At 42.4% G+C, this 119,006-nt stretch overlaps 4 protein-coding genes and 2 long non-coding RNA genes across 14 annotated transcripts; 4 read left to right on the plus strand and 2 right to left on the minus strand.

Annotated features, from left to right (window-relative positions):
* The first annotated feature begins 2,428 nt into the window (after nt 1-2,428).
* OLAH (oleoyl-ACP hydrolase) lies at nt 2,429-29,258 on the plus strand. Of its 4 annotated transcripts, none has more exons than XM_081553616.1 (7): nt 2,429-2,596; nt 7,596-7,726; nt 17,362-17,500; nt 19,635-19,734; nt 20,678-20,778; nt 27,459-27,541; nt 28,122-29,258. In XM_081553616.1, the coding sequence occupies exons 1-7, from the start codon at nt 2,565-2,567 to the stop codon at nt 28,259-28,261; spliced, it is 726 nt and encodes a 241-aa protein (XP_081409742.1). In that variant the 5' UTR covers nt 2,429-2,564; the 3' UTR covers nt 28,262-29,258. The 4 variants fall into 4 exon arrangements, with proteins under 4 accessions (XP_081409742.1, XP_081409739.1, XP_081409743.1 ...); XM_081553613.1 differs by having other exon boundaries at nt 2,430-2,596; nt 20,618-20,778; XM_081553615.1 differs by lacking the exon at nt 2,429-2,596 and adding an exon at nt 6,835-7,037 and having other exon boundaries at nt 20,618-20,778; nt 28,122-28,643.
* Nucleotides 29,259-30,057: 799 nt separating this feature from the next.
* Nucleotides 30,058-41,491, minus strand: ACBD7 (acyl-CoA binding domain containing 7). Of its 3 annotated transcripts, none has more exons than XM_081553618.1 (4): nt 41,227-41,491; nt 31,743-31,860; nt 31,576-31,638; nt 30,058-31,492 (listed from the first exon to the last, which is right to left on the minus strand). In XM_081553618.1, the coding sequence occupies exons 1-4, from the start codon at nt 41,389-41,391 to the stop codon at nt 31,419-31,421; spliced, it is 420 nt and encodes a 139-aa protein (XP_081409744.1). In that variant the 5' UTR covers nt 41,392-41,491; the 3' UTR covers nt 30,058-31,418. The 3 variants fall into 3 exon arrangements, with proteins under 3 accessions (XP_081409744.1, XP_081409746.1, XP_081409745.1); XM_081553620.1 differs by lacking the exon at nt 41,227-41,491 and adding an exon at nt 36,166-36,222; XM_081553619.1 differs by lacking the exon at nt 41,227-41,491 and adding an exon at nt 35,629-35,856.
* Nucleotides 41,492-41,573: 82 nt separating this feature from the next.
* On the plus strand, nt 41,574-55,227 carry RPP38 (ribonuclease P/MRP subunit p38). Of its 2 annotated transcripts, none has more exons than XM_081553612.1 (3): nt 41,574-42,223; nt 50,957-50,997; nt 54,283-55,227. In XM_081553612.1, the coding sequence occupies exon 3, from the start codon at nt 54,294-54,296 to the stop codon at nt 55,140-55,142; it is 849 nt and encodes a 282-aa protein (XP_081409738.1). In that variant the 5' UTR covers nt 41,574-42,223; nt 50,957-50,997; nt 54,283-54,293; the 3' UTR covers nt 55,143-55,227. The 2 variants fall into 2 exon arrangements, with proteins under 2 accessions (XP_081409738.1, XP_081409737.1); XM_081553611.1 differs by lacking the exon at nt 41,574-42,223 and adding an exon at nt 49,258-49,500.
* A 1,876-nt stretch (nt 55,228-57,103) lies between these two features.
* On the minus strand, nt 57,104-111,885 carry NMT2 (N-myristoyltransferase 2). 3 transcript variants are annotated; one of them, XM_081553603.1, is made up of 14 exons: nt 111,642-111,787; nt 98,618-98,741; nt 98,131-98,172; nt 85,492-85,627; nt 80,548-80,692; nt 76,995-77,113; nt 76,807-76,898; nt 76,569-76,685; nt 74,804-74,974; nt 73,137-73,245; nt 65,797-65,967; nt 61,122-61,289; nt 58,927-59,064; nt 57,104-58,564 (listed from the first exon to the last, which is right to left on the minus strand). In XM_081553603.1, exons 5-14 carry the CDS (start codon nt 80,675-80,677, stop codon nt 58,544-58,546), a joined length of 1,236 nt encoding a protein of 411 aa, XP_081409729.1. In that variant the 5' UTR covers nt 80,678-80,692; nt 85,492-85,627; nt 98,131-98,172; nt 98,618-98,741; nt 111,642-111,787; the 3' UTR covers nt 57,104-58,543. The 3 variants fall into 3 exon arrangements, 2 of the variants coding, with proteins under 2 accessions (XP_081409729.1, XP_081409728.1); XR_014072382.1 differs by lacking the exons at nt 98,131-98,172; nt 98,618-98,741 and having other exon boundaries at nt 61,122-61,234; nt 111,642-111,885; XM_081553602.1 differs by lacking the exons at nt 98,131-98,172; nt 98,618-98,741 and having other exon boundaries at nt 111,642-111,885.
* LOC145531385 (uncharacterized) lies at nt 89,520-94,971 on the plus strand. The gene is made up of 2 exons (XR_014072393.1): nt 89,520-92,594; nt 94,820-94,971. It is a non-coding gene; the product is annotated as an uncharacterized LOC145531385 (long non-coding RNA).
* A 163-nt stretch (nt 111,886-112,048) lies between the features above and the next one.
* On the plus strand, nt 112,049-116,767 carry LOC145531384 (uncharacterized). Its single transcript, XR_014072392.1, has 2 exons — nt 112,049-112,246; nt 116,468-116,767. It is a non-coding gene; the product is annotated as an uncharacterized LOC145531384 (long non-coding RNA).
* Nucleotides 116,768-119,006: the final 2,239 nt, after the last annotated feature.

The following is a 119,006-nucleotide window of genomic DNA, read 5'->3' on the forward strand; positions in this document are numbered from 1 at the left end:
TTCTGTTTTGTTTATTGTTTGCATTGCTGTGCAAAAGCTTTTGAGTAGATCCTATTTGTTTATTTTTGTTTTTATTTCCACTATTCTGGAAGACGGGTCAAAAAAGAGGTTGCTACGCTTTATGTCAGAGTGTTTTCCTATGTTTTCCTCTAGGAGTTTTATAGTGTTCAGTCTCACATTTAGGCATTGATCCATTCTGAGCATATTTTTGTGTATGGAGTTAAAGAATGATCTAGTTTCACTTTTTTACATGTAGCTGTCCAGTTTTGCCAGCACTATTTGTTGCAGAGACCATCTTTTCAACATTGTGTAGACTTGGGGGGAGGTGAGTTTTACATCCTTCTGCTCCACATTTTGATCTCTCTCAAGCCTGATTCTTCTGATTTTCCCTGCTTGAGAGTTGTTCTGAAAATCCCAATTTAACAATTTTTCTTTTAGCACTTGAAGAGATTAGACTCTCTTCTAGCTTTCCACTCTGCTGTTCCTTCCAGATTATAGTCCATCCCCTCATCCTCTGGGCTTTTAATATTTGCCCTTTGTCTTTGATTTCCAGTTTCATCATTACATACATTTCTTTCTTTTTAGTCTATTCTGCTCAGAATGTGCTGGGCACCTTTACTCTTTGGACTGGTATTATGTACCAGTTCTGGGAAAATCTAAGCCACTGTCTCTTGAATATTGTCCCTACTTAATCCCTCTCTTCTCTCCTTCAGGATTTCAATCAAATAGATGCTTCTATTGTTTTTTTCTTGAGGACAGAGTCACTATGACTTTTATCTGAGGATAACTCCAAATGTTGAGAAATGACCCAGGACTTCAGTGATATCTATTGAAGTAAAATGTCAACTGGGTAAATTGACATTTACTCAATTGACATGTCAAAAAAATGTCTATTGAGTAAATTTTTAATTTTTATTTATTTTTGATTACAATCAGTCTTTGTTGCTGTGTGCAGGCTACTCTCTAGTTGTGCTGCATGGACTTCTCATTGTGGTGGTTTCTCTTGTGGAGCACAGACTCTAGAGTGTGCAGGCTTCAGCACTTGTGACACACAGGCTTAGCTGCTCTGTGGCATGTGGGATCTTCCTGGACCAGAGATTGAACCCATGTCTCCTGTATTAGTAGGCAGATTCTCAACCACTGGACCACCAGGGAAGACCTATTAAGTAAAAGTAAACACTCCTCCTGCCTATAACTGATGACAAGATGTGCCAAGTCAAAAATAAGATATGAGAAAGAAGAATAGGTTTTACTTATTTCTAGTAGAAACAGCTGGTAGAATTTAGCCTCATTTTACTGAAGTTTTGTGGCCCTCAGTAACAGCCTTCAGTCATAAACACTAAAAATAAGCATCCAACCTCTGATTGCCAGTTTTTCTTGGTAGGCAAAGCCGTCTCTTCTGGCATTTTGTCTTTTCTTAAGGAGTCAGTGAAATCCTAATGAATCATACATGTGGTTCTTCTGAGAATTTGTGATTTCACCAGGCCATTCTTACTAAGAAAACAGCCTTGAGATAAGGTGATTCCCTGCCTCCGGGAACTTTCTTCCTCTACTTAAGCAGGTCTTTCAGTTCCCACAAGTGCCCTGCACTGCACTATAAGAAGTCAGCACACTGAGACATCAGCCTGGTCTCCAGGCAACACTCCTGAGGCTCACAGCTGAGTGATCCAGGGCCTTGACATGATTTAAGGAGCTTCTAGGAAGTAAAAGGATAAAGTCCACTTGGGGGTAATTATTCTTCCTTTCTTTTCTGAATATTTGCAGCTTGCAGAGTTGGAAGTTTGGTGTTTTATTTTTTATTTATTTGTTTATTTTTGGTTGCACTGGTCTTCATTGCTGTGTGCATGATTTTTTTAGTTGCAGCGAGTGGGGGCTACTTTTTATTGCAGTGCATGGGCTTCTTGTTGCAGTGGCTTCTCTTGTGGAGGAGCACAGGATCTAGGCACACAGGCTCAGTAGTTGTGGGGCATGGGCTTAGATGCTCCATGGCAGATAGAATCTTCCCAGACCAGGGGTTGAACCCATGTCCCCTGCATTGGCAGTGGTTTCTGATCCACTGAGCCAGCAGGGAAGTCCCAGAAGTTTGGTATTAGCAGTAAAGTTTTTCTAAGACTTCCTAATTCTTCCTTAAGTTTTAAAACTTTATAAATATCTAGAAAATGAAGACACCAATATTTTAAAAGCAAACCTCTCCTCAGACTCCAATTTTCTAGTAAATATTGAATATTCTTGGCTTGATTTGGCTGCAGGGTGTTTAGTAGCTAGAGTTTTAGAAATGTTGCATCTTTGTCTTTCTCTGTATTAGCCGGAGGTTCAGCTAATGGAAGCACTTACTGATGATTGAATGTGAGCTGAGGCAGGTGACTCCAACATAACATCTGTCATGTTGCTTCTAATCCATTTCTTCTCCTCTCTTTTAAATAGGGCTTGGAACAATAAATATAATCAACAGATTTAAAAGTGTGCTCGAGGCTGATCAGAGGTTTTATATTCAAAGAGGCATTGAATTTGGCACTGGCCAGAAAGTTCCTGAGAGCAGCAGTTTTGCACCATTTCCTCAAAAAATGAAGAGCAGAGATGAAGCTGAGACAATCAGGTATGTCACTGTGCAGTCTAGGTCTTTCCAATCCCAGGTGCTCTAATACTCTGCCTTTGGAGGTTGCCCTTTTACATGGAAAGGGGCTTCTCAGAGAAACCTCATTTGATGGTCACTGTCCCTAGTGCAAGGTATTTGTGTTTTTGCCACACCATGTGGCATGTGGGATCCTAGTTTCCCCAACTAGGGACGGAACCCATGTACCCTGAATTGGAAGTGCAGAGTCTTAACCACTGGACTGCTAGGGAAGTCCTGTAAGGTACTGTAAATGGCACCAACTACTCACTATGTAAAATGGTACTGACTTGGTGGTGAGCTTAATGTGAAATTGTAAATCCATGACTTGGCCAAAAATGTGAAAGCAGGATTCCATTTACACCCAGAAGTAGAGTAGAGGTCTGTGTCCCTGGCTCTCTCATCTGAAGCCTCCCAGGTATGCTATCCACTCCCTGCCACTTCTGGGTCCACCTATTTGTTGATGCTGAGAAAGTAAGAAAAGGGATAAAGTAGCGAAGTAGCTCTTAGGATGAACAGGACTTGTGTTTTAATTCCTGACTTGTCACTGGCAGGGTGACCCTGGGCAAGTAACCTAATGTCTCTTGGCCTCAGTTTCTCCAACTGTCAAACCAGGATTAACAGAAAACATTCATTTTTGTTTTGTGGGTTCCTAAAACCATGCTGAGTATTTTTGAGACATTTAATCAAAATGTAAGGAAGATGCTATGATTGTCCTTATTTTACAGATGAGGACACTGAGACTTTCAGTCACTCAGGTCATTTATTCCTAATGTCATATCAATGGATTTGAATTCAGATCTCTTTGTTTCCACAGCCTTGTCACTAGGCTGTTGAAAGTGAAAGTGAAAGTTGCTCAGTCGTGTCTGACTCTTTGTGATCCCATGGACTATACAGTGGGTAGCCAGAATACTGGAGTGGGTAGCCTTTCCCTTCTCTAGGGGATCTTCCCAACCCAGAGATCGAACCCAGGTCTCTCACATTGTGGGAGGATTCTTTACCAGCTGAGCCACAGGGGAAGCCCAAGAATACTGAAGTGGGTAGCCTATCCCTTCTCTAGCAGATCTTCCCCACCCAGGAATCAAACCTGGGTCTCCTGCATTGTAGGCAGATTCTTTACCAACTGAGCTATCAGGCTGTTAATAGTGGGTTAAATGATCGCTCTAATCCCTCTCAACTCTAAAGTCTTATAATTTTATGATTTAACCAAAAATGAAGAAGGGGAAGACAAAGAGAAAGCAAGTGCAGGTAGAAGGCTTCCAGCCAGAGGATTGGCTCAGGAAAGTTAGCTTTTCTTGGTCTTCGTCTGTTTTTCTCGGGAGACATGGGAGATTGGATGGATGCAGAGGACAGGCAAGAGCCCAAGAATGAGAACGTTCTGCTAACTGTCCAGGCTTCACAGCAATGAGCACTACCCTCCCAGGCTCTACCTTCTTGTGAGATCGTGGCTGTGGGTTTGCTGTGGAGGACAGGCACCCCATCAATGTGCGTTCTGAGGACCCACTGCGACACTGCCCCAGCTCTAAATAAGTGAAGGGCAGCTCCTATCCCCACTCCCAAGGCAAAGAAAGGTGGTTTTATCTTGAAACTAATGATCAAACGGTTTCGCTGGTGGCTCAGTGGTAAAGAACCTGATTGCCAACACAGGAGACACAGGTTTGATCCCTGGGTGGGGAAGATCTCCAGGAGAAGAAAATGGTAACCCATTATTCTTGCCTTAGAAATCCCATGGACAGAGGAACCTGGAGGACTATAGTCCACGGGGTTCCAAAGAGTTGGAAATGACTTAGCAACTAAAAAAAGCAGCAATGATCAAAGTGTCTACACCTCATTTTATGTTTATGGCTTTGTATTGTTTTCCTTATAGAAGTCCCCTACTTCTGCTGATTACATAGTCTTCAGGTATGGCAAGGCTAATCTTATTCTGACATTTTTGTTCATGAGAATGCAAGTCATTGAAATAGACTGAAGTAGGGCTCCTTGGCTTTAAAAAACATGGACTTGTTTTAAAGTAATGTTGAATTCAAGTCATTTTTCTAGACTCTTCAATAGCTTCCAGAAATAAGGTTCAGAAAACTCACCCATTAGCTGTGCGATTTTTACCAAACTGTGGAAGGCACTATGGAAGGTTTTTGTATTCCTCTAAAAAATGACTCTAGTGTTTTTCCAGTAAATGGTTGATACCTATGAAGCTCTTATTTAGGGCTGATCCATGGTCAGTGAGTTTGTTGATAATAGGATTAGTTAGAAGGAATGTAGCCTCAAGTACAAAATGTCCCTCTTCAAAAGAAAACACTAAAATTACCCCTTTGGGGGGACTTCCCTGACCATCCAGTAGTTAAGACGTTGCCTTCCATTGCAGGGGTTGTGGGCCTGATCCCTGGTTGGGGAGCTAAGACCCCACATGCTCCATGGCCACCAAAAAAACATAAAAAACATACTGTAACAAGTTCAATCAAGACTTTAAAAATGGCCCACATTAAAAAAATCTAAAAAAAAAATTGCCCTTTTGTTTTTTCTCTTTAAATAGCAATTATCAACATAAATGCCCTGATACAAGCCAAGGAGTTTTTCTCCAAAAGTTATTCTTCCCCCCAAGAAAGGTTTTAACTTATGCTTAAGTCTGTGTAAAGTTTCTCATAATTAGTAGTGTTCTATTATTTTATCATGGAAACCAAAATCCTCTTCAGAGAACACATGTAAAACTGACAAAATCTCAATCATTGTTAGTTTTGGATGCTTGTAGAAAGTGAAAGAGGAGAGTGAAAAAGTTGGCTTAAAGCTTAACATTCAGAAAACTAAGATCATAGCATCTGGTCCCATCACTTCATGGGAAATAGATGGGGAAACAGTGGAAACAGTGTCAGACTTGATTTTTTGGGGCTCCAAAATCACTGCTGATGGTGATTGCAGCCATGAAATTAAAAGATGCTTACTCCTTGAAAAGAAGGTTATGGCCAACCTAGATAGCATATTTAAAAGCAGAGATATTACTTTGCCAACAAAAGTCCGTCTAGTCAAGGCTATGCTTTTTCCAGTGGCCATGTATGGATGTGAGAGTTGGATGGTGAAGAAAGCTGAGCACCGCAGAATTGATGCTTTTGAACTGTGGTGTTGGAGAAGACTCTTGAGAGTCCCTTGGGCTGCAAGGAGATCCAATCAATCCATCCTAAAGGAGATCAATCCTGGGTGTTCATTGGAAGGACTGATGTTGAAGCTGAAACTCCAATACTTTGGCCACCTCATGCGAAGAGTTGACTCATTGGAAAAGACCCTAATGCTGGGAAGGATTGAGGGCAGGAGGAGAAGGGGATGACAGAGGATGAGATGGTTGGATGGCATCACTGACTCGATGGACATGGGTTTGGGTAGACTTCGGGAGTTGGTGATGGACAGAGAGGCCTGGCGTGCTGCAATTCATGGGGTCGCAAAGAGTCGGACATGACTGAGCGACTGAGCTGAACTGAACTGAGAGATCAACTGGGGGTGCATCCCTGGTAGTTCAGCTGGTAAAGAATCCACCTGCAATGCAGGAGACCCTGGTTCAATTCTTGGGTTGGGAAGATCCCCTGGAGAAGGGATAGGCTACCCACTCCAGTATTCTTGGGCTTCCCTGGTGGCTCAGTTGGTAAAGAATCCACCAGCAATGTGGGAGACCTGGGTTTGATCCCTGGGTTGGGAAGATCCTCTGGAGGAGGGCATGGTAACCCACTCCAGTATTCTTGCCTGGAGAATCCCCACGGACAGAGGAGCTTGGAGGGTTACAGTCCATGTGGTCGCAAAGAGTCGGACACGACTGAATGACTAAGCACAGCACAGAGATCAATTGACTAAATGGGAACTTAAAAAAGAGAGAGGCAAGACAGATTTAATCATGATATAGGGTTGATTATCTCACATTTGACAAGACTATATAACTTTGTAAATAATTTAATGATCAATTTGAAAACTTTACAGGAAGTGTTTAAATTATGGATGATGCAAATGTATATATATTGAATTTTTAAAAAAGCAGTTATCTGGAATACTAGGTGAAAGGATACTTGGACATTGTGGTAAAATTTCCAATGATTATATGCAGATGCAAAAAGGTGGCACCCCACTCCAGTACTCTTGCCTGGAAAATCCCATGGACAGAAGAGCCTGGTAGGCTGCAGTCCGTGGGGTCTCGAAGAGTCGGACACGACTGAGTGACTTCACTTTCACTTTTCACTTTCATGCATTGGAGAAGGAAAGGCAACCCACTCCAGTGTTCTTGCCTGGAGAATCCCAGGGACAGCAGAGCCTGGTGGGCTTCCGTCTATGGGGTCGCACAGAGTTGGACATGACTGAAGCAACGCAGCAGCAGCAGTTAACACTCAGAAGGGAGTGAAAATAACGTGTTCTGGAAAGCTTATAGATGACCTGAAATCATGAAGACACTGAGGTAAAACTGTGTAGATACAACTATTCCCTGAACTGGGAAAAAGATGATTTCTAAATTAGCATGTCTATCCCTTTTTGGCTCAGACTATAAAGCATCTGCCTACAGTGTGGGAGACCCAGGTTCGATCCCTGGGTCGGGAAGATCCTCTGGAGAAGGAAATGGCAACCCACTCCAGTACTCTTGCCTCAAAATCCCATATGCGGAGGAGCCTGGTAGGCTACAGTCCGTGGGATTGCAAAGAGTCAGACACGACTGAGAGACTTCACTTTTTTTTTTTTCATCGCTTTTAAACGTGCATATGAAACGTATTTCCTAAATATTACATATAGATACTTGACTATTTCACTTACATCTATCAAAGTTTATGTATAGTAACTGTTAAAAATGAATCCACGAAAATTTTTTTTGGACATTCTTGTTGGAAAAAAAAGGCAATCCCTTTATATATGAATACAGTCTCCTTTTAATGAATAAAAATGTCTGTTAAAACACATCTAATTCAGTTAGGACAGATGAACCGACTTTACATCATGTTAAATATTTGAATTTTCTTCCTAGGAATGAAAAAGTTGTGAACTGCTTATACCAGAATAGTAATGCAGATTTTAAGCTGGTTTCCTTTCCTTGGGGAAGAGGTAGCTCCATGTACTTTGCCAAATGGGGCCAAGATATTCCTAATTCTGTGGAAGGTATGTGAACTTTTATCAGTAAGTAATTTGCAAGGTCAGATAACATGCACATACAAACGATACAGATTTTCCTTACTGGAGGATAGTTAATATTAATAGACACTCAAGGTTGCTCTTCAATAACGTGATTTTTCTATTTCCAGAGTAAGAAATTCTGTTACCTTCTGTTACCGAATTAAACATGTTATACTGTTTGTTAAGGCCAATAGGTCACTGAGATTCTGTTCAGACTCTGTTCAACTTTTTTATGCCCCTTGTCTCTCTACTACCCTTAGGAATAGACAGAGAGGAATTTTCTTAGGAATTCTCTTTTTTTATTGTTGTTGCTGTTTAGTCCCTAAGTCATGTCTGACTCTTGCGATTCCATGGACTGCAGCCCATCAGCCTCTGTCCATGGGATTTCCTAGGCAAGAACACTGGAGTAGATTGCTATCTCCTTCTCCAAAAGATCGTCCTGACCCAGAGATCAAACTCATGTCTTGTGCATTGGCAAGTGGATTCTTTACCACTGAGCCACCTGGAAAGCCCCTGTCCTAGGCACTTTCTTAATGGTGGACTGTGAACTTGAATTTTTTTCTCACAGCAGCATGAAAGTGAATTAAATACCACTCTTCTTTTAAGTCATTTTCTGCTTATATTTCTTATTCCCCTGACATGGGTAGCTTAAGAAAGTCAAAAGCCTTGAGGGACAAAACACCGTACATCTTACCTCTCTGAAACTGTAAGTCATTCAGTTGTGTCCAAATGTTTGGGACCCTCATGGACTGTAGTCTGCCAGGCTCCTCTGTTTATGGGATTCTTTAGGCAAGAATACTGGAGTGGGTTGCCATTTCCTTCTCCAGGGGATCTTCCCCACCCAGGGATTGGACCCAGGTCTCCTACCTTGCAGGCAGATTGTTTACAGTCTGACCCACCAGGGAAGTCCCTTATATCTGAGGTCATGTCATCTAATTCTTGGCTGACATTGCAGCACTGTTTTCCAACTTGTGGCTCAGCTGGTAAAGAATCCGCCTGCAATGCAGGAGACCTGGGTTTGATCCCTGGGTTGGGAAGATCCCCTGGAGAAGGGAAAGGCTACCCACTCCATTGTTCTGGCCCAGAGAATTCCATGGACCGTATAGTCCATGGGGTCGCAAAGAGTCAGACACGACTGAGACTGGGACTTGCACTTTCCCACTTTTCCCTCTCTAGCCCTGTGGGGATACATACAGTGCTGCTGACTTCTTGGCCTCTTAAAAGTAAAGCTACTATATTCCAATAGAAATTTAAAAAGAAAAAGTAGGCCTCCACCTGCAGTCTAGAACTTGCAACCTGTACCAGGTAATCGACACATCTCTATAGCAGGAAAGAGGCTGGAGGAATCGCACTTCACTTCTCCAGAGTTTTCCTCTCTTCAGGGAGGTCCAGGTTGCCCCAGCAGTTCAAAGATGCCTTCAAACAGGTACTCTGTGTGTGCGTTATTCAGCTTACCTACCTGTTCAATGAGAGGATTTTTCTGCTGTAAGACATCAAAACAAATTTTTTTTATTGGATTATAGTTGATTTACAATGCTGTGTTAGTTTCAGGTGTGTAGCAAAGGGACTCAGTTATACCTATATCCACTCTTCTCTTTTTTTCTTTTTTTTATAGACTCTTTGCCCATATAGACTATTACAGAATACTGAGTATAGGTCCCTGTGCTATACAGCAGGTTCTCATTAGTTATTTATTTGATATATAGTAGTGTGTGTATATCAATCCCAGTCTCCCAATTTATACCCCTCTCATCCCTTGGTAACCATAAGTCTATTTTCTACATCTGTGACTCCATGTCTGTTTTGTAAATAAGTTCATTTATAGATTTTAGATTTCACATATAAGCAATATTATATATTTGTCTTTCTGTGTCTGACTTACTTCACTCAGAGATTGTCATCTTCACTAAGGATGACAATCTCTAGGTCCTAGGTCCATTTATGTTGCTGCAAATGGCATTGCTTCATTCTTTTTTTATGGCTGAATAATATTCTCTTTAAATTTTTATTGGAATACAGTCGATTTATAATGCTGTGTAAGGTATTTCTCAGAACTGGAAAGTTGGTTCAATAGCGTAATCTAACAAACCATCAAGTATCAATTACTACTGCCTTTTCAATACTACTATTTTGAAATATTTGCTTTAGATTTTATTTTTACTTTTGATTAAGATCTCTATTAATCTTTTAAAAATACAACTATTTTTTAAAAATGGTTTTAGATTTACGGAAAAGTTGCAAAGTTGTTCTCAACTACCCGTCACTCAGTTTCCTCAATTATCTTCAACACACAGTTTCATGTCATTATATTTCAGGGACGTTTACATGGATTATAATTTCAAATATTAGTTCTTTACCAGTGTTTTAGTTTGTTTGCCTTTCCTGAGAGTCGCCATTTATTCCTGTGTTGGAACACTTTCGGCCTTTTATGATCATCATCTTCTTTTGGGATCTTTTCCTTCTTTCTTTGTTTTCTTATTCCCAGCTTTTTTATTCCTGTCCTCCAAATCCATTTAAATACACTACATCTATTACCTCGCAGACAACATTCAGTCATTTTAAAAATAATTTTTGTCCCTTTAATCAATTTCTTTCCAGTATTCTGTCAGCTCTTTGTTCAACTATGTGATTTCTGTTCAAGATTTTCAATTTCTGAGTTATAGTGTTTTTTCATACCTGCAATTTCTCATTTGAATTTATATTAGAGTTTTGTATTGTTTGCTTTGCTCTGTGAGCTTTTTGAAAATCATGTTCAATCATTAGCTCAAAAAGTTTTACTCTTACTTTCTTTGTTTTGTGTGTTACACTTACTTCTACTCATGATGAAGTATGTTGGATTTTCCTGACCCACAAAAAACAGGTCATTTTGGAACTTTGAGATGTTTTGAGGAATAAACTCAAGTTCTAAAACAGTGGGACTCATGTGCTACATTTTTGTAAGAAGGGGATGAGGAAGGAAATGAACTTACATTTACATATGCATAAAATACCTTTCAAGGCTTATATTAATAATTGATACCTTTGATTGCCTCTAGCTGGATAACTAGGTGGCTAAGAGCAAGATTTGGAGAGAGTCTTGCATTGCAAGCCTTTTTCTACCTCTTGAACATTGAACCATGTATGAGTTTAAACTGCCCTGGAAATAAAAAAATAATAATAAAAAAATCCTGTATGAAAAAAAACCCCCAAAACACCCAGGTCATTCAGCAGGGGGTAGCCCAAGGCAATTAGTTGCTTACTCTGTTTATTAGTTCAAGGGTGCCCTCTTTTGTCACTATAAGTGAAGTGCAGTTTATGAATAAAGGACACTGTAGAGTTAGGGGGTTCATTCTTCTGATTCTTTGATGCTACCTGGCATCTGTAAGGCTCTTATCTTCAGCCATTTCCTTCTTTATTTTTGCCATCAGGCTTCCAAGGGATGTCCCTCCTTTTCCAAGGTGCCTCTCTCAGCCAGTACAACTCCGCTCCCTCATGTTTTCCAAGCCCCTTTCTCTCCATTTCCAGGCACCAACACTCTGCCATGGAGGTCTCCCCAAAACCAATGCACTGGAACGAGAGAGTCCTGTTACTAATATATAAATATATTTTACAAATTATTGAAGGTAATTTCATATGAGGTTTTCAATCAACAGTTGACAGTTTAAGAGATATTTCGAATATTTTTCTGACTATATAAATGTACCATACTCTAAATGTTCTTCTGAAGCTTGCTTTTTTTCTCCTCTGTTTTTTTGAGATTCATCCCTTGGATATATGGCTCTCTACTTCACTGACTTTTAACTAGTGTATATTATTCCATTGTGTGACTATATGTGTCTAGTCTTCTCTTTATAGGTATTAATGTCTTTTTCTGCTATGAGTAATAACTTCTGTGAGCAGTCTCATATACAGTCGACCTTTAATCAGTGCAGGGGTTAGGGCTGCTGAACCTCTGCACAGTTGAAAATCCACATATAACGAGTAGTTGGCCCTCTGTTTTCAGGGTTCAGCATCTGTGGAATCAACCAGCTGTGTTTCTAGTACTGTAGTACTTACTATTGAAAAGAATCTGCATATAAATGGACTCTCCCAGTTCAAACTCTTGTTGTTCAAAGGGCAATTGTATGTGTTCATGCATGCATGGGTAAAAGTCTATACCTAAGGGTGGAATTTCTGGGTATCGGAATAGGAATGTCTCTACTTCAAACCATCAAACCATTTTCCAAAAGAACTGCAAAGATTTATACTGCCAAAGCAGAACATGAAAATTTGTATCCCTTTATATCCTTGACAACACTGTTATTGCCTTGGCTTTTAATTTTTTGCCAATCTGTGCGTGAAATTATTCTGATTTTGTTCTATTATTTCCAGTGTTATTGAGATGTAAATGACTGAATAAGCTTGGGGCTTCCCAGGTGGCGCAGTGGTAAAGAATCCACCTGCTAAGGCAGGAAACGCGAGAGATGCATGTTCAATCCCTGGATTGGGAAGACCCCCTGGAGGAGGAAATGGCAATTCACTCCAATACTCTTGCCTAAAAAAATTCCATGGACAGTGGAGCCTGGCAGGCTACAGTCCATGGGGTTGCAAAGAGTCATACATGACTGAGTGACTGAGTGCGCGCACGCACACACACACACACACACACACACACACATACACATACATGCACATGGTAAATAAGTTTAAGCTGAACCACATAACTTGACATGTATATATTGTGAAATGATCAACATGTAAGTTTAGTTAACATCTATCCTTTCAAATAGTTTCAGCTATCTTTCCTGTGATAATTTTTAGGATCTATTCTCTTAGCAATTTTCAAATATACAGTATAATATTGTTAACTATAGTCACCATGTTGTACATTATATCCCTAGAATGTATTCATAGTAATCAAAATTGTATCCTATTGGCATAAAAACAGACACACGGGCAAATGCAATATCATTGAAAGTCCAGAGATAACCTCCCAAATACACAGTCAACAAACATTTGACGAGAGCGATATGAAAAGTCGCTCAGTTTTGTTGGATGCTTTGCAACCCCATGGACTATACAGTCCATAGAATTCTCCTGACCAGAATACTGGAGTGGGCTGCCATGCCCTCCTCCAGGGGATCTTCCCAACGCAGGGATCAAATGCAGGTCTCCTGCGTTGCAGGTGGATTCTTTACCAGCTGAGCCACCAGGGAAGCCCACAGGAAAAAGACAGTCTCTTCAATAAATGGTGCAGGGAAAGCTGGATATTCACAGAAGAATGAAACTAGACCACTCTCACCACTCACTCAAAAAATTAACTCAAAGAATTAAAGACTCAAACATAAGACCTGAAATCATAAAACTCCTAGAAGGAAACAAAGAAAAAGCTCTTTGACATTAATCTTGGTTATGATTTTTCAGAGATGACACCTACAGCCCAAACACAAAAGTAAGATAAATAAGTGAGATGACTCCAAACTAAAAAGCTTCTGCACCACAAAAGAATCAGCAAAATGAAAAAGCAACCTACCAAATGGGAGAAAATATTTGCAAATAAAACCTCTAAGAAGGAGTTAATAGCTAAAATATATAAGGAACTCATACAACTCAATACCAAAAAACAATGATTTTAAAATTGAATAAATAGAGGAACTGAATAGATATTTTCCAAAAGACAACTTACAAATGGCCAACAGGTACACAAAAAGATGCTCAACATCACTCATCATCAGGGAAATGCAAATCAAAACCACAAGGTATCACCTCACACCTGTAAAAATGACAGTTCCCAAAATGACAAAAGATAACAAGTGTTGATGAGGATGTGGGGAAAAGGGAACCCTGGTGTACTGTTGGTAGGAATATGAATTAGTGAAGTTACTCTGGCAAACAGTATGGAAGTTCCTCAAAAAATTAAAAATAGAACTACCATATGATCCAACAATTCAACTTCTGGGTATATATCGAAAGAAACAAAACTGGTTATTTCAAAGAGATAGCTACACATCCCATGTTGATTAGAGCATTACTTACAATAGCTAAGACATGGAAGCAACCTAAGTGTCCATTCATGGATGAATGATATAGAAAATGTGATATCTAGACAGACAGATAATGAAATAATAGTTAATACTGAGCCAAAAAAAAAAAGGAAATCCTGCCATTTGCAACATCATGGATGCACCTTAAGGGCATTATACTAAGTGAAATAAGTCAGACAGAGAAAGACAAATACTATATGGTATCACTTATATGTGGAATCTAAAAGAACAAATTCAGAGAACAGAAGTGATCGGAGGAAATGGGTGAAGGTGGTCAAAAAGTACAACTTCCAATTACAAGATAAATTACTCTGATTTTAAACAGAGCAATCCTTGTTACATGTGAGACTGGGCGTTTTTCATATATCTATACATATTGTTGTTGTTCAGTCGCTCAGTTGTGTCTGACTCCTTGTGACCCTATGGACTGGTGCAGCATGCCACGCTTCCCTGTCCTTCACAATCTCCTGGAGTTTGCTCAAACCCATATTTCTATTTATGCTTCCTTTCCTGTGAGTTTTTCATCAGACTCTTATGCTTACTTTTCCATTTGATTCTCTTTTTATTGATGTGTAGAAATTCTTTACATATTTATGACCCTTATTTTTCAGGTATTGTAGGTTAAAATATCTTTCCCAGTCTATGCCACCTCTTTCTCTACATGTTGTCTTTTGATTCATGGAATCAATTTTAAATAAATTTTAATATAGTCAAGTTTATCTCTCTTAAAGTTTGCACTTCTTACAGCTTACTTTAACAAGTATACCCTAACTGTCAGTCACAAAGTTATTTGCCAATATTTTCTTCTATCAATTTTTAAGTATTTTGTCATATTCAAGCTAGAATTGACTTTTCTATATCGTGTAAGAGCTAGGTATTTATTGATTTCATATGCATAATCAGCTGACTTGGTTATTCAGAGACCTACACTTTCCTTCCCACTGATTTTAAATGTCAACACAGTTATAAAGCGAGTTCCCACATGTATGTCGTCTATCTCTAAGCTCTCTATTCTGTGCCATTGGTCTATTTGCCTTTCTCATAAATTTAAGGCACTTCAATGCCTTGTCCTTTTCAGCCACCCTTGAAACCTGGTGTCTTATATTCCTGATACAAGCCACGATGGTGTGATTGCTCACCTAGAGTCAGACATCCTGGAGTGCAAAGTCAAGCGGGCCTTAGGAAGCATCACTACAAACAAAGCTAGTCTAGGTGATGGGATTCCTGCTGAGCTGTTTCAAATCCTAAAAGATGATGATGTTAAAGTGTTGCACTCAGTATGCCAGCAAATTTGGAAAACTCAGCAGTGGCTTCAAGACTGGAAAAGGTCAGTTTTCATTCCAATCCCAAAGAAAGGGAATGCCAAGGAATATTCAAACTACGCACAATTGCACTCATTTCACATGCTAGCAAAGTAATGCTCGAAATTCTCCAAACTAGGATTCAACAGCACGTGAACCAAGAACTTCCAGATGTTCAAGCTGGATTTAGAAAAGGCAAAGACCAAATTGCCAACATCCGTTGGATCAAAGGAAAAGCAAGAGAATTCCAGAAAAACATGTACTTCTGCTTCATTGACTACACTAAAGCTTTTGACTGTGTGGATCACAACAAACTATGGAAAACTCTTAAAGACGTGGGAATACCAGACCACCTTACCTGCCTTCTGAGAAACCTGTATGCAGGTCAAGACACAACAGTTAGAACCAGACATGGAACAATGGACTGGTTCCAAATAGGGAAAGGAGTAGTACATCAAGGCTGTATACTGCCACCCTGCTTATTTAACTTATATGAAGAGTTCAGTTCAGTTCAGTCGCTCAGTCGTGTCCGACTCTCTGCGACCCCATGAATTGCAGCACGCCAGGCCTCTCTGTCCATCACCAACTCCCGGAGTCTACCCAAACCCATGTTCATCGAGTCGGTGATGCCATCCAACCATCTCATCCTCTGTCGTCCCCTTCTCCTCCCGCCCCCAATCCTACCCAGCATTAGGGTCTTTTCCAATGAGTCAACCCTTCGCATGAGGTGGCCAAAGGATTGGAGCTTCAGCTTCAACATCAGACCTTCCAATGAACACCCAGGATTGATCTCTTTTAGGATGGATTGATTGGATCTCCTTGCAGTCCAAGAAACTCTCAAGAGTCTTCTCCAACACCACAGTTCAAAAGCATCAATTCTGCGGCGCTCAGCTTTCTTCACCGTCCAACTCTCACATCCATATATGACCACTGGAAAAACCATAGTCTTGACGAGATGGACTTTTGTTGGCAAAGTAATGTCTCTGCTTTTAAACATGCTATCTAGGTTGGCCATAACCTTCCTTCCAAGTAGTAAGCGTCTTTTAATTTCATGGCTGCAGTCACCATCAGCAGTGATTCTGGAGCCCAAAAAAGTAAATATGAAGAGTACATCATGTGAAATGCTGGGCTGGACAAAGCACAATCTGGAATCAAGATTGCTGTGAGAAATATCAATAACCTCAGATACGCCATGACACTACCATTATGGCAGGAAGTGAAGAGGAACCTCATCAAGAACCTCTTGATGAAAGTGAAAGAGAAGAGTGAAAGAGCTAGCTTAAAACTGAACATTCAAAAAACAAAGATCATGGCATCCGGTCCCATCACGTCATGGCAAATAGATGGGAAAACAATGGAAACAGTGACAGACTTTATTTTCCTGGGCTCCAAAATCACTGCAGATGGTGACTGCAGCTATGAAATTAATAGACACTTGCTCCTTGGAAGAAAAGCTATGACTAACCTAGACAGCATTTTAAAAAGCAGAAACATTACTTCGCTGACAAAGGTCGGTCTCTTCAAAGCTATGGTTTTTCCAGTAGTCATGTATGGATGTGAGAGTTGGACCCCATAAAGAAAGCTGAGCACTGAAGAATTGATGCTTTTGAACTGTGGTGTTGGAGAAGACTCTTGAGAGTCCCTTGTTCTGCAAGGAGATCCAACCAATCAATCCTAAAGGAAATCAGTCCTGAATATTCTTTGGAAGGACTGATGTTGAAGCTGGAAACTCCAACACTTTGGCCACGTGATGGAAAGAACTGATTGATTGGAAAAGACCCTGATGCTGGGAAAGATTGAAGGCAGGAGGAGAAGGGGATGACAGAGGATGAGATGGTTGGATGGCATCACCGACTCGATGGACATGAGTTTTAGCAAGCTCAGGGAGATGGTGAAGGACAGGGAAGCCTGGTGTGCAGCAGTCCACAGGGTCGCAAAGAGTCAGACACAACTAAGGGACTGAACAACAAGAAGCCATAGACAGTCATTCTGTTAGCATAGGCTCATGATTGGAATTTTTAATTCCCTCTTAGTTTTTTTCTCTTCTAGTTATACCATTTACCTTATTGTGAGCCAAACTCTGCACACATGTGATTCATCCAGTGTTTCTAAATGTTTTTTAAAAATTCTAAATGTTGGAGAGTATTTTTCAGATATGTAGTCTGCTGTAGCTTGTGTTCATTTAATCAGCAAATTCTAAAATTTTTCTCCCCTTACATTTGACTACTATTATTCACATCTTAACATAAGCCCTTTCACAGTATCACAGCAACCCTCCCACCATCTGCACACATTAACCGTCTTCCTTTACTTCCAGTGCATGCCATACGGCTTGCTGGGAGAGAAAGTCGGTTTGAAGAACCTTTTGCAAGTGACATGCATCAGGTGGTTGATGAAATTGTCTGTGCCCTGCTGCCGATCATCCAGGGTGAAAATTTTGCATTTTTTGGCCACAGGTATTTAACCTCTATTTTTAATTTTTTTTAACTGTTGTTGTTGTTTTTAAACCTCTGTTTTGAAAGACATTTGGGGGACATTTTTGCACCACAGATCCACGGTTAATGTTGTCCTCTGTGTCTTATGGGATGTGTGCCTTTGTTTTAGTTTGGCTTTGATGTTTCATCACTGCTTAAAACAATGATTGATTCAGTATGGTTAAAGTTCTTCTCAAACGAGAAAGTCAGACAGAAAGAAGTCCTAGTAGGGACCAAAAAGATGGAAAGGCCTAGTGCTGAAATGAACTGAAACCTCTCCTTCAGGAGTGTGTAAATCCTAGGCTTCTCTTGGTATCTCCTCTTTTGAAAATAGCCCCAGCATGTTGGGTAACTCTGACCAGCCATGGCTCTTACAATTGGCCAGTCTGTACAATCATCTTACTTTTTTTCCCTTTTAGGCAGAAAGCATTAAGATTTCTAAAATCAAGACTCTAGCAGCAATGTATATCCCATTTATTTTTAAAATTAAAAAGGATATAAATAGTATGTATTTCTTAAGCTAAGCTGTAGAATTTTAAGGTTAAGTCATAAATATCAGAGTTCTGTCTGCCTCTTACTTAGTTCGACCTTCAGCAACTTCCTTGGGTTTCTGAGTTAAGTTTCTTCCTCTGTGAAGCCGGAATGATAATGGCTCCATTTCTGAGGATTAAATGAATAATAACCATAAATTACTTGGTATTATGGTAAGGACTCAGTACATTTTGGCTCCTGTATTATTTATATTTACAGATACGATTGAGCAAAAAAAAAAAAAAGAAAGAAAAATCTAAGTACCCATTATCCCAGATAATCCTTCAGAATTTTGATGTGGCTCCATAGTATTTTTGCATGTTGGGATCCTATTTTATATTTCTTCCTAATTTTTCCCCCCACTTAATTGCTGTGGAGATCTGTAACCACTGCAAGATGACTTTGTCAATTCCTTTTAAGAGAAGAATTATTTCTATCTTTTTTCTGTTATAAAAGCACTTTGATAACATTTTTGTAGAAAATTTAGTATATATTTCTTATAAATTTCTTAAGGACCACATGTCCAGAATTTAGATTAATGATACACACATTGATAGAGCACTTGATAGAAATTTCCAAATCACCTTCAGTTTACACTCCAGCAGCAATGACCATGGAACCGAGTTTCCTTTGTTCATTGCCTGAAGATATTTGCAAAAAAATGCTCTTGATCAATACTGTCTACAAAATATAAACTACATAATGTCTATAGCATTTCACAAACTTTTTATTCCTGGCATTGCTTTAATACTGGGTTTACCAAAAGGTTCGTTCAGGTGTTTCTCTAACATGGTATGGAAAAACCCGAACAAAACCTTTTGGCCATCCCAATATTTCTAGAAGCATTCAGGGCATCAACGAGATTTTATGTGTGGTTTATCTATCAATATTTACCATATTAGAAAATAAAACTATGAAACTTTCTAGATACTTAACATTAATAAACCCCTTATATGCTGATATAAAGAATACATATTTTATGCAAGACTATATTTTTCTAAAAAAGCACTGTGAGAAGAGTGGCACTATTTTACACTTTGGCACACATTTAATGTCTGGCTTGTTAGAAGGCAGCTAAGATTCTCTCTTTTGCATTCCAACTGTGTTCATAACCCATGACACACATGGTGTATGGAAAACTCAACTATGCTCTCATAAAAAAAATGAGAGTTTAAAAGGGAAACATTTTAGCAATATTCTAAAAATGGCTTTAACCTCACAGACCACCTGAAAAGGTGACAGGAACTCCTGGAAGTCCCCAGACTATACCTTGAAAACTGCTGATAATTATTAAATACATAATGACATCTATCTTAATTTAAATTAATTTCAAGACATGGTGGAAATCAGTACTCAATCTTAGTTTGAATTATCTAGGATGTCTTGAAACACTGCTGATGTTGCTGCAAATCATTGAAAATCTACCATTTACAAATAAGTTAGCTATTATTCAATAATGCAAGCTCTCCTTTGGTCTGTTTCATGACCATTGCTGTGTTTATGATGCTTGTTCTTGTGGACTTCTGCTGTATTACCATGAGTTTTGTAGAATAGTTATTATCATGTTTTTCTTCCCCAAATGTAGTATGGGATCTTGTACTTCTTTTCTTACCACGCTACATCTCAAAGAAAAATATAATCTAGAACCAGTACATTTATTTGTGTCAAGTTTAAGCCCTCCTCATGTAAGTAATTTCATTTTCCTTAGGGAGGGTGGTGGAAAGGAGGGAAGTGCAATGGGGAAATCAAGTCATTGTTTTCCTTTCTGATGAGTTTTGATCCAGTAGACATGGTGATGAATAAAAGATACTGTTGGTTAATGAAACACTCACAAATCTCTTTCACTGTCATCTTCTCATCTTTGCTCTGAAATGCACTTTAACTGTTTCCTGGTCAGTGACTCCACTGGCCCAGGCATCTCCAATGGAAACTATTGATTCTAAGTGTATTTTCCTCCATTCTGAGTCAGCAGAGAACTTAACTTGCAGCAAACTAACCGGATCATTCTTTTTTTTTTTTTTAATAAAAAATGTTTATTTTTGGCTGTGCTGGGTCCTCAATGCTGTGTGCAGCTTCCTCTAAGCTGCAGAGAGCCAGGGCTATTCTCTAGTTGTGGTGCAGGCTTCTCATTGCGGTGGCTTCTTTTGTTGTGGAACGAGGCTCCAGGGCACACAGGCTTCAGTAGTTGTGTCACATGGGCTTAGTTTCTCTGCAGCATGTGGAATCTTCCTGGAGCAGGGATTAAACCAGTGTGCCCTGCGCTACCAAGGCAGATTCTTTTCCCTTGGTCAGGTACTCCTGTCTGTTATCAGGTGATATTCTGTAAGCACTTCTGTGTCTGAAGGTATATTCCTGATGTATCTGTGGGGAGAGATGTACTCCACGTCCACCTACGTCTCCGCCATCTTGTTCTCCCCACAAGGCAGATTCTTAACCCCTGGACCACCAGGAAAGCCCTGATCAGAGAATTCTCAAAATCACCAAAAGGGAGAGTAGAGAGCGTTCAGTGTCTGAACAGGAGCTTTAAATGAAATGTCAGACTAATGTTTTTACTGTTTCATGTCAAAGGTCCCACATTGTTTCCTCAAAGATAATTTGTGTGAAGAAAAAATTGCCTTTGAACTAAAGAAAATGGGAGGCATCCCTGAGGATTTTTTTGATGATGGGAAACTGAGTCAAGAAGCTATTACCAGAGTGTTAAAAGATCTTCACATTTTGAGTGATGTCATGTAAGTCATTGAGGCACGTTTTTTCTTTTTTTTTTAATAATTATCTATGGAAGACGCAGGCTGGCCATTCTCTGAGGATGCTTATTCAGGAAGGCAGAGTTTGACTTGTTTTCTTTTGAGGCCCACCTGTGATATTTTTGCCGTGTTAAAATGGAGCCTGGGCATGGAAATTACATCAATCAAGGATGAACAGGGCATCTTTATTTTTAAAAAAAAATGTGGTTCAATGTGTGTTGGGTTGGTCAAAAGTTTGTTTGAGTTTTTCCATAAGATCTTACAAAATCCCCAGGTGAACTTTTTGGCCAATATAGTATGCTTTATCACATAAAAAACATATGCTGAATAAATTACTAATGTCGAAGGATGCTCATCTTCTTAGGGGAACAGCAGAAGGGGATCCCTACTTATTAAATATGTGGAGGTGATCCAGGACAAGGGAGTGGTTTGCTTCTTGGGGGAATTTTGTTCCAGAACTCATTTGGCTCCATGACACCTGACTATTTCTGTCTCCTGAGAGGTCTCACTGACATTTGATTCTTCTAATGGGGCTGAAGTCCTAATGTTCCAGATACTGGCCCTAATAAACTGAAACCTCAAGGTTCTCCCTTTTCTAACCTCCCCACAGCAGGTCCTGTGGGGCCAGCATTTCGCCCTCAGTCACTATTATATACCATCATGCATTTCTTCAGTTATGTCTGGCTCTTGTCTCCTTTGGGGAGGAGCCGGACACATGGGTCTGTGTTCCTTTTCTTTCTGCCACAAAGCCTGGAACTGAACCTAGGGCCTCCATAGGCAGTGCCTGTGAGTAGAAGTTTATACAAAGAGCTTTAAAAAAGAAAAAAAGTGGAGCAGACTTGAAGCCCCTTGAGAATAGAGACAATCCTGTTCATTTTTATCACATCTCTGCGTTCATGCCAATGCCCACCTCTACTCCACCACTAGGGGCACCGGCTGCCCTGGTCTGTCATCTCTCTCCATTTCTATCCCAACCGTCTGAGCAAATGTGGTCCCCACAGGGCTGTGCTGTCTGTGTTCCTGGCTTAGCATAGAGTCAGAATCCAAGAAACACCAGTCCAAGTCCGACATCCCCTACCCCCACCAGAGGAAACGTAATCCAAAGCACTGTGGCCATTCAGTGAAATAGTGTAGGCAAAAGCTGCTTTTTAATTAAGCCTCGCACAAACATGCCTTCTGTAGAGGCTGCTCACCAGGATCCAGACCCCTGGCCTAGTGGCCGTGAGATTCAGACCCAGGGTTCCGTCTCTCAGAGGAAGGGATGCTGAGAGTAAATACCCTCAAGGTGTGGTGGGTGAGGATGAAAGGAGGTTGTGTTTAGGAGACGGCATAGATATGGCACATAACAAACCACCCTCGATTTTTAAAAATCCAACCCAACAATTCACTACCAGAGGCTTGGTGACTTTCGGGAATTAACTTTTGTTAAGAAGACCCCTGAGTGTTGGAAAGGGAGCCAAGGTTCAACAACAGATCCCAAGAGAAATTGAAATAGAGAAGTTCATGACTCACAGGTCATGGAGGAAGTCCACGGCGCACCTAGGGGGGCCGCACGGGGAGGTCAAGGCCGACTGAGAGGCAGAGAGGTAGCCGGACCTGATGGACATGCCCTTAGGCGTGGTGGAGGGCTTTGGGGTTCCCGGGCTAAGTCCGGATTGGTCAATTTGAACCCCAAAGAGTGGGTTTTGGTAAATTTCATGGGAGGTTTATCTAAAAGGTACACAAGGGAAGGCTCTAGGGGACCCGGAGCAGCTAGGCCATTGGGAGGGTCACAACAGGAACTCACCCATGTCTGTGACTCTGCACGTGCTCCAGGAATGCCAAGTGTCAGGTCTAGGCTCTCGCAAGCTGCCTGGCCACACTGCATGGATGCTGAGGCGCCAATATTATAAAGCAGCTTAGCTAAACTGTCAAAAGCTCTCAAAAGAAACCTCCTCCAGACTGAAAATAAAAGTCACTCACGAGGATATTCCACTTGCAGAATATAAAATAAAAAGTTTCTTAACAGTCTCACCTTCTCCCCAGCGAATCAAATCTCAGGAGCTACTTACAAGGATTCACTTCGTCTCTCCAAATCTCAAATGTCCTAAGCTTGCTCTAGATTCTCCTCTTTCTGCTTCTGCTCCTTCCCCTTCCTCGGTCTGCTCTCCTCTCTCCACCTCTCTGCAGCACTCAGCTTTTCCCAATATACATGAAATCAGGCCTGGAATGTCTCTCCGCCCTTTCCTTGCCCATCACCCACCCCCAAGGCTCAAAGCCTGGAGATCAAAAGGAAAATCCCAGGCGGGAGGGAAGGCTTTGCAGCTCCACTTCACTCAAGCTGTCCTCCTGTCCTACTCGGACAAACACACAGTCCTCTTCTCTCTCTGGCACCCTGACGACACACACATCAGGCTGTCCGTCATCGTTCCAGGGGTCTCAGATGTTGTCCTTTTTTTAAAACATTTTTTTTTTTCCTTTTCGTTTCAGTTTGGATAATTTCCATTAACCATCTTCACGGTGACTGATTCTTTGCTCAGCCGTTATCAAATCTACTGATGAGCTTGTCGAAGGAATGCCCTATTGCTGCTGCTGCTTATTTCTAGAATTTCTTTTGGACTCTTTCTTGCAGTCTTCACCTCTCTAATGAACTTCCCCATTTGTTCACATATGTCGATCCTTCCCATGAAATCCTTTGGCATCTCCATCATAGCAACTGTCAAGCCCTTGTCTGACATTTCCAACATCTGGGTCTTATTTGAGTCTTGTGCGTGTGTGCTAAGTCACTTCAGTCGTGTCCGACTCTTTGCAACCCTATGGACTGTAGTCTGCCAGGCTCCTCTGTCCGTGGTGTTCTCCAGGCAAGAATACTGGAGTGGGTTGCCATGCCCTCCTCCAGGGGATCTTCGCCACCTAGGGATTGAAATGGAGTCTTTTATGTCTCCTGCTTTGGCAGGCGGGTAATTTACCACTGAGCCACCTGGGAAGCCCATTTAAGTCTTATTCTTTTCATTACTTTGCCTCTTGACAATGGAGTTATTTTCTTTCTTTTTGTGTTCTGTGTGCAGAACAGAAGCAGATTTATGGACATAGGGCCCCTGAGTTGATTCTGCTGATTCTCTTTCGTCACTACAGCAGGAAACCATTCACTGAGCTGGTGCTGGGTGCTGCGTTAGTCCCTAGGGACACTTGGGTAAGCACAGTCCCTTTCTTCCTTCTGCTTAGAGACTGGCTGGGGAGACAGACATTAATGAAGTCACTGGACGACTGAACAGACGAGTCACCAAGTTCAGGGTGATCTGTGAACACTTAACAAGTAGGGGTGGAGTGACATCAAGCAGGGACTCCCTGGAACATGGAGTTAGACTTGAGATCTGAATAGATAGGAAAAACTTGGCAACGGGCAGAGAGATGGCAGGGGAAGAGGGGCCAGGTGAGCACAAACCAAATGGCTTTTGTTCCATGAGTGAATGGATTTTTTTTATTGAAAGCTAGGTATCATGCATAAAACAGATATTCTATTGAAAGATATCATGCATGAAACTGACATAAATATATTTTATGATTTGAGCACATCTCTTCTGTCAGGCCATGAATGTGAGGAGTTGGGTCGATCCAGACTGGAGATGAGCTGAGTTTTGGTTTTGTTGCTACTATGGTTATACTTCAGGGCAATGGTTCTCCCAAGTTACTGTGTGCTTACTGTGGAGACTGGACTGGAGAATTTTTCTCAATTTTTGTGTCCCTCTCCAAGCTCTCCCCACTGACAGCTGTTTTTGGTCCCCTGTGTGTGATGCTAGCCTCTGGGGTAACAAGGGGAGCTCTTGGACATCCGAGCCAATCTTAAGCTTCAGTCTTAGTCAGGTCCTTTGTGTCTAGGCCTTGTGGGTGGGTCTGGTGGGTATTGGGTGGAAGTTTCCAGTCCCTCCCCAGAAGTAGAAGACTTCCCCTTGGCTTTTGTATAGAATTGGGGGCCTGGTAGCTCAGCTGGTAAAGGATCCACCTGCAATGCAGGAGACCCTGGTTTGATTCTTGGGTCATGAAGATCCCTTGGAGAAGAGATAGGCTACCCACTCCAGTATTCTTGGGCTTCCCTGGTGGCTCAGATGGTAAAGAATCTGCCTGCCTGTGGGAGAACTGGGTTCGATCCCTGGATTGGGAAGATCCCCTGGAGGAGGGCATGGCAACACTCGAGTATTCTTGCTTGGAGAATCCCCATGGACAGAGGAGCCTGGCAGGCTACAGTCCATGGGATTGCAAGGAGTCCAACATGACTGAGTGACTAAGCACAGCACAGGGGGCCCAAGACCCTTCCCATTCCTTCCCCCAGGGTAGAGGGCTAATGCTTCCACCCCTTACATCCACGGGTCTTCCCAAGTGCCCTGGGTGGGGGGCATAGAGGGGGAGTGTTTGATGCCCCTCCTCCAGCAACTGAGATTTCTGCTTAGTAGGAGGGGAGGACTTGACTGAGGGTAGAGTTAGTGTCCATCTCATGGTCACATCCAATTTCCTGCTGTCCACCTGCCCTGCAGAGATGGCTATTTCTGACCTCCTGCCTTGTTCCTAGTCTTTCTCCTGAACCCCTAGTGGGGGGCCATGGACAGGAGCCTGTGAGTCAGTATGAACTGCATCTGACACATCACCCCACGCTTGGTCCCCAGCACTTGAACATTTGTAGCTGGTTCTTTCTCACCCACATGGAGGGCAGACACCCCTTTGTCCCGTGCTCTGCCAACATGAGCCAGTCCATGTGACCCACCTCTCCTTAGAGGGGCCCAACCTTCCTTGGAGTTCAGTTTCTGGTTTGCCTTGCAAACTCAGCTTCCTGATGAGTTCAAGAATTTATGGTTTTGAAGTCTGTCAGGCTTTTTTCCTTGTTAGGCTGCAAATGGTGCTCCTGGTTTTCTACATTTCAGGCAGAAGTGGGAATTCTTGTCCAGACTATTGAAACAGACAACCCTTTCTCCCCTTCAGTCTGCTCCATACATTGTACCAAGAGGGATGACTGTCAAGTCTGGTCATCATGTGCCTTGCCCTAAATCCTCCTGCTGGCTTCCTGACTCTCTTAGGATGACCAAATCCCTTCAGGAGACCTACACGTGGTCCTTGCTTGCTTATTATTATTTTTTTTGGTCACACCACGTTGCATGTGGGATCCTAGTTCCCTGACCCAGGATTGAACCTGCACCCCTTGCATTGGAAGCTTGGAGTCCTAACCACTGGACCACAGGGAAGTCCTCTCGCTTGCTTCTTCTACCTCAATTTATCCCAATTCTCCATTCACTCATGCAACAAAAGCCATTTGGTTTATGCTCACCTGGCCCCTCTTCCCCTGCCATCTCTCTGCCCATTGCCAAGTTTTTCCTATCTATTCAGATCTCAAGTCTAACTCCATGTTCCAGGGAGTCCCTGCTTGATGTCACTCCACCCCCACTTGTCAAGTGTTCACAGATCACCCTGAACTTGGTGACTCGTCTATTCAGTCGTCCAGCGATTTCATTAATGTCTGTCTCCCCAGCCAGTCTCTAAGCAGCAGGAGGAAAGGGACTGTGCTTACCCAAGTGTCCCTAGGGACTAATGCAGCACCCAGCACCAGTTCAGTGAATGGTTTCCTGCTGTAGTGACGAAACTGAGAATCAGCAGAATCAACTCAGGGGCCCTATGTCCATAAATCTGCTTCTGTTCTGCACACAGCAACCCTCTGCCAGACAATGTGGGGGATAGCTGTTACTGCTGCTGCTAAATCGCTTCAGTCGTGTCTGACTCTGTGTGACCCCATAGACGGCAGCCCACTAGGCTCCCCCGTCCCTGGGATTCTCCAGGCAAGAACACTGGAGTGGGTTGCCATTTCCTTCTCCAATGTATGAAAGTGAAAAGGGAAAGTAAAGTCGCTCAGTCGTGCCTGACTCTTAACGACCCCACGGTCTGCAGCCTACCAGGCTCCTCCGTCCATGGGATTTTCCAGGCAAGAGTACTGTGGGGGATAGAGAGGTGGCCATTTCAGGGGAATTACAGTTAAAGATACTATATGCTGCTGCTGCTGCTAATTCGCTTCAGTCATGTCCGACTCTGTGTGACCCCATAGACGGCAGCCCACCAGGCTCCCCCGTCCCTGGGATTCTCCAGGCAAGAATACTGGAGTGGGTTGCCATTTCCTTCTCCAATGCATGAAAGTGAAAAGTGAAAGTGAAGTTGCTCAATTGTGTCCGACTCTTAGGGACCCCATGGACTGCAGCCTATAAGGCTCCTCCATCCATGGGATTTTCCAGGCAAGAGTACTGGAGTTGGGTGCCATTGCCTTCTCCGCTTCCTTTGCATAGGTACCTGTATTTCTGATGTGTTCGAGCTGTTTATTGTTGCATGGTACAGCCCCTCTGAGCAGACGCCCTATATAGCCAGCCCCATTTTGAGTTGGACTGGGTGCCCAGGTGCCACCTGACTGCATTGTTCTAGAAGTCAGAAGACCTCGGAAAATAACCTGGACCACAGTGATTCTCAGACAGGTGCTGCCACGCAAAAGTGCCATGGATTAAATAAAATAAAATAAAATAAAATGTTTGTATTGCTGTAAACAGCAAAAGGGAAGAAAGTGAGGACTGTTTGATTTAAATGAGATTATTAACAGGAAAAGATTCTAGGGGGTGTCTATTATGAAATGTTACCAACCGGCTCCTTTATATTTGCAGGTGTGACATACCCTCTAAGACTCGTCTTTCTTGTGACATGACATGCTTTTCTGGATCTGAAGATATACCAATGAATGTGGAAGGTGAAATGATTTTGATGGCTTGGGGTGTTTTATTGAGATAGCTGATGATTTCCATGCCAGAGGTGCTGGCATGCCTTACAGCACAGATATGATTTTTTAAAATGTCCTGTACTAGTACATAAATCCAGTCATGCACTTTTTTCCATACGCTACAAGGGGGTGTGTAATACCCATGCTTCTTTTTTTATCCTTAAACTATTGCCATACTTCAAGTGTCTTTTTAAAAAAAATTCATTTGTATAAAAATGGTCTGGTCAGTATAGGACACAAACGCCAAACAAAAGTATTAGTGTTAACAACAACAAAAAAACTGTCAACTGGCAGTTACATGGAGTAGAAAACAGGTCCCGGTTTTATCTAGTGTAAATGGAGAGATGTCAGTTGTGGGTAAAATGAGAGAAGGCAGGTAATACCACTGTATACTGATAGGTCTCTGAGAAATTAAAAATTCAGGATGTACAGAACATGAGACCATGGAAGTAACCCTACCACTACTGTCAGCTCTTAGAAAAGTAATACCTGGAAGTAAATCTGTGGGTGGTGGTGTCATTTGTTATTAAACACAATTGTGTTTTTTCAGCCTGGAAAGATGTAACCAGTGGAAGTTTTGACCATTTTGTGCTTCCAGGACACCACTTCTATCTTCTGGAACCTTCCAACACAAGCTTCATCAAGAATTATATAACCAAGACTCTAGAAATAACACTGCTTGCCTCTTGACAGGTATCTCCCCTTCTTGGCCTTAAAACAGTCCAGTTGATGATCTGATCCTCTTCTTCGGTTTCTCTGGGTAGCTTAGGAGTTTGTTTCAGAGATTGGACAAGGATACATTCGCGGCCATCAGAGTGATGTGTTATCTACAGATGTATTTCCCCAGAGAGCACTTACGTATCTGGGGGATGAAAGACGAATGCGTCAAGAATACTTTGGGGGGGGGGTCTTTCTTCTTTGTATTAGAATCTCATTTGAGTCTCATCCGTGAAATGTTTGTCAATGAAGTTCCTACTTGGTCGATGATTCATTTCTTCCTTTCGGTTATTCTGACAGTGAAAAGCATAGACAGGGGAAGTGCCTGAAATAAAATGACTGTTTCATTAACACACTGTGGCCCAAAGCCTGATCTCATCTTTTGAAATATAGAGTTGCCCCATTCAATGAGGAAATGTAGCCTACTGTTAAAATAAGACAGCCCCGAATAATCATTGCTGCCTGTCCTGGCAAGTTCCTGGAATGCCCGTGGCCTTCTTAGGCTCTCTTCTAAGGGGTTCCTCCAGCCTGGATTGCCTGTTGTCTGAGTGTGCCTGCTGCTCTTTAGGCAATGACCAACTGGGACTCAGGGCGACTGTCTGGAGTCTAGTCCTCGGCGTACAGAGGGTCAGGCACAAATGCCAGACCCAACAGGCTGCCTCAGCTTCATGTGTGATCATCTGAACCAGACAGAGAAAGAAAGCACACCAGTTGGAAATAGACAAGAAAGAAAAGGGAAAAAATTAAATAGGAGAATGACCTGAGTGAGAGCAATGGCAGAACAACACCGGTAGGATTCACAGATGCCTACTGCCCCGGATGGAGAGGCACCATATCCCCAGGGCTACGTGGGTCCTGCCATCTCTGCCAAGTCCCAAACCGTGTTTGTCTCTTGGAATCCTGGCTGTTCAACTGGCACCTTGATTTGTTATCTCCCTTGGTTCTTCACAATAAAGCCCCTACTTCATGCCACCAGTGTCTCTTCCTTACGGCTTCAAGTGCTTGACACAGCTTGACACACTAAAATGTCACCTTCTAAAGCACGGATGTGTTTGGGATCACATAATATGGGGTCGTATTTTTGTTGATTTAAAAATAGTATATAGAGAGTCTTAGTGAGTAAGATTAAGGGAAATACACACAAGAGGGATTTTTTAGAATGTATGTATCATTCTTTTAAATATTTATTTACTTGGCTGCAGTGGGTCTTAGTTGCAGCATGTGAATTTAAGTTGCAGCATGTGGGATCTAGTTCCCTGACCAGGGATCAAACCTGGGCCCCTGCATTGGGACCTCCGAGTCTTGACTACTGGACCACCAGGGAAGTCCCCATTGTTTCTTTTTAACAAAGTGAAAATAATATAAAATTCATTGGGGGGGGGGGTTGAGTTAGAATTCATGTAATACATTTAAGCTAAAGATAACCTCAAGAAACTATGTTCACTGTTTAGTACACACTGAACTGTGCTTTACTCTTTGGGAGGATACAGGGCTCCCTTCTGGAAGGATTGGTGCTAAAGGAATCTAGATTTGTGATTATTCATTTGAACAACAAACAGTCCACAAACAGGAATCTCATGATGCAGCGGACGCCAGGCTTTTGGGGTGGAGGTGAGGTCCACGCAGGAACAGCTCCAAGAGTTTCTGAGCCCTCCGTTGCAAGAGGGTGTTGACTTCACCATGGAAGACTCTTGTCTTTAGGCAACACTTAGTAGAGAGGAGAATCACCTTTACTTTCCAAAGTTTTCCAGATTAGAAATCAAGCTAGATTTGTTTTTCATTAAACTTTTTATTTTGAGAAAACTGTAGATTCACATGGGGTTCGAAGAAACGACACAGAGCTCCCCAGCTTCCCCAGATGGCAACACCGTGCAAAATTCCAGTGTCACCGTCCAACCAGGGGACGACATTGATACAGAACATCCCATCACCACTGGATCCCTCCTGCTGGCCTTTTAACATCCTCCCCCATTCCCCTCCTCCTTGACAATCACTATTCAGTCCTCAAGGTTTGTAATTTTGCCATTTCAAGAATGTTACACAAACAGGATCATACAATATATAACCTTTTGGGACTGGCTTTTTTTTTCGCCCAACATAATTCCCTGAAAATTCATCTAGTCGATCCAAAAATTTTTTTAAGTCACATGAAATCAATCTCTCCCGATGCTCACACAACACCAAACCTACACCCTTCAGCAGGGCACCCTGTCTGGGAAGATTTCTAGCCTGTGGAATCTCAAACGGATGTTAGGACTCTGAAAATGAGACCACCTTCTTTCAGAGAGCCTGTGGACAGCCAAGTGAGACTGCAAACTGCTCTAACAGACATTCTAGTTTCTGCATTTTCACTCTGATAAAATTGGACTTCAGAGGCATACTGTACAGTCTGTCATCACCAGCTACGACATTTCAGTCTCACATTTTTATTTGTCTTAAGCATAGAAACTTGAATAGCTGATAGCCCATGATAGCTTTTCTTCTTTCTTTGAAGAGCTTGAGATAGACTCATAAGTTTATTTTTTAAAAATTTTGTTGCTTGCTATCAGCTTTTATACAGTATACACTTTAAAATGAAGGTAGGATAATTACAGGTACCTCATTCAATTCTTACCCTCTGAGATCAACATTTTCCCCTTACCCTACAGACGAGCTTTAGCAAAGCTTCAGTAACTTGCCTCAGGTTACCTATAAATCAGTCATTGAAGGGAGCCAGGAGCCAGGTGTGTCTGTATTGCCGAGGCTCCGCGTTGGTGCGAACCCCAAAGCTACACAGTGAAATGAAGACCCTTGTGATTAGTTCTTAATAAACTGTGCTGATTATACCAGTTAAGACCACTTCACTGCAGAAAAAACAGAGGAGCCAAAAGAACAAGCCGTCATTAATGTTTTTGTGTACACACTACCAGAGCAACACTTTAAAAAGAACTCTTAAAAATTTCCTGGTTTTAGCAAGTAAAATTTCATTAAACATGTAGTTTCAGCATACCTCTAATTCAGAATGACAAGTCATGTTACTAGAAAAAATACTGATGATCCATCAAGAGTTACAGTGGATTTCTCCCCTAAGTATTAGGTCACGATACCATTATGAAGGCTTCAAAAGGAAAATCCTCTCACGGGCTGAATTCTAGATTCCGTATTTTTCTATTAGCTCTTTTGCTTTAGAAATATAGGCACTCATGGCATCTTCCTTTGATAATCCTAGAAAGATACAAACAGGTTGACTCACCAACCAATGTATGTGGAAATTAAGAAGGTTCGTGTAACATTTAAAAACTAACTACCTTTTTGAAGGTTCCAGGCTTCCCACTTAGCTTTTCCTTTTAGATCTAACAGTGCTGGACACTCTGCCAAAAGAAGGACAGATATATTCACAGAGTTACTTGTTATTCTATGCTTCTATACTGTTCAATGAAGTGCACTGTTATTTTTTAATATGACAGCACAATACCAATATCTATGTCTCCAATTACAGACTGTTTGTAGAGTCCATAGAGCTCTTTTAGTTCCTCATCATCTGGCCTGGTTTTCAGCTTCCTCACGTCTTTGGCCGCCTTGTCAAAATCAGCCTAAAACAAAAAGACACAATGCATTTGCTAACTTTTGGCAGGGTTATCTGCTTCAGGGGAACTTAAAGAGAACAGGAAGCTTTCGATCAGAAATGAACTATTACTGCTCTGGTTCCACCAGGATTATCCTTATTTTAATTTGTGGATACTTCCTCTGATCCTTACCTGTTACAATGCACCTACGTATTTGATACAGAGAACAAAATAAAATTCTTAATATTTAAAATGTTTATCTAAATGTTTAAAAACCGAAGAATACATAAATAAATGGAAAGATATTCTCTGTTCATGGATAGAAAAAATTAATAGTAAAATGTTCATCTTACCCAAAGTCATCAATAAATTCAATGCAATTCATTATCAAAATTCCAGTGGCATTTTTCACAGAAAGAGAAAAAGCAATCCTAAAACGTGTATGGAACCAAAAAAGCTAAAGCAATCTTGAGAAAGAAGAACAAAGCTGGAGGCATCACAATTCCTGATTTCAAATGATATTACAAGCTGTAGTAAGCAAAACAGTATGGTACTGACATAAAAACAGACACAAAGATCCATGGAACAGTCAAGAACCCAGAAATAAACCCATGCATATATGGTCAATTCATTTATGACAAAGGAGCCAAGAATATACACTGTGGAAAGGACAGTGGCTTCAGTCAACAACTCTGGGAAAACTGAATACAGATGTACATGAATGTAATGTACATGTACATTCCTGTACACGAACACATGTAAAAAAAATGAGACTGGACCCCATGTAAAAAAATGAGACTGGACCCTATCTTACACCACATACAAAAATCAACTCAAAATGAATTAAAGATTTGAACATAAGATTTTAAACTGTAAACAACTAGAAAAATAGATAGAAAGTAGGTTCCTTGACATCATTCTTAGCAATGATTTTTGGATGTGACACCAAAAGTAAAACTAGTTAAAACAAAAATAAACACCAGAGACTACAGCAAAAAAAAAAAAGGCTTCTGCACAGCAAAGGAAACCATCAACAAAATGAAAAGGCAACCTACTGAACGGGTCAAAATATTTGCAAACTGTTTATCTGATAAGGGGCTAAATTCCAAAATATATACAGAACTCATATGACTGAACAGCAAAAGAAAAAAGCAAAACAAAACAATCTGATTTAAAGAGTCAGGAGATTTTTCCACAGAAGATATATAGTGATCTGAAACAATGCTCCACATCATCAAGCATCAGGAAAAGGCAAATCAAAACAACAATGACATATCACCTCATATCTGTAAGAATGGCTACGATCAAAAAGGCAAGAAATAACCAGTATTGATGAGGATGTGGCGAAAAGGGCACCCTATACACTGATGGTGGGAATGTAAAGTGGTGCAGCCACTGTGGAAGCTTCCTCAAAAAAATTTAAAAAAGAACTATCATATGATCTCACAACCCCACTTCGGAGTATTTATCCAAAGGAAATGAAATCAGTATCTTGAAGAGACATTTAAATATACTAAAATGTGTCAATACTAATGGCCTCTATTGGTTAAGTTTCCTGTTTTTTAAAAAATACCACCTATACTCTCCAAATTTCCCATAATGTGCATGCACATATTGTGTCTATAATAAGGACAAAGTTAAAATGCTACATTACTGCCCTCAGCTTCCTAAGGGCAGGACAGGGCAAGACTGTCCAGGAGGTATAGGGATCCTTCCCTTCAGGGTTGGCAGGCATCTCAGGTGTTCTATTTGCTGTGAAGTCTCGTGCCATCTTCCAATGACAGCAACTCAAGTCCTTTTGGCAAGCTAAGCCTTGATATGAATTCTAAGGCTTCTCAGAAAGCATGCTAAGTCCCTGCCTTCCAGGAAGGAGTTTTTGGAAGACTGTGCTTCATGTTTCGAGGGGTATGGAATCATCTAACACGCTCATGAAAGTCTTGGACCCTCTTTATCCAAAAGTGGAGCCTTTGACCATTTCCCAGGCAATTTCAGGGGTCCCCTCTCTACCCTCTCCCCTGGCAAAGAAAAACCCATTCCAGGGCAGGGCCCAGGGCCAGTCTTTCTCTCTAGCATGCCCTTCCCTGGCACCCCAACGTGATCAACTCGTGTTTTATGTGGCAGTTTCGATGTGCCTTCTCCCAGCCCAACCACGATGAGCCGTGGCAGGAAAAACCTCGGGCTCACATCGGGATCCTGGATTTTAATTCTAGCTTGGAGACACACTGCCCTGGGACTCTGTAAGCAATGGAGCTCCCATAAGATTTAGCTTCGGCTCAAAAAAAGGAATCAACCTCAGCGGGGAAGTGTGAGGATGAAACAAGAATAAGACCGTAAATATTCTTGACTTCATTCTGTTGCCTCTGCCAGCCCAGAGCTCACCACTTGTATCACACTATTGATTCAATATGTATTGAACACCTCTGAGGGGCCAGGCCTTGGGAGAGCAGACAGGGATGAACAGGGCAGTCAGCTTTCACAAAGCTCAGCGTCCTGTGGGAGATGAGTGGGTCACAGTGATCATGTGATACTTGCTCAAGAAGAGGAGCAGTGGGTGCCCTGGGACCACAGAAAAGGGAGCAGTTGCGAGGGTGGAAGGCACCTTCTCAGAGGAGATGATGCTTAGCTGAGCCTGGGGAGGGGTCAGTGCCTAGGGGATGGACACAGACAGGTAAGGGGGTTCCAGGCAGCCCTAACAGTATTTATTAGGGCTCAGCACAAGGGCTGGTGCGAATGTATTTGTTCCCCCCTAGTATCCAGAACAGAGGGTAGGCACAAATGTTCATCTCAGTAGCAAGAGCCTTGCCTTACAAAGTGATGGCAGGTGGTAGGAGCCCATCTGAGTCCTGTACCTCCTTGTTGAATACATGAATGAAAAGTGAGTAGATATTAGGAGGGTCTGAAATTACCATAGGTGAGAAACAGATTTTCTTTTTCTTCTAATCTTTGGCCACACCTCACCACATGCAGGATGTTAGTTCCCTGATCAAGGATGGAACCTACACCCCCTGCAGTGGAAGCACAGAGTCTTAACCACTGGACCACCAGGGAAATCCCAGAAACAGGGATTTAAAGGTACAGTCATTTACACTTAATTCCAAGCACGCTGGGCCAAAGGGAAAGTTGGATAATGTTCCCGCACCCGGGCTGAAAGCTGACCCGCCAGATTTCCCCCCACACCTGTGCCTGAAGGGTCTTCAAAACAACTCCCTTAAAACCTCTCCTCACACGCTCTCCTGTTCACGTTTTCACAAGGCCCACCGACCTCACCCCTGGTGCAGCAGTGACCTGGTGTCACTACTGTCACATGGGGTGCGTCCTGCCATGTACCCAATGCAGACATTTAAAATTTTTAAAGAATATTTAGTGGTGACAAAAAGCTCATAGTACCAAAAAAAAAAAAACGAGACTGAGAGCAAAATTATATAAAAAGCAGTGTGTATAAACATATACATTCACATATCACATAGATGTTTCTCGAACACTTGAGAAAGTAACCTAGTGCTAATGTGGTTATCACTTGGGTGAAGGAATGTCTGATGTTTTACTTTATATTATGGGCTTCCCTGGTGAAGAATCCGCCTGGTTTCATATCTGGGTTGGGAAGATCCCCTTGAGAAAAGAATGACTACCCACTCCAGTATTCTTGCCTGGAGAATTCCATGGACAGAAGAGCCTGGCGCGCTACAGTCCATGGGGTCACCAAGAGTCGGACAGGACGGAGAAAGTTAACACTTTCCCTTTTTTCTTTTTTACTTTATATTTGTTCTTTCCCCCAAATTTCCACCCTGAACATACTTTTTTTTTTTCCTCCAAAGATCTTAAGAACAGTATTTTAAGATCGTGGTTTTCCAGATCTCTGCACTTGCCTGGGAGAGCCCCTGGACGTGCCAAGGAGCAAGGGGAGGCCGCAGCCGCCCACATCTCCTTCTCCAGGATGGGAAGAGAGCGCTGAGCAGGGCCCGCCTGGTCTGCCGGGAGCAACCCCGCGCCCGCCCTCCCTCGGCCGGTGCCTGGTTTGCATCTAACCAGTCCCTGGGGTTCACAAGAGTTGCCATAGGGAGCCCGGCACGCCGTCAACAGACTGCACCGGTGCGGACTACGCGCAATAAGGGGGCGCTTGCGATGGGGTGGGTATGTCTCTGGGGTCCCCACGGACAGCTACCGGGGACAAAGGCGACTGGCAGCAGCGGCCCGAAGCGCCGGGTCAGCGACGCGACGCGCCCCCGGCGGGGCGTCACTCCGGCCCCACGCCTACTCGAGCACTTTCCTCCGGGGCGTACGCTCCTCCCCCTCCGCCCCAAACCCCCAGCAGCGGGCGCACACCCAGCTCACCTGCAGGGACATGGCGGATAAACCTGGACGATGCCTATCTCCAAGCGCCGGGTTCCCGGGACCCCGTGCCCAGCGGCTCCTTAAAGGGCGGCGCGCCTCCGCCCGCCGGCTCCCATTGGTCGCGCTCCCGACCCCGGCCTATGCCCATTGGTCGCTGGCCTGCGGGGGCGAGGCTGGGAGGTGAGTGACACCCTCCGGGCCCGCGGGGCCGCGCTCTTCTCCCAGCCCTCTGCAGGGCTCCCAACCCCAAGCCCTACAGAGTTGTGCGCTGCCAGAGGTTGCAACTGGCAAGGCGCAGGGAAGAGAATTTAAATGAGCTCCTCTCTGCCCCTGACTCGCTCTATTCATTCTCTAGAGGTTGTTTGCAGGAAATCTTGAGAGGTCTCTCCAGGGCACTGACCTCACTTGGGATTCCTTTTGATATATACCTCTGTCCTCCGCATGAGTCTAAGAGCTTGGATGGCAGACAGTTTATCTGATGTCTCTGTCTCCCGACCCGTCTTTAGGCACAGCCCATCAGGAATGAAAAGAGGTAGTTTGCCTCTTTTCTCCTCATTATAAAAGGAGAGCCGCTTACATTCTGAACACGCTCTGCAACCATACCAACTGCATTTCAATCAAGGTTAAAAAAAAGCACAGGATTCTTCAACATGACCCCATTTTCCAGGGCAACAAACCCAGTCACTCCAAGTCTGCAGACACAGAACGGGGTTGTAATTCACATCTGATTAAATTTTCAAAGAACTGGAACTGCATTTTCTGGCCATCTGAGGAGTTCATTACATAGAAGTCTTCGTGGAGCAAAGTGATTGGAAGAAAGAGCAAACTCAGTTTTAAGAAAGCTATTGATTTGAAATGTCTAACAATGTAACAAGATACAGGAATTCAAAGCCCTAAAACGTTTTAGCTTGTTTTTGCATAAGATTACATTTAAAAATTATTTGCTACATCTTCATGTAAATCCCTTGGTTTTTTTATTTTCTCCTCAAAACTATTTTCATGGTGAAATCAATGAGTTTCCAAATAAAGGACAAAAAGCCAATTTTAGAACAATATACTGAAAGGGGAATTCCCTGGTGGTCCGGTGGTTAGGGCTCTGCACTTCACTGCTGAGGGCCGGGTTGGATCCCTGGTGGGGGAACTAAGATTCCACAAGCCATGTCGTGTGGCCACAAAAAATAAAAAGAAATTCTTTTTTCTGTACTGGGCAGAATTTTTTTGAAAATTTCCCAACGATGAGCAGCACACTAAAAGGCACAATGGAAATAGCAGCTGAAGAAGAGCAAGTGCTCTTTCTGCTGGGAAAGCCCTGTTTATCAGTGTGTGTCAGCTGGGAAACACTGCAGTGAGCTCCAGTATCGGTGTGCATCTGCAGCGGAGACATCTTGATATTATAGTCATTATCAAAAAGCAGGAGGAAAAGAGAGGGAAGATACACTGTGCTCCATTTTATTCTCTAAGTCTAGAATGTTATTTTAAGCACTCTTTTCAAAACATGTTCTTCTCTTGAGTTGCCATCCTCCTACTGGATGCCAGAGCCATGACTGGCCTATCTCAAGGAGCAAAAAGAAACAACAGAAACATCAATGTCCTCTGTTCAGCGATAATAATATACTAGGTACAACAAAAACTCAGTTTTGTGGAACCTTAGGGAGTCAGTCAAGCTGGACAATAAAGATTTTTATTTTTACTATTATTAAATATTGATTATAAACCAGTATGCATACATACATATGTATTTTTAAAAATAAAGGGTGCATTTATGAACATACCACCAATTTAAGAAATAGAACATTCCCTTTACCTCTGTGACTTTCCTGGTTCCATTCCATCCAATCCTCCTTATTCACTCACGCTTTCTTTCATCCAATCAAACAGTTATTGAGTGCCAACATGAGCCAGGCACCCTTCTAGGTTTTTGAGAAACATCAGTCAGCAAAACAAACAAGAATCCCTATCCTTGTGTTACATTCTGGTAGGGGATGACAGATAATAAACATATAAAAAAAGCAAATTATACAATCTATTGAAAGATATTAGGTGATAGGTGCTATTTTCTTTTGTAAAGATTTTTTTTTTATTTGGACCATTTTTAAAGTCTTTATTGGGCTTCCTTAGTGGTCCAGTGGTTAAGAATCCACCTGCCAATGCAGGGGACACAGGTATGCCCTAGTCCAGGAACTAGATCCCACGTGCTGCGGAGTAATTAAGCCCATGCACCACCACTACTGAGCCTGCACTTTAGAACCTGTGAGCTGCAACTACTGAAACCCAAGTGCTGAGGGCCGGTGCACTGAAACAAGAGAAGCCACTGCAATGAGAAGCCTGGGCACTGCAACCAGGAGTAGCCCCTGCTCACCACAGCTAAAGCTCTCACGCAGCAGTGAAGACCCAGCACAGCCAAAAATAAAAATAAATATTAAAAAATAAAATCTTTATTGAATTTGTTACAATATTGCTTCCATCTTATGTTTGGTTTTTTGGAGGGCGGGTTTTGGCCATGAGTCATGTGGGCTCTTAACTCTCTGACCAAGGATCGAAACTGTGCCGCCTGCATTGGGATGTGAAGTCCCAACCATTGGACCACTAGGGAAGCCCCTGATAGGTGCAGTTTTCAAAAAGAGCAGAGCAAAGAGAAGGAGAATCTTGTGCATGTGGAGTAAGGAGGTGACTTGCAATTATAAACATGGTCATTAGGATGGGTCTCTTGGGAAGACATTTAAGTAAAAGTTGAAGGAGGTGAGGGAGCTGGCCTGGAAGATCCCTGGGGAAGAGCTTCCCTTGCAAAAACAGCATCCAGTACAAAGGCACTCAGAAATGAGCTTCCTGGCAGGTGTGATGTGCCAATGGGGCTGGAGCAGAGTAGTAAGAGAAGAGATCAGAGGATAGGAGATGGAGACCTAATCACATGACACCTTGCCTGAAGGGATTTGGCTTCAAGGGGGAGTCAAACAGAACCACTGAAGGGTTCTGAGTGAGGACTGACATGATCTGACTTACTTTATCTTTTTTTTTCTTAAAGAATCTCTTCTGTTACTATGACTACAAAGAACAACATTGGAAGCAAGAGTCTTACTGTAATAATAATCCAGGGGAGAATTTATGGGTGTCTCCAACTCAGGTGGCAGCAGTGGAGGCAGTGAGATGTTCAGATTCTGCATTTATTTTGAAGGTTAAGTCAACAGGAATCTCTGATAGATTCTGTATCAGTATGAAAGAAAGAGAGGAGTCAGGACAGCTCTGAGATGTTTGCCTTGAGTAACTGGAAGGACTATAGGTGGAGTTGGCCTGATGGGGTAGCAAAGATCAGACATCAAGATCAAACCAGTCAAATCCTAAAGGAAATCAACCCTGAATATTCATTGAAAGGACTGTTGCTAAAGCTGAAGCTCCAATACTTTCCCCATCTGATGCAAAGAGCTGATTCATTGGAAAAGATCCTGATGCTGGGAAAGATTGAAGGCAAAAGGAAAAGAGGGTGGCATAGGATGAGACAGTTGGATAGCATCACCGGTTCAGCAGTGTAAGATAGCATTTAACTGGAGGCTACCTGTATGCTGCTTTGGGTCTTGCATAAATCCTTTGTTCTTCATAGCACCTGAATGCAGGCGCTAAAAGGAACCGCATGCGGTTCCGGAATAATAGGAATTTATGCATCTCGTTTGTATGGATAGTAGCTTCTCCATATGGTGAATAGCAGCCATTTACAATTCTCTTCCCTTCTGATATGGAAAGTAACTTTTACAATCCCCTCTCTTGAAAATGATTCTAGCCTCCAGCTTCCTGAATATTATCCCTGTCTCTGCTAAAAAAGGCTATCTTGTAAGAGAGTATATATATGCCCACAATATGTTGAATAAACTCCTTTGTTCCACCAGAGCACCGGTCCCTGTGTCTTTCTTCATCTCTCTCTCTCTTTCTCTCTGTCCTCCTCAGGCTGCTCAGCCTCTTTTCTTCCTTCTTTTACTTTCTTATTGGTCGACTCTGTACCCTCAAGTTCCGGTCCATTAAAGGACCACAACAAGCAGACATGAACTCCGGGAGATAGTGAGGGACAGGGAGGCCTGGCATGCTGCAGTCCATGGGGTTGCAAACAGTCAGACATGACTTAGCAGCTGAGCAACAGCAACAAACATCAGAAGTTCCACTGTGGACATGCTGCTTTTGAGATATCAGACATCCAAGTGGAAATGTGAAATATGCAGTTAGATATTCAAGTCTCGACTGGGTTGGGTGTATAGATCTGGGACTCAAGGGTTCAACTTCTGAAACCTGAGACAGGATGGCCCTAGAAACTGAATGTGTATGGAAGAGAGATGGAAACAGAACTGAAGAGTGAGCCATGGGAAATTTCAACAGTAAATGTTTGGGGCGAAGAGCACAAAGGAGACAGAGAAGTGATCACTGAAGTGAGAGAAAAACCAAGAGAAAGCAGTGTTGAGAAAGCATCATGAGTGAGAAAGTATGTTTTGTTGTTGTTGTTCAGTCGCCAAGTCCAATTCTTTTCAACCCCATGGACTGCAGCATGCAAGGCTTCCCAGTCCCTCACCATCTCCTGGTGTTTGCCCAAGTTCATGTCCAAAGTATGTTAGGTTAGATGAAGACTGAGAATTAGAAATTAGATTTAGGTCATTGGCCAGATCACTGATGACCTGAAGGGAACTTTTAATGCAGTTGGGGGGATTGGGGTGGGGGGACAAGCCTGATTAGGGTAGGTTTAAGAGAAATCATGAGAATTAACATATTAATACTTTCTTGGGCTCTGCATTTGTTTATCCCCCCATCTACATCATATTGTCTTAATTATTAAAGCCTCTCAATTTTGTTCTTCTTCAGGAAGGCCTGCCCTTGTGGCACCTTGCTCTTCTAAATAAATTTTAACATCCATGAGTCGAGTTCCATAGAAGATTCTTGAATTTCTCTTGTCATTGCACGGGAATTCTAGCACATACAACAAGCTGGGGAAGCATCCTGTCGTTTTTGTATTCTGGAAGAAATTAAGTAGCATGGGAAAAAAGTTACAAACGAGAGCTTGCCCAGCCATCAGTGATTTGAGCTGACCTTGTTCTTGCTGTCTCCCTCACTGTCCTTGCGGTAAGAGGCCACTTTCAAAGCACAAAGAGAACTTGGCCGCTTATCCATCCAGTCTCTAACCTGCAGCCAGAATGAGCGTCCTATAGCCCAAACAGCATCTGAGCGCCTGCTGCGCGCACATTTCAGTTTCATCCCAGCTCTCTTATGATCAACCCCAAACTCTTTTCGGCACAGTGGTCGCTGTGATACTAGTCAGGCCTGGTCAGTAAAACTCGCCCAAGAGATTTTCCCCGGAAGCACGCGTTAGGGGTTCTGATACGTTACCAAACGGCCCTCTCGCAACTCTGGCTCCCCTCCCCCACAAGCACGAAAGCAGAGCCGGCGCGGAGATGAGCGGCCAGGCGGCCCGGATGCAAACAGTCAGGTGCGGGGGCAAGGATTGCCCCACCTCTTGTCTCCCTGGAGGCTCCTGGCCACTTTTTGAAGGTAGAAGATGCAATTATTTTTTTTAGCGGAGGGGAGTGGAGACGATGCTTTCCAAATCCGCAGAAGCGCAGCTCTCCACGGAAAAGGAACTACGTTGAGAGGAGGCCATGACCGTTTGGACCCGTCCTCTTGGCCCCGGCGCCGGGCGTTCACAGCAGCGCAGGCCTCCTGCTCAGTTCGCACTGACCGCCCTTTGCTTCCAGCACCTGGTTTCTGAAGCCCTGTACCTTCTTGCTGGTCTCCATGAAGTTCACGGTCTTCAAGTGTCCTGAGCACAACTTGGCCTTCCCACGGTTTTTCTTTCTCACTGCCTGTGCTCCCACTCCATGAGGGGAAGTGTCTCCCATCTGCCTCATACTTTCAGGTTTCTTTTGACAAAGCCGGAACACAGAAGTTTCAGTATGAACTTGAACTTGAACGTGGTGAAGAAGCCATTGCTGGCTTATCCTTCAGAGGTTGCCCGGATGGATGGAGCTTCCTTTGGACGCACCCTGAAGGGCGCTGGTTCCTTCTGTGGCTCTGCCACTACTTCTGATGTGTGAGTGGAAAAAAAGGACACCCTTGGGAGTCTGGGCTGGGGACACATCCCAGCTTCCCTATGGGGCATGGCCCTGAGGCCTTGGTGAGATGTAATGCGTGGATCTCTATGCAGGCATGGCTTTGTCAGGGAGACTAGGGTGTTGCAAGGGTGCAGAGACCTTAGAGCCCTTGACCTTGGCAAGGTTAGGCTGTCTTTGCGCTTTTGCATGGAGGCCTGGCCGGGGCTTGCTCACTCCCAAAGCAGACAATTCCTGCGTTGATTTGTGCTGGAGGCTAGGTGGTCTCTTCCCCTCCTTGGCTTTGTGGCTACCCTTCCGCCCTACACTTGGTCCTCCTCAGGTGGCTTATGCTCTGTGTTGCCCCTCTGAGTATTCTTAGAATGGGAATTAGTGGAAGGGGCTGCCAGCTCGCTGACACCTCACTGTTGTGTGTTAGCAGAAACTTTGGGTGGTTCCTTGGTGGGCTGCTGTTGACTAGATTCACCAAAGTCTGGGGTTTCGGGGTAATGACGTGGCCCTCTTGCTCGGCTCTCTTGTACTTCAGAAGCAGGTAGATGGCCATCACTTGGTTGTGCTTCCAGCCATCAGTGAGCCTTGGACTTCTTCCATTTTGTCACACTGGACACCACCATCAGGGTTCCTGGTAGTCAAGACAGTGGCTCCACATAAGGTTTGGTTCATCTTCACGACCTGTGTTTATCCATGGATCTTTCCTGATGAGCTCTAAAGTGCCTTTCTTGCTGGAATTGAGAATGAAAAATTTCTTAGCAGTTTTTCACATTTCCTGGACATGTGAAAGGGCATATGGTCTGTTCCATTAAGTACCAATTCCTGCAGCTCCTTGACGGCAGGGGTCCATCAAAGGTAAGGGGTTTGCAGACCAGTGTATATAGGATGATCCTCAGATTCCACACGTCTACTGTGGGTCTATCTTATTTGGACTTGGAAGACTTCCAGGGCAGCCTAAAGGGGGACGGCCAATGACGGTATCTAGCTTGTTGCCAAAGGTAAATGTAACGCCAAAGCCATAGTCTTCAAAGTTTTTTTCATATCAGCATCCAAAAGCAGGTGCTCTGCCTTTAACTCTATGAGCAATGCACTTCTGGTGACAGTGTGTCACTGATGGAATTTGCCAGAACTTCTTTTTCTTGCGAATTTCCATGAGCCACTAGGTCCTCAAATATGTCTCTTCCATTGAGTAATTCCTCAAGGAAGGCAGAATGGATCACTACAAATAACTGTTTGGGGAGGACTCAAGTCTTTCATGGTTCTTACTCAAGGGACCGTCTCTGAGTCTGGAGGAGTTTGGTTAAGTCTTGTCAATGGTCTTCATGACTGCCTCTTTCCTAAGTCAGGATGTACTGAGCCAGCTTTAGCTTGGTCATGTTGCCCGTGGCAATGGTCTTGACTGTTGGTGACTGTCAATATGGAGGTCATCCTCAACAGAGATGTCTGAGGCCAGGAGCATCTTGGACTTACTGCTGACCTGGGAGTCAAGGTGTCTCAAGGTCAACTTAAAATTGAGGAAACCTGGTCAGAAACTTGACCCAAATCACCTCAAAAGAAAATCACTTCCCAACGCCCTCTGATGAACTGATCTTTATAATGGAACCAAAACATAATGCCAGACATGCCAATAAATAAAACCAAATACTGACAAATCGAAATAAGAGAAAACAAAGTTTTAAAAAGGAAAAAAATGAGAAAAAGAAAAAAGTAAAGATGAAAATGAAGAAAAGAGTTTTTAAAAAATGAAGGAAAAAAGAACCAAGAAAATATGGGGAAGTAAAAGTAAAAATTAGTAACAACCAAAAACCCTATGTCTACAAGAAACATTGGTCAGAGTTCTGGTCACTGAAAACCAGCTTCTTGAGCTAGAAGAACTGAAAAGCAGCCCAGCCAGGGAGTTGGAGGATTGAAATTTTATAATGATGGTCTCTTGTGAGACTGTATCAAGAAATGGGCTCATTTTCTCATTTTGGGGACTCTAGAACACTTTATTCTTTTAAATAAATTATTGAGGATCCCCCAAGAGTTTTTTGATTAGTGGGTTATAGTTATAAACATTTACCTTATTAGAAACTAAATCCTATAGGCTTTTCATTGTCAGTGGCTTTTTCATCTCTAGCTTAAAAAGTTGTAATGTTTGGCTTAGAAGAGCTCATATTGGCTACACACACAAAAAAGTTATATATGAAATAAACTGCATTTTTCAAAGATTTTCTTTTACACATAGATTAAAATTTTCTACCCATTTTATTTTTTTCCTGCTTTGTTACATTTTCTATGATGAGAGTCACCTTATTATTTTACTAGTCACTAATCAGAAATATTAGCTTTTTCCATAAATCTAAGTGGTTTTAAATGTTACATTAACAATTATGATATGGTTTTCCATTTCTGATATCTGGTTTTGTGTGATTGGCTGAGTTTGCTCAAGGTCTGCTTGGCCTAAACAGCTGTTGATTATGAATATTCACAAGGAAGGAAGTGAAAAGACTCATACTTGTGTTATTTATTTGAAATAAGCCTATGAGTGCTACCAAATTATTATAAACAGGTCCATGGGAAGAAAATCAAAACAGGATTCTTAGTACCTTCTGACTAAGCAATGAGGTCAAGTTATTTCTAAACTAGTAAAGTTATAAAGTCAGTGATGTCATAACACTGAATTGGTGATTAGGTCAGGTGAAACTTCTGCTTCCTGCCACGTGGTTGTGTGGATTGTGATGATCAGAGCTGTGACCTCTAAACTGTGAGCTTGAGAGGACAAGCTTGAGGGCCAATGCCAAGAGTCAGAGGATGGCAAAGGGGAAGGACAGAAACTCCTTGGGATTTTGAGGAGATGTTGTATAAGCCAAATGAGCCAGTCTTGGAAAAGATCCAGACTTTGAAGACAGATAATAACCACTGACTAACCACTTTCAGTAGGAGGCTTTGTTAACTGCATACTGAAAAGGTCATTGATTTTGTAGCTCATCACGAAAGTTATTCTAGTCACTGATTTTAAAATAACTGATTACTGTTTATGTAACAATTATTATGTATGATACAGTAACCATCACACTATGATGGTTAATTTTATGTGTCAACTTGACTGGCCTGATTAAACATTATTTCATTATTTCTGGGTGTTATCTGTGGGGGTTCTTCGAATCAGGTAGCCAAAGTATTACAGTTGACTCATTGGAAAGACCCTGATGCTGGGAAAGATTGAAGGCAAAAGGAGAAGAGAGGGGCAGAGGATGAGGTTGTTAGATAGCATCACTGACTTAATGGACATGAATTTGAGCAAACTCCAGGAGATAGTGAAGGACAGGGAAACCTGCAGTCCATAGAGTCACAAAGAGCTGGACACAACTTAGCAACTGAACAAGAACTGCGGAGGTGCTTCTGGAAAAGATCAGCAGTTGAATCGGTGGACTCAGTAAAATATTGGGTGGGCCAAAACGTTTGTTTGGGTTTTTCCGAAACAATTTATGGGGAAAAAATTGAATGAACTTTTTGGTCAACCCAATAGATCCCCCCTCCCCAATGTAGGGGGGCACCATCCAATCCACGAACTGCACTTGCATGCTCAGTTGTGTCCGGCTCTTTTGTGACCCCATGGACTGCAGCCTGCCAAGCTTCTCTGTTCATGAAGGGCCTGAATAAAATAAAAGTTAGAGGAAGGAGGAATTGCCCCCTTGTTTGTTGCTTCCCTGATTGAGCTGGGACATCCCATCTCACCTTCTCCTGTACTTGGAATGAGATTTTTAAACTGTCAGCTCCTATGATTATCAGGCCATTGGGTTTAGACTGAAACGACATCACTAGTTTTCCGGGTTTCCAGCTTGCAGACAGCAGACGGTGGAACTTGTCAGGCTCCATAATTCACATCTGTATCTCCACTGGTTCTAATTCTCTGGAGAACTCTAATGCACACACACACAGAGCAAAGATGAGGATGCCACAGTTGGAAAGAAGAGTCTGCTGCTCAATTCTCCTACATTCTTCTATTGACAAACTTTCCAGCTGGTAACTTTCTTTCAACAAAAAATTGTGGTTAATGACATAACTTATCGCCAGGTCTCTTAAATGACTCTTACATCATGGCAAGCATATAAACCTAACTGTAGTCCAATTCTAGAATGACTATAAAAAGAAAACTTTGTTATTCAAAGACCAAATTGAGTTCACAGGGTAAAATAACAGAGTAACAGCTATTATTAAAAAGTAAACTAATTGGTATAAGATGCTAAATATATAAGTTAAAGTGATAACTTGAAAACTATGTTTGGGAAATATAGGGAAAAATGTTATATGAAAAGAAAATCAGAACACAAAATTTATATTATTTTAACAATGCAAGTGCACACTTAACTGTGAAACAAATTAGAAGGAAACACTGAAAGGAAATGAGTTTTGAGGTAATTGGGTCATGGGAAAATTTTTTTTTAAACTTTTTTGTTGCAGTGTTTGTATGATACAAATGGGAGAGAAATTACCTTTGAAATGCAGTCATTCATTTTAGCAAAATTCTTGTGGAAATTTTATTGCTTAGTCTTGGAACAGAACGAGGCACTAAAATCATAGAGGCTTCATTTTTATTAACCTATTACTTCTGAATTCAGGTTGCTACTGGATCCATCCGTTCTATTTATGTAGCACTCTGTATGTACCAGGCACTGTGCTAAGCATTTTAAGTAGATTATTTCTTCTAATCCTCACAACAGGTACTATTTTTATCACTTCATAGACAGGGTTAATTAGTTTCCTTTAGAGTCATGTGATGATGAGGTTTAGATCTTGACCTTAGGTGGTCATGATCCAGAGTCATGTATATAGTGGCTGCAAATCTTCATAGAGTAAATATAAACTGAAATGATACTCTAGCTATAAACCTGAAACCTTAGGGGGACAAAAACTTACACATATTTCCTTCCCATTACTTTAGCATTTCAATCTGACGTGTTTCTGTCACACAGTTTAAAAGCTAGATCTGAGACTTTATTATTTTTTTAGATTTTAAAATATTTATTGGAATACTTTTTAAAAAGATTCATAATACTTCATTCTTTTAAAATTATAATTACCTTCCACTTTGATTGAATAATTTCTCATCCTTTTATCCAAAAATTTCCACTGAGAGTTTTAAAACTTCTATTTGGTGGCACTACTTAACATGTGATTTACCCTCTCATTATTTAATCTTTTAAATGATACTTTATAATTTTTAAATCAGTGTGAGTTCATTGAAGGTTTGAGAGCCACTCTGTAGGACTAAGTCATTAACCTGAAATTTTACACTAGGTAAAGTACTGTTTTCATTACTTTGAAAAAAAACAATAACGTTGTGACTGGCTCTTACATTTAACATTTTAATCTCAGCTTGCCACCATTAAATATAACTGATTGCACTGACCACATAAAAAGCCAGAAAAAAATCACTGTGTCACAAGCTAAGCTAACTCAATTTAAATCTAACAAAGATAGCCATAATCAGCAATTTACCAAATCAAAAGCCAGAGTTAAGTTACATTCAAAACTAGCAATTTGGGGGACTTCCCTGGTGGTCCAGTGGTTAAGACTCCAGCTTCTAATGCAGGGGATGCAGCAATTTGGGGGACTTCCCTGGTGGCCCAGTGGTTAAGACTGCAGCTTCTAATGCAGGGAATGCAGGTTCAATCCCTCTTGAGGGAACCAAGATCCTTCATACTGTGCGGCTCAGCCAAAGAAGAAAAAAAAAGTTTTTCAAGGGTTGAATGATTTATGAAGGTTATAACCTAACACAGTACTGTCTGAGTCTACAAACAGGTCTTGTTTTATGTGACCTGCCTTAGGTCTAGTGTCACAACTTTTACCAATGGTAGTAGAAAGTCTAGCTGCCACCGAAGATTTTAAGTATTATATTAAAAAAAATCATGAGACATGAATTTCTTGCCTTCCAGTGGCCAAAACGCCCATCTTGTTTCTAGTGAATAAGGCGACAGACATGATAGAAACAGGTTAGAGCTGAATCAGGACCTTCAGTGACATTTCAAGAATAGAGGGATTCTGTTGGGCAACGAGAGATTGCTGCTCAAAATTGTGATCTGAAGTTGCTTTACACCTGCATGTTTACAGTTCACTGTGATGATCTGTTACTATTCATTTTACGAAACAAAAGCCTGTTTTTACACTCAAACTCCTAACTTCATTTTTTTAAATTTAATTGATTAAAAAAAAAAGTCACACTGTACTTTACCCGGCGTAACCTGCAGTACTCTGACCACACGCACAGCTCCTTGTTTTGTTTACGGCCAGTCCGGTACTATGTAGGTGGTGAAAATTGAAGCTATATAGACCAAAGATGCGAAACAAAACGAGCGGTGAAGCGATTGATAAAAAGAGGAAGATATTTAGAAGAGGAATAAAAGTGCTAAGTTAGACTGGAAAAGGAAAAGAAAGCGGGTGAGGAGGGAGGAGGCTTATTAGGTCAGAAGCAAACTATGGTCTCGGTCTTGACAAGAGTAAATCAACAGATTCAGATCCCTGATCTTGAAAATGTTCTTCAGCTGTCTTACAATTGTCTATGACTTCCCGGCGACTCCATTCGTAACCATTCAAGCCTCCATTGGCTGGAGTAGTCACAGTATTTGGCAGTCTCTGAACTGCTCTCACAGAACTCAAGATAGCCTTTATTCGGCTCTTTCCGGAGGCTCAAGATCGCCTACCTCGTTGCCTCTACGTGCGTGGTTTCCTCACCACCTCCCCGTCCCCCATTTATCTTTATTTCTTTATTTCCACATTGCCGGGGATTCGGCAGAGAATCAGTGAAGGGGCACTGGGTCAGAGTTTAGCGTCACTTTGGCGAGCCGAAAACAGAAAACGAGAGCGTCTCAGACTACCAGGCGCTAAACGGCAGAAATTGGGTTAGAAAAGAGCGGCGACCGGAGGGAGTACTAGCCTTTGGAGTCTAACCGCGGTACACTGGTCCCCAGGACATACAGCAGATTGCTGGCTGCCCGTTACCAGGCAACTGGAGATCTCGCGAGAGACAGCTTGCGCCTGCGCACTGCCGCTGGAGGGCCTTGCCCAGCGCCTGCGCCCTGCTCCTAAACTCCTAAACTCTTAAACTCAGTGGCGACGGCCTGGGCCGACTTTCCGGTTTGGAAGTGGTCGGATGCAGAAGAATGAAAAGTGTTCCCTGAGCGGTTTCACCCCTCGCCCCACCGTATCGGAAGGCAGTGACCGGGCAAGGAGCAGGCTCTGCGCACGCGCAGCGCGGCCACGTGGAGCCGGCGCCGAGGCAAACGTGAGTGGAGGGCTCTGCGCTGAGATCTGAGATCCGGAGGGGTCGCTCTGGTGGGGATCGAACCGGCGATTCGGCCAGGCGCGCGCGAAGTTTTCTGGGCTCCCCCTACCTAGGGCTTCCCCATACCGGCGTTTTTTCCTGCGTCCCGGCCCGGGCTCAGGCTCTGCTCTGTTTGGAGTTGAGCGTCTTTTGGATACGAGAAGCAATCAGACAAAGCCCCACTAGGCCCTTCTGTTCTCCGCAGCCTAGAAGTGGAGGCCGACAAGAAAATAACTCCAGTCGTGTGTACTGAATAGTAGGTCGGCACTAGATAGACGGCAGACCAGAGAGAGATGACCTCGGGGATCGGTTACCAGATCCAGAAACCGAGAGTCCTCCCTGAGTCCTCTCTCTGCTTTACTCCCAGTTGATCACTAACTCAGGCGGATTGTACCTCCTGTTTCAACCAACACGTGTTTCTGTCCATCGGCAACTCTAGTGAAGGTCACTATCAGGTCTTCCCAGGACTATTCCGAGTCCTCTTTGCTGCTTCCAGTCTTGGTAAAGATTCCTCCTGGCTTGAGTCCACCAAGATCTTTGTATGACGTCTTTCTAGCTGTGCCATTCCTCTGCTTTGAACGTGACAGCCGCTCCCATTGTAAGGGTTGCAGGAGTCTTCACCATCTGGTCCTTCCCTTTCTCAGTATTTCTCTACTCTAACATCCATGCCCCAGCGACATTGACATTATTTCCTTTAATGCAGTTCCCTGGGATGCTCTTCCCGAATAGGTACTCCTTTTGGTGGGGATTCTTTAGATGTGGGCTAAAAGGTCACTTCCAAGGTGGTTCAGTGGCTGACACTCCTTTTCTCCCAACGCATGAGACCCCTGTTGGAATCCTGCTAAGGGAACTAGATCCTATATGCTTCAACTAAGACCCAGTGCAGCCAAATAAATAAATATATGGTCACCTGCTCGAGGCCCTTCCTGACCCCCTCAACTTTGTCAGGCCTCAGGGCCCTGACCTTGAAGTGCATCACATGCTTTGCTGATGAGTCTCTCTCAGAGACATTAAACCCAGTGAGTTAAGTGGCTGTTTTTAATTCATAATCTTTCTGTCTTGGTGCATTGTGTATAATCCACAAATACTTGTTCAAGTAAGACAGGTGGTGGGGGTGCTGAGGGTGGGACTCATTTTCCAGGCAGAGGGAATGGGTATAAGGCCATGGAAGGCAGGACTGGTGGCCTCAGTAAATAGTAAGTGGTTCAGTGGTGGGGCATAAGGAGAAAGGCTGATGGGGAGATGGGAACACTTGGATGTCACCTTAATAAGTTTCCACTTGATCTTTGGGGCAGTAGAAGCCTCCAGCAGGCCCTTCCTAATTTTCTCCTTCTCCAACGCTGTTACTTGTTCCCACTTTAGTTCTGGATTATATCCCAGGAGATTCTACTTATCTGGCTCTGGTCTCTCCCTCTAGATTCTGAAGACAGGAGGAGCTAATGCCCAGAGCTTCTAACTGTAAGTACCAACTTCCTGTTGTTTGGGGGGATTTTGGTCATGCAGCTTGTGGGATCTTAGTTCCCCAGCCAGGGATCAAACCTTTGCCCCCTGCAGTGAAAGCACAAAGGCTTAATCACTGGACTGCTGGGGATGTTCCTCCCTGTTGTTTGAATGCAGAGGCACGTGAACTGTAGCTTGTGTGCAGCAAAAGCTCTATTAGATCACCCTATTTGCTCCATGGTCGCCTAATTCCCTCTTCCTGACCACCTTCAACCTGGTGCCAGCCTCTGCCAGTCATGTCATGGGATTTGGATGAGCAGTCTCCAGCTTGCAGAACTGGAGGGGAGGAGCTGACTCTGATGACTGGCATGCACAGGGCTGCTCTGGAAGGAAATTTAGGAGACAGACACCGAGTCTCCAGCAGTGGGTGCCACTGACAGGAACAGTTCAGTTCAGTTCAGTTCAGTCGCTCAGTCATGTCTCTTTGCGACTCCATGGATTGCAGCACGCCAGGCCTCCCTGTCCATCACCAACTCCCGGAGTTTACTCAAACTCGTGTCCATTGAGTCAGTGATGCCATCCAACCATCTCATCCTATGTCATCCCCTTCTCCTCCTGCCCTCAATCTTCCCCAGCATCAGGGTCTTTTCAAATGAGTCAGCTCTTCACATCAGGTGGCCAAAGTATTGGAGTTTCAGCTTTAGCATCAGTCCTTCCAATGAATATTCAGGACTGATCCCCTTTAGGATGGACTGGTTAGATCTCCTTGCAGTTCAAGGGACTCTCAAGAGTCTTCTCCAACACCACAGTTCAAAAACATCAATTCTTCGGTGCTCAGCTTTCTTTATAGTCCAGCTCTCACATCCGTACATGACTACTGGAAAAACCATAGCTTTGACTAGACAGACCTTTGTTGGCAAAGTAATGTCTCTACTTTTTAATATGCTGTCTAGGCTGGTCATAGCTTTTCTTCCAAGGAGCAAGTGTCTTTTAATTTCATGGCTGCAGTCACCATCTGCAGTGATTTTGGAGCCCAAAAACATAAAGTCTTGTCACTGTTTCCACTGTTTCCCCATCTATTTCCCATGAAGTGATGGGACCAGATGCCATAATCTTAGTTTTCTGAATGTTGAGTTTTAAGCCAACTTTATCACTCTCCTCTTTCATTTTCATCAAGAGGCTCTTTAGTTCTTTGCTTTCTAGCAAAGGGGTGGTGTCATCTGTATATCTGAGGTTATTGATATTTCTCCCGGCAATCTTGATTCCAGCTTGTGCTTCGTCCAGCCCAGTGTTTCTCATGAGGTACTCTGCATATAAGTTAAATAAGCAGGATGAAAATATACAGCCTTGATGTTCTCCTTTGCCTATTTGAAACCAATCTGTTGTTCCATGTCCAGTTCTAACTGTTGCTTCCTGACCTGTATACAGGTTTCCAAGAGGCAAGTCAGGTGGTCTGGTATTCCAATCGCTTGAAGAATTTTCCACAGTTTGTTGTGATCCACACAATCAAAGGCTTTGGCATAGTCAATAAAGCAGAAGTAGGTGTTTTTTTGGAACTCTCTTGCTTTTTCGATGATCCAACGGATGTTGGCAATTTGATCTCTGGTTCCTCTGCCTTTTCTAAATCTAGCTTGAACATCTGGAAGTTCATGGTTCATGTACTGACAGGAACAGGTAGGAGCTTTCACTCCAGGGAGCTGAATTTTGGTTTTCTGTGAGGTGACTTAGGAGGAACTTCAGAGGCCAGTAGAGGTCAGGAGCCCTGTCTCAGGGATGTCAAGTGAGGAAAGGCACCCGTCCTGCAGCAATGGTTCCCGATCCCAGTTCTGTATCAGAGTCACCTGGGCAACCTTTTGACAAGTAAAGGAGCCCTGCCGTATTCTCAGGGATTTCAATTCAGTAGACCTAGGGTAAGGACCAACCATCTATATACTTTAAAAAGTCACAGCTTATTTTTGAGATGCAGCTAGGATTGAAAGAGATAGAATTTGGATTTGGGAAACCAGCTGTGATTCTGGCAGGGTATTTAACCTGAGTCTGTTGCCTCCTCCACTCATGGAATTTTGTGAGAATCAAATATTTCTTGGAGAAAGTGCCTTACTTGTTCTGACATCCTCCTCAGCATTGGCAGCCAGGCTCTTAAGGTGTTTATTGGAGAATTCATCATTAATCCTGCCTGGGCCACTTGGGGGTGGGGGGCACCTGTGGGATGAATGACCTGGCATGAGGAGAAATCTGGAATGAAAAAATCTGGTTACCTGAAAACAGGGACAGTCCCAAACTCCAGACTTCTCCACAGCTGGCTCATTTACCTTCCTTCAGTTTTGCAACATGGGTCCCTGTGGTTCTCAGGTGAGCCCAGGAAGTGAGGAAGAATACAGAAGGGAGGAACATGCAGTTGCCTCCGGATGGGATTATCAGGACATACTCCTGAGAACAGTGATCTATAACATTTCGCCAGCAATCATCCCTCTGTTTTGCCTTAACAGATTAGCATCTTTAAATTTCATTACAAAATTCCCATTGTTTTCATCACACTGTCAGCCAGAGGAACAGCCTGCTTGGACTTAGCAGAGGAAGGGGGAATTGGTGTATCCGTGTTTTAGGAAGGACAGACAAGGAACTTAGGGTCCAGGGAGGGGAGGAAGGCTTACAAAAGAGCACAATGAATCATGCAGATTTTCAGCCATGTGCATACATTATCATCCCAGTTCTTTAAAAATCACACCTGGTTAACGACAGAGGCTTCCAGGGCCCTCAGAGATTCTGTGCTGAGGGCAGATGGATTTGAGGACTCACAGAGGTGGTCATGGGAACTTGTTCAAGGCTGAACCCCAGTGCCCATGACTCCAAGTAGAGGTGCTCAGTGAGTATTTGCTGAATGGATAAATAGAAGCCTAAGTGGAAAGCAATTGAGAAAATGGTCAGAAATCTATCAGACTAATACCAGAGGTCCTGAAGAAGATAAATAATTATGAACAAGTAGCGACATTGGAACATTTTTAATAAAGGAAACAGAATTTCACTGTGATTGCAGTAAGGCAAAACATTGATAAATTGCCTGTATGTGAATGAAGACTAAGTCATAGAAAAAAATGGGGAAAATAAATGACTTAAAAGAGGGATTAGGTGTATGGTCACATATATATATATTTACATAAATATATATATAAGTATATACATGTCCTATGTAAGTAGGCTTGCTCTAGCCTTTCAAAAAGAAAGAGCACAACCAAGATAGCCTTAAGACGTGCATGTCTAGTTAACATGAACTTTCCTTTGCCGTTTTGCTCCCCTGTGAAGGATTTTTCAGTATGGCTGCAGCTCCGCAAGCACCAGGGAGGGGCTCTGTGCGGAAGATGAGACCTCTACCTGTGAAGACGTCACTGAACAACCCATACAGCATCTGCTGGGGTGCCCTGGACAGGGAGGACATGCACTTCATACTGCAGACCCTGGAGGACAGAATTCAGTCTCTCGGGCTTCAGAAGATTGAGGATAGGAAGAGAAAGAAAAAGCAGCCCCCTTTGAAAAAACAAAGCAGAGACACGAGCAGCATAGACGTGGACACTAGTGAGGATCTGAAGAAGGAAAAGCCCGAAGGTGATGCCCAGGTGTCAGGGTGGACCCCGGCTGACATCAGGAAGCAGCTTGCTATCGGCATCAACGAGGTCACCAGAGCGCTAGAGAGGAACGAGCTGCTCTTGGCCTTGGCGTGTAAGTCGGCCAAGCCAGCCATCATGACCTCACACCTGGTGCAGCTGAGTGTCAGCAGAGGTGTCCCCGCGTGCCAGGTGCCCCGGCTCAGTGAGAGGCTCGCACCTGTCCTGGGCTTAAAATGCGTCCTGGCCTTGGGGATCAAGAGGAACACTACTGCCTTTGGGGAGGAACTGAGGGCCATCCTCCCCAGAGTCCCCCGTCTGAATGTGCCATGGCTCCAGGATGCAACCGAAGACCCTGGGGAGAACCTGCAGACAGAATCTTTGGAAAGCCAAGATGAAGAGATTCTGGACACTTCCTTTGAAGACCTTTCTAAATCCAAGAGAAAGCTTGCTGAGGGTCAGCAGGCTGTAGTGTTACAACCCCTGAAAATAAAGAAACTGATTCCAAACCCCAATAAGATAAGGAAACCACCCAAAAGTAAAAGAACGGCTTCAAAGTAATCTTGTATAAATCTGTCACTTGATACAGGTGTAAACGACACCTCACTAAGAAGCCTTGAAATGAATAAAATGACTTTTACATATATTCTTGGGACTGTTTACTGTCATTCCTTTCACACGTGTTAAGATTTTCTGTGACTGCAGAATACAGATATGCTGAAGCTTAGAAACACGAAGTGCAGAAACTATTCAGAGGTGTGACTATCAGAACAAAGCTTTATTGAAACAAAGGTCCAGATTGGTATAAATTCACTTTTTAAAAGGCTGGTGCATAGCGGGGGGAGGTGGGAGGGGTGTTTGGGATGGGGAACACATGTAAATCCATGGCTGATTCATGTCAATGTATGGCAAAAACCACTACAATATTGTAAAGTAATTAGCCCCCAACTAAAATAAATAAATTTATTAAAAAAAAAAAAAAGGCTGGTACAGCACTTCTGAGCAAGAACATCTGAATCCTGCAACACTGAACATCTTTCCATCCAAACTTGGAAAACCTGCCATGCGAACATGGTTCCAGTTGGGCAGGGGGCAGATGAGACGAGACTGCAGACGCACCATCCGTGTAGGGGAAAGATACTAAATGCCAAGCAATACACTGTTCTCAGAAGTAATACATTATTAATTTCTACTGTCAGTTTGCCTTTCTTTGTAGGTAGGTATGGGCTTGGGAGAAAGGCTAAACATAGAAAATGCCAGGTAAGCTATTTTGACTAGAATTCACCACTTTGTATGGTTAACTTACTTCCTTGGAATTTTATTATTTTCTCCCTTTAACATGTATAAAAAGCATGATGGAAATAGGTGAAATGAGGAAGGAAGAGAATAAAAAAGTAAACGGAGGAGCCTGGATGCTCTGATGTGGGTCTGTCGTGACAGGGTCATTTGTGTTAGTATACGGAGCATAATTGATGCTCTGAGTGAAAGCATCGCTATTTATAGTTTTGTTTGGAAAAGATATTTTCTGTAATTTACAGGGAAGGAATTGGGTTAAAGTTTATTTTCAGCCTAAATTCTGGTTGATCTGTGGATTATGCCACCTGTTCCTTAAATCGAATGAATGTCATCTTGACCAAAAAGGCTGGGGGGCAAGGATGTCATAGACTAGAGCATTTCCATTGCTGACCAAGGACACGGGAATAGTGTGGTTTTTTTGAATCTATGACTCGATACATTACATTGAAATTTGGTTCTATAATAACAGCTATTTTATAAACATGAGCTGTTTTACTGATTTTCTATTTTAAAATGCTCATTGGTAACATGTTTACATTATACAGATGGATGTGCCAGTCATTTATTAACTGCTGAATTTAAAATGAGTAAAGAATATGAACCCTATGACAACAACTACTATGTAAGTGAATAGAGTAACTGCCACAGTTCCATCATGAGGTGAGCCTGTACAAAATTTCTGAGTGGCAATCAAGTGATTTTTTGAAAACCTACTTTGTATAAGACTGCCATAAAAATGAGTGGGACGTTCTTCTTAACTGGAACCTCTTCTGCAGATTAAGTTAAAGATCTCATTTACTTAATTCTGGTGTTTCAGTGAATTGGTTCACTTTTGCTTCTGAAGCCATCCTGCTCCTGTTAGGAAAAAAAATGGTAGTGCAATTGGCTTTGAATCATTGTATGAGAAATCTAACCCTGTGTCTTCAAGAAGGAAAACAGCACTTGTCCTCAATTAGGGAGGACTTGGGGGGGGGGGGGGCACGCCCACCCCCTAGTGGCGGTTCCAGGGCATCACAGCTAGGAGCCAGCCTTCCGGATGACCAGAAGCTTCAGAAATTTGCTCTCAGCTCCTTTGGGGAAATCAGGGGCGACAGAATGTGTTTCTGTAAAGGGCCAGGCTGTAAATATGTTGGGCCTTTGGGTTCATAGTCTCTGTCAGAACAGTTCTTAACTCTATTTTGTAGAGTAAGGCAGCCACAGAGGCAACACAAATGAATGACCATGGCCATGTTCCCACAACACTTTATTTATGGAAGCTGACATCTGAATTTCCTGTAATTTTTTTGTCACAAAATGTTATTCTTTTGTTTTTTTTTTCTCCTCAACCATTCAAAAAAATATAAACACCATTCTTAGCTCCTGGGCTGTACAGAAGAAGGTGATGGGCTGAGTTTAGTTCATGGGCCACAGGTTGCCAGCTCCTGCCTGGTATAAGGTATGATTGTTTCCTTTGACCACGTATAACATGAAGGAAGGCCATCCTGTTGTCTAAGGGAACTAGATGTTTATGGACCGAACGGCTGAGGCACTGGACGTAAAGGCAGGAAGAAGTATCTACTTTGTGGAATTTAAGTCGAGGCCAGTGAGGTGGCCTCATCCAGCATCTTTTCCCCTTGGACTACTGGCAATATATATACGTATTTATGCACACCGAGAAGTTTTTCAAATCCTAGATAAAAACACCATCAGTAACAAAACTATGAGACTTATTTACAAATAAGACATCTTCCTAGGGCAGGACAGCTTTCATGGTAAGTTAGAGTCAGCGTAAAGGAGTATGTGCAATTCTGCATAAGTAATAAAAAACATTCAAACTCTCAGTGTCCTGATGGCACTAATGAACTCCTCTGGGCATGTCTTCTGACTTGCGGGCTTTGATTTCCTTTTGATATTCTGGCTGTTGCTGAGAAGAAACTAGAATCTGTGCAGGAGCAGAAGTCTAGTTTGGCAGGGGTGTACCCTCTTCAGAGAGCACACTTCATGTCTGCCCCAAACCTTGCTTTGGAACCAATCCATCATCCTTCTGGAGGTCAAAGTATAATTAGTTTGTTTACTGATTTGGCAACTTCGCTTCTTGAGAAATAAGAGTCCCAGGGCATTTTTATCTTGCTCTTCACTTGAACACCCGCCGCGTGTCACTGAGTTACAGAGGTGCTGGTTCCGATGAGATCATGTAGAGTGATGTAAGTAAACACTTTCTGAGTGTCTCCCTCATTCTGCTGTGTGGATCCACAGACCATCACTTCATAAACAGAAAAGCAGCAGTTTATCTCCACACAGTGGCAAAGATTTTCTGACACAATTCTGTGACTTCTGTTCAGTTCATAGAAAAGGGGTCCTTTTTCTAGAGAGAGGAAGAAACACCTTCCTCTTCATCAGGAGACAGCCAGAATGTTGAAAAGCAGAGGAATGTGCTCTGTACCCTCTTTGCATCTCTTCTACAAACGGGTCAACAGTGGGAAAAAAAGATGGATGTTAATGTCAGCTAGAAATGTGTTCTACATGTGTGGTCACAAATGGATGCTTTTCCATCTCTTCTGTTACTGACACTTCGATGTCACTTAAGTTGTGCTTTTATTCTTCTTTGGAATGGCAGTTCCAGGAATCTTTAGGTTATTAATGAATGATGATGTCAGAGTTCTAGAAATATCAATAGAAATATCCATCTACTGTAATACGAGTCCAACCTAAAGGGAGGGAAGAGATGTAATAGCAAACATAAGTGAGAAAGAAAAATTAAATCATAATGTAGTACAACAGATGTATATTTTTATTTTATTCTTTTATTTTTTATTACTAAATTTTTTTTTTTTGCCATGTGGCATGTGGGATCTTAGTTCCCTGACCAAGGATTGAACCTCTGCCTTTTGCCGTGGAAGTGTGGAGCCTTAACCACTGGACTGCTAGGGAAGTCCCATAGATAATAGATTTTTAAAAAGCTACTAAAACCAAAAAACCTAAAAACCTCTTAACACTCTGACAAGAAACAAGTATGGGGTTTTGTAGGTTAAGCTTATCAAGTTTGCAAAGACTCATCAACTTCACTCACCTTTTCAGACTCTGTCCCTGGACACCTCCAGTTGTACAAGTAATACTGTAAATTGCCATCGCCTATGCCAAACTTGAGTTTTTCCAAGAATGTCTTATTTTCCATCAAATCGAGTGCATTGAATACATCAAATCCTTTCTGTCAACATAAAATTTTTTTTTAAATGTTAAAGCATTAAAGGTTTAGAGTATTTTGTATATGATGTATTTCAGTATAACATTTCATTCTCCTACTAGTAGCTTGAATTGAATATGCATTTATAATTAGGTTTAATGTCTGCAATATTATACTATGCATTAATAATTCAGTTCACAACTATCCTATTAAACTAGCAAGTAGTGAATATGATGGAATCAACAAGATTATCCAGAAATGCTCAATCAAAAAATACAGTCTGATGGCTAACAGTGACAAAAAATATTAAGGTTTCAGGAAATATTTTGCCCCAGTTTTTGAAGGAAACAGTTGTCTAGATGGCCCCATCACCAGAACTGTTAGTTACTGGCCTTTCTAAGTTCTGACTTACCTGAACCTACAGCCAAGAAACCAAATCTGTAAAGACTTGAATTTGTATATTTGTCTTGGGCTAATACTGGGAAATAAATTTAGTAACATTTTAATAGTAAAAACAGAATTAAAAAATACTAGTTAATACTATGCAAAATGTGACACAGATGAAGTACCTACATTTCTATTTCTCAGGGGTTTTACTTTAAATAATTTATTACTGGCCTTTTTTGGGGAGGTAGTTGAAAATGAGCTACAAGATCAAAGAATCAAAGGCAAATGCTGATTTAGGAGTCCACTTCTAATAGATTAAAAAAAAATGTTTCCAATGATCAAATGCTAGAAGACTACAAGGAAAACATTTTTGATGTGTAGCTCCCGATTTCTCATAGGCAATATTTTCTCATTCAGTACTAATATCAAAACATTTACATCAGCTGATTTCTGTTACCTTTTAAAAGAAAATGTTTTATTTGTTGCAAGAATTTAACAATCATCCTAACTACTATACTTAGGAAGTAAAAAATAATGCAAATCCATTAAGGCACATTTTGAATTTAATTCTTTTCGTTTTAAATCCTGTTAATAATTTTATTAATTAAACTTAATTTCAAAATTCATAGACTATTCAGTTGAATAAAAAAAACTTGCTGTTGCCAGTTATTCACTGTAACACAACATTCACATTTTCCCCATACAGGCAGATCTCATTTTATTGCGTTTCACAGATTCTGTGTTTTTTACAAATTGATGGTCTGTGGCCACCCTGCATTGAGCAAGTCTATCAGGGTCATTTTTCTAACTGCATCTGCTCACTTCATGTCTCTGTTCCATTCTGGTAATTCTTATAACACTTCAAACTCTTTCATTATTATTATAGTTTTTACGGTGATCTGTGATCTCTGATGTTAAGAATATAACTCACTGAAGGCTCAGATGGTGGATAGCAATTTTTTTTCAGGAACAAAATATTTAAAATTAAGATCTCTAAGTTATTTAGTTACTACCGCACACTTAACAGACCACACTCGCGTGAAGATAACTTTTGAATTTTTTTTTTTATATGCACCAGGACACCAAAAATTCATGTGGCTCACTTTATCACAATACTTGCTTTACTGCAGTGATCTGGAACCGTCTGGAACTGAACCCACAATATCTCCAAGGTATATGCCTGTATAACGGAATCATGTAATTTTCTTATAGTCCTTATATTATGAATTTTATGTTTTTTATTTTTTTTAAAGATTTATATGGACCACCTTTTAAAAGTCTTTATTGAATTTGTTAAAATTTTGCTTCTGTTTTATGTTTTGGTTTTTTGGCCGCAAGGCATGGGAGATCTTAGCTCCCCAACCAGGGATCAAACCTGCATCCTCTGCTCTAGAAGGTAAAGTCTTAACCACAGGACCACCAGGGAAGTCCCATGTACTTTTTATATAAGGGTTAAAAGTTTCTGATTTGTACAAAATGTCTTTTTGGTTAAGTTACAATAGAGTTGATGATGAAAACAGTCACAAAAGTTTTTAAAAAAAAACCTCTTATCAAAATTCTTCTTTTGACTGATGGTCAACAGTAAAATATCTCAAATGAATTCTCCCGTGTGGAGGAAAATACAAGATACTTATATAATTAGACATACACATCTGGAGACGCACACACAGGACAGCCAGGAGTGAGTCACCTACCAGCTTGGCGATGATGAGCGCGTCACTCATGAGGTCCAGCAGGGGCGTCTCCGTGTGGATGTTGTAGAAGGAGTAGGCAGCTTTGAGGCTTTTGTGAGCCGGGTGGTGCATGACTGTGGAGGGGAGTGTGTAGAAGCTCAGGAAGTCAGTTAGTTTACCACTGGAGTTCTAAAGAACAAAGGTAACATCAGATAAACATCTCCTCGAACAAGTGTCATCCAGGCACTTAAGCTCACTTCATAATCTCTGACTTGCACCATAGCTTTCCATCAGAATGGAGAGCAACTGCTCCTGCTCCATCCTCCGGGTCTGACGTGGAGCCCTTACCACGTGCTGGGCAGTGGCCAGGGAAGAGTGTGGAGCTGTGCCTCAGCCTAAGTGCTCACTGGTGCCTGGCAGCAAGTTCTTAAGAAGGAATGCTTCTCTCTGGTTGACTAGTGACTACAGACTTATAGGGACAGTGATAAAAGTCAATTCACTGTTTTTGCAGGAATAATATCATTAAGCATCAAGATGCTACCTTTTCCAACTAAAGGATACTGTGTAACATCTAACATCTTGGCACAAGGCAGGAATTTTATCAGCTTAAAGTGAAGTGGGATAGAGTTTGGGAGTTGTTTTTTTTAGAAGCTTGTAAAAGGCATTGGTTCTGCACCAAATTTTACGCATGTGAATGACTGAGAAAATCTGAAGCTATCAAATATCAAAAGGGATGCAAAAAAGATGGTGTTTGTTTCACCATCACTGGTACAAGAAATACAAGAAATTAGTCAATATTGTTTGGGTTGTTTCAGTTAGCTGTGGTAACTATGCAAATCTGCGAAGAATTCAAGCTATATTTGAATAATACAGCTGCAAAGGCTAGACCACATATGTCATTGCTAGTTTTTGTTTTAGCAGAAATTTCCAGAGGGATGGATTTATTCACTTTTTGAGTGCTTCTGATTCATTAATCCTTTTTTTCAGACATTAAAAATTAAAGATGTTAAGCTAAACTGATTCTTTACTGTGCTGTATTAGCAGCTCAAGTATTAGAGATGACTTAAAGGCCTAGATTTTCTGCTTTGTTAAGGATTTTAAAATACCATAGCAGAAATTAGAGGAAAAAAAAAATCACTGAATGGGCTCAGTAGCAGAGTGGAGATGACATGATAGAATCACTGAACTTGAAGAATCCAGTAGAATTTACCCAATCTGAAACAAGAGAAAAAAGAGACTGAAAAAAAAAAAAATTAAGCCTCAGGGATCTGTGAGGCAGCAATAAAAGATTCACCATTCATATCACTGGAGACCCAGAGGGAAAGAAGAAAGTGGGCTGAAAGAGACAATGACTGAAAACTTCCCAGAGTTGTCAGAAATTTAAGAGATTCAAGAAGCCAAGTGAACTCTAAGAGGATAACAAAAATCCACATCATAATAAAATTTCCCAAAGTTAAAGACAGAGATCTTAAAAGCAGCCACAGAAAAACAACTCATTATCTACAAGGAAATACTAATTCAAATGACAATGGGCTGCTCACCTGAAACCACAGAGGCCAGAAGCAAGTGGCTCAAGAGCTGAATGAAAAGAACCATCAATTGTGAGTTCTGTATCTGGTAAAGCTTCTTTCAGGAAAGAAGGGCAAATAAGGACATTCTCAGACAAATGAAAACTAGAAGAATTCGTTGCCAGCAGACATACCTTTAACACTGGCCAAAGAACATCCTTCGAAAGGAAATCTCAAGATACTCAAGATGGTGATATTTAAACTTTGAGACAGTAAAGAGACCTAAATGGAAGTAAAATCACTTGAAGGGGTGCAACGTGGATACCAGAGGACTGATAATTTATATCTATATACTATAATACTCAAATGCTTGCTTGCTTGTGTTCAAGCATAAGCACTCTTTGTGACCCCATGGATGTAGCCCACCAGGCTCCTCTGTGGAGTTTTCCAGGCAGGAATACTAGAGTGAAGTCGCTCAGTCATTTCCAACTCTTTGGGACCCCACTGACTGTAGCCTACCAGGCTCCTCCATCCATGGAATTTTCCAGGCAAGAGTACTGGAGTGGGTTGCCATTTCCTTCTCTAGGGGATCTCCCCAATACAGGGATCTAACCCGCATCTCTTGTGTCTCCTGCACTGGCAGGCGGATTTTTTACCACTGCGCCACCTGGGAAGCCCCATACTCAGATAAGACCTAAACAAATATACTCAAATGCACTATAAATAAATCAAGACAGACCCCAAAATGGTCAAGGATAGGAAGGCAAGGAAAAAGAGAGGGACAAGAGCCAGAAGAAACAAACAGAAAATATATTTTATAATATGGAAGACATAAGCTCTAATATATCAGTTATCATCATATGTAAACAGTCAAAATACACCAATCAGAAGAAATTCTGCAGAGTACATAAGGAAACGTGGCCCAAATATCACTTCAAATTCAATGACATAGATGGGTTGAAAGTAAAAGGACTGAAACAGATATATCATGCAAACATGAATTTGAAAAAAGTAGGAGTGGCTATACAGGCACACTTTGGAAATTGCGTGTTTGGTTCCAGACCCCCTCAATAAAGCAAATATTGCAATAAAGTGAGTCACATGAGTTTTTTTGTTTTCCCAGTTTATATGCAAGTTTTGTTTGCACTATACTATAGTCTATTAGTGTGCAACAGCATTAAGTCTAGAAAACAATATACATACCTTAATTTTAAAATAACTTATTACTATAAAATGCTAATCATCATTTGAACTTTGAAGCAGTAACATCAAAGATCACCATAACACATATTATCATAATGAAAAAGTTTGAAATATTGCAAGAATTACCAAAATGTGACACTGAGAGACAAAGTGAGCAAATGCTGTTGGAAAAAATGGCACAAACAGGGTTACCATAAACTGTTAATTTGTTAAAAATGCACTATCAAACTAGTGTAATAAAACAAAGTGTGATAAGATGAGGTCTGCCTGTATTAATAGACAATGAGAAAGAATTTTCTAAGCTTAGATGGGTTCAACTGGAGAATTCTAGCAAACATTTAAGGAATTAACACCAATTCTATACAATTTCTTCTAGAAAATAGAAGAAGAGGTCACACTTCCCAACTCCTCTTATGAGGTCAGTGGTTTCCTGATACAGAAACCAAACAAAGACAGTAAAAAAAAGAAACTGCAGATCATTATCTCTCATGAACTCAGGAAATACTCAATGAAATACTAGCACTCCAAATCTAATAATGTACAAAAAGAATTATACACCATAACCAAGAGGGTAATTTTCCTAGGTATGTGAGGTGGTCAAACATTTGAAAATAAGTAAATGAATAAACCATATCAACAGACTAAAGAAGAAAAACGATATGATTATATCAACTGAAGCAGAAAAAGCCCTGGACAAAATCCAACATCCATTTATGATGAGAACTCTCAGCAAGTTGGAAATTTTCTCAAATTGATAAGGAGCATCCATGAAAAACCGACCACTAACATCATGGTGTAAGAGTCATGGGGTAAGACTGAGTGCTCTTCCCCTAATATCAGGAACAAGGCAAGGATGTCAACCTTCACCACTCTTATGCAATGAAGTACCAGAAGATCTAGCCCCTGCAATAAGGCAAGAGAAAGAAAGAAAAGGCATACAGATGGGAAAGAAGCAAAACTGATTCTATTTGTAGATGACACAATTATCCATGTAAAAATCCCAAGAAATCTCCAAATAAGCTCCTGGAACTAATATGTGATTTCAGCAAGGTTTCAGGATACAGGAGCACCACAGAAAAACCAATTACATTTCTACATACTAACAAGGAATATGTGGAAAACGAAACTTTAAAAAATGTATAGGATCTGGATGCTGAAAATTAAAGACTGCTGATAAAATAAAATTTAAAAGACCTAAATAAATGGAGATATACCATGTTCATGGATTGGAAGGCATGTTAATTCTCCCTAAATTAATGCAATCCTGCTGAATATCATGTAATTATTATCACAATCCCAGCAAGGTCTTCTGTAAATTAAGACAAGCTTATTCTAAAATTTATATGCAAAGGCAAAGGAGCTACGTTAGCTAAAACAATCTTGACAAAGAAAAATGAAATGGGAGGAATCACTCTACCTGATATCAAGGCTTACTACAGAGCTACAGATTAATTAAGACAGTGTAATATTGGTAGGGGAATAGACACAGAGATCAATGGAACAGAATGGAGGATGCAGAAATGGACCACAGTACAAAGTACTAGTACTCAGCCTATAGAAACACTTTTACAAATCAAGAAGACAAGGTTGAATGAAGTGATTGAATTATGCCATCCTGAACAAAGGCAGTTCAATTCCAACCAGTTTTGAAAAAGCAAAAGAGTATTAAACTTTGAGACACATTCATCTCTGATGAGGTCATCCAAACTGGCCTTTTCAAAACCAAGAGAAGCAATTAACCACACAGGCAACACCACAGCAGTATCCTGATTTCCCATTATTAAGTAGTAAAAGTGTGCTCTTGTGCCAGGAGTGGAAACTGTAAGAACAGCTTGTTCTAACAGAGTGAGCAGAAACCTGGTACAGAAGCAGTGAGTCATGGACACAGAGGAAGGAAATGAGTACTCTAGGATCTTTCTGGAAAATGGACTCAATCGCGTAGTATTTTCATACTTTTCTGTACTATCTTATCACCTTATCTTTACCTCTACTACAAAAGTGTCAATGATGTGCTCTTGAGGGAGGAACCAGTGGGCCACTTCCTCTTCATCCATCACCGGGGCTAGATGAAACTGCTTCAGGTATGTGTTGGTTAGTTCTTGAACAGCTTTGATATCTCTTGGTTCCATTGGCCTCAAGCCTGAAGTTTTTGTAACCTGTTGGAGTGAACACGAAACCAATGGGGAGGTTTAAATAAGAGGACTAAACAAACTTGGAGCCAGTGTGGTCCCCAGACCAACATTATCAGCATCCCATAGAAGCCTGTTAGAAATGCAGAATCTTGGGCCTGCCCTAGATCTACCAAGTCAGAATGATCTGAGGTGGAGCTAATGTAATAATAATAGAAATAAACTGCACAATAAATATAATATACTTGAATCATCCTGAAACCACCCGCCTCCTACCCTTGTCTATGGAAAAATTATCTTCCATGAAACTAGTCCCTAGGAACAAAAGGTTGGGGCCTGCTGGCCTACATAAGAGGGCAAAACAATCCCAGCATGTGTTCTAGAGTATCATGCTGTAAGACTGCCATGTTTGACATTTTGAAAACACAGTTGACAATGGCTGAGAAACTCATTTTGTCCAATAGCCCATGAATAAGATGTAGCTATTTTGTTCTCATGAGCAACAAAATGAAAGAAAAGTCAATCATATCAGTCAATATGGGAAGGCAGGCATTTTAGTTACTAAGAATGAATGGCTGGTTACCAAGTACTGGCCCTGGTCTCTCATGCCACCTTTTGATTAAAAGGTGATCATAATAGGCATCTGAATCCTTCATCTCATAAGTCACAGTTTTTACATAAGGCCATAGGGCTGGATGGCATCAATGACTCAACGGACATGAGTTTGAACAAACTCTGGGAGATCGTGAAGGACAGGGATGCCTGGTGATGTGCTGAAGTCCATGGGGTTGCAAAGAGTCAGACACGACTGAGTGACTGAACTGAACTACAAAAACAACTTCATTTCTTCTAGTTAACTTGATACTTTTTTTTCCTTGAAGAAATACGGCATAAATTTTTAAGTGACAAATAACTTGTATATAAATACTTCTATTCTACCTAATCTGTCCTAAATTATTTCTGAGTACTTTTAAATTAAAAACTGCCTCTAAGATTAGATCATCACAATTCCTGCATGTCCCCAGAGTGGTGGTTAGAGAAGACCAAGGTGGAAACTGGGTTTTCATCTTGAATGCCGGCTCTGATGATGTCAGTAGTCATGTTGAGGTTACTGAAGTTCTGTGACAAGGAACACTGGTCAATTACTGATTCGTGTTGGCAAGAGATGGGAGAGGTGTTCTTTGTATTTACAGACCCAACAGTCCTTAGCTGAGTATTTACTATGTGCTACTCAGTTATGATTTACAGAATCTATTAAGACACCATAATGAAACGAAAACAGTTTAATACTCTAAATTAAGAGAATTTAAGCCCTTGACATTTAATAGAAAACTCAGACTTCCAGCATTTCTTGTGTATCTCGAAGCCAAAGGGGGGCTTCCCAGGTGGCTCAGTGGTAAAGAATCCGCCTGTCAATGCAGGAGACATGGATTTGATCCCTGAGTTGGGAAGATCCCCTGGAGAAGGAAATGGCAACCCATTCCAGTATTCTTGCCTGGGAAATCCCATGGACAGAGGAGCCTGGCAGGTTACAGTCATGGGGTCACAAAAGATTTGGACACAACTTAGCGATTAAACAACAACAAAGCCAAGGGACCTGAAATCTCCAGGTCCCAGCTTCCATCCAAGGCTTAACCCTTGGTTAATAATGGCCTGAACAGGTGTTGAATGAATGAATGAATGCACGAATTCTTAGGTTTTTAGCACAATTATTTACCCAATAGGGTGAGGTGAAGGCTGCAGACATGGAAAAAAGTCACTGTCAGCTCTGAAGAGATGGCATTTCTATGGCCTGGCATTCAAGTGCAAGCCAGGCATGAAACCAATATTTTCCTTTTGTTTCTGTAAGCCAATTTTAGTTATTTATAACATTTCTATGCTGCAATTTGTGGGAAGAGGGAAACCTATATGATTGCTAAATGGTGTTAAATGAGATAAATATACATTTTGAAATGCTGGTAGAAAGACCAAAACCATACCGCATGTATACTGCAGTCATTTGAAAAGGTTATTTTCTGCTATGAGGACGATCTTGATAAATTTTAAATAGCCTTTCTCAACATTAGACTGTTTTTGCATTTGTTACTGATTCAATAACAATCAATGAGATCAAGACTTCCCTCGTGGTCCAGTGGTTAAGACTCTGTGCTTCCACTGCAGGGGGCACAGGTTTGATCCCCGGTTGGGGAACTAAGATCCTGCATGCCACAGCTCAAAATAAATGAAATGAAGTAAAAACAGTGAGATTATCTCATGACAGTAACAGGATACATCCTCTCTGTTCATAGAAAACATTCAGAAATGAGGAATAAAGCTTGCCAACTCCTTTTTGGAGCAAAATATGCTCTTGCAGCACAATTCTTATTCATTGAACATTCATATCGTGAAATCACTAAAATCAAAATCTTTTTTTGCCTGGTAGACATCCTTAAAGCTGCAGTTGTCAAAGATTTTGGTCTGGAACTTTGTTATGGTCTTAAAAATTATTTAATACTCCCAAAGAGCTTTGTTTACATGGGTTATATTTATCTATATTTATTGTATTAGAAGTTAAATTAGAAATTTTAAAGCAAAAGTATAAGCTCACATTTCATTTAACCTCTGGAAGACTGCACAGTGCACTTGTAAGATAATGAAAGAGGCAAATTATTTTTGTGTTATTCTAAAAAACTGACTTCACAGCCCCCCCCAAAGTGTTCTGGGAACTTCCCGGGGTCCCTGGACCACACTTTGAGAACTGCTACCTCAGGTCTCTGAAGGTCAGGAAAATGGGTAATAGAATTTAGATAAGGAAGACTCAGTGAAACAGTATATTTTGGCAAATGGGCAGTGAGAAAGTATATAAACTTAGCAATTTTCAAGCACTTCAAACAAGTTTTTACAAGAGCTAAATTAAAGCAGAAGGAAACAGCAGACTACGTCCAATTATGAAAAATAAAAGGTCCTAGAAACAGGGGAAGAATATATGCTTTTGCTGACCAACAATGGCTTATGTATCTCAGAACCTAAGCTTGTTTCTTTCTAACATCATAAAGTCACAGCCTCTCCAGGAAATCTACTGAAGCATGACACAAATTTTAATATATAAAATTATTTTCTGGGGGTTCCCTGGTGGCCTAGTGGTTAGGATTCTGGGCTTTCACTGCAGTGGCCTGTGTTTAATCCCTGATCAGGGAACTGAGATACTGCAAACTGCATAGTGTAGCCAAAAAAATAATTCTGTTTTATATAATAGCTGTTGTTTTCAGGAAGAGGTGGAAGGAAATGTCATGCCTAGGTAGAAGTTTAACCTTTGGCATAATCTGAGTCAGATGGCAATGTTTTCTGAGATATCAATAAAAAGCAAAAAAATTTCCAGTGATTTAACTGAGAAAATCTTAAATTTCATAAGCAAACTCTATTTCTGAATCAGAGCTACTTTACCATGGTCGAACTAATATGCATAACTCATCGGACTCTCCATACACTGAAATCTGTATAAAATTTGCTTATAAGTATATAAGGAAATCAAGCTCAGAACCCTATTAAAAAGCAGAAGCAGTGCTGTTCTTCATCAAGCTATGTGGTGTGAACTGATTTGGAGCCAAGGTTCCAGAGTAGAGATGTAAGCCTTGATTATGGATATTTTTTTGATTTAAGAAGAAGTAGTAGGACATTACACACTAAAAAAAACAAAAAACCTACAGTTACTAAACCAAGAATATCTGTGTTTTAGCATGGCTTCACAGGCGTCCACTTCTTGCAACACAATGTAAAGATGTTGGAAGAGTAACCTGACTCCTGCTTTTTATCTACTTCAAATCTCTTCACCTTGGACTTCCCTAGTGGCCGGTGGTTAAGCCGCTGAGCTTCCAGTGCCCCTAGGGGTACAGGTTTCATCCCTGGTCTGGGAGCGAAAGTCCCACATGCCTTGTGGCCAAAAATAAAAACAGTAAGAACAAAAACAATATTGTAACAAATTTAAAAGAGACCAAAAAAAATGGTCCACATTAAAAAATCTTTCACCTTGAAAAGCACTCACCAAAAAAAAAAAAAAGTCCAACATTGGAAATTCTCAACACCAAATTAAAACCAAACTGACATTCACTGTAAAGCAACTATACTCCAATTAAAAAAAAAAAACAAAAAGCCAACACTGAAAGGGCAGGAAACTGTTCCTCTTGGGAAAATCTTACTCTCTTTGGTAATGATAGCTAATGGCATGAGCTGGTGGGGATGGTTCTGTCCTGATTGGAAGACTCTGAGCAAATCAATCTGTGTCTCAACATTCTCTTCTGTGACTGGGGACAATGACCTGCCCCCTCTGATCAGTGTGAATAATAAATAAGGTTACAGATGTTAACTGTTTGGCATAACGTCGGCCACAATGTTAACTTGTACAGTCTATGATTGACACAAAAAGCTGGCATGGTGAGCTGAAATGGTTACAACAAATCAGAAAATGAGGCTGAACAAAAAAGCTGTGTTCAGTAAGGCTCTTCTCTACACTTCATAATACAAAACTATTCTCAAACGATGTGACTGTCTGGCCCTGGGAGAGAAGGAGGTTGTCTGGCTTTTGCTGCCTCATCTAGCTTCTAAGCCAGGAGCCCAACACCAAGGTCGCCACAGGTGGCACCTTCCAATTTTTCAGTGTCTCTACTTGCATCTCTTCTACCTTCTTTTTTTTTTAAATTAATTTACTCTTTAGTTTTCTTTCCTTCCCTATGACTTAAAAAGAGTAAAGGAGGCTGGAACAAGCCAACAAGAGCTGTTCGGAGAACCTTCACAAGCCTCAGTCTTTGCATCTGTACAACGGGGTAAGAATACCCAATTCAGAAGGTGGTTGGGAGAATATGCTAATATACGTGACAGCACTTTATCAGCTGTGACTGATCGTGGAAGAAAAAAGGCCGTCACCACAGCACCATGGCTGGAAGAGGCATGCTCTTCTGTAACCAAGTTAACTGTAACCAAGATGCCAGAGTCTGCTTTCACCACCAATGTCCGACCAGCAATTTATCACCAACTTTTCAAAACTTGCTTACCTGTGAGTTGATGGATGCTTGTACAAGAATACAGAGGCCGATGGACTAAGTCAAGTCAAAAATAACTTTGAGCACCTCTAGCTCTGATCATCCCGGATAAACCAATGACAGCTACTAAATTTCCTTGTGCTTCATTCCACTTCAGGTGACTATACAGACAAGGAGGTGCTTTTCTTACACACAAGCTAAACAGAGTTAGGTCTGAGAAACTGAAATCAGGGGAGACCAAGGTAGAACACCATTCGCCCCTACTGGGAAAAGGAGGCTTGCTTCAAGTTCTTATTTTAACTCGCAGATAGCAAAGCATTTGACACTTGGCCAGGAGGACGCTGAGCATCAGTTGCGTCTTGTCTCCGCCGTGCGCTATGCCCCTCCAGTGCCCTTTTTTCTCACAGCCGTTTGTGCCCCTATGTGACCTCACCCTTCTCAGTGTCTCTGGGACTTGGCCATTAGCAGAAATTACTTCTAGTTGATCAGTAGATTGTGATGGTCATAACGATGGTGTGACCCCTCAGGGCATTTTCCAGAGTCTCCATATACTTAGCTTCGTGTCTGTCACCCCAGCTTGAGGGGCCCTGGTCCTCCTTTCCCCGGACACGTGGACCCCCCCTTGTTATGTCACCTACACTTTTTATTTCCCTGTTCTGATCTATGCTCCCCCTCCGTCCTTGGCCTCACAGACAGGCAGTGAGTTCACGAGTTCAAGCCCCACTGTCTGCAACTGCAGCTTAGACAGAAGGGAGACCGTGCCTTCTTGTCCCTCTGCCAGGTGTGAAGCCCTGGAACACCTGGTGTCCTTCATCTCCACGTCTCTCCTTATGAAATTCTGCCCAAGTCAGAAATGCGTTGATTCTGTCGATGGAAGAAAGACTTCAATCTGTGCAGCTACTGATCACATGTATCTGGTAAACACACAACTGGTCCAAGACAAGAGGAGCTGGAGTCGGCCACACCCTCCATAGATGAAGTCCTTCCTCACCTTGTTTAGAGGAACGTGGCTACACTCTATGTGAATCCCTCAGTTGAGTTAGAATACCTACTACAACCCAAAAGAAAGAACAGCTCTGATGAAATCAAAACTTCACGCTATAGATCCCATCTGTGGCGGACAGATTCTAAGATGGCCCCAGTGGTGCCCGCCCACCCTCACTGGAGTTCACGCCCACACCATCCACTTATCTTGAGTATGGGTGGACCAATGACATATGGCAGCAGTGATTTCACTTTGTTAATTGATTACACAGGGTTCTAACTTCCATCTCGCTAGCAGATGCTCTCTGTAGATTCTCCTCATTGGCTTTGATGAAATACGCTGCTGTGTGCCATGATCTGCCCTTCAGAGAACCCCCACCGACAAGGAGCTGAGGCAGCCTCAGGCCGACAGCCAGCAAGGAACGGAGGACCCCAGTCCAGCTGCCCACCAGGAACTCAAGGCTGCCAACAGCCACGTGAGCTTGAAAGCAGATCCATCCCTAGTCAAGTTTTCAGACAAGACCCTGACCCTGGTTGATGCCTTGGTGACAGCTTCACAAGAAACCCTGAAGCAAAGACCTCAGCTAAGCTGTGCCTTGATTCCTGACCCACAGAACCCAAGAGATAGCACATGTGTTGGTGTCAGCTTCTACCTTTGTGCTAGTTTGTTATGGAGCAACAGAGATCTCATTTACCATCTGAGCCCCAAATAAAAGCCAAGACTGGTAAGCACACTTAAATTTTCCCTTATTAAGGGACAACTTTTCACACTGGGAAGTTTCTAGTTTAAAACGATGCTAATTCAATAAGACATTATTTCTTCTCCTCGGGTTTTCTCTTTTAAACCTTATTCCTTAATTCCATGTGCTAAGAAACCATCAGAAGCTGGAACTTTCCTTCCCTCTTCCTAAATAGAATATAAGTGCTCAAAATTTAAAAACCTACAAGTTTGGAGTTCAACCCCATCCAACCCCAAACTGAAGACCTTTTAAAAGCCTTAAAAAAAAACAACCACCTGGTATTTCCAAATGAACTCTCCTCCTCTTCCTGGCCCTAAAGTTCTCTGAAGTTTTTTAGCTACATATTCACATCCTCAGACACGTGAACCAGTTTTTAGCTTCCTGCAAATAATTCTTTTCTATGTTAAAAGTTTCAGTTGTTAACAGCTTCAAAAAACAGCAAGTCATTCTTACTTACATCTGGAAGTCTGTAAAGCTTCATCGTTCTCTGCAAAGTCATATTTCTACTCAAGTGAGAAAATTTCACTTCTACCAATTTTCTGGGGTTTAGTGATCGATGCCAGTATCTGAAATACAATACAGGCTTTAAGGTCTGATTGATTTCTAACTCTCCAAGTTTTTACTCTTTGTCTCAGCTCAGCTATTACAGAAGTATTGAACAAACATCATGTAGCACCTGGTGCAGTGCTAGGTCCTGGCTCTCTGCCTGTGTAATTATTTCATCTGTCATTTTTTACCTCGAAATGATGTTCCAGTTATGCTCCTTTAACATTGGTAACCTTCCATCTCTTTTAATATAGAGAAATCTTAAAATTGCAGAAAAAATATTGACAATGTCCAGTTTGTAAGTATTGAATGACCATCACAGATTCTAAAGAAGGCAAACCAAAAACTCTAAAAACATGAAAATACTCCCTTAATTTAGTAGCCTTCACATTTATATAATGCACATGGAAGAAAACAACTCTTTGAGAAATGAGTTTGAATTTCTCAAATGATTCTGACTTAGGTACTGGAATGAATGATTACAGATTATATTAAGATATACCTGTGAAGTCTTATTTATTGTTTTTTTATGAATAATTTAATAGGAGAGAGGCACTTAACAGGTTTGTCTTTTATACTCTGAAGTTTTTTTCCTGAAGTTCATCTTATTTGAGTCAATAAAAATAGTAGTGGCTTCCCAGGTGGCTCAGTGGTAAAGAATCCGCCGGCCAATGCAGAAGATGCAGGAGACTTGGGTTCAGTCCCTGAGTTGGGAAGATCCCCTGGAGGAGGAAATGGCAACTCACTCCAGTCTGGATAATCCCATGGACTGAGGAGCCTGGTGGGCTGCAGTCCATAAAGTAGCAATGGGTTGGACATGACTGAGCAGGCATGCAAACACGCATGCAAAAACAGAGAGGGAAGGACTTCCTTGTCAATCCAGTGGTTAAGATTCTGCACTGCAAATGTAGGGGGTCAGGTTTCAATCCCTGGTTGGGGAACTAAGATCCCATATGCTGCACAGCGCAGACAAAAGATACAAAAAATTTTTAAAAAATAGTAGAGGGACACAGACTCTTTCTGATTCTCTAAAAACAGGTTAGTCAAGTGAAAATCTGATATACGATTTTCTTACTGGATTAACTTTTGAAAGCTTGAAAAGAGAAGATGAAATAATAAAGTAATAAGAACAGAACTTTAGCCTTCTTTTCACTCATAGCAGACAAGTATGTTCAGGCTTTCTGGCTAGATGCTTATCAAACTTTTGGAGTGGTTCCTGACAGCACTGGTACAACACTGAGTGTTCGAGAAGGAAAGAAAATGGTACTATAGGGACGTCTCCCGATAACTGATGCCCTGGGTTTCCCAAGGCAGCAACTAGCCTTTCAAATGAAGAGACACAGAAATGGACACGCAGCATCATTCATATACATGTGGCTGTGGGGTTTACTGCAAGAATACTGGGCTAGTGGTTCTTGGTTGTATCTCCATCTCTGCTACCAACCAACATCATCATCATGGGTCAGCCAAAATCCTTCCAGGTTACAAGCATGGAGAATAATACTTGAAGCAACATGGCAAGGAGGCTTGAAGCATTAGGCAAAGGTGATGTGCAAGATAAAGGTGTGATGCTAATACCTGCACGTGGCCACTGGCTTTGGAAGAACCACTCCAGCGGTATAAACGGCCTGGAAAATCCCTTCCAGGTTCACTCTTCTGGTTATTTCTCGAATCAACACTGGGGCTACCCGTTTTGATCTCAATTTCTTATGAACACAAAGAAAGTTGATTTCAACCATCTTCTTCACACTAAGAAAGAAAGGTGTTGAAAATTAGAGCCTATGTAAGAGGAGAATATTTTTAAAAAATAAGATAACACCTATAACATTTCAAAGAATAAGAAACTGAAAGGCCTCCCTTAACACAATATTTAAGTAAAATATTCTACCATTTAGATATTTCACAAATTCAGACTGACACACTATTCTCCACATGCCCCCACCAAAATGATCATAAAGTCTAGGTTGTGGAGATGCAAACCCTCTTGTTCTAAATAAATCTGAGAACTTGGGTCTGTTCTAAAGTTTTCAGTTTAGAAACCAGATCAGCTGTGCCTCAAAGCTTCTATATCTGTTTTTCCTGTAACCTATACAATTATGGCAGAAACTGGGTCACCCAGATGCGGAATCTAATAAGACACTGCTTTGGAGTATAATGCAACCTCCGGGATCCCTGGGAAGCACCTCGACAAGGCCAGAGCTGGTGCTTTTCTGAGCGACAATAAATCTTCTAGAGCTTCAAAGTCCATCCGCTGCTCTGGTTCCATCTGGTTCCACAGGCATTTCATTTGGCACAAAATATTCCTTGAGATCAAATGCTTTTCAGCAGTAAATAAGCTCACCCAGTATACTGAAATGTGAAGAGACCTATGCACTAAATCTTTGCATTTCATAGCTCTATCTTTGACTCTTGAGGCTGCAGACCCAGGGCAAAAATGGAACATATATAGCTTATGGATAAAAAGTCTTTAAAAAAAATCCTTCAAGTAATTTCCTCCTCAGAAACAAATCTGAAGTACCTATTTATATCTTTGTTTTTTCTACTATGTACATATATACATAACCTGTGTGTGCATGTATGAGACTGAGAAGCGGAGAAAGATGGAGAAAAATACAGCTGTCTTTTTTTGGTTATTGTTCACAACCTTTTAAAATGAATTCACAACCTTTATTTTTTGGAGTAGTTTTAGGTTCACAGCAAAACTGAGCAGCAAGTACAGAGTTCCCATGTACCTCTGTCCTCCCCACATGCACAACCTCCGCTACCATCAACAACATGTACTCAGTCATTTTAAAAAGCCATTTGTAGAGACGTAGATTAAACTAGAGCCTGTCATACAGAGTGAAGTGAGTTAGAAAGAGAAAAACAAATACTGTATATTAATGCTGTATGTGGAATCTAGAAAAATGGTACAGATGAACGTATTTGCAGGGCAGGAATAGAGGCACAGATGTAGAGAATGGATGTGCGGACACAGTGGGGGAAAGAGGGGGTGGGATGAATTGGGAGTTTAGGACTGACATATATATACCACCATGTGTAAAACAGATAGCTAGCGGGAACCTGCTGTATAGCACAGGGAGCTCAGCTCGGTGCTCTGTGATGACCTACAGAGGTGGGATGGGGGAGGGGAAGGGAGGCTCAAGAGGGAAGGGATATATGTATACATATGGCTCATTCATGTTGTTGTATAGCAGAAACTAACACAACATTGTAAAGCAATTGTATTCCAATAAAATACATAAATAGGTTAGACATTGGGGAAAAAAAAACACCTATTCTAACCACAATTCTTGGAGAAGCAATACATCAAAACCAACAAGGGGCAAGCTTCACCATGTACCTGTCATAGATCCGAATGTTTGCGGGGATGGCACTGATGAACCCCACCAGTTTTTTGTTCGAAGACACCCTGACGCCACAGTGCCACTGAAGGAGCCAGCCTGGGGGACGCAGAGCCCTGAAGTCAACACAGGCGAGGAAAACGAGTGCGCTGAGTGTCCAAGAAAACAGGGACAGAGAGACGGCCCAAGCCCACCGCAGTCGCATCCCCACCAGGCACCCGCAACCACGAGACTCACCACAGCAGGAACTCGGGCGAGTAGTCAAACCGGAACATGTTGTCATCATCCTCGACGTAATTCTCATTCAGCAAGGTGTACAGCTCCCGGAGCTATGAGACCAAACATGCGTCCCGCCTGAGACGCTAGGGACCGACGCAGCAGCAACCCACGCCAAAGCGGGGACCGAGGTCTAAGGTTTTACTCACCACTTCGGCGTTACCCAAGTCTAAAGTGTCCCACATAAAACCCTGTGGCAGGGAGTATGGTTCCTGACGCACGTTTTCTTTATCAGCTTCAATTGCGCCATGAGACGTTATTACTTCATCTAGACACAGGGAGAAGGAGAAAAAAAACCAACAGACGATTCAATTACAAAGTGTTCCAACAACCCCAAACGGTCAGTTACGGGAAACAAAAGCATGCTTTAGGGCTACTGAGTTTCACATAATCTTTAAAAATACTGTACTGTTTCAGCTACCTCTAGAGGGAAGTAGGGTAGTTATGTGAGGGTGGAGAGTAACTGCTATTTGAACAATTACAGGAGAAATTACTCGTCATCCGATGGCAAACTGGACACAAGAAAACAATAGTGATTCCTCAATCTGAAGCCTCAGACTAGAGACTAATCATACAGAACAACTGCCGGCAACATAGGTTTACTACGAGAGTCTTAGAGATGTTTTCTTTTTAACTCTGTTTTTTTTTCTTTTTTTTTTTAAATAAATTTGTTTATTTTAGTTGGGGGCTAATTACTTTACAATATTGTAGTAGTTTTTGCCACACATTGACGTGAATCAGCCATGGGTTTACATGTGTTCCCCTTCCTGGACCCCCCTCCCACCTCCCTCCCCATCCCATCCCTCTGGGTCATCCCATTGCCCCAGCCCTGAGCGTTTGTCTCATGCATAGAACATGGAATGGTGTTCTGTTTCACATATGATAATATACATGTTTCAATGCTATTCTCCCAGAACGTCCCACCCTCACCTTCTCCCTCAGAGTCCATAAGACTGTTCTATGCATCTGTGTCTCTTATTCTGTCTCGTATATAGGGTTATCGTTACCATCTTTCAAATTCCATATATATGCATTAGTGTACTGTATTGGTGTTTTTCTTTCTGGCTTACTTCACTCTGTATAATGGGCTCCAGTTTCATCCATCTCAATAGAACCGATTCAAATGTATTTTTTTTAATGGCTGAGTAATATTCCATTGTGTATATATGTACCACAGCTTCCTTATCCATTCGTCTGCTGATGGACATCTAGGTTGCTTCCATGTCCTGGCTATTGTAAACAGTGCTGCGATGAACATTGGGGTACACGCGTCTCTTTCAATTCTGGTTTCCTCGGTGTGTATGCCCAGCAGTGGGATTGCTGGGTCATATGGCAGTTCTATTCCCATTTAACTCTGTTTTTCAACAAACAGGGGGCAAGGGCTGCAGTGACCTCTGACTCCTCCCAGCACAATCCAAAATTCAGTTCAGGACTGTTTACTTCTGTCCGGGCTGCTGGCAGCACAGTTCAAGCCATCAGTGTCTCCAGCGATTTCCACAAAGGTGCCCTTTTCCAGTCCCTCCTCTGGAAACTCCCAGTGTGGCTGGGGTAAAATACAGACCCTTGGCCGTGGCCTGCTGCCTGTCTGGCCAACCTCAGCACATCTGCCCCACCAACCTCTGCTCAGAAGGCTGTCCCCCTGCCTTTCACATGGCCAGCCGCTGCTGCTTCTTCGGATATAAGTTACATCACTTCCTCATAGCATCCTCCTCAACGAAAGCTCTTCCTACATGGAGTACGTCCTCCCTACCTGCTCACCGTTTTCCCTGCTTTCCCTCTACAGTCTCCTGTGTCTGCGTCCCAGTGCCTGGCCTTTACTACAGACACTCAACAAACATCTGCTGAATAAATGACCTTCAGGTACAGTTCTTACCATCACAGACCTTTTTACAGGGGGAAGTCACAGAGTTTGCACCCACCCCAAAGGGTTTCTTTTCTCTCCTCCTAATCCCTCACTTTGCACATTCATCTTATCTCCAGTCTACCTCAGGCTCCCGCAGGTCAGCCCCAGTGGCCAGGTGCCCAGCTGCTCCCTTGGAGTCCCTGGGGAGTTACTCATAGGGCTTGGCTGATGTACACAACACCAGGGGCTCACCCCATTCAAGTAGCTCCAAACAGCGGGGTGTGTTTGACTGAACTGGAATAGGGCTCTGGAGAGAGACGATGAGATAGTCTCCCTGACTTTCAAACATTCTCCCCAACCTCAGGTTCCCTCTTCGGCCATTAACCTGGCTCTGCCTTAATTGAGGTGAATAGAGAACGTTCTAGGAACCCAAGAACCAGGCAAGGATTTAGGGGAGGGGCCAAAATGAGGTGAGCAGAGGGGTGGTGCTCTGCGGTGGGTGCCAGCTAAAGAGACTTTCTTCTCCCCTGAGCCATGGCCCAAAAACCACCAGCAGCATTTAGCCAAACCCAATACATTCAGATCAGTAAACCTTCATTCCCTTTAGCCAATGGTCACTCAATTCAGTGTCATTTAAAATCCAGTCAATTCATTCTAGAGGGTTTTCCTTCCTCACCAAATAATTTCTAGAGACTTAAAATCAAGTGAAGATCATTGCTTTCTTCTTCTGTTCACGCTCTGAAGCTCTTGCTTTTGAAGCTGCGTGGGGCGGGCGTGGGTGGGAAAGGAACAATCCCTTTTAAAAAGTTTGAAATCCATGATTTGAAGGCATGGAGGACAACTGTTCCCGGCTTTATAATTGATGAAACTGGCTATCTGTACATAACTGGGCTAATAAGACTTTGGGATGGCAATGAACCCCTTATATTAAATATTATATATTATACATTAAATATTATATATTAAATTTTGAATCTGGAACTATCATTGAAGAAATAAACAGAAATGACACAATGATCTATCTTTATATAAACATTAAGTCAAAGCACCAGGTTGAGCTTGTAATACACTGATAAACATTTTTATGGCATTTAGAGCATCTATTGGGTTGGCCAAAAAGTTCATTCCGGTCTTTCTGCAAGATGGTATGGAAAAAGCTGAATGAACTTTTTGGCCAACTCAATTTTTTTTTTTGTATAATGTTAAACAGTAACAGTGGAATTATGTTTACAGAAACTTAAGTGGTAGAAGTTTAAATGAAATATGATGGAGCAGGTCTGGCACTGAGGAAAGAGGACTAGTAATGAAGTTTTGACATGACCCAGAGCACTTACAAAGGGCTTCACAAGGTGTCCCGATTCACTTATACTAGAGTGTTATCACATTGGTAATCATTAATAATACCATGGGTGAATGTGCAGAATCCTACTGTTAAACAGCAAAATTTTCTATTTCAGTAAGATTTAACAGGCAAATTTCCTGTGTCTTCCGGGATAACTGAGGTATGAAATTGCTAAAAATTTATGTAGAAAGAAAAACCACTCCATGAAGATTGGAACCAAAACACTGGCGGTGGGGGAGACTCCTCTTTTATATGTGTGTGTATATATATATATACTTAATACACTAATATTTGAAGTGTGGGGACACTAGATTTTTTTGTAGGCACAGGAGTTATATTAAAATTGTTGTTACTAAAAGCCAATGTCATCACTCAATATTTATTTTAATAGGAAAAATATGACTCAGAATCTGTGGTCTGAAACAAATCATATAAGTGAAATCAAGTCTCTTTTTGTGTTTTTTTGATTGTTGTTAACCCAGCTTTGTTTTCAGAGGGAAAAGGCAGAAAAGCTTACTTAGTTTGGGTACCGGCTGTGTGTCCCAAAACTGGTATCTGTGTTTGGCAGCCTCATCAATGTTTCTGGCGGGGCCCTGGCATGCAGATAACAGCTCCATTGCTCTCTGGATATCCTGCAACTTCTGCATCGGGATGGTGGAATTCTACAACAGCAAAGACACACAGACATAGAGTATGAGGAAGCTGCCACTGATCCCAAACCTAGGGCAGGTACATGCACGCCTGCCTCGGAGACTACAGTGTTCATCGGAAAAACGCATGATCCTCCTCTAAGCGTGGACCTTGGGCTCAAGTATGCTAACATATTAAAATATAAGCAAAGGTACAGGATACAGGCAACAATAGTCCTATAGTTTTAATGGGGTTCTGACAGTCTGGAAAATCTCTAGTAAATCAAACCAATGTTTGCTTCAGTTTCCCAATCATCTGCAAATGGTCCTCACGGTTAATTACTCATGTGCGTGGAGCAGCAGAAAGGGCTGCCATGCAATGCAAACGTGAGCATCATACAGCAGCCAGTCAACCCCTGGTTTTGGCTTCACTGCTGGAGTTAGTGCTTGGCAGGAGCAATGCGGGGACAAAAGAAATAACTTCCAGAATGGAAACGAGGCGGAAAAGGCAAATTTTAGTTCGAAAAAGAAAGAAACCTGAGTTTAGTGCTGGGTGGAGGAGGAAGTTCATCAAGAAAGGCCTCTCAAAGGATGCCTTATCCTGGACCGCACCCCACCCTCTCCTAATTCTGATACTCCTCCAGAGACAAATCCTTCAATGAGGATGTGCAGTTTCCTCCACGAATTCAGAACCTTTTGCAACCACAGACTGTTCACCCCAACCCAAGTGTGCTTCCTCTTTAGTAAAGCATATCCTCAGTCTATAAAATTGACAATGCCTTTAAATACTAAAGTTCCTTCCTTAAAACCAATATTTCTGTCATTTCTGAAGATTCCTTAGCTCTTTTTTTTTTCTGGAAAATCCCTCAAATGATGTAATACTTCTTAGAAAATAAGACTATACATGAAATGAAAGTGGGACATAAGACTGAATATGGAAATTAGTGAGGTTTTCTCAACATGCAAAATTACTGATGAGTTTTAGAATTTTGATGCCATACAAAGACTGCTCTTCGCTGTGGGTTCAGAAGTGGTTAGAAAGAGTCTCAGAGCCTTCAGTTTTTGTCAACATCACGGGCACCAAGAAAGGTACCATCAACCCTCAGTGGTTTATGAACAGCAGGTCTGGACTTAATTCAATTCTGAATCTGAAGTCTGTGACCTGGAGCAAATGCTTTTATCTGGGAAGCTGACTTGTTTGACTCAGTGTGAAAGTCTTAGTCGCTCAGTTGTGTCCAACTCTTTGTGATCCCGTGGATTGTACCCACCAGCCTCCTCTATCCATAGAATTCTCCAGGCAAGAATACTGGAGTGGGTAGCCATTCTCTTCTTCAGGGGATCTTCCCGACCCAGGGATCAAACCTGAGTCTCCTGCATTCCAGGCATATTCTTTACCATCTGAGCCACCAGGGAAGCCCCAGTACAAAATATTTAATACAGACCATCCTGTGGTTGTTTGACTCACTGGGTTCCCTTAAGATTCTTGCTCCTAAAATGATTCTAAGAAACAAAGTGCTGGAGTCTAACTAGAAGTAGGTTAAAGTCTTGATATCTCCACTTGGAAGTCTAACAGCATCACTCAGGACTACCACAAATTTTGTAAGCTGTTTATCTTATATTTTGATTGAAGTCTAAATCATCAGGTTCATACATCAATTACACAGACTAATTTAACAAAGTTATATTGTTGTTCTGACTTATTGTAGTTTTAGATGTCTCTTTTTGGGTCTCCAACAAAAAAGTAACAGATTTCTAGCCAAATGAATTTACATCCATCTGAGCCTCCAACAACACAATGAAGAGACTTACAACTTACACTGAGAGTAAGAGGACAGTATATTTAAGCTAATAATGCTTGAATATGCATCCATTTATGTTACAATAGGCCAAGTAGAACCTAGTCTTACAAAAATATATCTACAGTGTCTGCACTGAATTTGCCATAGTAATTCTTTCCTGCTATTTGAGTTAAATCCTCTAACATGAATATACCAAACTCCAACTCTTTCATAACAAACATGAATCAGCATCTTTGTTTCAAAGAAGCCAATGATGGTACCCTGTCTCCACGAAGAAACCCTCAGAGTGGTTTCTGCCTAAGCAGGCTGACCAACAGTCTTTATATATACTCACCATTCATGAAGTAGCTATATCCCAATGCTCACTATTCAATGCTTTCTTTTAAATGAGTCTAGTTGATTTACAATATTATATTCACTTCAGGTGTACAACACAGTGATTCAATGTTTTTACAGATGATGCTCTTAAAGTAGATTCAAGTAAGTGTAACTTTCAAATCCATGGTGACAGAGCAGTAAACTCAGCTATGGTAAATTCTTAAACCTATCCAATCACTTTCTGGAACAGCACCAAATGGAGTGTTTAGAAAGGTGAGACTGGCAAGGATCCCACATTAGTCTCCCACTATTGTAATTCTGATGTAAGAGTCAGACATGCCTCTCTTTCTCCTTATCTGCTCCTTGGGAAATACTAAACACCAACTGTACTCCTTGCCCACTAGTTTCCAATTTAATACCGTGGAAAAAATATCCAAGTCTTTAATCACCATGAAGTGTATAAGAACCCAAATATCATTTTATTTTGGTTCTCAAGCATAAACCACAATATTCTTGAAACTAAAGAATCTCTAAAAGTCACTGTAATTGATGGTTTTATGTTGAGCTGGTATCAGTTTTGGGGAAAGAAGCCCCAGTTTTTAAGATGCAGTGAAAAGCCCACATTAAAACAATTCCGACTTCACTAAAAAAGAATTTCTCTACCACATCATGTTAGCAGTTCCTCCTGCCTTGCCTGGTTCCTTTTCCTTAAAATTCTATTCATCCACTCATTTTATTTTTAATTAAAAAATTTTTTTGAAGTAGAGTTGATTTACACTGCTGTGTTAATATCTGCTGTGCCCCAAAGTGACTCGGTTATACATAGATGTATTCTTTTTCATATTCTTTTCCATTATGGTTTGTCACAGAATGTTGAATATAGTTTCCTGTGCTATACAGTAGGGCTTTGTTGTTTGTGAAAGAAAGTGAAAGTCGATCAGTCATGTCCGGCTCTTTGCGACCCCATGGACTATTATACTGTCCATGGAATTCTCCAGGTCAGAACAATGCAGTGGGTAGCCTTTCCCTTCTCCAGGGATCTTCCTAGCCCAGGGATCAAACCTAGGTCTCCGGCATTGCAGGCAGACTCTTTACCAGCTGAGCCACAAGGGACGCCCAGGAATACTGGAGTGGGTAGCCTATTCTCCAGGCCAGAATACTGGAGTGGGTAGCCTATCCCTTCTCCAGCAGATCTTCCCGAACCAGGAATCGAACTGGGGTTTCCTGCATTGCAGGCGGATTCTTTACCAACTGAGCTACCAGGGAAACCCCTTGTTGTTTATCCATCCTATACGTAAGAGTTTGCATCTGCTAATCCAAAATTCCCATTCTATAAGCTTCTTCTAAGTGACCAGAGGTAGAGGAAGGACCCAAAATCACCAGGGGTATGGGGACTGGCAGCAGCTGGTGGTGAGGACAGAAGGAATAAGGAGATAGTTATGAATGCATGTAAATAACACTACATTTATCTGATGAAGCAATCTTGAGAAATAAAAAAAGATATCTTGCCAGCTTATACCAGTTACCTTGGAACTTATAACAGTGGATAGACTATTTATTATCTGAGAACCAGATTGAAAATCTATCGATGGAGACTGCACTTTCTTCTCACCCCACAAAAGCAGTCAGGGAAAAATTGGGGCAAGTAACTTTCCTTCTCGGTGATTCCTGGTCCTTATGTGTAAAACTGATAACAACAACAACAAAACCACCTGTCAGACTCACCCACTGTCATATGTAAACTTTGTGCAAGAAAGAAATTTAGACCCCACAAAATTTGCATTACCATTAACAACTGCCATGTATACAGTGGTTTACAGTATAAAAACCACGTAATAAAGATGGTCTGATTATGACTTCATGAGAGCCTGTGAGTTGGGTAGCTTTGGGAGGGGCAGGGCCTGGCAGAGGCACCTGGCTCGATAGCCACAGGGGCAGGACACCACACACTCCCTAGCTCACCTGGAGCTACAACAATCATATAACCTGTTCTGTCACATGCCTAACTCGACCCCCTTTTTGCTGTGTCTGGCATCAAGGGTTCTGTCTTTCCTGGGCCTAGCACACGAGGTCTCTGTTCGCAGCCGGGGTGACCGGGGTGACCCCAGGGAAGGGGTGTCTGGCATCAGCACCTCCAGAGGCATACAGGACACAGGGCCCAGCCGGACCACTTCTGGTTTGGTCTAAACTGGGTTATTTCCACCCTCTGGCAATGGAATTAGGATTGGCCGCTGCAGACTGGTGCAAGGCAAAGTCAACATGAGACTTACCCATGGTGGCTCCCGCTGAAATCTGCTGCCTGATGGTGCTGTATTCAAGTAATTAGACAGACACCCAGGAAAATAAAAAATGTGAATATCTTCTGAACAAAAAGGAATCAAACATTAAGTGTAACTTAAAAACCTAACAAGGTCACACTGAGACTTCATTCTATGATTACAAGCTACATACTAATTTGCTGAGAAAGGGGCAAGATGTAGGCAGGCCACACACACACACACACAGAAGCCCAGCACGGACCGCTTAGTTATCTGGGTGCCAACATGAGTTCTGGGAAAGCTGTAAATACCCCACAGAGACCCCTGCCATGCAGTACACAGTGACAGCAACACCCTAACTACACCTCTGCCCCAACAGCGTGCTCGCCTAAGCTGCCTGGACCCGCTTTCACAGGCATACAACACCACGGAGATTAAAATAAAACACAGTTCTCACTTTTGAAGGCGGCTGAATCTTAATCTCCTGTGAATCGGATGCTGAGTCTGACTTGGTGCCTCCAGAATTTGGCTTCTCCTTTTTTCTCTTCTGTTTCTTCTTTTTCTTTTTGGCACCCAAATCCCCTCCAGGACTTCTGTTAGAAAATTCACAGGGTTTGTAAAAACAATAACAGGTAGGTCACTATGTAAAATCTGAATTGCATGAAATTAATCACTTAGGAAAAACATATGTTATACTATATTAGGATGTGCAGTATTATGATGGATGTGAAACACATATATATTCAGATGACCAAATATATATTTGCTTTTGATCCATGGTTCCTGGATCACAGTTCCCTAAACCCTTAGAACTTCCTCAGAGATAAGAACTTAAAGGTGCCCCTTAGGTCACAGTAAGGAGACTTTTGGAAGCACCTAAGAATGGGGCTGGTTACCAGGGAAGCAACTCTGTGATTAGAAGGTTGGAACTGTCAATCCCACCCCCTGACCTCAGGGAGGCAAGCAGGGCTGGAGTCTAATCAAACACCAACGGCTGATGATGTAGTCAACCGCATCTACATTAAAGTGCTGCACTCAATATGACAGCAAATATGGAAAACTCAGCAGTGGCCACAGGACTGGAAAAGGTCAGTTTTCTTTCCAATCCCAAAGAAAGGCAATGCCAAAGAATGTTCAAACTACTGCACAATTGCACTCATCTCAGATGCTAGCAAAGTAATGCTCAAAATTCTCCAAGCCAGGCTTCAACAGTACATCAACCATGAACTTCCAGATGTTCAAGGTAGATTTAGAAAAGGCAGAGGAACCAGAGATCAATTTGCCAACATCCACCAGATCATCAAAAAAGCAAGAGAGTTCAGAAAAACATCTGCTTCTGCTTTATTGACTATGCCAAAGCCTTTGACTGTGTGGATCACAACAAACTCTGGAAAATTCTTCAAGAGATGGGAATACCAGACCACCTGATCTGCCTCCTGAGAAATCTGTATGCAGGTCAAGAAGCTACAGTTAGAACTGGACACGGAACAACAGACTGGTTCCAAATAGGGAAAGGAGTACATCAAGGCTGTATACTGTTACCCTGCTTATTTAACTTATATGCAGAGTACATCATGTGAAATGCTGGGCTGGACGAAGCACAAGCTGGAATCAAGATTGCTGGGAGAAATGTCAATAACCTCAGATACACAGATGACACAACCCTCGTGGCAGAAAGCAAAGAACTAAAGAGCCTCTTGATGAAAGTGAAAGAGGAAAGTGAAAAAGTTGGCTTAAAGCTCAACATTCAGAAAACTAAGATCATGGCATCTGGTCCCATCACTTCATGGCAAATAGATGGAGAAACAGTGGAAACAGTGACAGACTTTATTTTTGGGGGCTCCAAAATCACTGCAGATGGTGACTGCAGCCATGAAATTAAAAGACGCTTGTTCCTTGGAAGAAAAGCTATGACCAACCTAGAAAGCATAATGAAAAGCAGAGACATTACTTTGCCACCAAAGTCCGTCTAGTCAAAGCTATGGTTTTTCCAGTAGTCATGGATGGATGTGAGAGTTGGAATATAAAGAAAGCTGAGAGCCAAAGAATTGATGCTTTTGAACTGTGGTGTTGAAGACTCTTGAGAGTCCCTTGAACTGCAAGGAGATCAAACCAGTCAATCCTTAAGGAAATCAGTCCTGAATATTCATTGGAAGGGCTGATGCTGAAGCTGAAATTCCAATACTTTGGCCACCTGATGCAAAGAACTGACTCATTGGAAAAGACTCTGATGCTGGGAAAGATTGAAAGCAGGAGGAGAAGGGGATGACAGAGGATGAGATGGTGTGATGGCATCACTGACTCGATGGACATGAATTTGAGTAAGCTTTGGGAGTTGGTGATGGACAGGGAAGCCTGGCGTGCTGCATTCCAAGGGGTCGCAAAGAGTTGGACACGACTGAGCGACTGAACTGAATGCAAGGGAGGCTCCATAAAAACCCAAAAGGAAGGGGTTCTGAGCCCGTAACCTGTGGAATCTGATGCTGTCTTTGAGAAGCAGTGTCAGAACTGAGTTGAATTGCGGGACACCCAGCTGGGGTCTGAGAAGCACCTCGTGTTATGTGGGAAGTTCCTCCCATCCCACTTCCCCATTGGAACTGGGTGCAGGAACTCAGAAGATTATTAGTCTACACTCAGTGACCCTGCAGGGTGCTTAGATGTCACTTAAGCAGGAAAATCATAGAAATAAATGCTATTTTATCATGGAAGGCAAATAGCTTTCACAGGTATCCACTTCACTAATGTACTCTTTAGTCAGGGAGAGACACATGTTGTAAAATATGTCATTATAAACGTCTCTTGGGTACACAAGCCACTAATCTTGACATAACAGAACCAAAGAAAGTGCTTCCCTGCAGAGGGGGAAATGTCTCCTGATAAAGATTTTTATTAGAAGAATTAACAATTAAAAACTCTACATGAAAAAACAAAAAACAATCACTGGTAAAATATTTCTGTTTGGAACGCTTGTCATCTTAGAGCTGTCATCTTCGGAAAGAGCAAAAGAGACACAAGGAGATTTCAAATTCCCATTTCTTTGAGCCTACTCTCCCACAGTATCCCCAGAGATAAATTCAAATTTAGAGTCAGAGATTATTATTGCATTATCACCTGATGCAGGGAAACGTGATTGAAATATCAGTTCTATCACTCTTTTTTTGAAATTTATGTACTCATTTACTTTAAATTTGGCTGTACTGGGTCTTAGTTGTGGCATGTGGGCTCTAGTTACCTTACCAAGAATTGAACCCAGGCCCTCTGCATTGGGAGTGCAGAGTCTTAACTACTGGGCCACCAGGGAAGTCTCCTCATCTATCATTCTTAACTAGCTCTATCTGTTCCTATTTTCTTACTTGAATTTTTACCTAATTATCAAGTACATGTTCATTATGAGACAAATGTCTTTAAGTAACAGCCTTATATATACATCAACAGCCTTACAAAAGGGTCCCTCAAAGGAAACCAATAGTTTTTCTGGCATAAATTCTTTAAAAATAGTCTTTCTTCTCTAAGCATGCCTCTGTTTTTACTATGAGTAAATTTTAAACAAAAATTGAATCTTAAACACACTATTTTGAAATCTGGCTTTTTTTTCTCCTTCCACTGAACAAATGTGTCTTGGATTTCTTTCCACGTCAGGATATACTGAGCTCTTCATTTCTTTTTAGCAACTGGGTAGCATTCCCTTGTGTAAGTATAGCATATTTTATGCAACATTTCTATATTAAATATGCTGCTGCAAAAAAATCTTCTGGCACGTACATCTTTGTGCATTCATACTAGTTTGTCCATAGGTGGAAATGTTAGGTCAAAGGGCACACATTTTTATTTTTACTAAATATGGTGTTTAGTAAAGCAGTTACCAGTTTCCACCCCACCAACAGTAAGTCAGTTTCTGGTTCTGCGTGTAAGGAGCTTGGAAGTCACCGCTCCAACCTAGCAGACTGAAAAACCAACAATTCCTCTGAGATCCCTAAGGGAGGGAGGGACACGGGACAACTGCTGCCCCCAAGATTGGAGCAACAGTTTCCGGGAGCAGAGACTCACAAGTGGCAACCTCCATGGGAGCCAGTGCCCAGGGAGGAACCCCAGGACTGTGATTCACAAAGTCCTGGAGGCTGTGTGTGCACAAGCCTGAGAGTTACCAGCCCAGTCATGGGGTCTGCCATACTTTCTGAGTTTCAAAACTCAGAGTTTTACCCCTGGAGCCCAATCAGGTTCCCATGGCAGATACTGGAGAAGGATCCCCTAGTACTTCTGGCAGAAGAATCATTTTAGGAATACACCAGACATCCTGTGCTTCTTAACAAGACCTGTTCTCAGCAGAAACTAGTCAACCAGAACCTAACCAACTGGGCTATGATCAGAGCCTAATTGATCTGAGGAAGGGAAATACCCAACTCCAGCCCCCTTAAGCCATCCTATCCCATGTCTGTGAGGTCACAGTCCAGAGGCTCAGGCTCACCAGAAGACTGAGACCTAGTCATAGGACCCTAGAATGCTTCCTGTCCCCCCACACCTCACCACAGCAGGACCACAGGCCTATTTACAGCAGTTTCTTTTACCCAGTACATCATGGCTGGCTATCAAGAAAAAAAATGACAAGGCATTCCAAAAGGCCAAATACACACAATTGGCAAAGATACAGCAAGCATCAGAACTAGACATGGTAAGGATGGTGGGATGATCAGACCTGGGATTGGAAACAACTATGATTAATATGCTAAGGGCACAAATGGACAAAACAGCAAAGCACATGAGAACAGATGGGAGATGTGAGCAGAGAGGTGGAAATCCTGACAGAATTGAGAAGAATCAAAACACTGTGACAGAAATGAAGAATGTCTTTTGATGTACTTATTGGTAGACCAGATGTGGCTGAGGAAAGAATCTCTGAGCCTGAGGACATAGCAGTGGAAACCTCAGAAACATCCCCCAAACTTGAAAAGCAAAGAGAAGATGGAAAAAAGAAGACTAGAGTATCCGAGGACTGTGAGGAAACCACAGAGAGTGTAACATACCTACAATGGGAGTACCAGAAGGAGGAGAGAGAAACAGAAGAAATATTTGAAACAACAATGACTGAGCGTTTCCCCAAATCAATAGCAGGAGCTAACCCGCAGATCCAAGGAGCTCAGAGAAGACCAAGCAGGATAAATGCCACCCAAACAGCATCTTGGCAAATCATTTTCAAACTACAGAAAATCAAAGATGAGCAGAGCCAGAGAGGAAAAATTACCTTACCTATAGGAGGCTTCCCTGGTAGCTTAGCTGGTAAAGAACCAGCCTGCAATGCCGGAGACCCCGGTTCAATTCCTGGGCTGGGAAGATCCCTGGAGAAGGGATAGGCTACCCACTCCAGTATTCTTGGGCTTCCCTGGGTGGCTCAGAGGGTAAAGAATCCACCTGCAATGTGGGAGACCTCGGTTCGATCCCTGGATTGGAAAGATCCCCTAGAGAAGGGCATGGCAACCCACTCCAGTATTCTTGCCTGGAGAATCCCATGGACAGAGGAACCTGACGGGCGACAGTCCGTAGGATTGCAAAGAGCTGGACACAACTGAGGCGACTTAGCACACACACACACACACACACACAGAAGAACAAAGGACAGAACACTAAATAAGAACATCAGTTTGCCTGCATCTCTGCTAGCACTGAAATATAACCATACTTTTTCATCTCTGACAACCTGATAGGCAGAAAAAAAGTCTCACTGTAGATTTAAATGTTCTTTTATTTAACCAGGAGTGAAGCTGGAAAATAGAAAATGGACCTAATGAGCATGAAACTAAGCAAAAAGATTTCTGGGCAGAAGGCTGAAAGCATGCTGGCTTTTCCCAGCTGTCTATAAGAAAATGAGAACGGAGAGAGATTAACTCAAGAATGAGATTCTCAGCATCTGAATGGAAGTTAGAGAATTCCACAGACTGTATAGTCCATGGGATCACAAAGAGTCGGACACGACCGAGTGACTTACACTTTAGAGAATACAAAAACCAGGCAGTATTTGGGCTTTCCAGGGTGGCTCAGTGGTAAAGAATCTGCCTGCTAGTACAGGAGGCACAGGAAACGTGGATGCAGTCCCAGGATTGGGAAGATTCCCTGGAGGAGGAAACGGCAACCCACTCCAGTATTCTTGTCTGGAGAATCCCATGGCTACATAGCCTGCGATGTAGGGGTCACAAAGAGTCGAACACGACTGGGCAACTGAGCACTGAGGCAGTACTTGCTAGACTCTGAACTAAACTGTTTCCTGTCCCCAACAACTCCAGAAGGTGAAGTTCAGTTCAGTTCAGTTGCTCAGTTGTGTCCAACTCTTTGTGGCCCCATGGACTGCAGCATTTAAGGCTTCCCTGTCCATGATCAACTCCCAGAGCTTACTCAAACTGATGTACGTCGAGTCAGTGATGCCATCCAACCATCTCATCCTCTGTCGTCCCCTTCTCCTCCTGCCCTCCATCCTTCCCAGCATCAGGGTCTTTTCCAGTGAATCAGTTCTTTGCATCAGGTGGCCAAAGTATTGGAGTTTCAGCTTCAGCATCAGCCCTTCCAATGAATATTCAGAACCAATTTCCTTTAGGATTGACTCGGTGGATCTCCTTGCAGTCCAAAGGACTCTCAAGAGTCTTCTCCAACACCACAGTTCTAAAGCATTCTTCGGCACTCAGCGTTCTTTATGGTTCAACTCTCACATCCATACGTGACTACTGGAAAAACCACAGCTTTGACTAGATGGACCTTTGTTGGCAAAGTAATGTCTCTGCCTTTTAATATGCTGTCTAGGTTGGTCATAGCTTTTCTTCCAAGGAGCAAGTGTCTTTTAATTTCATGGCTGCAGCCACCATCTGCAGTGATTTTGGAGCCCCCCAAAATAAAGTCTCTCACTGTTTACACTGTTTCCCCATCTATTTGCCATGAAGTGATGGGATCAGATGCCATGATCTTAGTTTTCTGAATGTTGAGTTTTAAGCCAACTTTTTCACTCTCCTCTTTTACTTTCATCAAGAGTCTCTTTAGTCCAGAAGATGAAAGCTTCACATATTAAGATGTGGCCTCAGGGGACTTACCCGGTGGTCCAGTGGTTAAGACTCATACTTCAAATGCAGGGCTCGTGGGTTCAATCCCTGGTTGAGGAATTAGTCACCAGACTCCTCTGTCTATGGGATTCTCCAGGCAAGAATACGAAAGTGGGTTTCCATTTCCTCCTCCACGGGATCCTCCTGACCCAGGGTTTGAACCCATTTCTCCTGCAACTCCTGAATTGGTAGGTGGATTCTTTTTATCACTGAGCCACCTGGCAAGCTCCTAACAGATGAATAAAGAATGGAATACTACAATGGAATACTACTCAGCCATAACAAAGAATAAAATAATGCCATTTCCAGCAACATGGATGGATTTAAAGATTGTCATACTAAGTGAAGTAAGTCAGAAAGATAAAGAAAAATACCATATGATACCACTTATATTTAGAATCTAAAATATGACACAAATGAGCCTATCTACAAAACAGAAACAGACTCATGAACACAGAGAACAGACTGGTGGTTGCCAAAGGTGAGGGGGTTGAAGGAAGGGAGGAATAGGAAGTTGGGGTTAACAGATGTAAGCTTTTATATATAGAATGGGTAAACAAACTCCATTCAATATCCTATAACAAACCATAATGGAAAAGAATACATAAACATGTATATGTGTGTAACTGAACCACTTAACACAACAATCAACTATACTTCAATAAATTAAAAAAAAGAACGAGTTAAGCCAAGAATTACCTCTTTCAAGTATCCTTCTTGTTCCTTTCTAATCTGAAGTAGGTGCTCCTAACTCAATGCTCCTCCTGCCCTCTGAAGTGAGAGTGTTAGTCGTTCAGCCGGGTCCAACTCTGAGACCCCAAGGACTGGAGCCCGCCAGGTTCCTCTGTCCATGGGACTCTCCAGGCAAGAATACTGGAGTGGGATGCCATTCCCTTCTCCAGGGGATCTTCCTGACCCAGGGACTGAACCTGGGTCCTCGTATAGTGGGCAAATTCTTTACCTTCTGAGCCACTCACACAATACCCCCCCCCCCCATCTAGCACACACAAAACCTGGTGCTCTTACCTGCTTTTCCCACTAGAGTGTAGGCTCCCTAAGAACAGAAAGTCTCTCATCTCTTCTCTAAAAATATATGGAAATAATAGAGACAATATAAGACCCCAGTCCCTGGCACAGAGCTCCTAGACTGTTGGAATTTCCCAGGTGGTGGTAGCATGTCTTCTGTTCTCATGAGGTGCCTCTGGGTGGGCTCCTGGATGGTCATAAAGACAAAGGCATGATCAGAAGCTTGAGATTTTCATCCCCCATCTGCAGTTCTCCAGAGATGTGAGGAGGCAGGAAATGGAGTTAATTATCAGTCATAAGCCTTCAGGAGCAGAGACCTTCCCGGCTGGTGAACCTGGGGAGAGGCTGGGAGCGTGGACCCTGGAGAGGGTGTGGGAGCTCCATGTCTCAGCCCTCACCCCTTGCCCCACACACCTCTTCCCTCTGGGTGTTCATCTGTATCCTTTATCACATCCTTTTACAATCAACTGGTAAGCAGTAAAAAGTGTTTTCTTCTCCTTTTTTTGGCCATGCTGTGTGGTATGTGGAATCTTACTTCCCCAACCAGGGATTGAACCCAGGCCCTCAGCATTGAAAGCACGGAGTCCTAACCACTGGACCACCAAGAAAGTCCCTAGAATGTGTTTTCTTGAGGCCTGTGAATTCAAATTAACCACAACAAGGAGGGTTCTTGGGAAGAACCTCAAGTTTGTAGCTGGTTGGTCAGAGGCACAGGGGACAGCCTGGCCTTAGGACTGGTGTCCCCAGTGGGGTGGGTGCAGTCTGGTGGGACCGGGCCCTCCACCTACGGGATCGAACGCCGTCTCCAGGTGGACGGTGTCACAGTCGACATAAATGGCAGGATCCCCGCTGGCACTGCAGACGTGCTTGGTGTCAGAAGAGCTGAGGGGGAGGGTGGTTCGAGTCAGGAGAACACAGGAGGAGAACTGGGTTCTTCCTACTCAGATAAACACTATTCGTGCCCACCAGCACTTCTGACCCCTCCTCCTGTAGATGTTCCAGGGGATAACCCATACACTCCCCCACCTGAAGTGAGAAAGGTGCGCCCAGGCAGGCTGTGTGCTGAGCCAGTGGAAGACGAAGAGACGGAACAGGTGGAGCTCCCGGGGGGAGCATGTGAGGGTGCTGTGCCTTCTCTTTGCTGACTTCCCCTCCCGGCCAGCCTGGCAGCCTCGTCAAGATGCTGCACTGGAAGGCGATGGGCCTCCGACAGCCGAGGCTAGAGGCCCCCTGAGGATAGAGGCCCCCACCCGCCACATACAGTGCCAGGGAGAACAAGTTGTGCTGATTTAACCCAACAGGGCTGTGGGCTTGGTCTTTACCACTAAGAGGACCCCAGGTGGCAGTCTCATCATCCCATATCTAGGTCACAGAGGACCTCTTCTTTCTGGTGGTTATTTATGTATTAAAATCACAAACTTCTTGAGTTATAGTGACTAATTCACTTCTCTGCCGAGTCAAAGCATGAAAGGCATGTTCAACAGTGAGAAAAAGTGTTTAAAAGACAAGCACATGAGGGATTTCCCCAGTGGTCCAGTGGTTTAGACTGTTCTTCCACTGCAAGGGGCTTAGGTTTGATCCCTGGTCAGGGAACTAAGATCCCACATGCCTCATGGTTCTGTCAAAAAATAAAAAAAATATAAAATAAAAGATACTAACAATTATTTTTTTTTTTTTTAGAAAAAGGGCAAGTGGATGAGCTATAGATATGTGTTTCCCTGTTCTCCCTAATCCTGGAATAGAAAGTAGTGCTCGTTTTCTGCGATACATGAAGACCCCGCCAAATGACACCCTGTTGGTCTAAAAATAGAAATGCATTCCCATCCCCAAAATGAGCAGTTTGTTTTCATCGGTAGAATCAAATCTGCACCATTGTGATGTTTATGTTTAAAATCAGCTAGTAGGGAAAAAAAAATCATCTAGTAGTTAAGGACTTCCAGAAATATCCGACTAGCAATTGAGATTAAACAAACATCGCAGCCAGATACCGGAGCTAGAAATATGCCATGGGTAGTATGGTTTTGTACATTCTCTGATTTGGGAGTCCTTCTATTTCAGGCATTCCTTCCTCAGGGTTCCCATGGTTGGTGCTTTGTTAAGTAGTAAACTTGCTGCACTGTGGTTATGTGATTTATGTGTGCATTTGTGTCAGTATGTAAAGAGCACAGAAGTGAGCTGTTCCTATTTGTATGCCTGAGGTCACCAATGCTTTACTGCCCGATACTAGTAGATTTTTATAACAAGTACTTCTTCAATGGATGAGTGAATAATTCTGGTTCTTGGGGTAGCTCCAATCACACATTGCCAGGAAGAAGAAGATCTCTGAAAGCTACAGTTCTCCCTACCTGCATGGTGAAGTTGATTGCAGCCTATTATCCAATATTTACTGAGCTGTCTACTATGTGCTCAGCACTGCACTGCATGCAGGGGAAGGGTGGCAGGGGTCTAGCCTTAAGGAGACTAGAATTTGGGGATCAGAGCTGAAAAGTTTACCTTCCCTAGGACAACTGGAACCAAAAAAGATAATGACAAGTGTTGGCGAGGATGTGGAAAAACTGGAACCCTCATACACTGCTGGTGGGAATGTAAAATGGTACAGGTGCTCTGGGAAACAGGCTGGCAGTTCCTCAAAATGCTAAAGAAAGATTTACCACATCACTCAGCAATTAGACTCCTAGGTAGATGACTAAGAAAAATGAAAATATCTGTGCCCATGGACACTTGTATACAAATATCCATAGCAGCATTCTTCATAATAGCCAAAAAGTAGAAGAAACCACCCAAATACCCATCACCTGGTCAATAAAGAAAATGTGGTATATCCATACAATGGAATGCTGCTGCTGCTGCTGCTGCTGCTGCTAAGTTGCTTCAGTCATCTCCAACTCTGTGCGACCCCATAGACGGCAGCCCACCAGGCTCCCCCATCCCTGGGATTCCCCAGGCAGGAACACTGGAGTGGGTTGCCATTTCCTTCTCCAGTGCATGAAAGTGAAAAGTGAAAGTGAAGTCGCTCAGTTGTGTCCGACTCTTAGCGACCCCATGGACCGCAGCCTATCAGGCTCCTCCGTCCATGGGATTTTCCAGGCAAGAGTACTGGAGTGGGTTGCCAGTGCCTTCTCATACAATGGAATATTATTCACCAATTAAAAAGTGAAGTGTTAATTCATGCAACAACAGGGATGAACTCTGAAAACACTACGCCAAACGAGAGTCACAAAGGGCCACACACTGTATAATTCCATTTATATGAACTGGCCAGAAAAGGTAAGTCTAAAGAGAAAGAAAATGGATCAGCGGTTATGAGTGGCTGGGAGGACAAGGGGTGTCAGGGGGTGACAGCTAAGAGATGCATGGTTTCAGTTTGGTGTGATGAAAACGTTCTAAAATTGATTTTGGTCACAGCTGTACCATTCTCTGAATATAATGAAAGCCATGGGACTGTACACTTTAAATGAGTGAATCACAGGTACATGGATTGTATCTCAACAAAGCTGCTGAAAAAGTAGCAGATGAAATTTCTTCCATGGGGATGGAAAGATACTGAGAAGTCCTCAGGATAAGAGGAAAATCCCTGTCTGAGAAGATTCTTCTGGGAAATCTGATGGAGAAAAGGGTTCAGATTCTCACTGCCTGAAGTTGATTACTGAATCCCATACCTTTAGCCACGGAAATCATGCAGCCCTTTTACAAAGATCTCTTGGATTTTTAAGAAGAGAAGTTCCATTTTCCACCTCCCCCACAATTCGTATGAAAAATCCATAAGGAAAAGTCTCCCCATTTTGCTACCCCAGGAAGGCCAGATACTTGCATCTCTGCCTAAAGAGAATCTTTGGCACGTTTCAAACCCCAAGGGTAAACCAACAAACTATTTCTCAGCCATGGAAATGTCAAACATTTAATAAGCACATCCTGCAAATCTCTTTGATGTATTCAGAGATTCTGTACACTAGGACTTAATGGAATGAGCAAAAGAACACATTTTATAGGAAACTGTAAATGTTTTACAGTTGCTCCAGGAGAAACAAGTGAAAGAGAGAGAGACTGGCAGCTGCCCACCAAGACCCATTCCCCCTTGGTCCAGGAGCTCACAGCTAGACTAGGCTTCCCTGTTGCTGGCAGGTCAGGTACAGTCATGTGACTGAGTTCCAGTCACTGGCATGAGACTGGATGTGAACCCCCACTTTCTGCTGGCCCAGTGAGGAGCCTGGGGGTGGTCCTCGATGCCCTCCCTCCCCTGGGCTGGTTGGAGGCAGGTGCTGGATGAGCCAGTAGAGGATGGCAGAGTCACGTGATGGGAGGGGGCCAAGCCCTGACTGACAGGATGAAGGGAAGTCCCCTTACCATCCATCTGTGTACCTGTCCAGGGCTGTCCCATCAATATGGAAAAAACTTTATCATGTTGAACAGTTACACTGTAGGGTCTAATCGTTATAGCAGCTTAGCCTGTCATAACTAACAGGTCAATTTTAAGAGCTTGATGTATGCTATGGAATGCCAAAGATAAACAATTCTTAAATTTTTAAAAATTTTCTTGGCCATGCCGCATGGAACTTGAGCACCCTGCATTCGAAGGTGGAGTCTTAACACTGAACCACCAGGGAAGTCCCAAGAAACAATTTTAGATTTCAGAGGATTCCACCAGAGAGATCACTTACCCCCTCCCCACAATGACCATTAATAGTTTGATATTACAATTATTTTACAAAAATTTCCCCTTTGATTTCCAATTTCCTGCATAGAAAATGGTAAGATTATAAGTGATTTTAGTCATTTCTGTATTTTCATGCATTTTCTGTACTGTCTATAATAACTACAATGCCTTGACAACTAAAACATTATTAATCTACAACAAAGCTCAAGAATAAATAGATCAAAGAAGTGGAGTAGGCCAGTAACACTCATTATATTCAAGAAGTTGATATATAATGATTACATCATAAATCAGTAGTGACATGAGTTGTGTTGGCTTTGTTAACATCTATCCATACCTAGAATAGCATCTGGCATATGATAGATGCTCAAGTAAATATCTGTTGAATGAATAAGCAAAAGAATGACAACAGGGACTTTCCTGGTGGTCCAGTGGTTAAGGCTCCACACTTCCAATGCAGGGGGCGCGGGTTCAATCCCTGGTGGGAGAGAACGAAGATCCCACAAGTCACTTGGCATGACCAGAACACCTCCAAATAAACAATTTTTTAAAAATCCAATCAAAAAGAATGACAATGAACTTCATATCAGTGAAAGAAATAATTTCTTAAATAAGGACCCAAAAGTACACATTATAAGATAAAACTTGACTACATCTATGTTAAATATTTTGTGGCAAAGTGGTTATAAACAAAATTTTAAAACTACAGAAGGAGGTGAGGAAGGAGGTGAGGTATTTATAGAACACATGATAAAGTAGTAATAGAAAGCTCTTTTCCTGTTTACATTCTATCTCCAGCATAGTACAGACAGGCAATATACTACCCTGGTTAGGACCGCAGGCCTTAGCTCGAGTCGGACCACCTGATTTTGAAACCAGCCTCCACTACTTCCCAGCGGTGTGACTTGGAATATATTACTTAACCTCTCTGTCCTTCGGTCTCCTTGCCTGCAAAAGATGAAGTTTTCAAAAGATGGTGTTCCCCAAACTGTGAGGATAAAACAAGTTAATATGTTAGTAGCTGACGCAGAGAAATCACTCAGTCCATGATAGCTCTTATTATGATTATCCCGCTTTATTTTTCTTCATATAACTTCTTGAGAGCTAAGAATATAGTATTTATGTGTCTTCCTCTGACTACAACATAAAATCCATAAGACAGCCTCTTCCATTGTAGTCTTAGCACCTTAATGGTATCTGAGGCGTAAAATAAATATTTGCTGGATGAATGAGAAATCAATGTAAAAATCATTAGGAAGATAAAAGACCAAGAGAAGAATGGGCTGAGGATATGAGTAAATGATTTGCAAAAGAGGAAGTCCTAATAGTCAATAAATTTATGAAAAGATGCTCCACCTCACCAGCAGTAAGGAAACTGAAAATGAAACCGCCTCAGATTCCACTTTTTCTCCTTGATTTACCGAACATTGTCAAGTCTAATAATACCAGGAAAATGTGAGGAAAGGGAACACTTATATAATGCTGGTACAAGCCCTTTGGTAATAAACTGGCACCCCCACCATAACTGTCATCAACATTACCATCACTATCATCGGCCTCACCACCTCCATCATCATCACCCCAGCAACATCACCACAATCAACATCATCACCACCATTATCATCATTACCACCAACATCACCATAACCACTATCATCACCATCATCCTCACCATCACCACCACCATCATCATCACCATCACCACCATCACCACAATCACCATTATCACCATTACCACCAATATCACTATATCCACCATCATCACCACCAGTAACATAACCATCACCACCACCATCACCACCACCATAACCACAATAAACATCATCATCACCATTATCGTTACCACCAACATCACCATAACCACCACCATCATCACCACCAGCAACATCACCATAACCACCATCACTACAATCAACATCATAATCACCACCATCATACCACCATTCTCATCACTGTCATGGTTGTCAGCCTAACAGTTAACACTTTAGTGCACTCACTGGGCAAGCACCTTACATGTACCTACCGTGTAAACTATCACAACAACTGTGTGAGGTTAAGTCCTATGACTATAGTTACTCCCAATTTATAGAAGAGGAAACCACAATATGTAGAAGTTAAGTACCTTGCTGAACATCACAGCTAAATGACAGCAGAGCCAAGGACTCAAATCAGTCACTCAGGCTCCAGGATCCAGTTAATTACTATGCTGTATCATCTCCTATTTATGCACTGCCACTGGCTGAGTATCTGTTTAGATATTTATTGGCAATCTCGAGGTCTTCTTTGGGGAATGGCCTCTTCTTCTGTGAACATTTAAAAAAAATTAACCAGGTGGTCTTTTATTGAATAGTAACACATACAGTAACACATCTGTATGTGTTTGTGTATAGGTGTGTATGTGTACTCTGTTTGGGATCTCAAGTCACTTTACTGAGAGGGAAATGCACTACCCAGGAGAAAATATACATGAGGTGATTTTGGCACAGTTTAAGAAAAATGTAGGGGTAACCCAAGGAGCATCACAGTGCCCAGTTGATGGAAGAAAACTCACAGCCCCGCAGGGGCAGCTGAGTTGAGGTCAACTCAAACTCTCCAGAGTACTGGCCACAGGCTGTTCCCATACTCCATCAGGGCATCCATCTGATACAGGCTGATCACGTGGCTGCCCCACTCAAGAAATGATTTCATCTACAGTTCAGGCTCTCTTAATAGAAGTGCCATGAGTGAGTCTGGTTTTTTGTTTATTTGTTTGTTTTTGCCCACATAGTTCATTTTGTGGGATATTCCCCAATCAGAAATCAAATCCATGCCCCTGCATTGAGAGCACAGAGTCTTAATCACTGGACTGACAAGGAAGACCTGAATGAGTCTGTTTTCTCAGCAGCCAATCTGTGCGATTTCAGTCACAACTTCATCTGCTTCCTCCCCAAGTGTGATGCACAGTCCAGAGCAAGAAGCCAACCTTGCTGCTCTCAGCACCTGGCTTCATCACAGCATGACCTTCACCAGGATTTCAGCTACCGCATCAATTAGGGAGCTTAATCCCTAGCTCAGCAACTTCCTTCCCCAAGGTTCTTTAGAACCACATCATCTCTGGTTAAAGCAGAAAGTCACGGAGAAGACTTTGGAGAGCTCCAAGCTCAAAGCTACCCTAGAAGTATATGACCAGTGAGGAGCAGAAACGGACAAAGACCTTTATCATTATAAAGGTCAGCCAAGGAGACAGGCAGCGGTAGCTACTGAGGCTGGAGCATGGGGCAGCAGCCACAGTGGGACCAGCCAACAATCCCAATGTTTCTATGTCAGCAGTAGAGGGTGGCCGTCTCCAGCAGTGGCTCACCAATAAGCCCTGGGCAATCCTGACCCAGCTAGAGTAGGAACCTGGACGATTCCCTTTGCTAGTTTCTGGTGTACAGTTTGTTAACCAATTCCCCCTTTTCAATATTGGGTTGTTTTGAAGTTTCTAGTTCTTTCAGCTTTTACTGTAATCTAAATGTGGGAAAACAGGTTCTATCTCATTAGCCTTCTCTTTTCACGATTATTTCATTATTATCCAACACGTGTGAGGCTTGCTTCCCATAAAAACCCAATTCTTTCATGTTGAGGTTTGACAAAAAACAACAAAATTCTGTAAAGCAATTATCCTTCAAAAAAAAAATAAATTATTAAAAAAACAAACAAAAATCCAATTCTAATAAGGCTGTGGAAACATGCTCAGTCGTGTCCAATTCTGTGCGACCCCATGGAATGTAGCCCGTCAGGCTCTTCTGTCCATGGGGTTTCACAGGCAAGAATACTGGAGTGGGTTGCCATTTCCTCCTCCAGGGGAACTTCCCTACCCAGGGATCGAACTTGAGTCTCCTGCTAACTCATCATAAAATTTTATCAATACGCACTGGCCAGAAATAGTCCAGAGTGAAGTTTAGTTTGTGAAGTAAGACTTGTCTTTGCAGATTATCCAAGATCATAATGAAGGAAGAAATATTTTAAATGCTCCTAAAAACTGTTTGTATATCTTTAAGATCATCCCACATAACTGAAAAACTAAATATAAACTGTTTAGTTATTCCACAAACAAATTTCTTAAAAGGGTATTTGCTCGCATTGCACTTAACACTGTTCCAAGATGAAATGGTAAACAAAACAAGTAGAAAAATCAAGTTTTTCAAAAAGGGTCGAGGGTGTTGGTAGAGTATAGCATTGAAGATAGTCCAGATCAGTGAAAAACTACCCTATTTCCTACAGCCTTTCTCACTCATGCTTACAAATGTTTTTATGATAGAAGATCAGCCCATACAGTTACACAGTAGCTCCCACTTCTATGACTTTTCTCATTTCCGGGTCTTTCAGAGTGAAGGAAGATGATTAACAAGTCAAAAAAAAATTTTTTTTGGCTGTGATTCATTTCAATATTGCATTAGCACTGTTATATTTAATAAGATTAATGTGCCAGCAAAGTTCACAATTTGATGTGCTTTTCAAATGATACTCCTATATTCTTATTTCTGAATTCTCTTGCTAGATCCAATTTTCATTTTTAATAATACTTCCTCTTTTGAATAATTCCAATGATGCTCATGGACCTAACCAATTCTCTCATTAAAGGAATGTTCTATGTTTTGATGAAATCCTTATGGTTACAGCGTGTGACAAAATATTAGGCTCCCCACCCCCTGCCCCCCTCCCCCCTCAGCTGGCCGCCCTCCCAGAAAAATCTGATGCAGAAGCAAGGGACAGGATGTGCCTGGTGGGGAAGGAAAATCATCATCTCAGGCAGTTAAATATGTGAGGAGGGGCAAGGAGGCTCCAAGAGCAGGAAGGTAATAGCCAGATCTCATCTAGGCTGCAGGGATTCCAGGGATTGATGCCTCCCTGGAAGGGGTAGAAACACCGGAACAGAGAAATCACTTGCTTGACCTCAAGTAGAAGGGCTGAGTGATGAATCTGTGATATGAGACCAAGTGCAAAGGCCAGAAATGAGGTGCAGAGAAAACATAATTTCAGCGGGCAGTCAAGGTTCAGAGGCCGAGTGGAGGCTGTGCAGGTGGCCTTCTTCCCGGGAATCACAGAAGTGAACTTGGAGTTCTCAAACATAAAGGACAGGACCTTCCAGATCAAAAAGGGAACCAGAGGTCATGGTCCACTTTGGGATGGTAGAGAAGAGAGACAAGAACACTTAAAAAAAAAAGCAAAACCAGATGCAAACTAGTACACAGAGGATGGATAAAAAAACAACATCCTACTGTACAGCACAGGGAACTATATTCCATGCCCTGTGACAAACCAGAATGGAAAAGAATATGAAAAATATATACATGTATAACTTTGTCATAGAGCAGAAATGAACACAACATTGTAAACCAACTATACTTCAATAAATTTTTTAAAAACAATTACAAAATGTAAAAAAGCACAGAAACACCCCAGAGCTCAGAAAAAGTGTCTGAAAGAGAAGGAACAGCTGGCAATGCCTAGGACGACAGCTTAAAAGTGTGGACATGTCAGGAGTCAGGCAGGACAGGCATTTCTCTTTTGCCACTGTTTATATTGCCCTCGACCTTTGGGCTATGAAAAACAGAAGGTTAATCCAAGGAGCTCTGAGGGCGTCACAGTACCTGAGGCACAAGGTCTCTGGTCCTTATCCCTGAGGGATGGGACAGGTCTCAGGACAAAGTGCATACTTGTTAAATCCAATGAATTTGAGAGCCAAATGCTTCAATTTCCCAATCAATACACTCGTACCCACAGAGATTCATTGACCTCTATTTCGACATCTGACTGAAGGGGAGTTTTTGGATTTCTGGTTTAATACTCATTTCCACACACCACACCACCTGCCTAACAACTTGTTATTGGGAACGGCTTTTAAATTATTCATGAAGAAATATCTTGAAGAAGTACTATACATCCAAGTATACTTGTTTTAGCATTGTTTCTTTAGCACAAATGATTGAAAACAGCCTCATGATCTAAGAACAGGGGACAGATTAAATGAGTAATGGGACATCCATGCAATGATGGTACACAGTCTTTCAAAAAACTAGGTTCAGGGTTTCTCTGGTGGCTCAGTGGTGAAGAATCCGCCTGTCAAAACAGGAAACATGGGTTCGATCCCTGATCCTGGAAGATCCCACATGCCTTGGAGCAATTAAGCCCGTGTGCCACAACTATTGAGCCTGTGCTCTGGAGCCCAAAAGCCGCAGCTACTGAGCCCACTCATCCTAGAGCCTCTGCCCTACAATAAGAGAAGCCACTGCAATAAGAAGCCAGTGCATCACAACCAGACAGTAGCCCCTGCTCGGCCACAACTAGAGAAAAGCCAATGCAGCAACAAAGATCTAGCACAGCCAAAACTAAAAATAACTAAATAAAAACATAAAATTTTTTTTGAAAAATGAGGTTGAGGGAATTCCCTGGCAGTTCAGTGGTTGGTTAGGATTCAACGATTTCACTGTCAAAGGCCCAGGTTTAATCCTCTGTTGGGGAGCTAAGATCAGTGCAGCCAAATAAACAAAAAATGAGACTGGTCTATGGGTTTTGATATATAATAGCCTTCCCTGATATTTGGTAAAGAATCCATCTGCCTGCAACGCAGGAGACCCCAGCTTGATTCCTGGATCAGGAAGATCCGCTGGAGAAGGGATAGGCTGCCCACTCCAGTATTCTTCGGCTTCCCTGGTGGCTCAGCTGGTAAAGAATCTGCCTGCAATGCGGGAGACCTGGGTTTGATCCCTCGGTTGGGAAGATCCCCTGGAGAAGGGAAAGGCTACCCACTCCAGTATTCAGGCCTGGAGAATTCCAAGGACTGTATAGTCCATGGGGTCACAAAGAGTTGGACACAACTGAGCAACTTTCACTTTCACAAAAATATGTATATGGATTTCCAAGATACACTGTTAAGTGACAATTCAAGGTGCAGGAATGAAGGGGCATGCTGCCATTGGTGGTGAATGCCTGTTCCACATAAGCACGCCCATGCACACATGCACACACCCGCAGCCTTGTACGTGTGTAGGATGCCACCAGGAGGACACGTCAAGAACTGGCATCAGGAGATGCTCACGGGGAGGAAAACTCAAGGCTGGCAGAATGAGAAGTCCTCCTCAGAGGATACCCTTCTTGTGCTTTTTGAAGTTTGTACCATACGCTCATACTACTAATTATAAAAGATGAAGGTCCCTGCAAAGTCAAGGGTGACATACGGAAGTCCTATTTGTTACAGTACAGGTCGAGCTGTGCGGGTCAAGTCCCGAAATAACAGCAGCACAGGACACAGATGCTCACGTCTCTCTCCTGGGAAAGTTGTAGCTTCCTTCAATGGGGGAAGTTCCGCTCTCCTGCCTACAGTGCACCATGTGGCCCTGTGATGAGTCACTTACCTGTGAGCCAGAGCTTCCTCCAGGTAAAACAAGGATCTGCCTGAGAAGATGGCTGGGGGGTGTGGGTGGGGGCGGGGGTGTGATGGGTGCAGAGGCACTGGGTGAAGGATGCACTGGGTAAGGGCCACAGGGCCTTTGCCAGGGGTTGTCACTGTCCGTGACAATGACTGGGAAGGCATCAAGAAAGAAAGGGTGATGGAGCTGGACTTTGAACTTGGATAAGAGGTAGAGGTGGGAGGACTAAGAGACCACTCTCAGAGAGGCACTGCAGGAAGCTGTGACCTCTTGGGGATGGAGTGGAATGGATGCCACTAAATCCCTTAGGTGAACAGTGATGTCTGACATTGAATTTGAATTTGTTTTCTGCCTTAGGCTATAGTCAAACCTGACTCACTGGAAAGACCCTGATGCTGGGAAAGATTGAAGTCAGGAGAAGAAGGGGACAACAGAGGACAAGATGGTTGGATAGCATCATTGAGTCAACGGATGTGAGTTGAGCAAGCTCCAGGAGATGGTGAAGGACAGGGAAACCTGGTGTGATGCAGTCCATGGGTCGCAAAGAGTCTGACATGACTAAGCGACTGAACAACAAATAGTCAAACCCTGCCTTTTAGATTCACAACCTTTATCTAATGCTGTATTTAGTGGTTCTTGGTGGGGGAGGTGGGAGGAAAGAGAACTAACTGTATTCCACTCAGGGTCAAAGGTCTAGGGAGTGGAGAAGGAAATGGCAAACCACTCTAGTATTCTTGCCTGAGAATCCCATGGACAGAGGAGACTGGAGGGCTATAGTGCACGGGGTCACAAAGAGTCGGACACGACTTAGTGACTAAACAACAACAATACTTAAGAATTCCAACTATCAAACTATCAAACAAATTTTAATCAACCATGTTAACACTGGATTATCTGCATAACCCCTCCAAAGAAAATATTACAAAATCATCTCACATGAAAAAGCAATCAGAAACTAATCAGCCAAAATGTAAATAAAATTGTATTATAAAGATGTGTCAGACAGTTATAATTTAAAATATGATGTTTCTCTGGATATAATTATTCTTATAGTATTTCTCAGATTTTTTAATTTATAATCTGTTTTCTCTCTCATTACAATTAAATACCATCTTTGGTTCTCATTATGTGGAAAAAAAAAGGCTAGGGAGAAATGCTACAGGACCCAAAGCACTCAGAGCTAGCAATGGGGGAGACAGGGGCAACAAGGATGTGCTGGAGGACCATGAAAATCTCAGTAGCCACAAGACCCCCAGAATATGTATGAGCTTGAGCCATTTTGTTAGGTATTAAAGAAAAGAGTGATCCTGGAAGGTAAAATGACACGGAAACCTTTGCGTTTTAGAAAAATGAGGAGAAAAATCCCAGCAGCTTCTAGACTGAAAACAAGGCAAAACAAAGAAAAAGAATATGGTTGCCTATAAAAGAAAGAGAAGCAGACAGGCAGAGAAACATCTGTTCCACTAAATCCTAAAAGATAATAAAAAGATAATAAAATAATGTTTACGGAGCTTGAAGGAAAACAATTATCACAGAATCATGCTTGCATCCAGACTCTGGTTCATGCAAAAAAAGCATCTTCAGACATATAGGAGGTTAGAAAATATATCATCCACACACTCTAATAAAAAAAATTAAATGAGAAAATACTCAAAGAAGAAAGGAGAGGGTGCAGTTTATAAAAAACAGCGGTTAGCAATGAAAACGGTAAAGCTGTCAAGATGGTTTAAGACATTTTTTACACTATAGATGTGAATATAACACAATAGTTAAGAAAAAAGCTTTAATATAATACAAAGGCAAAAAGAAAAGAAGCCAGATGGAATTAAAACCCCAGATTATTTCAACAAAACCTAGGATACGTAAAGGAAGGAGAAATTCAAATATCCTATACAGTTTGTCTTGTTTGGTAGCAGAATATTTTGGACACTGGTTAATTTTTTACATTGACAGAAAAATACAGGGAAAAAGCATCCTTGTTAGAAATTCAATGGTAATTCCCAGAAGAAGAAAAATAGGATATAGAGCTCCTAAACCATTAGAGGAGAAAAAAATAAAGGATGTATGGAAACTTGACATATTCTGTAAAACACAAGAAAAGAATGAGGAAGTATTCTGAGTACCAAAAAGGCTTACAAAATTCAAAGGCAGGATATGATCTGAGCTGTCTAACACATTGGCCATGACCCACATGCAGCTATTAAATTCTAATAATTTTGAATTAAAACTGATTAAAATTTAAAATTCAGTGCCTCAGTCACACTAGCCACATTTCAAGTGGCCAGTGATCTCTGTATCAGACATTTTCATCATAGCAGAACAGACTAGCAGACAACACTCACAGCCAGTGCAAAATACAAGGTAATATGAGTCTATATCAAGTATGAACCTATTTATGTTAAATATACATTTACATACACATATAAATATATAAAGGGGTGCCCAGGTGGCTCAGTGGTAAAGAATCCACCTGCCAATGCAGGAGACATAGGGTACTCGGATTTGATCCCTGGATCAGGGAGATCCCCTGGAGGAGGGCATGGCAACCCACTCCAGTATTCTTGCTTGGAGAATTCCATAGACAGAGGAGCCTGGTGGGTTACAGTATGTAGGGTCACAAAGAGTCAGACATGACTGAGCACACAAGCACATAAATATATAAACACTGATTGAGTCAGTGAAAAATAAAAAATAACAAAAGCATCTCTGTAATGTATGATCTTACTTATGTAAATATATGTGCATCTATATATATGCATATAAATATAAATAAGTATAAATTACACTGTTAATAGTGGCATCTCTAAGAAGTAGGATGACTAAGGGGCTTTCTTTCTCCATATATCTTACTGTTTGTGTTTTCATTAAGCATATTACTCTTACAATAAGTAAAAGTCATTAACATATTTTCAATGGGAGTAACTGTAGACCAACCAACCAATCTCTTTCTTGAAATTGGTTCCAAACCCTGGGTTAACCTAGTAACTGACTTTAACTTGCATATATCTACCATGTACACTTGGGTTAATAAATAATTTCAAGATGGCACAGCATGTGTCCAATATACTTAAGAGACTTTCAAGAGTTTGGCTAAGCCCTGCAAGAAGTTTGTTCTGAGCCCCAGAGTGATAGCACCCTTTCAGATGGAAACCTTTGATCATTTTAAATGTTATTTCCCAAACAGGAGGTTGCTTGAGCAAAAGTTGTTAGCTCACCTTTCCATTTAGATTTACAGTATTAATGTATGTGTGTGTTGAGTCTCTTCGATTGTGTCCAACTCTTTGCTACTCCATGGACTGCAGCCCACCAGGTTCCTCTGTCCATGGGATTTTCCAGGCAAGAATACTAGAGTGGCTTGCCATGCCCTCTTCCAGGGGATCTTCCCAACCCAGGGATCAAACCTGCGTCTCTCGTGTCTCCTGCATTGGCAGGCGGGTTCTTTACCACTAGAGCCGTGGATAGCAGACCACATTTCAGAAAAAGCAGTTTTGAATTATCCCTTACGTTTTCCATGACAAGAAAAATATCTTGAGAATTCTAGTAATTTTCTGCATCTTCTCACAGACCCTACAGTTGACTGAAAAGAAGATCAACAACAAAGTCAGAACTAATGACACAGTGCACAGAGTAGCTTCCAATATCCCCACCTTAAATTGGAGGTAAGAGAAGAGAGGTTAGGGTCTCTGTTAAAAGAATTTCAAAGTTTTAAACTTTCCCAAGTGCCAGATCTTTAATTTCTGTAAGAAAAATAACATATTTAAAATGTCTGGGAATAACCCTCAAATACCAAAACTATTTCAGATCTACCCTAGGGGATAGATAGTTCAGTCACTTATCTGCCAACAAAGACATCTTCATATATGCTTATTTTATTCCCTATGTAAATATTCTTGGTAACTATTCACCACAGTGAATAATGAGGGGAAGGTTTTCTGAATGAAAAGGGGATGAGACACATCAATTTGTCCAGGAAATATGCACTTTGAAAGTCAGTGCTGGTAAAGCAAGGAGAGAGATTTGGTTCTGCTGCCAACTTAAATGCTAATTTAAAAGAATCCACCTGCGATGCAGGAGTCACGGGTTCGATCCCTGGTTTGGGAACATCCCCTGGATGAAGAAATGGCAACCCACTCCAGTATTCTTGCCTGGAAAATCCCATGGACAGAGGAGCCTGGTGGGCTACAGTCCATTAAGTTGCACAGAGTTGGACAAGACTGAGCACACATGCACACTTTTCTCCTGAGTCTCTAGTTTTAATATGTGTAAGACAATAAGTAAATACATTATACTCAACATAGATGTAAATTAATTCTTTCAGGCCACAACTGTACTATTTAGTGAATGACTGCCCTGTGTACTGACCCATACCTAGTGGCTTCCAAGTGATCATTCACCTTTAAAATAGCCATTCCTTCAAAGCCTCATTATTTGTCACCTGATTTCAACTGGTGGAGAACGAAGAGGCCAGGTGTAGAAAAGAGGTGTCTTTCAAATTTTAACATTTATAAACTTGAGCTACTTAAGAAAAAAAAAAAATCTAGGTTTCCACTGAGCCATATCATCAGTACCCAAGCCAAATAAAACACAATTACTCCCCCAAATTTGGCAACGCCATTTGAATTCAAATCCAAAAAAGTGGTCCAACTAGCACAGCCACTTGGATTTTTACTAATCTCCTTACATTTTAATAGACTACAATAAACCCATTACAACAATTCCTTCTAAAAGCTTAAATCATGTTATCTGTTCTTGGGTAAAATATTTCAGTCCATTGAGCAGCTCTAATTTTGAGTAACTGTGCTAACGTATAATTAATGTACAGATGCACTAAACTGAAAACCTTGGAAGAAGGCATGGAAATGCTTCTGGGTGTGAATGTGGGAACTGTGCACAGCCTCCTGCAAGGTTCCTGGGGGCAGCTTCCCCATCACCAGCTACACAGGTGAGTAATTTTCTGTACCATGGGCATTCTTGACTATATAAGCCAAGAAGTACATAATTAAACCTTCAAAAGGATGAAGAACAACAAACAGACATTACAGGGGAGAAGACAGACTGTTAAGGATCTTGCTAGAAAGACAGGTGCTAAAGTTTGGGGGGTAACTCAGCACATTTGCATCTGGGCCCATTTCTGGCACTAGTGCCATTGTTTCAATAACATATCTATATTTAGCTATTTATCATAGACAAATTTCTACGGCTGCATAAACAGAACTGGAGCTCAGATGTCTGCAGAATTTCCTTTCCTCTCTTTTAAAAAAATATTCAGACTAGAATTCTAACATTCTGTACTTGCAGCTGCCACTGAAAAATATTCATGCCAATGAAAGATACATTTAGTCAGCTTTTCTTTTTCTTGATCTCTTTTAATATTTTATAACACTTTAAAACTCAAAGTTCCTGTCTTAAATAAATCTCCAAGCAGACGTTAAATAGAATGTAAATACTCCACACTTTAACTCATCAATCATTTAAAGAATCCTCTCCATGAACTGAATAAATAAGCCATCTGTGACTAAGGCCTCCCTATCATGTTTTTAAGCTGACCCACTTCTTCGCCAGTCACCATGGTTTGCAAAATCTCACTTCTAAAGGGATGAGTGCTGGGCGCCAGAGCATAGTTCGAATCCAACAGGGTAAAAGGGTAATTAATGTAAACACAAGTTGGGATTTAAAATGACCCCCCTACCTATAAAAACAGAACTTCAATACCCCCCTTCACCGGAAGCAATCTTTTCCCCCCCAAAGGAGAGGGAATTAAGTCTGCAGCGGGGGAGAAAGGAAGCCAGCGTAAGGAAGAAGAAACCTGATCAGGTGTTAAAACGCGTCTTTGGACATCAAACAGCAAGCAGGATCTGGTCGGGTCGGCGGGAGCGACCCCCCAAGACTGAGCTGAAATTTGGGTCGGGACCGCGGCGGCGGACCTGCGCGACCCCATAAACCCGGCCGGGACCCCCGGCGCCCCCTGCCCGGGTCCGCGCGGGGCAGGGCAGCCAGGGCAGCACAACTTTCCGCAGCTCCCCCGCCAGAGCCGCGGAAACCAGTAGGGGCAAATCTCAAAGTGCTCCCCGCCATCGGAGGCTCGTTCTCCCGGGGGTGGTGGCGGCTGGGGGAGGGGTGGGAGGGTCTGGGAGGACTTCGGAGGAGGATGACAAGGAGAGGCGAGAGGAGAACCACTTCCCACCGGCCGGGCCGCCACAAAGGGAAGGGGGTCGCGTTCCCCTCGGTGCCACCGAGTCACACGCCGGCTGGGATGCGGACGCGCGAGGCCGGCGGGTGACAGCGGCGTGGCGGGTCCCGGTGCCCCTTCACCCACCCGCGGCCTCGCTCCCGCCGCCCAGCTCCCCTCGCGAGCCGCACCCCCGGACCTCCAGCTGCCCCGGAGCCGCGCGAAAGCCACGCGGGGGCCCGCCCGCCCCGGAGCCGGCGTCCGCGCGGAGCCCGGCGCGCCTACCCTTTGGCGTGCTCCATCTCTTCCTCATTGTCCCCGTCGATCCCGCACGTGTCCTGGTCGTCCAGCTCCAGGCTCTGCTGGCTGGCCGCGGACTCGCTGTCCTCCGCCATCTCGGCGGCGCGGGCTGGGAGGCGGCGCTCGAGGCCGCGAGCGCGGGGGGCGGGCGCGGCGAAGGCGGCAGCGGGAGAAGCTCCCTCTAGCGAAGCTCGCAGTCTCCTCCGAGCGTGCCCGCCCACTCTGCCCCGCCTCACCTTCGTTCCGCCCCGCCTCGCCCCGTTCCGTCCCGCCTCGCCCCGCCCCACCGCGCCGCGCCCAGCCCCGCCCAGTCCGGCCTCGCCCCGCCCCACCCACTTCGCTCCGCCCAGCCCCTCTGGGCCCGATCTGGGGGTGGTGCGCGCGCCCGCGCCGTCCGGGGTTGGAGGCGCGCGGGATGGCAACACGCGCTGTGCGCAGGGGGCGTAGCCCTGGAACACGCCTCAGTCTTCTGAACGCCGCAACCCGCTGACCCCGAATCCTGAGTCTTCGTTTTTGGAGGATAGACAACGCGATTTTACATCTGTTCACGTTAAGAAGAGCTTTCAACTCTGCAGGAAATTCATACTCGGGTAGGCCGTGCTGAGGCCACTGATTTCCAGAACCCAAACCCCATCCCCCAACCCCAACCAGGTGCACTTGGTGAAGATTTCATTTCATATGTCTCTGTCCAGTGTACTATAAAGTCAAAAGTCTAAACAGAGTGCTTCCAGCCTTCCCACCTGTCCATTCCAACCGGACTGGCGGCCCTAAAACTCTTGACAGAGGACAGTGTAGAGCTGCCCCTTTTTTTTTTTACTGGACCGGTTAGCCCACAACAGCCATCGTGGGGGAAATGGGGCTTGAAGAGTGTCAGGGGCGCCATTCTGGCGTCCTCAAGTGAAGGTTATGACCTAAACCTCCAAGCAGAAGTGGGTGGCCTTCTAGGCTGAAATGGTTCCCTGTCTTTCCCGGTGAAGGCAGGAGGGTAAGGAGGCACTCCATGGATTGCCAAAGAAAAGGCACGTGAAGTCCAAACTCGTGTTTGCTGTTGCACTCTGTACTCCCCCGGTCCTTCCCTTTGTTCTCCTTTCATGGACCGAGTTCAGGGTCCCGCTAGGTTATGGGAAGCCTGCATGGTTTTACAAAGGCAGTGGAAAGATAGTTATCAGAAATGCCAAGTGAGGGAAAAGAGACTTTAAAAAGCTACCTGTAATTTTTGGTGTGGGTCCCCTTTTTTTGCGAAAGGTATTGGGAGCACTTTGTGGCTTCTTTTTTTCCCCCACAAGCAGGACCATGCCCTTAAAATACAATATGATAGAAGTACCTAAAAAACAAAAATTGTAGAGCGATTTCAAAGTTTACCAGACGTTTATGACTGCCAGAGGTTGAGCCTGCAAAGGTTCTGAAAGAAGTGGAAAATGGGGCCAAACCGCGAAGGAAATACAGGCTTTCTTTCACAATTGCAACAATTTCTGAGACCAAAAGTCACATGTGAGCTCTGGCTTCAAACTTTAGGCAAATATAGCTCAGTGAATTTCCTTTGGTTCCTCCCTGTGGACATGAAGGTTGGATAATGGTAACCTGGTTGGGTAACCAGCAGAATCCTGATCAGGAGCAAATCAGATCAGTTGCTATAAACTACTGGAAGGGTTCTCTAAAAAAGAGAAATGCAAATCAAAATTACCTCACACCAGTCAGAAAGGAAACCTCTACAAACAATAAATGCTGGAGAGGGTATGGAGAAAAGGGAACCCTCTTGCACTGTTGATGGGAATGTAAATTGATGCAGCCATATAGACAAAAGTATGGAGGTTCCTTAAAAAGCTAAAAATAGAACTACCATATGACCCAGCAATCCCACTACTGGGCATTTATCCTGAGAAAACCATAATGGCAAGAAACACATATACCCCAATATTCATTGCAGCCCTATTTACAATAGACAGGACATGGAAGCAACTTAAATGTCCATCAACAGATGAATGGATAAAGATGTCGTGCATATACATAATGGACTATTACTCAGCCATAAAAAGGAACAAAATTGGGTCATTTGTGGAGATGTGGATGGACCTAGAGTCTGTCAAACAGAGTGAAGTAAGTCAGAAAGACAAAAATATTGTATAATGATGCATATATGTGAAATCTAGAAAAATGGCACAGAGGAACCTACTTGCAGAGCAGGAAAAGAGACATAGGTGTAGAGAATGGACATGTGGACAGGGATGGAGAGGGTGGGTTGAAATGGGAGATTAGGTTTGATGTATATACACCATGTGTAAAATAGTGGGAACCTGCTATGTAGCATAGGGAGCTCAGCTTGGTGCTCTGTGATGACCTAGAAGGATGGGGAAGGTGGGAGGAGGTCCAAGAAGTAGGGGATATACGTGTACATATAGCTGATTCACTTTGTTGTACAATAGAAACTAACACAATGTTGTGAAACAATTATACTCCAATTAAAAAAAGACCAAAGGAAACTCAGCAGACACATATTTATCTGAATTCTTAAGAAATGTCGCCTAAGAACCTCTCAAAAAAGAGTAAAAAAACAAATAATTCTGGAGAAATAAAATGAGAGTATCAAAAACCAGTTGAACACTGGAAAGCAATGATAAATAGGGAATATGTGTTCCTCAGAATGCAAAGAAGTTGGCACAGGTGACTTTTCAGCAGTGGATGGAGGTATTACATAATACAAATGTGTGTCATCATTAATCATTTGAAGTAGGATAGAGTTTGCAGATAACCCTGGCGTTCTTAAATGCTATTGTTATGCATAGAAACAATAGGATTTAACAGTATGCCAGGCATACTGCTGTCCATGGGGTCTCAAAGAGTCAGACACGATTGAGCAACTGAACAACAACAGTGCATAGAAACTCACTATATTTCTAAAAATTATGGCTTCTTTTCCCTATTTTAATCCCAGAGTTTGGGGGACTGGAACCAGATGGTATCTTTAGAACCTCAGATCCAAGATTTCTTTGGGGGAAGAGACTACTGCACAGTGGTTACTAGTGTGTTAAAAGAGGCTCTTGGAAATTTCCTATCCTACTTGACTCATCTCTTATTATAGATGTAAGATCATAGTTGTATAATTAGTCTTGTTTTATTTAAACTGCTATAACTTTTTGCTTTAAAAAACTGTGCTATAATACATGCAACATAAAATTTACCATCTTAACTGTGTCTAAGTATACAATTCAGTAGCATTAAGTACATTGACATTGTTGGGCAAGCCCATCTCCAGAACTTTTACATCTTGCAAAACTGCAACTATAACCATTAAACAACTCGCCATTCACCCCTCTCCCCAGCCCGTAGCAACCACCTGTGAACCTGACTACTTTCTATCCCTATGAATTTGACCAGTCTAGGATCCTTGTATAAATGCAATTATGCAGTCTTTTTGTGACTAGCTTATTTCCCTTAGCAAAATGTCCTCAAGGTTCATCTGTGTTGTACCATGTATCAGAATTTTCTTCCTTTCTAAGGCTAAATAATATTGCACTGTATTGTAAATCATAAGATCCTGAACTTTGAGGTTGATGCTATGATTTGGATGAGATGTTGGGGAGTTTTGTGGGGGAATTGATCCCTGGTCAGAGAACTAAGATCTCACATGCTGCGGAGTAACTAAGCTCTTTGTGCCACAACTACTGAGCCCATGTGCCACAAACTAGACGGTCCGTGCACCGCAGTGAAAGATACTGAGTGTCACCACTAAGACCCAAAGAAGCCAAGTAAAATAAATAAACAAATATTTTTTAAAAAGAAGAAATATGTGACTAACTAGCCAGAAGGCAGATTGATAAATTCACTGCAAAGGTATGAATTCAAATCACCATCCTTGTCGTTGCAGCTCCTCCCATCAAGAGATGGAACCAGTGTCCCCACCATTTGATTTTAGGATGACCAACAAAATTCAGCAGAAGTGATGGTGTGGCAGTTTGGGCACAGAGAATATACCCTTCTGCTTCCTCTATCTCTTTAATTCCAGCAAAAAACCCAAATCTGATGATACAGGTTGTGTATCTAGAATGCATGCATGCTAAGTCACTTCAGTCGTGTCCGACTTTGTGACCCCAGGACTGTAGCCTGCCAGGCTCTGTCTCTGGGATTTCCCAGCAAGAACACTGGAGTGGGTTGCCATGCCCTCCTCCAAAGGATCTTCCTGACCCAGGGATTGAACCAGCATCTCTTACGTCTTCTGCATTGGCAGGCGTGTTCTTTACCACTAGTACTACCTGGGAAGCCCCATGTATCTAGCATATATCATCTTTATTAATAAGAGAACTAATAAATTTTGGCCAAAGGGAATGTTAAAGGGATCTAGCCTTGAGTGGGTTTCCACTGCTCTGCCCAGTGGAATGTTTTCCCTCCTGGGCTCTCCCGTTCTTGGTCGGCCCACCAACTGACCACGGACACATATGCAAGCCCCACTGAGATCAGCATAACTGCCTAGCTGACCCATAGATGTGTGAAAAACAATCAATGGTTATTGTTTAAAGCCATTAAGTTGTGGAGTGTTTTTTTGTTGTTTTTTTTCTGCATCAATAACTAACTGATAAGCTACAGGAAAGCCAAGACGAAAAGAAAATCTTAAAGATGGACACATTCTTTATCATCAACTGTGATAACTATATATCAGGTCTGTCTGAAAAGGACTCCTGCCAAGTTGATAATCTGCACGTTCCATTCTGTGCTCACAAAAACAGTGCCTGTTACTTTGGTATTGTGTTAACTCTTCCTAACAGCTGGTCTGCTTTACACTCAGGTTGACTTGATCTTATTTTTTTTTTTTAAAGTGACTCCATTTCTGGGCTTCCCTGGTGGCTCAGTGCTAAAGAATCCACCTGCCAATGCAGGAGACATGGGTTTGATCCCTGGTCTGGGAAGATCCCACATGCTGAGGAGTGACTAAGTCCATGCACCACAACTACTGAAGCCTTGGAGCCCGTGCTCTGCAACAATAGAAGCCATCACAACGAGAATCCCACGTACCACATAAACAGTAGCCCCCACTCTGCAACTAGAGAAAGCCCGCACAGCAACAAAGACCCAGCACAGCCCTAAATAAATAAATAAATATATATATATTTTAAAAAGTGACTCCATTTCTAATTGTGAAGGAAGCTATTACTGCGCCTTACCTTTTGCAATTGCGCTTTTGAGAAGCACTTCTTGGGATCAGTGTGAGCATGGTTTTCACCTCCTGCTGCTTATGATTCTGCTGAAAGGCTTTCCTACTTGTTCAAACCAGCAGGGTGGTGTCACCATGAGAACTGCAGACCAGCTGCATATGGAACTTCACAGTGGGTGAGTCTGGCTTGCTCCCTATGGGACAAGGTAGGGCCTGAGAGGATGCCGAGGAACCTGCCAGGGATGTCACAGCATGTCAGTGGGCGTTGATCACCGAGAGGAGACTATATCTGCACCAATTAAGTCAAACACGTTACACTGTCTTTCTCTAATCCCTCTTCCCTACCACCTGGGCTCTAGAGGAACCAGAAGACGGGCATGTGGGGAGATACTTTGAGCCACTTGGAAACACCAGAATCAAAAGGTGGGGGTGGACTTGGCATGGACCAAAGATTAAAGATTCAAACTGAATGTGACTGGAGTGAGTTTTTAATACCTGAAGTCACTGAAAGCCCTGGAGTCTGCTCAAGATATCACTAAGGGTGGGAAAGGGAGATTTGAAAGCATGGTTGAAAGCAGTGATTAAAGAAAAAGCATACCCATTTGATTTTATAAAAATAAAAACAGAGCCAAATCCTCCACCTATGTATCATTTTATTTTTTTGTAAATAGTGTCTCCTAGCAAAAATGGTACCATCCTTTGAAGAAGAAACTATAGTTAGATTCAAATCCCTGTACCTTCCTCTTTGTGTTTATAGCCAGGGAAGATGTTCATTTGAAAAATTTGCATAGAGTAAAACCTCAGTGTTAAAATTTGTTGAGGGTTATAGCCTGGTTGAATTTGTAAAAATTCTGAATTGGAGAATGCTTTTACAGAAATTTGTACAAAGTGATTAAAGTCATCCTTTTTCATTAAATACAACCATTCACCCACAGAGATTTCTTAGGTTATCCTTCTCACCCACTCAGGAGGGGCACTTAGCTGTTTACTCAGCATTGAAATTAGTTGGTACCAATGACTTTTTCGAATTTATTTGTCAGCGCCAAGTCTTAGATGTGACACATGGGACCTAGCAGCGTGTGAACTCTTAGTTGCAGTACGTGGGATCTAGTTCCCCGACCAGGGATGGAACCCAGCCCCCCTGCACTGGGAGCTCAGAGTCTTAGCTGCTGGACCACCAGGGGAGTCCCCAACTATTAATATGTTCTTTCATCCTCATTGACCTCAACTTGTCCCTTTAACACCAGAGTCTTGCCTATTGGTGGTACATTGTGTGACCATCAACAGATAAACCGATTTGATCTTTGAGAGAAGTCAATGCTTGATGTTAGAGCTGTTTAGTCCTCATAGCCTAACTTTTAGAAAAAGAACAGAAACAGACTCACAGATACCGAGGGCAAACTAGTGGTTACCAGTGGGTAGGAGGAAGGGGGAAAGGGTGAGATAGGGGTAGAGGATTAAGACACTCAAACTACTGTGTTTAAAATAAACAAGCTAAAAGGACATACTATACAGCACAGAAATATAGCCATTATTTTGTAATAACTTTAAATGGAGTATAATCTATAAAAACATTGGATCACTATATTCTACACCTGAAACTAATATAATATTGTGAATCAACCAGACTTCAGTAAAAACAGAAAACACTAATTTGAAAAGATACATGCACCCCAGAGTTCATAGTAGCATTAGTTACAGTTGCCAAGATATGGAAGCAAATGAAGTGTCCATCAGCAGATGAATGGATGAAGAAGATGTGGCATATATACACAACGGAGTCTTACTCGGCCATAGAAAGAACTAAAATTTGCTGTTTGCAGCAGAACAGATGGATTTGGAGGGCATTACACTAAATGAAACAGTAGAAAGTGGTGCCAGAGAAAGTATTTCAGAGATGTTCAAGCACTACATATATGTATAGAATTACCACGAGGCTAGGCCTCCCACAGAGCATGGCAGCACTTACAGTTCCAGTGGAAAAAACTAATGATTTATCACTGTCCATTGGTTTTTCTGCCTTGTTAAAGACCAAATGTTCACATGGTCCTCTTTAGTTGGACAGATATGACTTCACATCATTGCTGGTATGAGTTTCCTGGAGGATGTGGTCTTAGAAATGAATTTTGCATAAAAATAAGAATTTTTGGATCTTAGGTAGAGAGAGCAGGAGCTTTTGGTGACAAATTGGAGCAGGGAGAAGA

Source organism: Giraffa tippelskirchi, chromosome 13, assembly GCF_054371585.1.
Source record: "Giraffa tippelskirchi isolate mGirTip1 chromosome 13, T2T-mGirTip1v1.2.pri, whole genome shotgun sequence".
In the NCBI taxonomy this organism is placed as follows: domain Eukaryota; kingdom Metazoa; phylum Chordata; class Mammalia; order Artiodactyla; family Giraffidae; genus Giraffa; species Giraffa tippelskirchi.

Coding starts and splice junctions, on each gene's coding strand:
- OLAH (XM_081553613.1), top strand. CDS start 2,565: ATGAAGAGCAGAGATGAAGCTGAGACAATCAG. Junction 17,501..19,634: donor TTTGCATTTTTTGGCCACAG/GTATTTAACCTC, acceptor CCCCAAATGTAG/TATGGGATCTTGTACTTCTT. Junction 27,542..28,121: donor TATACCAATGAATGTGGAAG/GTGAAATGATTT, acceptor GTGTTTTTTCAG/CCTGGAAAGATGTAACCAGT.
- ACBD7 (XM_081553618.1), bottom strand. CDS start 41,391: ATGAAACTGAAATGTGCGCGCAGCAGGCGCTCAGATGCTGTTTGGGCT. Junction 31,639..31,742: donor AATTGGAGACATAGATATTG/GTATTGTGCTGT, acceptor TTCTTTTGGCAG/AGTGTCCAGCACTGTTAGAT. Junction 31,493..31,575: donor AGCCTGGAACCTTCAAAAAG/GTAGTTAGTTTT, acceptor GTATCTTTCTAG/GATTATCAAAGGAAGATGCC.
- RPP38 (XM_081553612.1), top strand. CDS start 54,294: ATGGCTGCAGCTCCGCAAGCACCAGGGAGGGGCTCTGTGCGGAAGATG.
- NMT2 (XM_081553602.1), bottom strand. CDS start 111,751: ATGGCGGAGGACAGCGAGTCCGCGGCCAGCCAGCAGAGCCTGGAGCTG. Junction 76,899..76,994: donor ACTTGGGTAACGCCGAAGTG/GTGAGTAAAACC, acceptor TTGGTCTCATAG/CTCCGGGAGCTGTACACCTT. Junction 73,246..74,803: donor AAGCCAGTGGCCACGTGCAG/GTATTAGCATCA, acceptor ATTGTATTTCAG/ATACTGGCATCGATCACTAA.